This window comes from Hemicordylus capensis, chromosome 13 (assembly GCF_027244095.1).
Source record: "Hemicordylus capensis ecotype Gifberg chromosome 13, rHemCap1.1.pri, whole genome shotgun sequence".
In the NCBI taxonomy this organism is placed as follows: domain Eukaryota; kingdom Metazoa; phylum Chordata; class Lepidosauria; order Squamata; family Cordylidae; genus Hemicordylus; species Hemicordylus capensis.
Genome location: NC_069669.1, coordinates 22,482,204 through 22,583,221, shown reverse-complemented (window position 1 = coordinate 22,583,221; position 101,018 = coordinate 22,482,204). Strand labels below are relative to the sequence as shown.

The 101,018-nt window shown below is 49.1% G+C and overlaps 4 protein-coding genes and 1 non-coding gene across 10 annotated transcripts; 3 read left to right on the top strand and 2 right to left on the bottom strand.

Moving 5' to 3' along the window:
- Positions 1-1,393: 1,393 nt before the first annotated feature.
- On the bottom strand, positions 1,394-14,425 carry THUMPD1 (THUMP domain containing 1). Its single transcript, XM_053276396.1, has 4 exons — positions 13,991-14,425; positions 11,670-11,850; positions 10,566-10,814; positions 1,394-3,297 (listed from the first exon to the last, which is right to left on the bottom strand). Exons 1-4 carry the CDS (start codon positions 14,204-14,206, stop codon positions 2,996-2,998), a joined length of 948 nt encoding a protein of 315 aa, XP_053132371.1. The 5' UTR covers positions 14,207-14,425; the 3' UTR covers positions 1,394-2,995.
- On the top strand, positions 14,339-54,238 carry LOC128336537 (acyl-coenzyme A synthetase ACSM3, mitochondrial-like). Of its 4 annotated transcripts, none has more exons than XM_053276381.1 (18): positions 14,339-16,969; positions 18,085-18,551; positions 20,771-21,013; positions 24,186-24,363; positions 32,576-32,846; positions 33,626-33,836; positions 35,164-35,371; positions 36,956-37,099; positions 38,815-38,971; positions 40,608-40,687; positions 41,461-41,584; positions 42,363-42,476; positions 43,640-43,741; positions 44,642-44,769; positions 44,864-44,963; positions 45,826-45,893; positions 49,898-50,031; positions 53,135-53,254. In XM_053276381.1, the coding sequence occupies exons 4-18, from the start codon at positions 24,260-24,262 to the stop codon at positions 53,179-53,181; spliced, it is 1,992 nt and encodes a 663-aa protein (XP_053132356.1). In that variant the 5' UTR covers positions 14,339-16,969; positions 18,085-18,551; positions 20,771-21,013; positions 24,186-24,259; the 3' UTR covers positions 53,182-53,254. The 4 variants fall into 4 exon arrangements, with proteins under 4 accessions (XP_053132356.1, XP_053132358.1, XP_053132357.1 ...); XM_053276383.1 differs by having other exon boundaries at positions 14,341-16,969; positions 45,774-45,893; positions 53,135-53,341; XM_053276382.1 differs by lacking the exon at positions 53,135-53,254 and adding an exon at positions 54,102-54,238 and having other exon boundaries at positions 14,343-16,969; positions 45,774-45,893.
- On the bottom strand, positions 51,718-58,172 carry ERI2 (ERI1 exoribonuclease family member 2). Its single transcript, XM_053276380.1, has 5 exons — positions 57,540-58,172; positions 56,487-56,557; positions 56,317-56,400; positions 55,129-55,256; positions 51,718-54,657 (listed from the first exon to the last, which is right to left on the bottom strand). Exons 1-5 carry the CDS (start codon positions 57,560-57,562, stop codon positions 52,939-52,941), a joined length of 2,025 nt encoding a protein of 674 aa, XP_053132355.1. The 5' UTR covers positions 57,563-58,172; the 3' UTR covers positions 51,718-52,938.
- Positions 57,737-97,475, top strand: REXO5 (RNA exonuclease 5). 3 transcript variants are annotated; one of them, XM_053276378.1, is made up of 20 exons: positions 57,737-57,902; positions 59,241-59,405; positions 61,189-61,310; positions 63,599-63,725; positions 73,948-74,035; positions 77,220-77,327; positions 78,118-78,206; positions 79,157-79,276; positions 82,680-82,814; positions 83,162-83,256; positions 84,322-84,424; positions 86,800-86,900; positions 88,595-88,703; positions 89,148-89,258; positions 89,368-89,505; positions 90,851-90,943; positions 91,642-91,861; positions 92,929-93,137; positions 94,090-94,199; positions 97,264-97,475. In XM_053276378.1, the coding sequence occupies exons 2-20, from the start codon at positions 59,268-59,270 to the stop codon at positions 97,334-97,336; spliced, it is 2,289 nt and encodes a 762-aa protein (XP_053132353.1). In that variant the 5' UTR covers positions 57,737-57,902; positions 59,241-59,267; the 3' UTR covers positions 97,337-97,475. The 3 variants fall into 3 exon arrangements, with proteins under 3 accessions (XP_053132353.1, XP_053132354.1, XP_053132351.1); XM_053276379.1 differs by lacking the exon at positions 57,737-57,902 and adding an exon at positions 57,999-58,218; XM_053276376.1 differs by lacking the exon at positions 57,737-57,902 and adding an exon at positions 58,288-58,520.
- Positions 60,403-60,471, top strand: TRNAA-GGC (transfer RNA alanine (anticodon GGC)). The gene has a single exon. It is a non-coding gene; the product is annotated as a tRNA-Ala (tRNA).
- Positions 97,476-101,018: the final 3,543 nt, after the last annotated feature.

Here is a 101,018-nt window from a genome sequence, read left to right as displayed (position 1 = left end):
CGGGCTGCTGCTTGACCGCGGCGGGCTCCGCCTCCCTCCCGCAGCTGCTGAAGCGCCTCGCGAGGACAACGACGCCTGGAGGAGCCACAGCAGCAGCTGCCACCGGCCGCCCCGGCACGCCTCTCCGCGGTGGGAGGAGGCAGCAGGAGCAGGAGCGGGCTGGTGCTGTAGCTGCAGCGCCCGGCGCCCCCTCAGCCGGGAGGTTCTGCTGCTCCTGCTTGGGGGGCTTCAAGCAAGCATATGAGAATGGATTCGTGGTTTGTTGTTGAAAATCTCATATGCTACCAGAGAATCTACACTCAGAACACCTCAGAAACAACAGAACCCAGCACCCCATGGGTCAGCAACCCATGGCGGTGGTTGGCACCCTATGTGCACTACAACACCACTCACTCCCAGCTACCCCAGTGCCCCCCCAGGTGGAGTTATGGGTCTGCTGAAACCTCCATTATTCCCTATGGGGGAAAACCTTAAAGATGCGTAAACTCCAACAATTCCTAAGAAATCAGCCCTTTGCCCTATTCCTTTGGAATCTGGGTTGTGGCAGGCACCCCTTGGGGCAACCCAACCCACTGTTTTGCCCCCCAGATCCCCTTTCTGCCTCAACTTCCTCCCCAGGGGCTCTAGGGGAGGGATTATCTACTCTGGTCCTCCAGAGGTTATTGGACTACAACTCCCATCTTCCCCAGCCTGGCTGTGAATGATGGGAGTCATAGTCCAGCAACATCTGGAGATCCAGGGTTGAAAGCCCCTGCTCTGGAAATTGCACCTCTGAGCAGGGCATGGGACCCCCTCGCCTGTAATGACCATGCATATAAACGCATACTCGTGATCACTCAACACAGAGACGCTACAATAATCATCCCTCCTCTTGTATCTCTGCATGAGTCTCTGTTCTAGTAGCGATGCCTCTTTCCAATCAGGAGGCACGTATGCCCAGAACAGTGTCTCACAAAGAAGCACTGGGAGTGTGTTTCTTCTTCTCTGGCAGGCTAATCCTCACATGGCAAAATATCCACAGGGTGGAAGAGTGCACGTGAAGCCTGCTTAGGATGGAGCCAAAAAAGCCTGCCTCAGCTTTCAGCAGTTTAGGAAACACTCATCTCCCTGTTAGCCCACACCTTCTGCTCTGAGACCATCCAAGGGGTCCCACTGGCTTAATTAATTGCTTCCTCCTTAACTGCTAAGTCCTGTGAGTGTCCAGAACAAGTTGGTGGCAGTCCAACCAGGACACGTCCAGTCACAACAGATTGGTTTCAGTCCAATCACTACAGGTTGGTAGTGGTCCAACTGGACACCTCCGCAGGAAGCAGCTATTTGGAGATTAGAAGAGCACAGAGGCGAAAACCCTTTTGGTGTGTAACACATCATAAGTTTCCTTTGTACAAGAAAAAGCCGTCATTGAAGTTTATTGTTTTGTTTAAGTTACAATTGAAAACCTTCAAACAAACTCTAGTCAGAGAGAAAATTCACTGAGAAACCTCTCTTTCAAACAAAGTAAACCAGTGTAATTAAAAAAATACAATTTTTTTTTGGTAAAACATCTTTTTGGAATTTCCACGCTAGAAGAACCCTTTTCTGAGAAGGAACTCAAAATGAAAGCTGAATGCAAGCAACTAGTTTTTTAAAAACAAACAAAAAGCAATCACCACCTGTGAGACTAAGACCAAACATTAAGACTCTGCCCTACCCCCCAAATCCCATACAAAGAGGAATGGTTTTGGGAAAACAATCCCTCAGAAATAGCAGCCAGACTAGTTCTCCGGTGCTTCTTTTAGACAAAACTTTGTACCAGGCTGCTTGCTCTCTGGGCTACAAGGAGCACTGCAGGGAGGTGCGATGAAGCTCCCCCAGCTTCACAGAGTTAGAAAACAGGCTGTGCTGGGGAAAGGAGCACTTTTGTGTTAAGCAATGGGGGGCGGGAGAGTAGCTTTCCTCAAATATACATAACTCTGCCCTGTTTATATTATACCATTGTTTTTACAGATTCTGGCTGAATCTCTGGATCCACAGCTTAGAAATCTGAAGGCTGGATCAGTAACTATGCTGGTGCACAAAGCTTGCTGAAACTTATAAGACCTGCACGGACTCATCAGCTCAAGGATGGATGCCTCAGATGTCCAAAACTGTATAATGTCTAGCATCTATGACAAGTGGGATAAACTGCTGCCAACCAGGAGAGTAGAAACCGAGAGAGATGCATAGCTGTTTACAGCAAAGTAGCTTTGCAATACCCACCCCAACAGCAAACAGGAAAGGGAGTATTTAAATACAAATTAATACTTATACAAGGAGTGCAGTCGAGTGAAGGTTAGCTGTAAGTCTCACTGAAATCAATACAGCTGGAGCCTGGACTGTCCATTCCAGCTTTGTTCTTCATGGAACTCAAGAGAGACTAACTTTTGATGGATTGCACCCTGGGTTTGCAGGCTCTCCCCTCCCCTCATAGGCTCCTATGCTCTCCAGCACCAGAATTGGAAACCCAGCTCAAACCATGGTTTCTGATTCTGACTTGGGGGCCAACTATAGCTCAGGAGTCCTCAAGTGTGGGTGCCCAATTGGGCTCCCAGAACCTCCAGCCAAAGGCCCATGCAGTTGGGGGCAACATCTGGAAATCCCTGACAGAGAACATTGGCTCCCAGATGCTGCTGACTACAGTCCCCATCGCCCCCAACCAGAATGGCCCATGGCTGGGGGTGATGGCAGTTGAGGCCCAACAGCAGCATCTGGGGCCCAGGTTTGAGAACTACTGCTACAGCTGGTTCAAGTCAGATGAAATCCCCAACTAGAATTACGATGAACCAGGCACTAACAGGAGCGCAGGTGTGCCAGAGACGACCCTGCCAACACCACCATGGTTGGCTGCAATACCTGAACAGGGCTGTAGCGTTCAAAGGGAAACCCATTTTTAAACAATCCAAACCCTTCATTCATTCAACATCCCGCATTCATTAAGTCATCCCTCAGGTTTCCTCCCCCAGTTCCATTAACAGCCTCAGTTCTTATGATTGTCCGTGGCCGTGGCCTCCGCCTTCTCTTCACACTCCTCTTTGACCTCCGTCTTCGCCTTGGCCGATTTTGCTTCATCCACGTTCCCCTCTGGCGACACATTCGAAGCCTCTTGTGGCTCCTCCCCTTTGCCACTCTTCACCACCTCCTGGAGGTTATATTTTCTGAACAGAACGTAGTCCTTCACTACACTCAAGCAACAGATGTTCTTTATGATCTCCACCACAATGGTGAACTCTGGGTTACTCAAATCCACTTTGTTCTCTGGATTGAGATGGCCAACGACTCCTGCCAGGCAAAGAAGAAAGGGAAGCCAGGAAAGGTAAGCTGGGAAACACCATTGCTGACACCACAGATACAGCCGAGTGGCTTAGCAAGCAAACTGTGATGTCATCTGCAATGCATGGAGCAGAACTATATGTAAAGTAGCTTCAAACACAGTGAATCACGAGTGGCCGTTAAGAGGGGGTCAGTTGGGATTTAGTAGTGGAATTTGGGGTCTGATGAGAAGTAGCCTTAAAAAGGGAGATGCAGTAAGACTCAAAGTCTACAATAAAGACTGGGAGTAGAACAGTAACACAACTAAGTAATTCACACAACCAAAAACTATGTTCTACCCAGATTTGGGAGCTGTGTGTGCTCTCAATTTTCAGTTGTGTGGAAGCAAGGTAGGAGGAAATACTGGGTAGCTCTTCCTCCTACGAAGCTTGCTTCCACACAACCAAAAATTGAGAGCACACACAGCTCCCAAACCCGGGTGGGACACAGTTTTTGATTATGTGAATGACTTCAAAGACTGGGTGAGAAACAGTCTCTAATAAGGTATATAATAAGGCAACTGGGTAAAACACACAGTTCTAAGAAGGAACTGGGTTTCAGTTTTAAGAACTAAGTGTAAAGAAACCAAGCTCTGTGTAAAGCAAACACATCAACATTGTGACTAAGCAAGACAACAGCCCTACTTGAGGGTACACAAATCTCAGAAACCATCTTTAATCAATTTTATTCTTGTTTTGTTTGAAACACCTCTGACTGAATGATTCTTGAGAGCAACCTGCAAGGTCATGTTACCAGGATTTGAAACCTTAGGCATTGCAGAGGCTTCATGACAAACCTATGGTGGCAGGGGAGATATTGGTGGAGTGAACAAGCCTAAGGAACCTTAAAGATGAAAACCATCTGGGAATATCAGAATCAGACCCAAATGCCACCTCATTTCAGCTATAAAACTGGCATGGTGGCCTTCGGCAGGACATCAGCCTTCGGCTTCAGCGACCTGCCCACGTGGTGGTGAGAAGATCAGCCTACTCTTTAGGGTAAGAGGATGAAGCACATCACTGTAAGGGCCAGGGATGGCCCAGTACACGCCATTCAGTAATTGAGATTATAATGTTTAGAAGTCTTAAATAGGGTTTAATCCTATTGAAAACTTTAAATAGGGATAAAGTCTTTAATAGAGTTTCATCTTTTCAATACGGATGAAAATCTAGAGCGGAAATTAATCTGGAAATGCAGTGCTCAGGGACTCTGTCAACATGAATTTGAAATTTAAGCTATTGATGCAGTTCCATTAAGTGTCTTTGTTTGTTCATTTATTTAAGTTGTGAAAGCAGATTTGGCAAGCTGATATTCAGAGATGTGGGTTTTCTGGAAATTTTTGAATTGGAATAATCTTTCTATGCAAATTGTTGCCTCATTTACATACAATCTGCAATAATCCCCACCCCACCCCAAAAATTACTGTACAGATTTTCCTGGTGCCCTAAATAGATTGTGATCTGCTTTGGTGTTTTATTTGACCTCTTTACGCCATTTAAAAAACCACCCCTGCCACATTCTTTTCCCTCAGAGGAGGGTTGTATCCGCAACGATGGGTTGTCTCGACCTCCTGCTCCAAGACAGGGCCAATCAAGAGCTTCGGCTCATCTCAGGAGGGCGGGGCAATCCCCTGGAACCCCAGTTCTTCGCCCTGTCTCGCTCCAGAAGGGCTGTTTTTAATCTTGCTCCTCGACTAGTTCAATATTTCAACCTTTGTCTACCCCTGTCTTTCTCCTTCGGCACTAGAGAGGTGTAGCAGGGTGTGAGTAAAAAGAAGAAGAAGAAGAAGAAGAAGAAGAAGAAGAGAGAGAAGAAAAGGATTTAGTCCATTAATGCTGCTCCCAGACGGCCGTATAATGGCAGCGGAGGCTCAGCGTGGCGAGAGAGAGGCGTCTCCCTCTCTCTCTCAGAGGACTCGGTGGCACACTCGGTGTGCCAGGCCCAGTGGGTCGCGGCCTCTGCTCCCGCACCCACTTCGAGGGCCCGCAAAGCCGCCAAAGCCGCTCTGAAGGCCAGGAAACGGCCGAAGCAGATAGCCGCTCTCCGATCGGCAGCCGGGTCGGCTACACCCCATAGCTCCGCCCTCGGAGAGCTCCTCCAGGATGGTGGGGGTGAGGCTGCCACTAACACCGATCCTCCAGTGTTGCAGCGGGAGTCGGTGGAGACAGGGAATTTGGCTTCGGGGGGCCTGATGGGCGCGCGGGATCCTCATTCGGTCCCTCCCGCCAAGCGCCTGTGCTCCATGGCAGCGGCTGCCGTTTCTCCTTCAGGGGCGGGTGAAGTTGAGGACGATGATATTCCTCCAAAGTTTGCTGCTCTACTTCGGCGTGTAGTGGTGGAGGAGTTTCAAAAGCTCCCCTGGCCGCCTGTGCCCGTTCTGCTCGCTGTCCTGCCGCTTCCCGCGCTTTCCCAGGCGCCCGCCATTTTGGGAGAGCTGTCTAGCGCGCACCGCGCTGCTCCTCAGCCCGCTCCCACTGGCAGGCTTCCCGCCTTGCCTTCTGGTTCCCCGGGGACTTTGTTGGTGACCGGGGGGACCCCGTGGAGAGTTCCCGGCTCCCTTGGAAGCCTCTGACTCAGACCGGGAGCTCTCGGGGGATGGGGAGGAACCTGTCTCGCTCAACAGGCTAACTATCGCCTGTTTCCCCAAGCAGACTTTCCTGTCCTCCTGCACAAGGTCAGGAAGACGTTAAGGTTGGAGGGGGGGTCCCAACCCGTGCCCAGTGGCACTGAGGGGGATCCCGCGGTCCTCCCCCCTTTACACTCTCAAGAGGTGGCCGTTCCATGTCCCCAATTGTTTCTGGACATTTTTCAGAGTGAATGGGACAAGCCTACTGAGGGCAAAGGTCCCTCCCCTGCAGTAAGGCGTATGTATAGCTCCAGCACTGTGCTTATGGATAAACTGAAGGTGCCTCTCGTTGATGCTGAGGTGGCCACCCTTGTCACGGGGGCGGTGCTTCCGAAGGAGGGGGAGGATGCCTTGAAGAACATGGAGGACAAGTAGTGTGATGCTGCCCTCCGCAGGTCGCACGAGGCAACAGCACTTTCTCTCAGGGCTTCTAATGCCACTTCCGTCTTTGCCAGGGCTGCAGTCCTCTGGGTTAGAGACCTCACTCCCCTGGTTCCCCCGGAGCTAACCTCTCTCCAGCAGGGCCTCAATAAACTGGGCAAAGCGGTCCAGTTCATGGCGGACTCTTCTCTCGATGCCATCCAGTTGTCTGCCAGGGCCCTGGCATCTGATGTCATGGTCAGGCGCCACTTGTGGTTGAAAAATTGGAAGGTTGACCACAAGTCTTGGTCCAACCTCGCTAACTCAGCGTTCAAAGGGGGCAAACTATTCAGTGAAGTGCTGGAACCTATATTGGTTCAGACAAAGGATAATAAGAAGGCAATCCCATCAGCCGCGTCAACTCAGTGCCAGGAGAGACGGTCGTTTGCTTCGTCTTCAGCGGGCTTTAAGGGATATAGGTCTTCCTTTCGTTTCTGCCAGAAAAGGCCTGACAGGTCGAACTGGTCCAAGAATCAGCCCTCCTTCTGGGTCAGCTCCTTTCGGAAAAACCAACCAGCCCGCCAAGTCCAACTTCAGGCACAATCAGGCCCAATGACGGGTCCCAAGCCCCACTCCTACAGGGCCGGGCTCAGACTTGCACCGACTTGGATTCTTCAGACGGTCGCGTCCGGGTATTCCCTGGAGTTCGCAGTGCAACCCCCAGACCGTTTTCTGCCAACCCCAAAGTCCTGCAGGGAGTCCAAACACCGCTTGATGTTGGAGGCCATTCATCACCTCCTTTCCATTCAGGCTATCGAGCCTGTTCCTCTGGAGGAACAGGGGCAGGGGGTTTACTCCATCCTGTACCTAGTTCCCAAAAAGAATCGGGAGTGGAGGGCTATCCTAGACCTCAAGTTTGTAAACAGGTATCTCCGGAGGAGGAGGTTCCGGATGGAAACCCTTCGGACTATCTTGATGGTTCTCCAACAAGGGGACTTCCTGGCGTCGGTGGATTTGAAGGAGGCCTATCTCCACGTGCCCATCAACCGGCAGGACCGACATTTCCTACGGTTTGCCTACAGGTCCCTGCGCTTTCAATACAGGGTGCTTCCTGTATTGAATTTATCGTGAACGTTCCCAAGAGTGGATAACGGATTTATCGTTCCCAAGAGTGCTCTCATCCCATGGACCGAGATTTTACATCTCGGTGCGGTGATCAACACGGTGCAGGGGACAGTGAGCTTGTCCCAGGAGCGCAGAGAATCCCTGGTAGCCTGCTGCTGGGCCCTGATCTCCCGCCCCAGGTCCGATGTCCTGTCCCTGTCTCAACTGCAGGGTCGGATGGTGTCCACCCTCGGAATAGTCCCCTGGGGTCGTTTTCATTCCCGCCCGCTCCAATGGTTCCTCTCCAAGTATCAGGACCAGGTGATGAGCAGGTCCAGGGAGCGAGTCAAGCTGCCGCCCCGAGTGGTGAGGTCCCTGCACTGGTGGGTGTCACCCGCCACGATGCAAGGGACTCGGTTCCTCCCAGTGGATCGGATCCAAGTCACCACAGATGCCAGCCAGCTGGGCTGAGGAGGTCACTGCCTTCGTCTGGTGGCTCAGGGTCACTGGACAGAAACCGAACAGACCAATTCCATCAATTGGTTGGAGCTGAGAGCCATTCGGTTGTCCCTGCTGGAGTTTCTGCCGGTGATCCAGGGGTGTCACGTCCTCGTGCGCACAGACAACGCCACCGCCAAGGCCCACGTCAATCGGCAGGGGGAGTCAAGGTCCCAAGCCCTGATGGCCGAGACCACTCTTCTACTGGATTGGGCGGAACAACATCTTCTGTCTTTAGAGGCCGACCATGTCAGCGGGGTGCTAAACACCGTCGCGGACTGCCTAAGTCGGTCACAGATAGACCAGGCGGAGTGGTCTCTGGACCCTCAAGCCTTCCATCAGATTGTTCTAAGGTTCAGGCGGCCGGTCCTGGATCTTTTTGCGACCCCAGAAAATGCCAAGTTAGGTTGGTTTCTATCCAGGTATCACTCCCCCGGGGCGGTGGGAGTGGATGCCCTCTCGTTTTCGTGGCCCCCAGGCCTGCTATACGCCTTCCCTCCATTCTCCATTATTCCGCAGACCATCTGTCGCCTCTGCCTGTTGAGGGCAGAGATCATTTTGGTGGCCCCACACTGGCCCCGCAGGCCATGGTTTTCGGACCTGGTGGAGCTGTCGAGCCAGCCGCCACTTCCACTGGGGTCTTGCAGTCACCTTCTGCCACAGGGGCCGATATTCCATCCGGATCCAGAGGCTCAATCTCTTCGCCTGGAGATTGAGCGGGGTTCCTTAGCATCTTGTGGCTACCCTAGTTCTGTCCAGGACACAATTTTGGCTTCCCGACGGCCTTCTACGGTCAGGGTTTATCAGTCTACCTGGAAGTCCTTTGTGTCCTGGTGCAGCTCTAAAGCGGTGGAACCGCTCTCCGCGTCCGTGGCTCACGTGTTGGGGTTCCTCCAGGACAGCCTAGATAAAGGGCTCCGACCCAATACCCCGCGAAGGCAGGTTTTCGCGATCTCTTCTGTCTTACAATGGTCAGGGTCTCCTGTGTCCCAACACCCGCATGTTCAGAGATTCCTCAAGGGGGCATCTGTACTCAGGCCTCCTACCGTACACAGATTCCCTACTTGGGATCTTAATTTAGTTTTTCGGGCTCTCACCAAACCTCCTTTTGAGCCCTTGAGGTCCGTACCTTTACGTTTGCTTTCATTTAAAGTATTATTTTTGGTGGCCATCACTTCTGCAAGACGGGTTTCAGATATGTGCGCCCTGTCTGTGCGGAAGGAATTATGTTTGGTTTACCCGGACTATGTCTTGCTACGCACTGACCCTACCTTTCTGCCCAAGGTTAACTCTCTTTTCCATAGGGCCCAGGAAATAATGTTACCTTCCTTTTGTCCCAGTCCTTCATGTCCTAAGGAAAGGGAATGGCACACCTTGGATATGCGCAGGGCGGTAAAGATTTACCTAAAGCGTTCCAAAGCTTATAGGGTCTTAGGGTCTCTATTTGTTTCCTTTCGGGACTGCTCTTTGGGGAAGAAGGTTTCGACATCTACCCTCTCTTGTTGGATCTGCCAATGCATCCGAATCGCCTACGCAGCCTCTAAGTCCCCGGCGCCTGAGGAGATTACAGCCCACTCGACTAGGAGTGCGGCTTCCTCTGCTGCTCTTGTCACCCTTGGTGGATATCTGCCGAGCTGCCACGTGGTCCTTGCTCTCCACCTTTGTGAGACATTATAAAATCCATGATTGGACTTCGGCAGACGCTTCCTTTGGTCGGAGGGTTCTGCAGCAGGTGGTTTCTGCCTGAGGCCGGACTTCACGGCTCCCTCCCTGTGGGTCATAACGGCTCCGATAGGTCCCATCGTTGCGGATACAACCCTCCTCTGAGGGAAAATGAATCGTTGGCACTTACCTGAAAGGTCTTTTTCCTCAGAGGTATGGGTTGTATCCGCCCCACCCGCTTGTTTGTCCGGCTCTTAATTTCTTCTGTCCTGCACCCCTCTGTCTCCTATATTCATGTGGGGTGGTTTCCCTCCGGTGGGGGGGGGGATTTTTTGTTCTCAGAGAGAAGAGCGGTCTTAGCTAGTCTGTATCCTTACTGGGACTGTTGTTTGTGCCGAGTTTCTCTGTTGGTTATGGCGCACTTGTTCTTTGCTTGCCTGTTTTCTGGTTCCATTTTCTTAGTCCTTTGGAGAATGTATTGCTGAGCTGGCTACGAACTGGGGTTCCAGGGGATTGCCCCGCCCTCCTGAGATGAGCCGAAGCTCTTGGTTGGCCCTGTCTTGGAGCAGGAGGTTGAGACAACCCATTGTTGCGGATACAACCCATACCTCTGAGGAAAATGACCTTTCAGGTAAGTGCCAACGATTCAATTTCCCCTCACTGTATCTCTAAATGTTCTCGGGTCACCAACTAGACATTTCAGAAATGGAAAATTGTCCACAGAAAAATAAAGTAGAGGGAAAATTTCCATTTGAGAACTCTCCCCGCCGCCCACCCTCCGCAGGAAGTGTTCTACCCCACATTTGTCAGTATTTAACATTATTGCTGTGAAAGTTGTCAGTCAAGTTTATTATTTTAGTTTCATAAGTATCCCTCACAGTCAGTTTCCAAAAGCTTCAAGCCTAAAACAGCTTCAAGCATTTAAGTTCTGAATCAGTCACAAGTTTCATTTCGCCTCCAACCACATTGCAAGGAATAAAGCACTTACCTGCCAGTTCTTTGATGACTTCTTCCCTACTTAGGTGGCTGTTATTGCGAGCCTTGTAAACAATCTGGAAAGTGCTCTTGAGAGGGCTTTTGAACCACGGCTCAAAGAAGGTCTCTGAATACCGTTTCATGTCCTCCAGGAAGGCTTTGCAGGTCCCCGAAACAGGCAACATACGGAGAATGACTCTGGTTTTCTTCTTTTTAGTAGCATGCATGTCCTTCAGGATATGGTGCACCAGCTTCTCAGGTTCTGCAAGAGAGCAGGAGATATTTGTTATAGAAACCTACAGCCAGTTTCTGGTTCTTACAAGTAGTTTGGACTTCACACAGATTAATAACACATCCTCAGCAGACTATTCCAAGTCCTACTCCAAAAACATATTTTTCAAAAAAGCTGACCAGAGCGTGCCCCCCCCCCACTCCGCCCATAGAATGGCATCTTTCAATTTTGCTTCTATGAGGTCAGTGCTAAAGATCCTAAGTTAACTTGAATTTTGATCAATTTTAAACCTAGCATAAAACAATTACAATACAATGAGGGGAGCAAAATATAATGAGGAAGGCTAGAAAAAAAGTTGTTAGAAATATGATGCCGCTACACAGAAATTTTAAATCTCTTTCCAATTATGGAAGCAAACGAGGAGAGCTGGTTTTGTGGTACTGAGCATAAGAATTGTCCCCTCGGGTCTGCCCTGGCTTACATTTGGAAGGGTAACTATATCTGAGTACTCTCTGCTGTAAGATATACCCCTTAGGGGACGGGGCTGCAGCTTAGTGATAGAGCATCTGCTTTCATGAGGAAGATCCCAGGTTCACTGCCTGACATCTCCAGGTAGAGTTGAGAGTCCTGCCTGAAACCTTGGAGAAGCTGCTACCAGTCAGTGTAGATAATAAGCAAAAGGTACCAATGGTCTGACTTGGCATAAGCATAAGGCAGCTTCCTATGTTCCTAATAAGGAACAGAGTCCAATACGCTCGACATATTTCATTTCCTTGGCTGCCATGCTGCCTGCAAACTTGTGCACAAACTATTTTACAACTGCAGCTGAGAGAAGTCTGTGACTCATAGCATATGCTCTTCACCATTATGCTACTACATACCCACCTACACCCAGTGTCCTAATGAAAACCACATTGTTGGCGCCACTGTCCACTGACTGGAACCGCCGCAGCTTCTGCTCTGTCGAAGCGCGAATCTGATCAACTTCTTTTTTCAATGCAGCTTCAGCATCATCTTCCTCTTCCTCCTCGTTTCCTGAAGTTCTGCCCTCCTCTGGGTCTGTGAACTGTTCACACGCGCACAGTGTTAGGCAAGTCAACTTGATGAAAGTCTCTTTATAGCTAACATTAGGCTGCATGAGCTTGGTAGGCCTCTCATGTTTACTACAGAAACATCACACACCGATCCAAAACCAGAAACAATTTAACTTAGGTGCAGAACTTGTTGCAAGGCAGTATAACACCTTATGGCTTTTTGGAGGACAAATAAATTGCTACTGGAGCACATCCTTGCTACCTGGATCCCTGCTAACTGAGCAAAGAGATGGAAATGTGCACGGAACCAGTTCAGATGCCCTTTATGGTCCTCCGAACCAGTTCAAAAGTCTGGCGGTTCGAAGGTTGGGGCGGGGGGGATAACTAAGGACAGGGAGGCTACTCTTACACACACACCGCACCCTGTTTCCCCTGTCGGCACTGTCATTAAAATCGGGCCCACGTGCTGGCATCATACCTCCTTGCCGCCCTGGTATGTCACGGACCAGAAGTGGCCGCTGTGCGTGCACATGTTGCTTGTACGTTGCAACGTGCACATGAGCAGACAACACTTCTGGTCCACGACATACCTGGGCAGCAAAGCAACTGCCACCCCACGGGACCAATTTTAATGACAGCACTGGCGGGGGAAATGTGGCAGGGTGGGGGGGAAGAGCACTCTCCTCAGTCCTTAAAGTTATCCCCCCGCTTGAACTGGCAGTCACCAGTTCCGTGCACATCCCTACAAAGAGACACCTGTTAAAGTGGTGACTCATGTTTAGCAGAGAGAGGGGGTCCCTGTCTATCTTTATTTCAACTTATTTATTTATTTAAAATATTTCTATGCCGCCCAAAACTTGTGTCTCTGGGAGGCTTACAATTAAAAACATTTAAAACATTTCATGATTAACTTCAAACATTATTTGTTTTATTGTAAAATGACCATATATGGTGAATTTGAATCACAGTGAATTAGAATCTGAGAAAGATCTGCTTTTCTTGGGCATGATGTTTTGGAATTATTAATCCGATTATTGAGTGTTTAAAAATCTGTCGAGAACAACAGTTAAAATGAGATTTATTCCTGCTATCCCCTCTGCCAATTATTTAAATGTGTCACCGGGCATATTCCAGTGTAAAGGTGGTGGATTTGGTTAATTTAAGAGGCATGAGTGTTCATGCAAAATTTGCTGTCTGGAGGTAATCGGGAAGTATATTTAGAATTTCCTCAAAAAACTACCAAAAAATATTTAAATTTTAACTGTGCATATTCTGCTTTAAAAAGTAGTACATTAAACTAATTTAAGTGGCAGAATTGTTCATCCAAAATGTGGTATCTGTAGGACACTGGGAAGTTTAAATAATTTTTTAAAAAACTATTAAAAAAATCACACACACTCCCCATATATTCTGGTGTAAAAAGTAGTCCAATATATCCATGAGGATCAAAGGTATGGTATGAATAACATAAAATATTTAATTTGATATATGCACACAATCAATGGGATATAAATCTGATCCGTACTAATACTATATATCCAAGAGGATCAAATATATTAAATATATATTTATGTTATTCATATCATACCTTTGATCCTCTTGGATATATACGGTAGCATTAGGATCAGGTTTAGATCCCTTTGGTTGTAGAAAGTAGCACATCCAGCTAATATCAGTGCCAGGATTGTGTATGCAAAATCTGGGAGGGGCAGGTTATCGAGATGTGCTGCACTTACTTGAATCCAAAACTTGAATCCCCCCCCCCCCAGTTTCCCGATATTAGAGTGAGGAGATGGTCTTAAATTCAGAGAAGCCCTGCTCCTTTTGAGTAAATTGGAGTATAAGCTGTATTGAACCTCTGTTTTTAAGGGGGTCGTCTTCTATTCGGGTAAATATGGGTATGGCTTTATTTTGCACAAACAAAACAAATGATTCAGAATCCATAACAGAATTGTAGTAGTAGTAGCAGAAAGCAGGGGAAAGATGCAAATGAAGGGCAAAAATGGGGGGCACCGAGGGGTTGCGGCTGGGGGGCTGCTTGAAGCCCACCACCACCGGCTCTCCCAGTGACGTGGATGGGGCTCGTTCCTGGGTCCGCTTAGCCACATCACCAGGACTGGAGCCGTGGGGGGGGGGGAGACCCGGCGCTGCCCGCCCGCCCGCCCGCCTCACCTGCTCCGGCCCGTAGAGCTGCTCGCCGTACTCGCCCAGCAGGCTGTAGGCTTCGGCCACGCACTTGCGCTCGTTCATGTTGCAGGTGATGAGGATGCCGCACATGCCGGGCTCCAGCTGCCGCGAGGCGCCCGGCCGGGCCCGCTTGGCCGCCTGCAGGTACTGCGGCTTGGAGCGCCGCTTGCGGGAGGTGGCCCCGCCCTCCACCGCGGCCATTGGAGCCAGACTCCCGGGACCGGGGCCGCGCCGCGACGAGAGAGAGAGAGAGAGACACACACACACACACACACGGGGACGACGGGGAGGCGCCTACGTCACTCGGCGACCCTCGATGACGGCATCCTGCCGCGCCGGGGGAAAGGAACGACACAGAGAGGGCAGGCATGCGCAGGGGTGCCAACCTGCCGCCCAAGCCCCGCGGGGGGTGGGGATTCAGGCGGGCTCTCCGCGCTCCTCCCCCCACTCCCCCCGCGCGCCCCGGGGAGCCGAGTCCACCTCCCTGATTGGCTGGCGGGGCGCCAGGAGGCGGCATCCTGACCTGAATTGGCGGGCTGCTTAAGCGCCTCGCGAGTGGCGGCGACGCCTGCAGGAGCCGCAGCCCCAGCGCGCCCCATGGGGGGAGGCAGCCGAGGAGGGGGCTGGCGCCGTAGCTGCAGCGCCCGGCGCCCCCCCAGCCAGGGCTCCGGAGAGGTCCTGGTGGTGGTGGAGGGAGAGGAATGGGGGGGGGGGCTTCAAGCAAGCCCCACATTGCCACTACTTCGCTAATGAAGAGCCTCCGAGGAGAAGCCCGCCCGAAGACGGAGGCAGTCGCTTTCCTTCCAGTTCCACCCCGCCCAGAAATTCTAGTCTGAGGAAAGGAGGGCTCCATGCCCAGCAGCGGGCGGCTTCCCCCTCAGAATTACAAGAAGAATAGTTCATAAATCATAACTGCTGCATAACCCCAAGCTTTCTTCTAGTCCTCTGAGGGAAGAAGGGTTCTAGGCCCAGCCTTGGCTTCTTTACCTCACCCACCAAAGTTCCCTGAGGAGAGGCAGCTGTCTCCAAGACAGGGCTCCATGCCCAGCCGTGGCTTTCACCTCACCAAAAGGATGATGCTGATAATAATAATAAGTCTCTGTTACCTCAGGAAAAGGAGGAAACCCCTTCAGCCATGCTACTCAGCCAGGATGTGGCCTTTTAAAAGAATACCTTGTGAGAGAATGGTGGGAATATGGTCTTCAAGACCCCTGCCAAAAACCAGTTTCTGAGGGGAAAGGAAGTTTCTGAGTAGGGAGTTCATCTCTCTGCTTGGCTTCATCTTGTGCAAAGAATATCTAAGGGGAAAGGAGGTTTCTGAGTGGGGAGTTCACCTCTGCTTGGGCTTCCTTCATCTTGCCAAAGGAACTCCAACAAACCCCTTCGGAGGATGCTGCAGCTGTGCTGACGTGAACAAATTTCATTTGTAGCATTTGTCTGCCGCGGGCAACACGCCACAGATTCTCCCCGACCTCAGAACACTGGGGCGCCACAGTCTTCTGCATCACGGTGAAAACCTGTCCACTCTTAGAGCGTTCTTGCTCTGTGCATACAAATGCTGGAACTATGGACGGCGTAGGGCAGGACTTCTGAGTGCAACGGCACAGGGGCTGTAGCAGGAAATTCCCTGAGGCCAGGGGCTGCTGTGCAACTACAGACTGGCCCTTTTAGTCTGAGAAAACTGGGTGCGACTTGAGGCTGTCCAAAGAAACCAGAGGCTCCTTTATTCTCCCAACAGTAGTGTAAGGCAGCATAATTCCTAAGCTGAGCAGCTGGCTTGAATGGAACACCCTCCCTGCACATGAGAAGCTTCAGGCTTCCAGATACTCGCAACACCTTGCTGAGGCAGCATCACCTCTAATCTGTGGAACATGCTCCATGCATGTGGGAAGCTTCAGGCTTCTTTATTCTCCCAACAGGCAGCATAATTCCTAAGCTGAGCGGCTGGCTTGAATGGAACACCCTCCCTGTGCATGAGAAGCTTCAGGCGTCCAGATACTCACAACACCTTGCTGAGGCAGCATCACCTCTAATTTCCTGGCAGGCTTGTGTGGAACACGCTCCATGCATGTGAGAAGCTTCAGGCTTCTTTATTCTCCCAACAGTAGTGTAAGGCAGCATAATTCCTAAGCTGAGCAGCTGGCTTGAATGGAACACCCTCCCTGCGCATGAGAAGCTTCAGGCTTCCAGATACTCGCAACACCTTGCTGAGGCAGCATCACCTCTAATCTGTGGAACACCCTCCCTGCACATGAGAAGCTTCAGGCTTCCAGATACTCGCAACACCTTGCTGAGGCAGCATCACCTCTAATCTGTGGAACATGCTCCATGCATGTGGGAAGCTTCAGGCTTCTTTATTCTCCCAACAGGCAGCATAATTCCTAAGCTGAGCGGCTGGCTTGAATGGAACACCCTCCCTGCACATGAGAAGCTTCAGGCTTCTAGATACCCGCAACACCTTTCTGAGGCAGCATAATCTCTAGTTTTCTGGCAGGCTTGTACAGAACATGCTTCATGCGTGTGGGAAGCTTCAGGCTTCTTTATTCTTTCAACAGAAGAAAGAGTTCTCTTTATATTCTCTCAAGTTTGTTTTCGTGGGTTATCTCTTATATTTGTGAACCGCCTAGAGCTATCTGGATGCGGTGGTATAGAAACTTAATGAAAGAATGAATAAATAAAAGCTGTGGGAGGCAGCATAAGCTCTAAGATGGTGGCTGGCTTGCATGCAGGTTAGAAGCACCACGCTTCTTCATAATTCTGCCCCCTTTACCGGGAAGCATACTCTCCAATTTAGTGGCTGCCTTTAATTGAACATGCTTTATGCGTGTTCTATTTTATTCCCTCAACATTGCTTCGAGGAAAATTTAGCAAGAAGAAACAGAGTGGCCCCATGTGTCCCAATGAATTTGGTACCTGAGTGCTGCTTTTGGGCCATTTTCTTCTTCCAAGAGGCCTGCCTGGCAGGTAAGGCACAGAGACTGGACCAACAAAAAGAAATCTCTTGGGTATAGGAGACAATCGACTTGTGAGGGGCAGGGGGATCCCTAGCTGTATCACTGCATTTTATGATGAGCTTTTTCAATGAGCTTTTTCAAGAGTATTCCCAAAAAGTTGATTCAATATTTAGGAGATACTGAAAGTTACAAGATTATTGAAACTCAAATAACTGAAAAGTATGTAGGCAAAATCCTCATGTTATAAGATAAGAATGTGATATTGACCTCATTTTCCAAACAATTCCTTTTCCAAGAGATTTCAACAAACAACGAAAGGAGGAAACGACATACAAGCCAAGAAGAAATTTAAGGGTGCCAACCACAGACATGCCAAGCCAAACCAAACCAGGGGCTGTGGAGAAGCTTCAGGCTTCTTTATTGTACCCCAAAGAAGAAGAAGAATAGTTCCCTGGGCAGCTCACAACACAACATTACAATACATGAAATAAAAACACATCAGACATGACAAATGAAACAGCTGTGGCAGGCAGCATCACCTCTAAGATGGTGACTGCCTTTAATAAAATGCATGTTACAAGCTACAGGTGGATTTGGCAAGAAGAAACAGAATTTGCACACATTTCACTACGCCCTCCATGAGACCACGACACAGAAACACACGGCAAGCCAAACCAAAAACCAAAGTAGGGGCTGGAAGCATAAGGCTTCTTATCCCAGAACTCTTATATGTTATCATTAGGCCAACTTTACATATTATAAGATAAACATTTATATTTTATTATAAACATTATAAGATAAACATGTTATAAGATAAACACCTGCTAACTTGGCAAAGAGGCACCTTTTAACCTGGTGATTCTTTTTACTTAGCAGGGGGAGAGTAACTGGCCCCATCCACCACAAGCACAGTACCTCCAGTGACTGTTGCTGGTGTCTTTCTTGTGTTTCTTTTTAGATTGTGAGCCCTTTGGGGACAGGGATCTTATGTATTTATTATTTTTCTGTGTAAATTGCCCTGAGCCATTTTTGGAAGGGTGGTATAGAAATCAAAATAATAATAATAATAATAAACGTGATATTGCCAACTCTTTAAAATAAATGACCTAGCTTCTTTTCCGACAGAATTCACAAAAGGAGGCAACAACACACAAGGAAGTAAGAAAAGAGTATCAAGGAAGAACTAAAAGAGGATCCAGCCACACACAAATCAAGAAGGAATTAAAAGAGCCAATGACAAGGCACAAGAAAGCCAAATCAAGGGCTATGTACCTCACCGCCCAGAATGCTCTGTCAATCCAGGGGCCATCAGTAGGAATCTTTGTCTTCTTTGTTTTCCCAACAGCTGTGGAAGGCAGCATGATCTCGAATTCTGTGGCTGGCTGGAATGGAACACGCTTCAGGCATGTTAGAAGCTTTAGGCTTCTTCATTCTCCCAACAGCCTTGTCACGCTGGACTGCCTTGAACAGGACAGCAACCCTTTGTGGCATATTAGACCAGAAGAAACAGAGTTGGTGCCAATTTGCAATGGCCTCCATGCTGGAGTGGCGATTTTGGAACGTTTTCTCCTCCCAAGAGGCCTGTGTGGGAGGTAAGGGTTAAAGACCAGGACTGGACCAAGGTGAAGGGATCCTGCCCCCCACTCTCATCCAAATAGAACCCTTAGGGTGGTGTAAGATAATTGTTTAACAGGACTTGTCTTGTTTAACAGGAACAAGACTCATATATACATACATACTGTCTTTGGGCCTTAGGCCAACCCTCCCCATCTGCTTTCCTGGCTAGTTTTCTCTTCCTGTCCAAGACCACATGGCAGGAAAGACTGGGGTGAGGAAAGCAGTCAGGAGCAGTTCAGATTGTTTGTATCCTGCCTATTAAAGAGCCTTAAGGACGCCTCTCTTCAGACTCGCTTCTAATGATATCTTGTTTTGATTAGATTTAATCTGGTTTAAATGTTTCTTGATTTTAATTGTTGTGTTCTGCATTATTTATTTTAATGTAAACTAGCCTGAGCCATTGAGTGAATGAATGAAATAGTAAATATTCAACAAAATGCTATTCATGGCTGTTTGCCCGCTCTTAAATGAAAAAACAACAACCCCCTACTAAATGCAAAGCAACAACAAAACCCACTATTAAATGCAAGCCCCCCACACTACTAAATGCAGAGGCGTATCTACGGAAAATAGCGCCTAGGGCAAACATTGAAATTGTGCCCCCTGTCCAAGCATCTGACACCCATCTTTCAGATAACTTTACCATAATATCAGCTGAAAAATACAAGTCAGGCTCGTTAATCTTTTAATCTTTCAAAAACTATTTTAGCAGTGGACTTAGACCAAAAAATGCTGGAAAACTACAAATTTCAGTATGCTGGGGCTCATGAAATACCCAAATACTATGTGGAGGTGTACTTGGAAAACTAAACAGAAGTGCCTGTCTAATTCTCTACTATGTATTGTAGCATCACCATTACATAAGTTTTAAAAATCAATGGAGAATTTGACTTTTCCCAGATACTCTGTAAATAATTAAAGGACATGCAGAGTAAACTGTGTCACTGCTTGAAATATATTCTAGTCTTTCAGAAAGACAGTTAAAATGAGAGAAAGAGAACAAGAAACCCCCAGTGGGCCTTAATATTAAGGATTTCACACTGATTCAAAGACAAACTCACCATTAATAGCCATATTAGCAAGACATCACATTTAACTCACTTATCACAAGAAGCAAAGTAAGAGCAAATGAATACAATCCTAGCTCATAAGCATCAGCTCAGTATTCACAAGCCCTGATTCTCTGTACATAGTGCCAATCTGAATATGTGTACAGTGACTTATATTATATATTATTATTTTTTAACCTGTAGCCCCTTCGGGGGGCTTCCTAAAGGCTGGGTTGTTGTTTTTTGCAAACTTTCCTCCTCCCCCCACTGGCCTCTAGGGCCTCGCAGGGACCATTTGAGCATGTGCAGTGGCCATTTTAAAAAAATCTTTTTTAAAAAAATGGCCACTGAAAACAAAATGGCCACTGCGCATGCTCAAATGGCCTCTGCAAGGCCTGGCAAGACCTAGGGCCTCACAGAGGCCATTTGAGCATGCACGGCCGTTTTTGGCAGCCATTTTTTAAAAAAAGATTAATTTTACAAAATGGCGCCCCCCTTCAAGTGGTGCCTGCCCTACCCCTAGATACACCCCTGACTAAATGCAACAAAACCCCAAACCCACTACTAAATGGAAAAGAGAAAAAAACCACCACTAAATGCACACACCCCACTAATAAATGCAAAAATCCATCCCCTACTAAATGCAATAAAACAGAACGGAAGGTAAAATAGACAAGAAAAATTTGGAGGGGAAACCATCTTCAGTCAGAGTTGGCAAGGCAACCCGACAGCCCTGGCTCTTTCAAGAGTTCCCCCACAGTTCTCAAAGATGCGATTTCTAATCTAGTGCAGCTGGTTAAAAGCACAGGAATGTCCAGTTTCTAATCTGGTCTGTCTAGTTAAGCTTTGCCTTTCTCTAATTTCCCTTTCTACTAACCACTGTTGGCTGGCTGGCTGCTATGCTCACAGCTAACTTGTTTATTCGGGACCAAGAATGCCCTGGCTGAGAGATACTGTGTTCCCTGGATAAAGGTTGGACTGGAAGCCAAGTAAAACAGTCCCAAGTATATGACTCTGCCCAGATTCAGAGGATAAAGTACAAAAGAGGAGAGCCAGACTTTTTCAAAAGTTTCCTCTCCTGCAAGATTTGTTCCAAGTCAGCATACGTTAGAGGGGATTGTCTCTGCTTTCTCTTTCTTGCACAGGCAGCATCTGAATGCGGGGAGGAGGAGGAGGAGGAGGAAGGCCACCCCAAAGGCCTGAGAACACGTGAAGCCAGTGTAGTCCCAGCACCTTACCTGGGTGGGACTTGGCCTGGATTGCAAACGTACCACTGCATAGCTTGCATTCCTCTGGAACAGCCCAAGGAGGACTGTGAGGAAGACACATTCTCCATCTGCATCGCCCCGGAGTTCTGCAGAGCTTCAAGGAATCTGGCAGCTGTTCATGTGAGTCCTTGTTTGCTTGAGTCTGCTTTTGTCTGCTTCCTTCCTTCATGCTTCCTTCCTTCACGGTGTGGGGTGGTTTTCTCAGGGCTCCAAATGGGAACAAAGCACGTGTTCAGATATTCCAGATGAGGGCACCACTGATAATTCAGAATCAAGTGTGAGCACTGGAGATGTGGGTTTAATGGGGGGGAACTCCATGCAAATTTCCCCTCATTTGCATACAATTTGCCTTGCTTGTTTTCCCTCCAAAAATATACTATACAAATTTTCCTGATGCCTTAAATAGATTTATTTTATTTATTTGCACCCCTCTCTTCCTCCAAGGAGTCTAGAGCAGTGTAAATGGTTGTTTTTCCTCGCAATAATTCTGTGATGTGGATTAGGTTAAGAGAGAAGTGACTGGCCCAGAGTCACCCAGTGAGTTCCATGTCCCTGAATTTGGATTTCCCCAGGAGTGTTCTTTCTAACAGGGATCCCCAGATGTTGTTGACTACAACTCCCAGAATCCCAGCCAAAGGCTACTGCAGCTGGGGATGCTGGGAGTTGTAGTCAGCAACATCTGGGGATCCCTGTTAGAGGGAACAGTGCACCCCAGTCCTGTTCCAGTACTCTAACCACTAGCTCAAGTGCACAGGAAGAAGCTGCCTCCTGAGCCAGACCCTTGCTCCGTCTAACTCAGTACTATCTACTCTGACTGGCAGTGGTCCTCCAGGATTTCAGGCAGGGGTTTTCCTCAGCCCTATCTAGAGATGCTGCTGCCAGGGATTGAAACCAGGACCTTCTGCACGGAAGGTAGATGCTCTACCACTGAGCTGCAGCCCTATCCCTAGTTGCTCCAGTAGCAATCTAACAAGTAGATCCACTGATGGGGAGGGTTGCTTGACACTCAGGAGTGTTGTACACAGCAGTGGTCTATCAGGTTGCCAGCTCTGTCTAAAACTATTCCTGGAAGTCCCCCCCCTCAAAATATCCCCCCCCCGATATTTTTCGCATGATATCCAATCCCCAGGTCTGCTTTCAGTCATCACCTGGATGGAGGTGGGTGCTGATTCCTAGAGACTCCAAGCCAGTCATTCCTAGAGACTCCAAGCCAGGGGCTGGCAGCCCTAACTGCGGCCCACAGTTTTAAACAAATATTTCTGAACCAAGCACAGTCCCTGATTAAAAGGTCTTGGAGCCCTCTGTGAGACGCAGTGTCCCTTGCCCTGCGTAGCCTCAGCACATCTGATGTGGTTTTGCACTGTTATTTAGACAACAGCCCAGTGGACTTTGGCTGGATTTTTTATAAGTGACTGTTTAGAGCTTTCACCGGACATTTCTGTGCCTAGGGTGGGATTAAAGAAAAGAAAAGAAAAAACAAATCCAAGCACTCCTATTTGTTTAATTACTTAAGAGATTTACTGCCCTGCCTTTCACTAACACTGCTACTACAGATATTTCTATATCTCTTTCCAACAAGTTCTCAAAATGGTTTACCCAAAGTAAATAAAGTAGCTTTGCTCCCTGTCCCCAAAGGGCGCACAGTCTAAAAAGAGACATAAGACAGACACCAACAGCAGCCCCTGGAGGGATGCTGTGCTGGGGCTGGAGAGGGCGAAATATGAAAGACTCGCCCCCTTAAATGGTGCCCCTTTGCTCAGTAAGTAATGTTCAAAGGCCTCACAAGGCTGCTTCCAAAGTGGAAATACCACAATACAAATGCAACTGGAAAAGTACTTTCATGGTAATATGATAAAAATAAAACAGCAATACAAACTTAACATGATCAAAGAGAAGCAGGACTTATCTTAAGCACTTGCAAATAAAGTAAATCCTTCTGAACCACAATACAACCAGGACTTGTGTGTAGCACAGGTTTGCACAACCTTCTCCCTTCCTGGTGTGCTGGGGGTCTCTTTCCCCTGATTATTTATGCGGGGCCGTTCATCTGATCTACTCTTCTACATGCAACCCAAATACTAGTAGAAATATTGCCCAAGGTGACCCTAAACTCCGATGCTTCTGTGATTCTAATAACCTGCCTGCATCTGAAGTGGTACAGTCCAGACACAAGCGTATCCCCTCATCAAATACTGGGTTCCAAGATGATGGTTTATCCTGAGATGAAACAAAATTATTTAGGTATCAAGAAGTTCATTGATGCCGACTTTTGGCCCAAACACTGAGGCTTTTTGGGTTTTTTTCCCACCCCGCCAGTAAACAATCTTGATTATGAGTCCACGATCCATAACTTGTATTTCTGCAATTATCTCTCCAAGACAAAATTGATGAATCAAATCTTTTCCAGCTGGAGGTGGTCAGTCAATAATTTGAATTTGAGGGATCAGAGCAAGCTGATGTCAAAGACTCACAGCTTTGTCAAGGACATGGTTGACAGAGTTTAGAGCTACCTGATTTTTATTCCAGGAAGCTTCGTTTGTAAAAACTAGCTTTAAATCCTGATTACTGTCTTCCGACTGTGGTAACATAGAATGATAATTTGTACTAGTTCATGGCAGCAACCTATTAGTTTGATTAAATTTCTTCCCCTTTAATCTGCTAAGAGTCGACACCCACCTGACAGCACTTCATCAATCAATCAGTGGTTACTGGGCACATTGGCAAAATCTGAATTTGCACTATGCAATTGATTGATTGATTAAGTGCCATCATGTCGATGTTGACTCTTAGTGACCACATAGATAGATTCTCTGAAGGATGTTCTGTCTTCCACTTGGCCTTGAAGGTCTCTTCAGTGGTGCATTCATTACTGTTGTAATCGAGTCCATCCACCTTGCTGCTGGTTGTCCTCTTCTTCTCTTTCCTTCACCTTTTCCCAGCATTATGGACTTCTCAAGGGAGCTGGGTCTTTGCATCATGTGTCACAGGTATGATAGTTTGAGCCTGGTCATTTGTGCCTCGAGTGAAAATTCTGGGTTGATTTGTTCTAGAACCCATTTGTTTGTTTTCCTGGCTGTCCATGGTCTCCTCAAAAGTCTTCTCTAGCACCAAAGTTCAAAAATATCAATACTCTTTCTATCTTGCTTCCTCAAAGTCCAGCTTTCGCATCCATAGAGTGTCATGGGAAAAACCATTGTCTGAACGATAATCTGCAATTATCTCTCTTCAATTATTGATAATTAGCTCTGTTCCTCCAAAAATGATACACACACCCTCTCTCTCTTTTCAGCAGAACCAGAAAAAGGAAGGGTGTGGCTGTCGTCACAGACAGCTGCAATACATCTGATAGGCCTTCTTTAACTCTGCATGTTTTCTGCTTTGTTTGGAGCAAAACCATATCTCACAGCAGCACGGGACCTCACCAGGCTGCAGCTCCTGAATAACATCTCAGAAACTCAAGTGACAGTGAGGTAAGAAATAATGTTAGATGTCTGTTTGCTCTTCATTTCTTTCACGGGGGTGGCCATTTTCTGTGGCTGAGTTCTGAATTTTCAGAGCCCCAAAGTAAAATGGAGATAGAGAAGAGGTCCATTCATACGTTACGTTCAGCACTCGGGCAATGGGGGTACAGTGTACATGTTGGAAGTTGAAGGACTTTGCACTGTCTCTTTGTCTCAGACAGTGGAGGACAGACTAGTAAGTCAGAGGGCTAGAGGGTCAAGACATTGGTCACCCCTTCTCCACTGCTCTATCCCTTTGATATGTAGATTGCTAATCTCAGGGACTAACTTCCTTCTCAGTTCCTGATGCCAGGGACATCTCTGGGTTATCCTTTCCCACCAGCTCCAAGCAGGACAGATACTGTGAAAAAACAAACAGAAAGTGCCCGCCCACTTGGGGCTGCAGAGGATAACCCCGCCCCAGTTCTTTCTGTCCTCGCTTCAGCTCCAGCAGCAGATTTTCTTCTCTCCTGGTCTTTCTCGAATTTGACTCTCTCTTTTGCCTCTTAACTGTACTTTTCTGTCAGCTTTTTCCTTCTTTACCTTGTTGTGTGTGTTCCCTAACAAAAAAAATAAAAAACAAAATTGTTAGTCTTCTCCTTACCTCTCCTCCCCCCTTCCCCCTCCTTCAGCTCCTCATTTCATGGGCAGCCCTATTAGGGCAAGAATCGTCTTGGTGCCCAGAGGCTGCAATCAGGACCGTTTTGGTCCGGGGCTTTCCAGGGCTTTTCACGCCCCAGCTCCGACGCGACCGAGCTTGCCGCTCTGCTCTCCGGAACCGGGGCATTCCTGCAGGCGGGAGATCTCTACACTCCCCAGCTGCACAGCATCAAACGCAAGGTCAGAGGAGCGAGGGGAAGACATCGGGCAGTTAAAGAAGCTCCGTTTGCTTAGTTTAGCTGCGGCGACGGTGACGGCTGCCTTGGAGCCGCCCGCACCGGTCGCTCCCGGGTACGCGGCGTGTCTCCTGCCTTCGGGCCGCGAGACACGTGCTTCAGCGGCCCGGAGGGCAGCGGAGGGTGCCATCGCCATATCGAGTCCTCGTGGCCCCTCGGAAGTCTTATTGACACAGCAAGCTCGCCTCAGTAAGAGTGGGAAGGAGGATAAAATGGCGACGGAACTCGAAAAGGCGCGAAAGCAGCCGGCGGCCATTTTGAAGTCATCGCAGCAGGCCCCTCCGAAGCCTTCCCTGCAGCAACAAGAGCAGGTTGAGGTACCAGGCGAATCGGTAGGGGGCGGGGGAGATGTGGGCCCCAGCCATGGCGTTACTATCTCTATTCCCAAAGCGGTACCCCCAGAATGGCAAGCCTGGTTCAAGAATGCGATTGTGGACACCATTTATCAAATAAGGCCACCCCGTAAGGCGGGAAAGTCTAAGAAACGGAGGAAGCGGGACCCCTCCCCCTCGGAGTCAGACTCCTCCAGCGAATGCTCCCCCTCTCCCCCCAGGAAGGCCAAAAAGAAGATTAAGCACCTTAATCCTAAAAAACCTGTGGATAAGGGCAGTGATGCACACTCCTCTGAGTTGTCAGACCAGGGATCAGGGGTCCCTAACCCACGAAATCCCAGGCCTATTAGAACCCCTATCAGTAACGAGCCTAAGAGCCCGCTCCCTGTGGGGGAGGACGCTGACCCCACAGAACCTATGCCCCAGGACCCCATGGATCTTGATAGAGAGGAGGCAGAGTGGTCAGGGGGAGACGATAACGACGCATCTGCAGTGTCTCAAAGGCTCTTCGTGGCTGATGATTTTAATCCACTGATGAATAAGATTTTAAAGACTATTGGCCTTCAGCAGTCGAATAATCAAGAACCATCTAATGAAAAGGGTGATTGGGTGTTCCCCAGGGCCACCCCTAAAGAAATTTTATTGCCATTTCCCTCTCTTTTCACAGATGTAGTCAAACAAGAATGGAAGTTACCTGCAGCCAACAGAAAACCTTTAGCTATCTCTAACCGCTTTTATGCTTTCCAGGCTGAGGTGACTGAATTGCTCAAGACTCCTACAACGGATGCCCCGATAGTTCAGCTGGTGTCAAACTCCTTGGTCCCTAGGGATGGAGAAGTCACACTCAAAGACCCAGCAGATAAAAAAGCTGAATCAGCATTTAAAAGAGCTCATGAAAACTCAATGCACGCTACAAGGGCGGCGGCTGCAGCATCCATGGCAGCTAGGGCCTCCCTACTGTGGATTGATGGCCTTTTAAACGATCCACCTGCTGACAACATCAGATTTAGACAGCAGCTCGTTAAAATTCAGAAGGCACAAGCCTTTATGGCGGATGGCACTCTAGATTCTGTAAGATACTCGGCTAGAGTAGCTGCAGCCTCAGTTCTCGGCAGGCGCCATCTTTGGCTAAAAAATTGGGCAGTGGATAATACTTCAAGATCCAACCTGACCGCTGTGCCCTATGATGCCACTAAGTTGTTTGGGGAGGAGGCCCTCAAGGATATTTTAGTTGAGTCAGTGGACAAGCGCAGAACGATGCCCACAACAACTAGGAAGGCGGAACGCCAACCTTTTAAAAAGAATTACCAACAGTTTCAGAATTTTCAGCCCTTTTGGCCCTCCCGGCCTTTTAGAGGCCGGTTCAGGGATTTCAGACAGCAGAGGGGAACATGGGGTTGTCAGCGATTCCCTTACAGGGGTGCGGGCGGCTATAGACAACAGGGCTCGCAGCCTAAACAAAAACCGCAACAATGACTGCAAAGTCATCAGGTTGGGGGGTCGCCTGTCAGAATTCTCCCACGCTTGGGAGTCTTCAGTCAACGACTCCTGGGTCCTGTCAGTGATCCAGCAGGGCTACAAGATAGAATTAAACACCCCTCCTCCCCCCAGGTTCATTCCAACACCTCGATCTCGCTGCACCCTCAAACACGCAGACATGATGCTCGCCATCAAGCATCTTCTGGAAATTGCTGCAATAGAACCCGTCCCATCCTGTCGGGGGGGGGCGTTTATTCTATCTTATTTACCATCCCAAAGAAGGACGGAACAAAAAGAGCAGTCCTGGATCTCAAATTTCTCAACAAGTTCGTCAAAAAATACCACTTCAGGATGGAAACTCTCAGATCAATAGCGGAAACTCTGTTGCACATGGACTTTTTGGCTTCCATCGATCTGAAAGAGGCGTATCTACATGTGCCCATTCACAACGACAGCAGACACCTCCTGCGCTTCAAATACGCCGGCAAGCATTTCCAGTACACAGCCTTACCGTTTGGCCTATCAGCAGCCCCCAGAATCTTTACAAAGGTTCTGGCACCCTTGGTCGCCCTCCTGCGCGTGAGGGGTATCAGACTGTTTGCGTATTTGGACGATCTGCTCCTGAAAGCCCCCACCCTCCAGGAGGCTCAGCGGGACTTACAGGTCACCCTCGGGGAATTGGAGACTCACGGATTCCTCATCAACTACCACAAAAGCAACCTGGAGCCGACACACCACCTGCAACATCTCGGGGTGGTGATGAACACAGAAGAGGATCGCCTGTACCTACCTTGGGACTGCTTCGAAATCATCACAAAGGAGGTCAAGTCGGCACTGATGTCATCAAAAAGTCGACTGATGTCCCTCTCCAGGCTATTGGGTCTCATGGTTGCGACCTTGGACGTCGTCCCATGGGCGAGACTCCATCTTCGACCCCTGCAATGGTTCCTCCTACCTCACCAGCACTCCATCGCAAAGAAGAAGCTCCTGTACCTGCAGATACCGAAGCAAGTTTGCCAGGCTCTAAGGTGGTGGTTGAGCCCGCTCAACTTGTTTGCAGGAAGAGAATTCCTCGATCCACCAAGAGTCTTGGTTATGACGGATGCCAGCGACCGGGGATGGGGAGCTCATTGTCTTCATCTTTTGGCCCAGGGTCGCTGGGATCCCGCGGAAAAGGCACACAGTATCAATTGGAGAGAACTGAGAGCCATCCGGTTAGCACTCGCCGCTTTCCAGGCGACAATTCGGGATCGCCACGTCCTAGTGAAAACGGACAACACGACAGCGAAGGCACACGTCATTCGTCAGGGGGGCACTCGATCCCACTCCCTTCACCTGGAGGCAATGCTACTATTACACTGGGCGGAGGCCAATGTGCGTTCTCTAATAGCCCATCACCTCAAAGGGGAGCTAAACACAAAGGCAGATTGGCTAAGCAGGGAGGACATTCATCCCGGGGAATGGAGTCTTCACCCAGAGGTCTTCCACCTGCTAACCCTCCGCATGGGCGTTCCCTGCATGGACTTGTTTGCGTCCCCGATAAACTCCAAAGTGCACCAGTTCATGTCCAGGTTCCCCTCTCAGGGAGCGGCATCAGTGGACGCCCTTGCCAGCCCGTGGCCCGAGGGACTGCTGTTTGCATACCCCCCGACTCCGCTACTGACCAGGGTCCTCAGGAGGATTCGCCTCTTGAGGGCCCGAGTCATATTAATCGCCCCCTTCTGGCCCAGAAGGCCATGGTCCCCGGAACTCGTTCTCATGGCAGAGGAGGAACCATGGCAGCTACCTGTCAGAGAAGACCTGCTTTCCCAAGGACCGGTTTACCATCCCGACCCGGCGTGGTTAAGGCTGACCGCCTGGAAACTGAACGGAACTTGTTGAAGGAGTTCGGATACTCCACGGCGGTCACGAACACAATCCTGGCATCCAGGAGGCCTTCCACGAATCGGATATACCAGACAACCTGGCGGGCATTCCTCAAATGGTCTTCTCTACACTCCATCCCTCGAGGGTCGGCTTCCATCAAACACATCCTACAATTCCTTCAAGATGGGTTAGACAAGGGCCTCAAGCCCAACACTCTAAAACGCCAGGCTGCGTCATTGCTGGGCCTGATCTCAGGCAGACCCCAAGAGTATCTGTCCTAGTACCCACACTTGCAACGTTTCCTGAGAGGAGCTACCCTCCTATCTCCCCCAGTAATACACAGGTTCCCATCATGGGACCTCCATCTGGTCCTCTCCGCATTACAGCATCCTCCGTTTGAACCGATATCATCCATTCCACTAGAAACACTGTCGAAGAAATTGGCCTTTCTGGTGGCTATTACGTCAGCACGCCGTGTGTCGGAATTGAGGTCTCTTTCGGTCGATAGAGCATTCTGTGTATTCCAAAAGGAGGCGGTACGGCTCATCCCTGATCCTTTCGTGCGCACGAAGGTGCCGTCCACTTTTCACCAATCTCAGGACGTTTTTCTGCCTTCCTTCTGCCCTCATCCGACGCATGCACGTGAAAAGCTCTGGCACAAGCTGGATGTGCGTAGATGCTTAAAAGCCTACATTAGGCGCACAGCTTCCTTACGCAACACCAACACCATGTTCGTGGAAGTTCGAACAAAGGGAAAGGGGTCCGCCGTTTCCGCAAAAACCATCGCTCGCTGGATTAAGGACTGTATAGTACTGGCTTATCAGTCTATGCACAAGGACCCGCCTCCCGGAATCACGGCACATTCCACTAGATCGGCAGCGGCCTTCTCAGCGCACGCACCGGTTCAGGATATATGCAGAGCGGCAACATGGTCTACGCCCTCAACCTTCACAAAACACTATAAAATTGAGACGCACGCCACTGTCCAGGCGGCCGTCGGCAGGAGAATCTTTCAGCAGGTCCTTCCACGGGACTAGGCAGAAGCGGTTGCCCTCCCTGTTGAACAAGCTGGGGTATATCCCCAGAGATGTCCCTGGCATCAGGAACTGAGAACGGAGCATTGGTGTTCACTTACTGTGAAGGCTCCTTCTGGTTCTTGATGCCAGGGACATCTCGACCCACCCAGTGGTACGCTCTGCCTGGTCCCGTCGGATGGTAGGTTTGTCCCTATCTCTTAGACAGGAAAAACACGTGTCTCTCCTTACTAAACGGTACCTGTCTGTTACAGTTCTATTTGATGTCTTTGGTCTTAACAGGTTACATGTTCAGTTTATGTGTTGCTAATACCTCGCTCGAACAGAGAACTGGGGCGGGGTTATCCTCTGCAGCCCCAAGTGGGCGGGCACTTTCTGTTTGTTTTTTCACAGTATCTGTCCTGCTTGGAGCTGGTGGGAAAGGATAACCCAGAGATGTCCCTGGCATCAAGAACCAGAAGGAGCCTTCACGGTAAGTGAACACCAATGCTCCGTTCTCTCTTTCTCTCTTCCCAAACTGCCCTTCTACCCTGCAACATGGCAAGCCTTTCTCCCTGCACCATATGTGCAGAGAAGATGCAGAATCCATCTGCATCCAGCTGGATAGATAGATTAGAGATTCTAACTCCTCACTTTCCTATCTAGAATGGAGTTCCTTAATTTTATATTGATTATTAATTTTATATTGATTTGAAACTATGAATTGGCTCCAAGTTACTTTACTCTCAGCATACACGCATGCCTAACTAAACTACCGCTGTGTTGTGCCTCTGTGCACTCTGCTATAATGAGAAAGGGATTCTCTCACCACAGAGAATTTCCAACAGTACACAGGTACAGATCTGCACGCAGGTACAGCCGTTCACATTATGCTGAACACATAATGTACAGAAGTACACTTCCTATCTGTACCATGCATGTGAAGGGGCTGTAGCCAGGTTCATTTTTAAAATGTGAAACCCCCCCACCCCCCGCCTATTAAGATCATCAGGAGAGGTCTGGTTACAGCTACCACTGGCTTGTTTGGTGGCTGCTCGGGACTGGGCCTTCTCTGTGGCTGTCCCAGGAGGCTCTGGAAGGTACTCCCTGTCAAAATCAGATCTTCTCCATCTCTGGCTGTTTTTAAAAGACCCTTTCTCAGGGTTTTCATTAATTTTAATTGGTTTTTTATCATAATTGTTTTACCTTTTTAAAATATTTGTTGTATTTTAACTTATGTACACTCCCTAGGGAAGCACATGTCAGCCAGCTTAGAAATATAAATAAATAAAAGGAACACAAGTCGAGTCATTCACACAAGCATAGGGCTGTGCAGACTGAATCAGACTAAGATGAGCCCTAGAACTGCCTTCCGTGGGAGTCTCTGGTGAGGTGGCTACTTCTGTGGCTCTCTCCAAGGGTGGTTCTTGTGTCTGGTGCTCTTCATCCTCCCTGCCGTCAACCCCCCTGGGGTAGCTGGGGGTACAGATCCTAGGCTATGATATATTCCCACCCACTAGGCCTCCACTGGTGGTAGAATGTGGAACAGAGCTTCCACTGAGGATCTGCATGGATGGGATAATGTGAGAAGGGATGGCCCTTGGAGTGCCCTGGTCCCAATCCACAGGAAGGCTTATCGACTCAAACTGTTAGCTGTAAAGACTAGAAGTGTGTAGAGCTGGTTTTTGTTTTTTTTTTAAATGCTGAAATCCTCAGCATGTGGAAGAAGCCGACAGAGACGTGGGTTTTCAAATGATTTGGAATTTGGAAAATTTCCAGAATATTTTCCCACAAGAATTTCCCCCTCATAAAATCTGCATTGTGTTTTCCTCAAAAAAACACCGTACTGTTCACGTTTTCCTAAGCGCTTTCCAGACTAGACCCTACAACAGGGTCAAGATGTATCTCGGAAGTGTGCTTCCACACTTTCTGTGTCATGACACCGCAGTCCCTTTGCGGACAGCAGGGTGCCGTTCAGATTTCCAATGCCTTGTTTCAAATTTAATTGCTGCAATAGAGAGCAAGGACGTCGCATATCCGGCATGAAAAAGTTGTTGTTTTTTCAGGTTATTAGTTTCCGCGAGACGGTTCCCCCTGCTGTTTACGTTTCAAATGCGACTTGCCCGAACAGAGGCATTTTGCTGCTGATGAGCAGCTAGTCTGGAAAGCGCCCTGATGCTCTAAGTGGATTGTGATCTGATGTGGGATGTTGTTTGACCTATTTATTCCGTAAAACACTCCCACCATCTTAATTTCCCTTCACTGTATCTCCAAAGTTTTTCAAGTAGCCAAGCAGAAATTTTAGAAGTGGAAAATTTCCTCCAGAGAATTAAAGTATGGGGAATTTTTCTAGAAAGAATTCCCTTTGTGGAAAATTTTATGTGAAAAAATCTCCACCCCACACCTCTAGAAGCCAATGGCTAGGGCAAGGCATGAGCCAAGGTGCTGGGAGAGAGGCAACAGCAGCCAGGGAGATGGCGTGTGGTGTCTGCTGCCCTTCCAGACCCGCCACCCGAGGCAACAGCCTCACCTCACCTCATGGAAGAGCCCATGGCTTCTTTGCTAATCCTGTGCCTGTTTCCCGTATGCATTTCAGACCAGCGGCTTGTGAACAATGTACTGAAGATAAGGACCTGTGGAAGGCCCCCGCAATGGCTCGTCTTGGCGTGTTACGGAAGGCCTGTCCCCTCCGGTCTCTGTGGACCCTCAGCCTCGCTCCTGCCAGACCCTTCAGCACGTGTCACCTGGCAGCAGCAGCTCAGAATTTTTCTGATTATAAGTCCATACGAGAACAGTATAAGCCGGAAGTGCCAGAGTACTTCAACTTTGCAAAAGACGTGGTGGACATGTGGGCCAAGGCAGAGAAGGTATATCATCGCTGTCCCTTTTTTATGCTTGAGCTCAGCTCTTCCTAAAAGTTGCCCATGGGCATTGTTGTGGTGGGTGATGGATGCTCCCATTTCACAGGGCCAGTTCAATGTACTGCAACTCCATCTCCGACACATTCCCTGGCAGCATCTCCAGGAGGCTTTACACACGGGGCTTCTACCCCGAATCTCCTTCTGGAGAGTGTGTGTGTATTTACGCACCAGCCAAACCTACCCTGAAGTCCCTTCAAGATCCTTAGACCCACTCCACACACACAAATCGGGCTTTGTCTTGCAAATTCTAGCTTATCTAAATGTATTTCCGGGTTTTTAAAATGCTAGTTTTAAAGGACTTTTTCTGAAAATGCGGAGCAAATAGGAAGAGGCGCTGACACAGAATCATTAGCATGATAAGAAGGATACTCTCTTTACAAATGCAGATGTAGCTCTTTAGTAATCTCTCTCCTCCCACCCCACATTGGCTAGAAGGAGAACAGGGAGGCATGCCATGTCAACTTGCATCAAAAGCAAACCCAAGAGCAGAGGGGAGGGGCTGCTTCCCTCAATGCTGCGAGTGGCTTCGCTCAATATTTACCCCACAGCATGAAGCCAGGTGTGGATAACTCCCAGGTAGTGCTGGGAGAGATTCCTGCCTGAAACCTTGGAGAGCTGCTGCCAGTCAATGTAGACAATACTGATCTAGATGGACCAAGGGTCTGACTCCGTATACAGCAGCTTCCTATGTTCCTGTGTTCATGAGTGTTCTGTTGCTCCATCAGGAAGGGAGACGGCCTGCAAACCCAGCTCTGTGGTGGGTCGGTGACCAAGCCGATGAAGTGAAATGGAGCTTTGAGGAGCTGGCACGTGAGTCCAAGAAAGCCGCTGTTGTGCTTTCTGAACAATGTGGCTTGCAGCAGGGCGATCGTGTTATAGTGATCCTCTCGCGGATTCCAGAATGGTGGCTCTTGAACGTGGCTTGTATACGAACAGGTTGGCATTCACAACATTTGGCAACCCAAATGTCAGCTGGGCATTTTTCACACTGGGCTTTTAGCTCACATCTCTTCTGGAATGGAGGGGGTGCGTTCACATATCTACCACATTTACCCTGAAGTCCCTGGGAGCTATCGGGGAGCACTTCACACACCATTCGGGTTTTTCATTGTGTGTTCGAGTGCAACCCGTTTCATGTCCCGGGTAAAAAAATCCACTTTTTGTGTAGGTTTGGGGGGGCAACTTCGAACTTGCAGTAAAGCCTTGCTGTCTGAAAACTCTCCTGCCGTGGGGGGCAGAATGAGGGAGATGGGTCCAGCTAAACATTTATTCGATGTCTTTTGTCTCGGCTCTGCACATTCAGCTTCTATTTGGAACCGGAAGAACTAGTTGCACCGGAGCAACCAGTCTGGAAAGTTATTCCTCTGACCAGCAAGGCGTGAAGGCGGCTCCACTGTATGCCCGTCGCCCACCCTGTCTCTGTGCAGGTTTATGTGGAATACCCACACTTCAGTGCTGCCCTTTCTGGCCATTTCTATATATGGGGAAATAAATCTTTCTATTTATGGGGACATGTGTCGAAGGTTTGGGGTTTGTCCCAAACCAAATGTCCCATATTTGGAGACTTGGTGTGGGTGGGGGCAGTATCATTTTCAGCTCCTTGTGTGCAGATAATTGTACCGGTGTTATTGCCAGAAGCGGAAACCTGTTGGAGGTCCAATGTAATAAATAAATCCAAATCCACCCCCCGCTCCCCAGGGATTTCAGTACTGGATCAGAATGCTCAGGAATAGTCATCCTCACCCTCTTGCACCAGACAGACACCACCGCTCAGTGGAAGCGCACCTGCTGTGCATGCAGAAAGCCCCAGATCTGATTCCTGGCATCTCTGGGTACAGCTGGGAAAGAGCCCTGCCTGAAGCCCTGGAGAGCTGCAGCCAGCCAGTGTCGGCCAGAACTGCACAGCTTTGGCCCTCCTGCTGCTGTTGGACTACAACTCCAACCATCCCCACCACAGTGGCCAGTAGTCAGGGGTGATGGGAGTTGTAGTCGAAGAACAGCTGGAGAGCCAAAGTTGTGCAGCCCTGGTGTAGACACTCCTGAGGGAGATGGATCGAGGGTCTGACTCCGTAGAAGGCAGCTTCCTATGTCCCAGGGGCAGTGCGACCCTGCTTGGTTTCCTTTGGAAGACAGAGCACGGGAGACTCAGCAATATTTGCAGACACGCCTGCTGCAAGGCAGATGCCCCCAAACCTTTCCATCAATCTGAAATGAGAAGCATGCCACATGGCTACTAATCCTCTGAATTCCATCCCTTCATTAGGAACGGTCCTCATTCCCGGGACCACACAGCTGACAGCAAAAGACATCCTCCACAGAGTGCAGACATCAAGGGCCAAATGTATCATTACTGACCAGGTTTTGGCCCCAGCTGTAGATACAATCGCTTCAAAATGCCAGTCTTTGGAATCCAAATTACTTGTGTCGAAAGAGGACAAGGAAGGCTGGGTAAACTTCAGCAGCTTGTTGAAGTAAGTACTGGCTTGTCTCTGGGATAGCTGAGGAGTTGTTCTCAGGAGTTGGCATCGCACAGAGGACAGAGGTGTGGGGTGGAAATTTCCCCATTTCTAAAATTTCATTGGCGGACATCTAGATTAGCATTGCACAAGTGCAGCAGTACGAGTTCCAGACTACCGCTGTGCTTGAGTAGAGAAAGGGGCAGTTTTCACCAGTCTTCCCTCCAAAGTCAACCATGTGTCACCAGAATATATCCTTGAGAGTCACACAACCCTCAGTGATGTGTTTTGGCGACACATAAATTGAGGGGGAAGGGAAAATTGACAAAAGTTGGCCCTTCTCCTACTCAAGTGACATCGCAGTGGTAGCCTAGAGCTCTCACTGCTGCGCATGCACAAGGCTCTTCTGGATGTCCAGCCTTGTTTCATAAAATTCATTAGTAACAATGAATGGCTGCCAATGCAATATTAGGCAAGTTTCCAAGTTGTAATTTAATGTTTTTCCGGTGATTATCTCAAGGACAAAGGTTCTCAAACGTGGGTCCCCAGACGTTGCTAACTACAATTCCCATCATCCTCAGCCAGAATGGGGTTGATTCTGGCTGGAAATTATGGTGGTTGTCCCCTGCCCTAGGAAATGTACGAGAGTATACATATGTTCTACCAATTTGGGTATTCCAATTTAAAAAGTTATTTTAATTTAAAGCTTTGGATGTGTTTCAGTATAACAATTAAAGCACATGAACTGCCTTTATTGATACCCCCACTCCGTAAAATATTTCGGTCCAACTACTTGGCTACTTGAAAAACTCTTTAGCTGCACAGTAGGAATTAAGATAGTGGAGGTGTTTTGCTTGGCTTTTAAACTGTATAATTAGGGTTAAATAACATGCCAGATCAGATCTCAATCTATTCAGGACATCAGGGCGCTTTCCAGACTAGACCCTGCATCTCGGAAGTGTGCTTCCACACTTCCTGCGTCGTGACACCGCAGTCCCTACGCGAACAGCAGAGTGACATTCACATTGCCAATGCCTTGTTGCGAATTTAATCGCTACGATTTTTAGAGCAAGGACGCTGCATATCCCGTGTGAAAAAGTTGCTGGTTTTTTCAGGTTGCTACCGTAGTTGCAGCAAGACGACTCCCCCTGCTGTTTACAGCCCGAATGCGACTTGGGTTAACCAAGAGTTTGATGAAGGCAATCCTGGCAACTGCAGCATTAGTCCCATGGCCAGAATATTTGTGACGAGGGGACATGATGGGGTGGGGAATTGTCCCAGAACAACTAGAGCATGAATGCAGATCTCTTAATATGTCTACGTTATTCTGATTGTGTTTCTTCCGAGTGAGCAGTTGAGTAGAATATGGTCTGGACCAGGCGTGACCAACCTGAGCTCTCCAGATATTGTTGGACTACAATTCCCATCATCCCTAGCCACAGTGGCCAGTAGTCAGGGATGGTGGGAATTGTGATCCAGCATCTGCAGGAGGGTTGTGCAGCCTGGGTCTCAGGAAGACCTTGTGCTTGTGAGGGGAGTCTTGATCTTGAGGCCCAAGGTTGTCTTCCCTTTCATCCCGAGTCTTTGCCTGTCTTTCAGCTTGGCTCATGCGGATCACAGCTGTGTGGCCACCAGGAGCCACGATCCAATGTCTGTCTATTTCACCAGTGGAACTACAGGTGCTCCAAAAATGACTGAGCATTCCCATTGCAGCCATGGAATCGGACTGGGCATCAACGGAAGGTGCAGAAGGGTCTTTCCTTCCTTTCTGTTAGGGAGTGATCGGCAGCCAGTTCAATCCGAGCAGTCGAGGGCGATCCCAGGAGTCTTTGTGCCCTGGCTTGGTGCAAGACTCCTCAACAGCAGCATCCCTATAGACCAGGGCCGCTGCACACCTTCAGCCCTCCAGCTGTTGTGGGACTACAACTCCCATCATCCCTGACTGTTGGCCACTGAGGCTAGGGATGGTGGGAGCTGGAGGGCTGAAGTTGTGTGGATGTGCTAGAGCAGGGGTGTGGGCAAACTCAGCTCTCCAGGTATTGGGGGACTACAACTCCCATCATCCCCTGCCACAGTGGAGGGAGGAGAGCTGGTCTTGTGGGAGCCAGCAAGACTTGTCCCCTTAGCTAAGCAGAGTCTGGTTGCATTTGAATGAGAGACCACATGTGAGCACTGGAAGATCTTCCCCTCAGGGGATGGGGCCGCTCTGGGAAGAGCATCTAGGTTCCAAGTTCCCTCCCTGGCAGCATCTCCAAGAATGGGCTGAGAGAGACTCCTGCCTGCAGCCTTGAAGAAGCCACTGCCAGTCTGTGAAGACAAGACTGAGTTAGATGGACCAAGGGTCTGACTCAGTATAGGTCCCACAGTGGCCAATAGTGAGGGATGATGATGCAAGTTGTCGTTCAGCAACAGCTGGAGGGCTGAGTTGGCCCACCCCTGTCTCGAAGCTCGCTGAATCCTTAGAGCAGGGCTGGTGGCTCTGACCAACCCCAAGTGCCGCTCTCCAGCCAAGGTACTCTGCACAACCCCTGTGCCACCATGGGAAGGTGAGTGTTCCCATGGTGCAGTGCTGAGCTGTGCCCAGTGCAGGTGGGGCTCCTTACAGCCCTCTGGAGCCCCAGCGCCATCTTGGAGGGGAGGTGTGCACAGAGCGCTGGCCGGGACTGTAGTCCTTCCCAGGGCTTTACCCACGATGGGCTGCGCTTGGCAGCACTCTCTGCATGCCTTCCTAGATGTTGCTGCTGGGGTCCGACCGGGCTCTGCTTCCCTTCATGGAGCCCCTGCGGTGCTGGGCAAAGCACTGTTACCCTTGCCAACTGAGCTGAGCAAAGAGACACCTCTCAAGCGGGGGCTCGCTGGTATTTAGCAGGGGGAGTGGAGAGGACCTGTCCCAGCAGAGCTTCCTTCCCGGTGGCCCTTGCTGGTATCTTCCTCATGCTTAATTTGGGGGTAGGAAACTGTCCCCCGCCCCACCCCGTGCCCATTTATTTTTCTTAGGGAAGAAGAAAAGCAATATATAAATATGCTGAAAAGCAATATATAAATAGGCATAGCTTGCAGCCACTACAGTATGTACACTAACAATGTCATCCCCTGCGTCCAAGTAAGTGCTTATAAGTCTGGAATGTCAAGCTGAGACTCACAGTATTTTCCGTAACAGGAGTGCCCTGATGTTGTTGACTACAACTCCCATCATCCCAACCAAAGGCCATTGTGGCTGGGATGATGGGAGTTGTAGTCAACCATATCTGGGAATCCCTGTTATGGGGAGCATGGGCTCACCAATCTATTGAGACCAAAACTGTATTTGTTGCCCATGTTCTAATTACAGCGTCCAAAGCAGTCTGGTCACGCTCACAATATTCTGCCGCTCTTATTGCAGTCTGGAGTCTCTTATCTCCCTGTATGGCAGCAGTTGATTTCCTTTGCAAACGTGATGTGTGTGTTCTGCTTATTAGGTATTGGCTTGATTTGACCCCCTCGGATGTAATTTGGAACACTTCAGACACAGGCTGGGCGAAATCGGCGTGGAGTAGCGTATTTGCCCCATGGATCCAGGGGGCGTGTGTGTTTGTGCATGAGCTGCCACGCTTTGAGGCCACACCTGTCCTGGAAGTAAGTGACCCCCAATGTCCGTATTTACCCAAGAAGGTGCTTAGAATAACACAAGATCCGTTGGTTTGGATGTCATGACCCATCTTGACTTGTGTTTAACGGCAGTCGGGAGCAGAATTCTTCCGAGGCTTGTGCAGGCAAGGGAGTTGGGGGGGGGCATTTCTGATGTTCAGGGATGTCGCACTGAACCGAGATTTAACTGTGGTTCTATGTGGCAGCTAAACTGGCCTGAGGCCTGTCGTTTCTTCTAATGGCAAACAGTCCTCCAGGATGGAAAAGTCTAACAAAGCAACCAGAAACGTGTGTGGAGGCCAATTTCTTGTTGGAGTTTGTTTAGCCAAGCGCCAGGAGGAAGCTGCCCACTCCAGTTACGAAGTAGTGCAGAGCTTTGTTGTTGCAGCTGTTTAAGAACACGCCTGGAGATTGGACTGCAGTCTGAACAAAGTAAGGTTTATTAGTTAAGTACATTTGAGATAGGAAAGGCCTGTCCTAACTATGAGCTTCAGATAATGAATAGGTAGGTGGGGAGAGAGAGAGATGCTCCCATCTGCTCTCCACGAGGAAAGGAAGGAGGACTGACTCACTACAGGAAATACCGGAGGAGTCAAAGCAGGGGTCATAGAATAGAGGCAAAGCAGGGACAGGTAAGGAGACCCTCACCTCTGCTCCCAATGATGCCCCTAGTGGTGATTAGGATCGTTGGTGCAAAAGGTCGATGCACTGGAACTCCATCTCCAACATTTCCTCCTGTGGAAACTCTGCTGCAGTAAATGTGTCCCTCTGTAAGGTGCCCCAGAACTCTGTTGCCTTTCCCTGCCACAAGTTAAGGCAGGGCTATACCACCACAGAGATGCCCCTTGGGCGAGATCTGGGCATCAGCCCGGGTGTGGGCAACCTTTGGCCCTCTAGCTGCCTTGAGCTGCAGCTCCCGTCTTCCCAAGTGCAAATGATTTTGGCCGGGGACGAGGGGAGTTGCCGTCCAGCCGCAACTGGAGGGCCAGAGGTTGCCCAGCCCAGGCTTCAGGCCCAGCTCTCCCCCGCATGGCATCCTCGTACCACTTTCCGGCCCGGGAAGAAGGGCTGCTGCACGCCCACCAGGAGCCTTCCACATCCTAGTCCGGAAGGCTCCTTGCACAGTGGAGCAGGCACAAAGGAGGAGCCCTTTCTGTGCCTCTCCTCCCACTCCAGAAAACCTTTCCACCTGCACAAATCTCTTCCTGGGGGTCCCACAGCCTGGTTCAAGGACTTGGAGGGGGTACGCATCACCCTCAGTGGCTGCTTTATCTCATCCTGGGATCCGGGGATTCTTCCTGCTGGAATGTGGGGCTTCTTTTCCTCTAACTTCTTTTGTTTTCCTTGCTTGTGCCTCTTAAGGGCCTTCTTCCCCAGCCCTGTTTACACCATTTGTTAAGGTTAATCTTAGAGGTGATCTTAGGAGAGGCTGAGGCTTTTAGGTGGTGTAAGTAAAGTTGTGGAATTCCTGAACGAATTCCACAAGAGAAGAGCGTGGCCTGATCCGTGGGTGGGGTGGGGGGTGCGTGCTGCTCTCCCATCTTGTGAATTGTAGAGTCTGCAGATCTAAGCCTGGTTGAGTCAGGTTTTGTTTTCATAAATCCTCTCTTTTCTAATCATCTAGACTTTGTCCAGGTTTCCCATAACAACTTTCTGTTCTGCTCCAACTGCTTATCGGATGCTTATCCATCAGGATTTCACCAGGTGAGAAGCACTTACTATTTGCCATTTGACTGTTCTTCAACAGTCCTGGCCTTGCTTCATACTGAGGCAGTCTGTGATGATGGCTGATATCAAAGGTTGGATCTTACCAAACAGAGAGCCACTCATTGGTGGCCTTCCATTACCGGACAAGCAAAACACCATCTTTTCACAGCTGTTTAGACTTCTGGAGCTGAGAGGGCAGGACACGCCAGTTAGGAACATAGGAAGCTGCCTTCTGCTGAGTCAGACCCTTTGTCTATCCAGCTCAGTATTGTTTACTCAGACTGGCAGCAGCTCCTTCAAGGTTGCAGGCAGGAGTCTTTCTCAATCCTGTCTTGGAGATGCTGCTGGGGAGGGAACTTGGAGCCTTCTGCAAGCAATCATGCAGCTGCCCTTCCCAGAGTGGCCCCATATCTAACAATGCTCACGTGTCTCCCGGCCAAATGCAGACCAGGGTGGACCCTGCTTAGCAAACCGGACAATTCATGCTTGCTACCACAAGACCAGATCTCCTCCCAGTTGTGGGAGGGAGATGGAAATTACGGTGACTTAGGCCTGGTTCTCATATGCCCAGGACAGCAGTCAAGAGCAGAATGAGGACGCAAAATGGCCTAGCTTCCGGTTCCACAAACGCTTTCCAGAAAATCCAAAATCTGGAATGTGGGGGTCCAGAAAACTGAGGTTTCCTGTAGTTTTTAAAAACCTGGTTGTTAACTCTTTACAAATAAACAACTCTGCCTTTTCTTCCCTCCCGTCTCCTTCTTTGTCTAAAGTTATACATTCTGCAGTCTGAAGCACTGTGTGACTGCAGGGGAACCCATGAACCCGGAAGTGATAGAGCAATGGAAAACCAAAACAGGGCTGGATATCTACGAAGGCTACGGGCAGACCGAAACGGTAGGCTGAGCACTTTTGGCGGTGGAGGAAGAGGCTGTTCTCTTTGTGCTATGGGGCTGCAAGGGATGAAATGGCTGCAATTGGTTTTCATAGGCCTGGGTGCTTTCCATACTAGCTGCTCATTAGCAGCAAAATACCTCCGTTCAGGCAAGTTGGAAACGTAAACAGCAGGGGGAGCCGTCTCGCAGCAACTAACAATCCAAAGAACAGCAACTTCTTCACACCAGATATACAACATCCTTGCTCTAAATCACAGCGATTAAATTAGCAACAAGGCATTGGAAATGTGAACGGCGCCCTGCTGTCCCTTTAGGGACTGCTGCACAGGAAGTGTGGGAGCACGCTCCCGAGATACGTCCTGACCCCATTGTAGGGTCTAGTCTGGAAAGCGCCCTGGTGGTGGTTCTCACAACCGAAAGGTGGGTGAGAGGAGCATCCAGGCAGGCTTCAAGCCTCCTGTGTCGGCAAAATTCAAGATAGGAGGAAGGAGAAGTGCTTGCATGCTAGCTGTGATCACGCGAATGGGACGGAACGTGCTTTTCCTCCACCTTGGGACAGCGCTGGGTACACAGTGTGGGCTGACCACCCCCGTCCTACCTAAGTCACAGCTAGCGGATGACCCCTCCCCGCTCTCCCTGCCTTGATGTTTGCCAACACATGGCCGGTTCTCAGGAATGCACAGGGGGCTTGGAGCCTGACTTGGGGTGCTCCCTCCTCCTACCAGCCCATTCACAACAAATGCCACCCCACCCCTTCTCTTTCCAATTTTATTCTTCAGCTGCTCTTTCCTTCCCCTTCCTCTTTGGAGCAGGTGCTGGTTTGTGGGACTTTCAAGGGGATGAAGATTAAGCCAGGATCAATGGGGAAGCCTTCTCCAGCCTATGACACTCAGGTACCGTGTACCTGCCAGCCCATAAGAGTCATTTAAGCCATTGGTCTTTCTAGTAGGAGAGGATCCTGAAGCAGGGTGCACCTGTGTGACATCAACATCCTTGTTATCTTCTTGTGATTTTTGTTTTTAAGTCTTTTGGGGGAAGACGGGGAAATCGTGGGCTGGGGAGATGGACAGAAAGAGAGCTCAGAAGTAGAGAAGGTGGGGAGCAGGGAGGAAAGAGCAGGAAAGGGGCGGGTTCCGATGTCGCGGTGGCACTTGAGGTTCATGCAAGCGGCTGCAGCCCGGGAACCCTCTCTCTCCATCCTCGCACGGGCTTCTGTTTCCTGTCCAGGTTCTGGTACGCTGAGATTGGTTGTGATGTTTGAACCCACCAGCCTGTCAGGGGACCTGCTGGCCTCTGTAACTGAGATCAGAAGTGAGTTACAGGTTCCCTGTCAGGTTCTCTGCCAGGAGTAGGGCAGGGTGTGCCGAGACTGGTGGACTTTGACATCACGACCAGTCTCGGCATTTCAGAACCTGGACAGGAAAGAGATGCTCACACAGGGATGTGCAGAGGAGTGTGCTAACCTCAGGTGCCTCTGTTGCATGTGAACCTCTCCAAAGTGTAGATAGGAGCTAATGTTGTGCCGTCGAGTTGGTGTCAACTCCAGGCGCCCACAGAGCCATGTGGTTGACTTGGGTAGAATACAGGAGGGATTAACCATTGAGATGATGCCTTTCAGCATCTTCCTATATCGCTGCTGCCCGATACAATGGGATCTAGAGGTGGCTCCTTTTCTAAGAAAGGCATATAGAAGCCTATATTCCTGCTTCTCTATACTGGGAATCCTGTTTATCCTCCAGTATGGAACCTACTGCCCCATTCTATAGAGGCAGCCTGCAGAAGGCCTCTGTGCACATCACAGCATGAATATCTGGATCAAGTCAATTGGCTAAATTCGATGGAGCACATAAAAAAGATAGAATGCCCAAATGGGTGGAATAAACAGCAATAGCAGATTATTTCATTTCTGCTCTGGAAAGCATCCAGAGAGCCCCTCACCAAAATGCCTAGTACAGCTTCCTAAGACAATTCAGTAGCCCACCCCCCCATCTAATTTTGTAATTCAGGATTTTTTAAAAAAATTCTATTTGATACACAGTTTTGCGTTTGCTTTTAGATAATAGATGAGGACGCCAATATCTTGCCTCCCGGGAAAGAAGGAGATATTGCTATCCGAGTAAAACCTACACGGCCATTCTGTCTTTTCACTCAATACACGGTAAGACGCACCATGGAATTTCAATGGCGCATCCAAAATAACAAATGAAACAGAAGCAGTTAGGTTTTTTAACCAACTGTAAGCGGATTTGCCTTTCAAAACATGGGGGCTATTTTAGTTACGTCTTAATGTTCCAGCTTCAACACAAGTTCACGAAAAATAAGATTATGTGGCAGCCTTTTACCACTGTTGCGCAATGTGACATGATAAAGCAGCTCAGAGTCTCCATGGCCAGTTAAGCTGGAGAGACACGAAACCTCTTACGATTCTCAGTCCTGAGGCAGCTGCGCTGGTTGGTACCATGGGGCGGGGGGCAGGGGGATGAATGTTCATTGTGATTTCAACAAGGTCTGCACCGCTAGAGATGGAAAGGTGGTGAGAGCATTGCAAGAATTTCAGCTGCCAGTGTGCTCTTGTGCCTTAATTGTCCTGACCATTGGACCTGCAGTGGCCAAATGTGCAATGGTATTTCAAAAGTGTTAAAAAAAAAAACCACCCCAAAAGAACTCTAAGATTGTATCGGTGTGCAAAAATGACTGCAATTTTATAATTTTTATTTGGGGGTAGGGACAAAGGAAGGGGCGAGGAAAGAGGGCATAGACCTTGTCCAAAACAACCATGAGCATTTGTCCGTTCAGATGCTACTGGCCACCCCAGCTGGCTCCAGGACCACTGGGAACTGCTGGGTGGTGGGTTTGTATGATGTGCCCCCGGGAGTGTGCACTCTCTAGGACCCAGAGGTTCCCAGGAGCCAGACCTCCTAGTGTCGCCCTGTGAATGACTTGGCAAAGGTTGCTGCCAAATGAGAACAGATTGATTGCTGCATAAAAGACCTACCCAGTTGCACTTGCAAATCCTGGCACCCATGACCCGTGAATGCACTCTCTATATACTTGTTAGGGTGACCCAGAGAAAACAGCTTCAACCTTGCGTGGCAGTTTCTATCTCACTGGGGACAGAGGGATCAAGGATGAAGATGGCTACTTCTGGTTTGTAGGAAGAGGCGATGATGTCATCAATTCCGCCGGGTAATGTCATTCATGTTTATGGCCACTACATTATACTCCTAAAAGGCTTTTCAGCCAACAAGATAACTCAGAGCCTTTCCTTTGTTTCAAACAGGTACCGCATTGGGCCCTTTGAAGTGGAAAGTGCATTGATAGAACATCCCGCCGTAGTCGAATCGGCTGTTGTCAGCAGCCCCGATCCCCTCCGAGGCGAGGTAGAGTAGACAAATATATTACGGAACTGCATGTGTTTAAACAAGGGACCTGCAACCAGAGAGTTGGCTAGATGTTTTGAATGTCTGAAAAATTAGCCACCCTTTGCTATCCAGAGCTCTTCGGGCCGGTTCTCATGACCAGGATGATGTGAGTTGAAGTGGGGATCTGGGATCCCCAAGTCACCCACGCGTGCTCCCTTAGCACATGTCGTGAGAACCTAGAGCTTGATCAGGAATGATTCACTTGACCTGCAGTCCGCTTAACCTCAGCCAGCGATCGTCTGGGCGGTTTCCACCAGGTTAAACTGCTTCCTGCCAGCCTGCCGCTATTTCCAGCCACGAGCCCACAACAGTGGCCCATAACCAGCATGGTGTAGTGGTTAGAGTGCTGGACTAGGACCGGGGAGACCCGAGTTCAAGTCCCCATTCAGCCATGAGACCTGCTGGGTGACTCTGGGCCAGTCACTTCTCTCTCAGCCTAACCTACTTCACAGGGTTGTTGTGAAAGAGAAACTCAAGTATGTAGTACTCCACTCTGGGCTCCTTGGTGGAAGAGCGGGATATAAATGTAATAATAATAATAATGAGAGCAGCCACCATGCTCGTGCCCTGGAGCACCTTGGGACGCGGGAGTGGGGGCAGTCCTCCCATTCCCAGCTCCTGTGGTTGCCACACCACTGCTCGTGTGGGCACACAGCACGGAGGAGGGAAGTTGTGTGAAAGACCTCATCGTGTGCTATAATATATCTAGTATGCTTTTCCTGTAAGACACTGAGCTGCAATAAGACATGAAAAAATATTATTTTTAAGGTTGTGAAAGCCTTTGTCGTTTTGGCATCTGATTATGTTTCCCATGACCCAGAAGCACTGGTTGAGGAGCTCCAGGACCATGTCAAGAAGGTCACTGCCCCCTACAAGTATCCGAGAAAGGTAAGTCAGAAGCCGAGCCTTGCTGGATAGGCTTATCTCCTCCAGCATCATGTTCCGCATAGTGGCCCAGCAGTTGCCTCTGGGAAGCTCAAAACCAGGGACTTTTGCACACAGCAGGCTTTACTACAAGTTTACGGGGTGGCTTTACTACAAACTCGAAGTTGTCCCCAAAAAATCACCGCAAATAATAGGGTTTTTTAAAACCCTGGATAGAAATTGGGCTACTATACTCTAATGCGCAGTGAAAAACCTGAATTGTGTATGAACTGCTCCCCAATAACTCGCAGGGACATTTGGGTAAATCTGGCTGATCTGTGAATGCACCCCCTCCATTCTGGAGGGGATGCGAGTTAATGGGCTTCAAAAGCCCTGGAGATTACTCAAGAGCTACCTCTGCATTTCTGAATGCTGAAGGTAGCTCTTGACCTACGACCTCCATGCCGGACTGTTCAAATGCCAATTCCTTCATTACTGGCTTCGTCCAAACATTCGTCTCCCGTCAAGTAGCCCGCCAATCTTTGGTGCCGCCTCCTGGCACCCCGCCAGCCAATCAGAGGAGTGGGCTCGGCTGCCAGGGGCGCGCGGGGGGAGGAGCGTGGAGAGCCCGGCCAGAATCCACCCGTGCGGGGGGCTTGGGTGGCTTGGCACCCCTGCGCATGCCCAGTGGCCCGCCCTGAACCCCAACCCCCCCTGCCTCCGGCAGAGCCGAGCCCGGGAGGAAGGCAGCAAGGCGTGGGCGGCGGGCGCCTGCCGAGTGGGAGGGAGAGCGTGTGGTTTTTTTGTTTTATTCATTTGGTGCCGCCTTTCCTGCTGCCCCGCCGTGCTTTCCTTTCACTCTGTGCTCGCTCCCGTTCTTGCCTGGCACCCTCTGTCTGCCCCCATCCCGGGAGGCCGGTGGGGCCGGTTGCAGCAGCCCCCGCCCAGGGTGCTGCCGCCCTTGACAGAGAAATGTCTCCCCCGGTAGACGGGATCGTCCTGGCTGGTGGCTGGCAAGGAGGAGGAGGAGGAGGGAGGTCTCTCGCGGGCGGGCCATCAGCCCTTGTCCGCTGGAAATCATGTCGCCAGGAGGCGGCGGGTGTCTCGAGGGGAGGCTCCTCCAGCCACCTTCCCGTCATCAGCCTCCTTGGAGGGCAAGGAGGCGAGTCCTCCTGCCCGGTCCAGCACCCCACTCGCTTCCCACAAAGCCCAGCCAGATGCCCCAACAACAGGAAGCCCCCAGGAAGGGCATGAAGAAGCAGGCAAGGGCCTTTCCCTGCTGCTGCCCCCCAGGAAGTGGCACCCCCCACACAGATGGCGCAGCTGCTGCCCCTTCGCCAGGCCAGGCGGGGCGGGAGATTTCTCCAGAGCTGCCCCCTCTGCTGCCGCCCTTATTCTCAAGAGAGCAGCAGCAGCATCCCTCTGACCAGGGCGGCTCGTGAGGCTGCGCCAGCAGTGTCTCTCCCTGTTTGCTCCGGCAGCAATTTCAGAAAACGTCGCTGAAAACCAGCATTTTAGAAACCCGGAAAGACCTCGAGATGAACTAGAATTCGCCAGGCAAAGCCCGACTGGTGTGTGTGTATGTGGCCTGAGTCCAAGGGTCTTGAAGGGGCTTCGGGCTGCTTTTGGCTGGTGTGTGTGAACGCACACACTCTCTCCCGGAGGAGGTCCGGGGTAGACGCCCCCGTGTGTAAAGCCTCCTGGAGATGAAGGCAGGCCCCCTCTCCTGCTGTTGCTCCCCTGCAGCTGCTCTTCAGAGGCATCTTTCCTCTGAGCCGTCCAGACTTGTAGCTAGTGATAGACCTGCCCTCCATGAGGGCTGCTCGATGCCAGGGCTGCACAACTTCAGGCCTCCTGCAGATGTTGGCCTACAACTCCCATAATTGTAATCCACTCTGAGACCTTTGGGTATAGGGTGGGCTAGAAATGCTAATTAACTAACTAACTAACTAATTAATTAATTAATCCTGGCTATTGGCCACTGTGCCTGGGGATTATGGGAGTTGTAGTACTAAAACAGCTGGGAGGAGGCAAAGTTGAGCAGGCCTGGTTTAAGCCCTTTTTAAAGCCATCCAGACTGGTGACCATCTCCACATCCTGTGTCGGAGAATTCCCACATCAATAGATTAGTGATGCAGCATGTGACAAAAATGCTCCTTTTTGTTGGTCCTAAATTTTCTGGCAATCATTTTCATGGGATGACCCCTGGTTCTGAGGTTGTGTGGGAGGGAAAAGAACTTTTCTCTCAGTCGGCTTTTTTTTAAACTTGAAGGCCCCAAATTCTGTAGCCTTACTTCTTAAGGAAAGTGCTCAAAACCCCTGATCATCTTGGTTGCCCTCTTCTGCACCTTTTCTGGTTCTATAATATCCTTTTGAGATATGGTGACCAGAACTGTACACAGGATTCTACATGTGGCTGCATCATAGATGTCTATAAGGGCCTTATAATATTATCAGGGTTATTTTTCAGTCCTCTTGCTAATGATCTCCTAGCATGAAATTTTCCTCTTTCACAACTGCTGTGCTGAGCAATGGTCCCTCTAATTGTTTTCATCTCTGTGCAGAATGAGTTTTGTTCTGGGCGGCAGTATCAAGGAACTGTGTGTTCACACATGCATTCAGAGTGGGGCCTTCCTAAATCAACCTGAGCGGGATCTAAAATTAACTGAGCGGACATCAGAAAACTTGTGAGCACGCGCACACCTTAGAGGGAACAGGGGTGCTGAGTAGATGTTTTCAACGAGTTGCCCACCATGGTCACAATATTCCTCTTCTAGTCAGTCACCAACAGCTTAGACCCCATTAGTGTATGGATGTGAGTTTGCCCCAAAGTGCATCATCTTAAACTTACACTGAACTGCCCATTCACCCAGTTTGGAGAGATCCTTGTGGGCTTTCTCAGGGTATGTGTGCCAGCTGGAGTGGGCGGTACTGTCTGGGGAACAAATGCTCATTATGATTTTTGACAAGGTCTACACCCTAGAAATGGAAAAGAAGTGATAGCACTGCAAGGCTTTCCACTTTCAATGCTTTGCCATGCTTCTTCTGTCCTGACCATTGGCCCTGCCGTGGCCAAATTGACAATGGTCTTCTCAAAATGTTAAAAACACAAAATGTACTATAACATTTTATTAGTGTTGTCAGCAGTGTTCCCCTGACAGGGATTCCCAGGTGTCGTTGACTAAGCAAAGTTGTGCCTTCGAGTCGGTGTCGACTCCTGGTGACCACAGAGCCCTGTGGTTGTCTTTGGTAGAATACAAGAGGGGTTGACCATTGCCTTCTCCCACGCAGTATGAGATGATGCCTTTCAGCCTCTTCCTATATCACTGCTGCCCAATATGGTGTTTCCCATAGTCTGGGGAACATACCAGTGGTGATTCGAACCAGCAGCCTCTTACTCTCTAGGCAAGTTACTTCTTCACTGTGCCATTAGGTGGCTTGTTGTTGACTACAACTCCCAGAATCCCCAAGCAAAAGCCATTGCAGCTGGGGGATTCTGGGAGTCGTAGTCATCAACATCAGGGAATCCCTGTTAGAGGGAACACTGGTTGTCAGAGGAACAGAAATGACAATTGGCAGGAATGTCCTCCAAAGATTATTCCATGGCAAGAAGGCAGCCATTTGTTCTATGAGCATTTGTCCCCCGAGAGGGTAATGGCCCAAATGGGCAGGCCAGGCTTGTGGACAATCACACTTGGTTTTGGATGTATCTGTAAGCCATTTATTATTACTATCCTACAACCCCTTTTTCATAGCAGTTCCCTGCCCAATCCCATTAAAATAAAACAACATGCTGTGAACATTAGGCTTAAAAAAAAAAAAAAAGATTCAGATATCAAAAGTTTCAAGAAAATGTTTTCAGCAGCTTAAGCTCTCACACTCTTTTTGGTCGGTTGCTTTGATTTTTTTCCCCTTCCTGGACCATTGGGTTGATTTTTTGCATCCATTAACTCAAAAGTATTGTTTTTTTAAAAAAATTTCTTCCTCCTGTTTTTTCTCTCACTGTAATTTGTGTTCCTGCCCAACAGGTGGAGTTTGTGCCCCATTTACCAAAGACCGTCAGTGGGAAAATCCGACGCAATGAATTGCGCAAGAAGGAATGGGAGGAAGCTTAAAACGATCTGCCGGTTTACTTCCAAGGAGCTTGCTTTAAGAACAGCAGGTTTGTATTGCTTCCTTGTGTTGTGCCGTCTTCTTGAGCTGGCATCTGTGCTTGCAGCCCGACACTGCACAGCTCACACACCATCCACTCCCTCCAAGGGAGCTGGAAATAATCAAGCATTGCAGGGTTCATAGTTCTTTCGTGAGTGCCAGGGTGGCGGAACATTTCAACCACTTCAGATGAAGGCCTAAAGATGTATTGCCAGGCTAATGTTGAGCTGCAAACAGAAAAAGAACGTTGTGTATCCTGGAGAAAGCGCCAAGCGGATTGGCTTCCAGAGCTCCCCAGTTAACAGTGCCATGAATCTGCTACGAACTACAGGATAAGAGAACAAACAGGATATGCAACCTAGCACCTGCCTACCCTGTGTGGGGATGGGGCTGTAGCTCCGGGGCAGAGCATCTGCTTGGCTGCATGCAGAAGGTCCCAGGCTCCGTCCCTGGCAGCATCTCCAGGTAGGACTGGGAGGCCTCTTGCCTGAAACCTTGGAGAAGCTGCCACCAGTCAGGGTAGCCAAAACTAAGCAAAATGGGTCCATGGTGCAACTTAGTAGATGGCAGCTTTTAATATCAAACCATCGCTCAGTGGTAGGTAGGGCTGTGCCCAAACCCTGGGGTGAGCACCGTTTGGGAGTGGGGAGCAAGAGCTTTAAGGAAGAGGAGAGCAGGTCCTTGCCTGCTTTCCGCCACCCCATGCAGCTTCCTGCTGTGGTGTTGAATATTCCTGATAGTTACTGGGAGTAAGTCTCTTTGGCTACCTGAGCCATGCTCCACCATCAAATGAAATCTAGCTGCAGCCCTGTTTTGACAAAAAAACCCAACCTCTTTTTAATATCTCCAGGGTGCCCAGATGTTGACTGGGAAAAGCTGAAGCTAGTATACTGGTAGAGGACAACCACCAAGACTTTGCCTAACCACAGGCTGGACCAAATGACTAATGCCAAAGCCACAGAAACACGAGGGGGAGCTTTTCATGACCTGGTACTCAGCCCAAGTGAAACTCTCTTAAATCCTCTTGACCCAGTGGGAGAACTTAGTACATGCTTAAAGCTGCCACTAAGGCCAACAGGAACTGAAAGTGCTAAATGGTGGCTGAATCATGCCCTTAATATTCAATTTCTGGAACAAGTCGGTTGGAGGCTTGCATCTATGGCCCTGTTATCTGGGCCAAGAGGCACCTTTCAAATGGCAATTCTCTTGATGTTTAGCAGCAGGAGAGCAACTGGCCCTCTCCAGCCCCAGCACAGCATCCCTCCGGTGGCTGTTGCTGGTGTCTTTGTGTTTTCTTTCTGAGCCCTTTTGAGACAGGGAACCATCTTCATCTCTGTAAACTATTTCAATAACCTTTTTTGGTTGAAAAGTGGTATATAGGTAGTAGCAGTATGCTTACTGTATCTCTCCTCACCCAGCTGTACTTCTAGAGTTATAGTTACAACAGTTCAGTTGAACCTCTTGAAGCCAGCATGGTGAAGTGGTTAGAGTGCTGGACTAGGACTGGGGAGACCTGAGTTCAAATCCCCTTTCAGCCATGATACTTCCTGGGTGACTCTGGGCCAGTCACTTCTCTCTCAGCCTAACCTACTTCACAGGGTTGTTGTGAGGAGAAACCTAAGTATGTAGTACACCACTCTGGGCTCCTTGGAGGAAGAGCGGGATATAAAATGTAAAAATAACAGTTGAACACAGCTGCCTTTCAGCCTTTATTAATATTGTTGTTAATAACAATTGCATTGCTAGTGAAAAAGACAAAACAGTCATTTTTATTTAATTCATGAGACTTAATTTATGCAGATTGTTCAATTATTCACTATGAAGTCTCTGCCTAAAACACTTCATTTAGGAGACCACACCACTCCCTTAGTTATTCATCAGACACTAAATGCATGACCAACATGGCATTCCATAACCTCAGCCACTGTTTCCAAGTCAGACTGATGCCACCTTTCTGGTGCCTTTTAGGAGAAGGCCCATTAACTTCTGCTTCTATGCAAATTCAAAGGCAATGGCTGTTTTTTTTCAGATGTTTGCCACGTTTCTTACATCTGTTGAAGAACTCTTGGAAGTTCCCTTTTTAGGGCATGTCTATACTAAGCATTTAAACCAGTTTCAAACTAGTTTAATTGTCATGGCTCCCAACCAAAGCAACTGGGGAGTGCAATTTCTCTCTCAGAAAAGATTTAAAATTGTCAACTCTCTTAGAAAACAAAAATCCCCAAAATTCTTGGGGCCAAGCCTTGACAGTTAAAGAGTTTTCAAACCAGTTTAAGTTTACAGTTTAAGTCTTTAGTCTAGATGTGCCCTTAGTTAGAGGGCAGTTTACAAATAGGTTGGTGTAATCTCCAAGTGACAACCTCAGCTGCTCTGTTGATGAACACAAACAAACAAGTCAATGGGAATAGGATATTCCATCTGTGGAAAAGTGGGCAGTTTGACTCTGGAGTTTTACTGAAAATGTTGGCTGCTATAATTTAAATTTTAAAAGTGTCATGCTTTTAAATTCATTTTTAAGGAATCAAGATTTTAGAAGTTAACACCATGATAGCTTATACATGATTTCTTAAAACAGCACAAGGTCAGGAGGATTCATACTACTGATTTTTACAAGGTGGCTGCATGTATTAGCAGTTCTCCAGTGGTATCAACATAGTGTGTACCGGCATAAAAAAGGATCAAACATGTATTTAAAAAGAACCACACAAACATATGAGACATTATTCAGATTAGCTTAGAGAGCATAGAAAGTCAAACCCTTTCAGGGCATAGAAGGGTAATTATTCTCTTCAGCCACTTTCTGTTAGGAGCGCCATACAATCTGTTTGCTTCCAGCTCTGCAGGGTCCTCCTATGCTGCAGAAACAAAGTTTAATGATGTCGTAACTCGCAACATGATGAGCAGTCAGGAGGATGTGCTAGCTCCGCATAGAAGGCCGGAGAGCCAACGGCTTCCTTTGAAAAGGTCCAGATGGACCGAGACTTGTGCCGGGAGGGGCTGGCCATACAGCACTCGGGGCAGGAGGCAGAGGGACTTTCTCCTTCAGAAGCGAAGACTCCCACTTGAAATAACCACAGCCCCTTCTGTTCCCTTCTTGCTTTTTAACTGAACAGCTGTAGAATGCTTTGCCGTGATTTGGGCCTCCGTTGGAAACATTTAGCCTTCTGGTTCTTCGACCACACTTGCACAGAGGAGGGGTCACTTTTCGCATTTCTGTAGATTGTTTTAAGTTGACAGAACGGTTTAAGATGCCAGCAGGTATACAGTATGAATCTGAACTTCTGAAAAGTAGCGGGTTGAGAGGCACAACTTTATCATTGTATATTAAGAAGGGTGGCTTTTTCCCAGGCGGAAGAGATTTGGGACTGGAAGGCTTCCTCTTAGGAGCTTGAGACAAAGTTGTGGAATTCTTTCCATTTAACACTTCAGTGAAAGACACATTTTTCTTTGCAGTGGGAAGCTTAAACACAGGAATACTTGTAAATGTACTTGGGGTTATCACTTTGTTAGTAGTACTAGTAGTATTGGGGGTTTTGTACAAAGCAGACTTGGAGAGGTTCATGTTCAGAGGCTTTCTCCCAACATTTTCAGATCCAAACTCCATCCCATTAGATTCTTTCATATCCTCACTCTCTCCAAAGGTCAATGAACCTTTGTGATTTGGGTCATCCTTAGACTGCAGAAATCCTGAACTTTGATCATCTTGCGATTCTGGTATTAATGCTACGTCCTCCCAGTCAGTCAGCATTGATAAACAATCAGAAGAGGTGCTTATATCTGTCTCAGAAATAGTGGTGGAAGGAAGAGTCGTAGAGACCAGAACCAGTCCGTTGTTAAGCACAGGGGAATTAGAACTCAGAGATCCGTGGCTTAGTCCATTCCAGAGGCCCAAAGAGGTACAACCGGAAGGCCGAGGATAGCCAAGAGGGGCACGGAGGCATCCGGTGGGTGGGGTCAAGCAGCTTTCGACTCTGCCAGACCCATCAGCCTTTTTAGGGTTTCTTGATGCAACATGAGTATTTCCATGCAAATGCACAGATGTTAACTTCTGTTTTTTTCCACTGTCATTTTTAATCCCAGGGGCAGCCTCACCATGCTTGGCGTCCTCCAGATGTGATGTTTTTGCCCTATCATTGCTTCCTAATGGGCTGCCATCAGAAGGCTTCATACTCAAAAACCTGGCAACAGAATTCCATGCCGGAAGTGCCTTATCCAAAGATTTTGTAATCTTCATCAGACACCCATCACAGATCATCCTCCAGGCAAGACGAGCAGTATTCCGAGAATCATCTAGCCCAGAATGCTCCCGTCCTGCAAATACGATCCCCAAGTCTTGCAAAGCACCATTTAACCCTTTTGGCTTTCGAGAGTAAAAGAGCTTGTAAGTTGCCCTGAGATCAATCCAGGAGTTTAAAATGTCTGGTTTCCGCAGCTGTTTCCTTTTACATTCATACTGCAGACAAACCCCCAGGTCCCAGTCTGACCATGTCACAAAAGCACATAGTCTTCCTTCAGAGGCAGCGCAGCTGGAGTGAGCTGAACTGCAAACAATGTTCTTCTCCTTTTGTAGTCTTTGAATCCATTTAGAAAACTGAGATAGGCATATATGCAGAGGGACTCCTTCGTCAACTTGATGCTGAATGAAAGAGAAACAAGGTACTTTTAAATACTGATGTGAGAATTCAGAGGCTCGTTTTACATCTTGTTTAGCTTTTGTTTTATTGCAGTTTTAATAAAATGCACTACTAGATTTAGTAACAAATGTTGATGTAAATAATAGGAGAGCTGGTCTTGTGGTAGCAGGCATGAACTGCTCCCTTTGCTAAGCAGGGTCTACCCTGGTTTGCATTTGGATTGGAGACTACATATGTGAGCATTGTAAGATATACCCCTCAGGAGATAGGGTCTGACTCAGTCTAAGGCTGCTTCCTATGTTCCTAATTTTGACTTACATGTGGCCATTTCTCAGGAGTGCACATGAAGCTTGAAAACTGCCTGGATGCCTCTCCTAACCTGATTTTGGTCAAGAGAAGCAGCCCCATGTCTTTGAAGATTCAAAGTCAGTCCTTGTACACAAATTGTTTAACACAAAACATGAAAACGGTACCTGTTTTATGCCAGTTAGCTGGGTGCAGAATTCAGAGAGTACTGGATGCTCCTGAGGCTGGACATACACATGGAATTCAGATTCAGTCTCTCCGTTTGAGGTGTTTAGCAGAACTGCTGGAAATTCAACTACAAAGAAGGCTGAACGTTAAGCTAGGGTTTCTTTTAAAAGTTCTGCCATTGTAAACCTTAAGCCTTCTATATCAATATTTTACAATATTTGAAACATTTCAATCACATTTCTAATCCCTGCGTTTAGTGGAAATATAAACCTCAACTAAACATTTCAATAACTTTTTAATGCGTCCTACAGAAAGAACCAACTAATGCATGGCCTTCATTTCCTGCTTGTGGGCTTCCCAGTGACATTGAGTTGGCTGCTGTGGGAAACAAGATACTGGACTAGATAGGCTTTGGCCTGATTTGGAAGATCTTTTCTTATGTTCTCATTAGGAGCATATGCAAGAAGGGGCAGAGTATGGCCCATTAACAATGGAGGGTGTAAAGCTCCCTGTATTGGTCTGATTGCAGGGGTTCCTCCCTTCTAAGGGCCGTCTTCAGGCTCTGTTGAGAGACTGGATGATCATGGCTTGCTTGTTTTGAAGCCACCCCCTCAGATTCCATTCCCCTCTGCTTTGGTGAGTGTATGAGGCCCCAGGATGAGAAATTACTAGTATGCTGGAAACATCTATTATTTCAACTAGTCCATGTGCAAAGTGGGACTTGACAAATCCCAGGTGCCAGGGAGCCATGGAACCTAGAAATTCAATGGTAGTGCCTAGACCAGGGGGGGGGGACATTGGCCCTCCTGCAGATGTTGGCCTACTATTCCCATAATCCCTAGCTATTGGCCTCTGTGGCTGGGGATTATGGGAGCTGTAGTCCAAAAACAGCTGGAGGGCCAAGGTTCCCCATCCCTGGCCTAGACTAAGATATTTAGAGGCAGAGTTATTTAATAAAATCTTCCTTTGTCCCAGGGAGCCCGGTTCCTGATCTAAATGCATTACTTGCAAAGAGGATAAGGAGAAAGCCCATTTATCTTTCTCCCTCTCCAGAATGTCCATCACCAAGTCTGGCAATTTTGTTGAGTGTCCATTGTTTGGATCCTAAAACTCTGAGCTGACTCTTCGATTCAAAGAAGAATAGTCAAGGCCTGGTGTAAAGGACAGAAACTCAAGTTCCCACTTACTGATTTCTTGACTATAATGTTTTCTGCCATCATTCCAACATGTAGACTCAAAGTCAATAATGATTAAGTAATCAAACAGCTGCCCTGAAACACAAAAGGAACTGGGTTATGCCTTTATTGACAACTGCAAGATGGTAATGTTTGTCTTGTGAAATAGACAGAATACTCACTCAGTTTGGGTCTACTATGACTTTGGCCACTAAGTGATGTTTTGGAACTCCTTCGGATAATGCCAAGCTGCCTATAACACACACACACAGAGTAAATTTGTATCTCACCATTTAATTGCTTTTCAAAGCGTTATTGCAAACTGAAGTGACCCTGAAAACATGTACCTGTGTACATCTGCATAATGGTACAACAATGTCTGAATAGAGCTATCATCTCTCTTTATTGGATTAGGACCAGGCCGGGGGAAGAGCCAGGTTCATATCCCTGCTCACTGGGAGATCTTGGGCTGATCTCTTCTTGCCTAACCATAAGATTGTTGTGAAGACTGGATGGGGATGGGAGAAAGAGAAGAAGCCACCCTGAGCACCTTGGACGAAGGGTGGAAAGTTAATAATATTTAAAAAAAAAAAATACCTGTAGAGGGAAGGAAAGAGGCTTTTGCCATTATGTTCAGCAACATGTTTTTTCTGTCCTCTTCCACTTATTTGCATATATTTGATGCTTAACATCCAGTCATTTATTTGCATGTCCACTTCTTGCTTAATATAGGTGGGTATGTATTTATGCATAATAACACCCCGCCCAACATTTCACCTCCAAAATGGGGACATACTCGAGAAGTGTGGCCACTGGCCAAGCAACCTGGGAGGTGTAGTGCAGAATTCTGACTGCAAACAGGCCACAAATGGAGAGTCGCAAAGTACCTGCAGAGAGCAGATCCTTCCAGGTGCCATAACTGCATAATGCACATGCATGCCCTCCAACCCTTGATAGACAAAAGAGGGGCTGGCTGAGCAAAGAGGCACCTTCCAAAGCGGTGATTTGCTTTAGGTTTAGCAGGTGGGGTGGTGGGGGAAGCAAGCGGCCCTGGTCAGCCCCAGCACAGCACCTGATGGGAGTTGTAGTCCAACAGTTGCAGGAAAGCTGCAGTTGTGAGCCCTGCTATAGAATAGCCAGCCGATCTGTACTTGCATGCCTATTCATTGCTTAGCACCCACGCATCTGCTAGCCATTCTCCCTTGTAGGCATCTCCTACTTCTGGTAGGCCTTACCTGGCCAGCCGCTTCGTCGCCATGGCTACGGCCAGGTGCAGCAGCAGCGGCGCCTAGCGTTCTCGTCCCGCCCACCGAGGGAGCCCACTTCCTCCTTTCCGGTTTTTCTTCCTGGTGCCTTTTTGAAAGAGCCCGCCGCGCGCTGTGGCCCCGCCCTCTATCGATGCCATCGGCAGATCGGCTGCCGGGGTCTGCTTTTGCTTCCGGAAGTCTCCTTCCCGGTGTCCCTACTGGAGCTCTTCGCCCTGGCCCCGCTCTCGGAGCGCGAGGCCCAGGCCGAATGAGCAGAGCGCCGAAGCGGGCTTCTCCCCGATCATGGAGGAACCTCTCTTTCCCTGCTAAGGAAGCCGGCGGCGCTGCAAGGTGAAGTTTTTCTCTTTGGAAACGGAGTTTCCTCCTTTGCGTGGCTTTTCTCCATTTGTTGGGTTTGTCTGTACATCTCCTTTCAAGTCAAGGCTTCTCAAGGCGGCTTCCAACTTGCTGTTGAAGCAAGAGCCACCAGCATGGACACCCACCCTCGTGGCTGCCGTGCAGAGCAGAAGGGTGCAGGGGGAAAGGCAGCCTAGAAGCTTAATATAGACTAATACAACTCAGCAGACAGCACGCGAGAATGCTTAATCCTGTGACTTGAACGCTGTTGCTGCTTATATTGCATTACAGAGCGACTTGGGTTAGCCAGGTGAGAGGGAGCCTAGACTAAACTGCAGGCAGCTGCAAGTAATATAATATAATAAACAATCATTAATAGGGAGAGGTTTGTAGCAAGCGGCTGCTGCTGCTGCGTTGGGCTACTAGTCTACTGCGTTAGGCTTCCTTCTCGCAGGAGCTCCCAGAGGGGGATTCCCCCATGTTGGACTGGGACTCTCCTGTCGCCAGCCAGCCGCAGTCCGTTGGGGAAGGAGCCCTGCATGGATTTCGGAGCCTTTCCTCTGCCATGTGTTTCTGTGGGGAAACTTCCATTTTGAAAAATACGGATTGATGGTATGAAACAATGAGATATAATGAAGGGATACAAATCCAACACGGAGCAAACTTGGGCCGCTTCAGATCTGTGGTTAACCTTCCCCCCCCCAGGAGACTTATCCCTAAGAAACGAGAGGGAGGGAGAGGTTGCATATGCATGGCCATGCCGCTCACATGCACAGTCCTATTGACTTGTAAAATCCCCATTCAGCCATGAAACTAGCTGGGTGACTCTGGGCCAGGCACTTCTCTCTCAGCCTAACCTAGGTGTTGTGAAAGAGAACCCTAACAACAACCCTAACACAGGGTTGTTGTGAAAGAGAAACTCAAGTATGTAGTACACCACTCTGGGCTCCCTGGAGGAAGAGCGGGGTATAAATGTAATCATCATCATCATCATCCTGGCAGCGGGGAATAAAGCCAAAATACACAAAATAACTCAAACCAACTACTGAATTAACCCAATTGGTTTTCCAAGTCTGATGCTTGTATGCTTATGCATAAAGTCTTGTGCAGGTTTACTTGGGAGTAAGCTCCATGATGGAACACAGTAGCACTTTAGAGCAAATGTGTATAAAATAGCTACAGAACTTATTAATACCAATGGAATAAGTTAGTCATGACTAAAGTTAAAGTCCCATTGCTTTCAAGGAGGCCATGCCAATCTGTTTAAAGTGAGGCACAGTATTTTGTTTACCTTGGATTTTTAACAACTACTCTTTTTTTTGGTCGGGGCAGGGGTTACGAACACAATTTACAAACCAGATGGCTGCAGGAATCCAAGGAATTAAAAAGAAAAGAAGCCGCAAAGATGAAGAGGAGCCCCAGAAGGTTAAAAAGAAAAGGAAGGTGGCTGCAGGTGTTGTCTCCCAAAACCAGCATCAAGTTAAAATACAAAGAAAAGTAAGACAGCTGTTGTGTTTATGTGCAGTTTATTGTGAGTGACCCAATAGGCATTCTGTGGTCCTTTTTTGTGATCTTGGAGTCCTGGACTTCTTTTCAAAGCAGAATTCTTGCTAAAAGGTCCTGTGACAATACAAATAATCACTACATTGTACCCACACTTTTTTAAACATAAGAATAGGATCTCTCAGCAGCCCTTGGCAAATTTTCTTTGGTTCTAGGAACCAACCCCAAACTCAAGCAGCCAGACAATGGGCACTTGACAGAATTACCAGACTGAGTGATAGACACTGTGGGGAGGAAGGTAAACGCACTTCTCTTTATCCCCCTTTACACATCACATACTCAGAACAGAAACAGGGCTGCCGGGGACAAATAAAGATTGTATTAAATAACTCCCCCTCTGAATTTCCCAGTCCAGGTGTCAGGGTTAAACTTCTAGGCGCCATGGTTTCCTGGCACTTGGGATTTGTCAAGCCCTGACTTGCAGCAGCATGGCATCGCTTTGTGTCGCCTCTGGTTTAGTCTAAGGGCCAAACTAGGTATTGGGCAGTATACCCAGATTTGAGATCCTGGGTTGTCGCCAAAGAGTTGACAAGTGGGGGGAACACATGATTAAGAGGAGAGAAGCAGTGAGGGATGCAACGCCTGGCCCTTCCCCACCTGACACTTCTTCCCGGCACCCCCTCCTCTAGCTGCTTTTGCCCCAGCTCTAATAAATGCATGTCTGGGCTGGTCTTGTGGTGCAGAGCACAAATGGTCCTTTTTGCTCAGCAGGGTTGGCCTTGGTTTCCATTTGGATGAGTGACTACATGTTAACATTGTTTGCTGTGAGATGTTTCCCTTAGGGCAGGGCTGCACAACTTTGGCCCTCCAGCTGTTTTTTGACTACAGCTCCCATCTTCCCCAGTCACCATGCCAGAGATTATGTGAATTGTAGTCCCAACATCTGCAGGAGGGCCAGAGTTGTTCGGCCCTGCCTGGGGGGCGGGGCGGTGTCGTAGCTCAGTGGCAGAGCATCTGCTTGGCATGCAGAAGGTCCCAGGTTCAGTCCCTGGCAGCAGCATCTCTAGGTAGGGCTGGGAAAGAAGACTCCTGCCTGAACCCTTGGAGAGCTGCTGCCAGTCAGTGTAGACAGTGCTGAGCTACATGGACTAATGGTCTGACTCAGTATAAGGCAGCATATTTTCAGATAGTGAGCCCTTTTGAGACAGGGAGCCATCTTTATTTATTTTTTATGTCAATCACTTTGGAAACTTCTGCTGGAAAAGTGGCATACAAATATTTGTGGCAGTGTTAGTACATTAGAACATAACAACAACCCTGCTGGATCAGGCCCAAGGCCCCTCTAGTCCAGCATCCTGTTTCGCACAGTGGCCCACCAGATGCCGCTTGTTTGTAGTCGATTGTTTTTAAAATGCTCAGAAACCAGAAGGCAGGTCGAAAGAGAGCCAGTTTTCATGATGTGTTTCCAATATTCCTAATTCCATATCCTGATTTCAAAGACTGACCCTGTGTTTTCACATTTTCGATTGTGTTAGTTCCATATTCTGGCTCTCGCAAGTGACTCATCCAACTGCAGTCTCTTGGCCTGTGCTGTGTTTATGCCGGTAACTTCCAAGCTGTCTTACTTATGCAGAGCTCAGATTTTGCACATTAGCGTTTCCTGCTCCTGATGTATTTTGTACCAAACAAGTTGTTCGCTTCTGGATTTCATTACTGTAGGCTCAGCTCCTCAGACTGTCTGAGTAAACAATTCTCAGCCTGTTTTCTTGTTCCTCAGGAGAAGAAACCCCATTTGTCTGCTGAAGTGTTTGGGGAAGACTGTGAAATTGGCTATGACCAACTGTTTGAATTCCTAAAATACGCTGCTTTAGGAAAGCGCCAGAATGCAGCTCAGCCCAGGTAGGGTCCTGATTTACATTCCACAAAGTGGCTCACTGTACTTAGTCTACCAGACTGAGGAGGAGAGCTAGTGTTGCAGTGGCAAACATGAATTCTCCTTTTTTCTAGGCAGGTTTGCCTTTGAATGGGTGACTACCTGCACACGTCCTCTGCTGTAAGATACAGGTGAAACTCGGAAAATTAGAATATCGTGAAAAAGTCCATTAATTTCAGTAATGCAAATTAAAAGGTGAAACTGATATATGAGACAGACGCATTACATGCAAAGCGAGATAAGGCAAGCCTTAATTTGTTATAATTGTGATGATCATGGCGTACAGCTCATGAAAACCCCAAATCCACAATCTCAGAAAATTAGAATATTACATGGAACCAAGAAGACAAGGATTGAAGAATAGAACAATATCGGACCTCTGAAAAGTATAAGCATGCATATGTATTCAGTACTTGGTTTGGGCCCCTTTTGCAGCAATTACTGCCTCAATGCGGCGTGGCATGGATGCTATCAGCCTGTGGCACTGATGAGGTATTATGGAAGACCAGGATGCTTCATTAGCGGCCTTCAGCTCTTCTGCATTGTTTGGTCTCATGTCTCTCATCCTTCTCTTGGCAATGCCCCATAGATTCTCTATGGGGTCAGGTCAGGCGAGTTTGCTGGCCAATCAAGCACAGTACACTGTATACTTTTCAGAGGTCCGATATTGTTCTATTCTTCAATCCTTGTCTTCTTGGTTCCATGTAATATTCTAATTTTCTGAGATTGTGGATCTGGGGTTTTCATGAGCTGTACGCCATGATCATCACCATTATAACAAATTAAGGCTTGACTTATCTCGCTTTGCATGTAATGCGTCTGTCTCATATATCAGTTTCACCTTTTAATTTGCATTACTGAAATTAATGGACTTTTGCACGATATTCTAATTTTCCGAGTTTCACCTGTATACCCTCAGGGGATGGATATCAATGGTAGAGCATCTGGTTGACAAAGTGGACTTCAAAAAAGCTTTTGACAAAGTTCCACATCAAAGCTTCTTGAGTAAACTTAGTCATGAGATAAGGGGCCAGAGTCAACTGTGGATTGGAAACTGGCTGTAGGAGAGGAAACATAGAATTGGAATAAATGGACAGTTTTCACAATGGAAGGAAGTTGGAAGTGGGGTCCCCCAGGGATTGGTACTGGGACCAGTGCTCTTTATTTTGTTCATAAATGATCTAGAAGTTGGGATAAGCAGAGAAGCGGCCAATTCTGAGGATGACCCCAAGCTCTTTAGGGTAGTGAAATCCAAAACAGATTGTGAGAAGCTTCAAAAAGATCTCTCCAAACTGGCTGAGTGGGTGACAAAATTTCAGATGTGGTTCAGTGTAAGCAAGTGTGCATATTGAGACAACCCCCCCCCAACTTAACATATACACGGGTGGATCTGAGTTGTCAGTGACTGACCAGGTGAAGATCTTGGGGTTGTGCTGGACAGCTCGTTGAAAGTGTCGACTCAGTGCCCAAGAGTTGTGAAAAAGGCCAATTCCATGCTTGGGATCATTAGGAAGGGGATTGAAAATAAAAATGCTAATATTATAATGCCCTTATACAAATATATGGTGTGGCCACTTTTGGAGTACTGCATACAGTTCTGGCACCATACCTAAAGAAAGACATTATCTAACTGGAAAAGGTGGAAAGAAGAGGGCAACCAAGATGATCAGGGGCCTGGAGCACCTTCCTTAATGAGGCAAGGGTACAGCATCTGGGGCTTTTTAGATTGGAGAAAAAGATTACTAAGGGGAGACTTGATTGAGGTGTATAAAATTATGCATGAAGTGGAGAGGGTGGACAGAGAAATTTTTATCCCTCTCTCACAACACTAGAACCAGAGGTCACCCCATGAAAGTGGTCGGGGGAAATCTAGGACCGAGAAGAGAAAGTAATTTTTGACCCAGCACATAAACTGGAAAAGGTGCAGAAGAGGGCAACCAAGATGATCAGGGGCCTGCAGCACCTTCCTCAGGGGGCAAGGCTACAGCATCTGGGGCTCTTTAGTTTGGAAGAGAGGTGACTTAACAGCCTCCTCTCACCTTAGCCCCAGTTAGGTTGCATCACCAACAGCATTAACCAAGTTAAGCATAACCGTAGTTGCCGCACCACCAGAACTGGAAGCCAGCTTTGTGCCTTTGAGATGCCAGGCTGCTCACCAGGGGCTGAATTAGTTGTCCACTTCCGTAAGAGCAGAACTGACTCTGAATCACATTTCGTGGAACGCTGATGTCTTCCATTCTTGCCTCTGGTGCAGCTGGTGCCGCCTCCATCACCAAAGACGTGTGGCTGGCGTGGTGGTGGTGGTCCTCCGGGAAGTGAGTCGGCTGCATTACTACTGGTTCTACATGCAGTTCAAGCACCTCCGAAAGACATTCAGACATGTAAGTCCTGAGCCGTTTTTCCAAGCAGATGGAAACAGGGTTTGGGGTTTGTGTTGATTTTTGCCCCCAGCCAAGAGCACATGAGCCCACTGAGGTGGTCGGTACCGTCTTGTGGGGATGGATTTTTGACGACGTCTACACCCCTAAAGACAGAAAAGAGGTGATAACATTGCAAGATTTTCAGAGTGTTATTGTGCCTTTATTGTCCTGAATATCAAGTCTGCAGTGGCCAGATTTGCAATGGTGCTTTAAAAGGTTTTTAAAGTTTTAAAAACACAAAATCGGCTATAAAAGAATACTGATATTGTTGGAGAAATGGAAATGAAAACTGGCAGGAATGTCCTCCAGAGATTACTCCATGGAGAGGGTACAACAATGTGTTCACTGTTACCCCTAACAGTGTTCCCTCTGAGGGGTGCGCACGCTCACAAGTTTTTTTTTATGTCCGCTCAGTTAATCTTAGATCCCTCTCAGGCTGGATTAGGAAGGCCTCACTCTGAATGCACGTGCGCACGCACTGCCTTGATTCTGCTGCCCAGAATAAAACTCATTCTGCACACGGATGAAAAAAATTAGAGAGAACACTGACCCCTAACCCTTTCCTCTGCGCAAAAATGCCTGCAGTCTTACCATAATCGTTTGGGGGCAGAGATAAAGAAGGAGTGATAAGACAGAGAAAGCTATAAGAGCAACAAGGTTGTCACCTTCTTTCCCTCTCTAGGAAGGTAGATGTTGCCAAAAATCACTCGAGGGTTTGTCCTCCTGAGATGGTGCCAATGGCCATAGTTTGTGAGCCAGGCTCATGGACTATATGCCCACTTTCCACTCTACACAGAAGGATTCTTCCTACTTGAAGGTGTTGGAAGGGGCAGGAAGTTTGGTCCAGGAAACAGGGATGGAGGGATGGGAATCAGCCAAGGAGGCACCTACTTCCCAACCTGGCCCCTAAAAGCTCCTCTGGGTCAGATCCTTTCTGGGTTGAATTTTTTTTTTTTTTTGGCAGTATAAATGTGTTTCTGTTACTAAGATATTGCGGATGTTCCAGATATCAGTGGCTGCTAGTTTTGATGGCTACACCTACCTTGAGGAGGAGAGCTGGTCTTGCGGTAGCAAGCATGAATGGTCCCCTTTGCTAAGCAGGGTCCACCCAGGTTTGCATTTGGTTGGAGGACTACAAGTGAGCTTAGTGGGAGAGCATCTACTTTGCACGCAGAAGGTCTCAGGTTCACTCCCTGGCAACAGCACCTCCAGGTCGGGCTGGGAGAAATCCTGCTTGCAACCATGGAGAGCTGCTGCCAGTCAGTGTAGACAGCACTGACCCAGATGGACTACGGGTCTGACTTGGCATAAAGCCTCTCCCTGTGTTCCTATGCATTTGGAGGTGGGGTCATAGTTCATTGGTAGAGCATCTGCATGCTTCCAGGTCCCAGCTTCATTCCCTGGCATTCATCTCCCGCCTTGAAACTTGGAGAGCTGCTGCCAGTCAGTGCAGACCAGACTGAGCGAGATGGGCCAGTAGTCTTAACTCGGTATAAGGCAGCTCCCCATGTGCCTATGCGCCCCCCCCCCCGGCTCCAAGGCAGGATGCCTCCCTCCAGATCCCAGTGGCAGGGGAGGGGGCCGGCATTTGCAAAGGGTGTCTGTTGTGGAGAAGTGGAGCGATTGCTCACCCAACACACCCCTTGATATCTGGAGTGTTGTGTGGACTGTGGCTCACTAGAGAGGGGCACAGCTCAGGGGCAGACTGCATGTTTTGAGTGCACAAGGTTCGGTTCCTGGCATCTAACAGTCGCAAGGCAGGGAAAGACTCCTGTCTGACGGCTGGAGCATAGGAAGCTGCTTTCTAACGAGTCAGACTCTTGGTCCATCTAGCTCAGTTCACGGACTGGCAGCGGCTTCTCCCAGGTTGCAGGCAGGAGTCTCTCCCAGCCCTATCTTGGAGATGCTGCTGCCAGGGAGGGAACCTTCTGCATGCAGGTGCTCTTCCCAGAGCAGCCCCACCCCCATATATCTTACAGTGTTCACAGTTGTAGTCTCCCATCCAAATGCAAACCAGGGAGGACCCTGCTTAGCAAAGGGGACAAGTCATGTTTGCTACCACAAGACCTGGAGAACTGCTGCTGCCAGTCAGAGCAGGCAGTACTTGGCTAGATGGACCAGTGCTCTGATGCAGCAGAAGGCTACCACCTTCCTATGCTCAGCATCTGGCTCGGGTCAAGCGCCGTGCCAAACCACCCTCTGAGTCAACAAACCATGATTTGTGGTTCGCTGGCAAACCAGAATCGGAAACCATGGCCTGAAGTGGGTTTGCCGACCGTGAAATGTGTTGCCTTTGGTTTGGCATGACGTCTGCCCCTCCGCAGGGCTGCTGCTGCTCCACTTACAAAGCCGAGAGGAGGGGAAGCAAGACTGGAGAAGCAGGTCAGGATCACGAGGCGCCTGTCGTGCATTCGGAAGCAGAGGAAGCGGCCTCATGGAACACAGGAAGCCGCCATATACCGAGTCAGACCCTTGGTCCGTCCAGTTCAGTATTGTCTGCACAGGCTGGCAGCGGCTCCTCCGAGTCGGCCCATTGGCCCGTATGCAGCTCAGGTGATGCCTGCTAGGGATGTGCACGGAATACCCTGGCGACATCCCGGGGGGCAGGGAGGGGTGCCTTTGAAAGGAGGCAGGCAGCTCTCCCCCGCCCCTCCCTCCAGCCTCCGCCGCCCCATCGCGGCGCTCTCCTGAGCAAAGCGGCAGCCCATGCCGATGGTGCCTTGGAAGTGCCGGGCCGACGGGATGCTGGGAGAAGCATCCCGGCAGTGCTTCAGAGGAGCCCACGGCACGGGCTGCCGCTCTCACGGAGCAGCTTTGCTTAGAGGAGCGCTGCAGCGGAGGCTGCAGGGAGGGGCGGGTGAGACCTGCCTGCTTCCTCTTAAAGGCGCCCTGCGCCGAAACGTTTCCGCTGCAGGGAGCCGAATGGCTTCGGTGCCTCTTCATAGATTCGGGCTCATCCAGAAAGCAGGGGCTCTAGGGAATGTACTAAAATGAGTGACAGGGAATGCCCACGGAAAAGCCCTGGATCCTGCCAAATGACCATGGAGTGCATTGAATTTCCAAAGATCCATTCAGAAATTCCAGGCATTCCTATGCACTTTGGAAGGAAGCTGCTATATAATGAGTCAGACCCTTGGTTCATCTAACTCAGTGTTGTCTACACAGACTGGCAGCAGCTTCTCCAAGGCTGCAGGCAGGAGCCTCTCCCAGGCCTATCTGGAGATGCTGCCAGGGAGGGAACTTGGGATCTTCTGCATGTAAAGCAGAATGCTCTAATCGTAATACTGAGTCTTATTTATTGTTTTAAGTTCTGTAAACCCCTCCTGTATCCGACAGAAGGAAAACCACATGGCTCTGTGGTCGCCGGGAGTCGACACCGACTCGACGGCACAACTTCACTTTACCATACACCACCTTGAGATTTAGGTGTTTGGCAGTTCATAATAAATGTAATAAATTCCCCTCTCCCTAGGCCAGCGGCTTTTCTGTTTTCTGTGTATGTGTTGAAAGTTGACGGACTTTCTTTGGATCTGGGAGCCAGCCCAAAAATTTAGGAGCCAGACAATGAAGATTTGGCAAAATTACCAGACTTCGTATGGACCCTGTGCAAGCGGAGGGTAAATAAACATCCCTCCATCCCTTTTCTGCAGCTCATAAGCTTAGAACAGAAGCAGGGCTGCCTGGAGCAAAGGAAGCTTTTATTCCATAACTCAGGCTCTGACTCCCCGGGTCTCGGTGCCAGGGTTAGATTTCTCGGCACCAGGGCTCCCTGGTGTTTGGGATTTGTCACACCCTGGTTTGTGCTGTGAGGCTGGGGTTCTCCAGATTGGGTCCCCAGATGTTGGTAGACTTCAACTCCTATTCTCCCCAGCCCCAGTGATTTGCTTTGTGAAGTCTGGCTTATCTGCTCTTCCCAGGTTGTGGCACAGAACTTGTGTCCTGATCTGGTTCTACGTTGGCTGCATGGCCTTTCACAAAAAAACCAGGACATTTTGTGTTCTGAAAGCCCTGTTTCTCATGCAGAATAAAGGTTCTCTTTAATTTTCCCCAGGACTGTTTTTGACGTCTTTACTGAACAGGATGCCTTGAATCAATAGGCCAAACAAACAAAAAACTCATTTTCCAGGGGCAGTGGAACACATGTCTTTAATTTAAAGCAATTTCAGGGCTTTCCAGGAACAAGTAGCAGCCAGTTCTGCATCTGCCAGCAAGACACAAGCCGTTTTCCTGGCTCCTGCCTGGAAGTCAAGGTCATTAATGCAAGGATGGGGTAGAGACAGAAGAGATTGTTTTACTCGCTCCCATCTCCCTGAAATGTGCTCTTTCCCCTCCACTGAGCCCTTTAAAAAGCAGGCAGAGGAATAAGCAGCTATGGAGATGCCAACCTGCTTTTCCTGCTGGCTGAAACCAGTGAGAGCAACAGGCATGCGTGCCTTTCTGGGTGGGCTGATTTAAATCCAGGCGGTGTGGTGTCTCTCATGTTTCCCACTGACGTGTCTTCACATATTGGTTAATATGCTCTGATCACTAGAACATGTTCCTTATTTCTTTATTATTTCTTTATTTCATTTCTTTTATTTCTTTACATTACATTTCTAGACCACCCCATCCAAAGGCTCTGGGCGGTACACAAGAAGTTTTAAAAAACATAAACACAAGCTCCATATAAAACACACTGCTTAAAACAATATAAAGACAATTCAGACCCATTTAAAACCAATTAAAATACTTAAAAACAATTTAAAAACCTTAGAAGGCCAGGCCAAATAAGTAAGTTTTTAGGGCTCCCTTAAAGTCCAACAGCGCACCTAAACTGCGGATATCTGCCGGGAGGGCATTCCAGAGGCCAGGAGCAGCCACAGAAAAGGCCCGGCTCTGAGTCGCCACCAGACATACCGGTGGTAACTGGAGACGGACCTCCCCAGATGACCTCAACGTGCGATGGGGATCATATAGAAGAAGGCGCTCTGTAAGGTAGCCCAGACCTAAGCCGTTCTGGGCTTTAAAGGTAATAACCAGCACTTTGCATTTTGCCCAGAAACATATTGGCAGCCAGTGCAACTGTTTTAAAACAGGTATAACATGGCCTCTCCTGGTCACCCCAGAGACCAGTCTGGCTAACTAACTGAAGTTTCCGAACTACATACAAAAGCAGCCCCACGTAGAGCGCATTGCAATAGTCAAGCCTGGAGGTTACCAGTAGGGGTGTGCACGGAACTGCACAGCTGCGGTCCGGCACTGTGGAGGGGGTTCCTTTAAGGGCAGGGAGGGTTTCCTTACCCCTCCCACCGCTTTGCCCCCTCCAGCTCTCGTAATTACTGTAGAAATTGGGGCGGCAGGATACTTCCCTGCCGCCCCTTCTTGCTGCTCAATGTAAAAGGCTCCGACAAGCCTTCTGCGCACGTCGCGCGCAAGCTTCACGTCTCCCGGAGGCCCGGTCTACCCGGCTTCGTCCCAGCGGGTAGACCGGTCGTCCGGCTGCCGGAGGCCCGGTCTACCCGCAGGCAGGGGCCGAGTCCGGGTAGACCGGGCCTCCGGGAGACGTGAAGCTCGTGCGCGACGTGTGCAGAAGGCTTGTCGGAGCCTTTTACATTGAGCAGCAAGAAGGGGCGGCAGGGAGGTATCCTGCCGCCCCAATTTCTACAGTAATTACAAGAGCTGGAGGGGGCAAAGTGGCAGGAGGGGTAAGTAAACCCTCCCCGCCCTTAAAGGAACCCCCTCCACCCGGACTGGACCGGCCAGGATGGTCCGGAGGCCTTTACAATGGCCTCCGGACCGGTCCGGACCCATCCCTAGTTACCAGCTGTTGCACCACTGTTTTGAGGTCATCCTCTTCAAGGAGTGGGCACAGCTGTCGAATCAGCCAAAGTTGATGGAAAGCGCTCCTGGCCATAGCCTCCACCTGAGAAACCAGGGTGAGGCCTGGATCCAAGAGCACTCCCAAGCTGCGTACCTGTTCCTTCCAGGGGAGTGTAACCCCATCCCGCTCAGGAAGGTCTAACTCATCCCTCACATTCTGATCCCCCACAATGAGCACCTCCGTCTTGCTTGGATTCAGCTTCAATTTGTTATCCCTCATCTAGCCCATTACTGCCTGTAGGCAGGCATTTAGGGAATGAATGCCATTTCCTGATGATGATAAGGAGAAATAGATCTGGGTGTCATCAGCATACTGTTAACACCCTGCACCAAATCTCCTGATAACATCACCCAACGGATTCATGTAAATAATAAAAAGCATTGGTGACAGAATGGAGCCCTGAGGGGCTCTATATAATAGTACCCTTTTCGAAGGGCAACTGTCACCAAGCTCCACCATCTGGAATCTACCCAAGAGATAGGAGTGGAACCACTGCAAAGCCGTGCCTCCTATCCCCAATTCCCCCAGGCAATCCAGAAGGATACCATGGTCGATGGTATCGAACTGCTGCCAAGAGATCCAAAAGAACCAACAGAGTTACACTCCCTCTGTCGATTCCCCAGTAAAGGTCATCCACCAGGCTGACCAAGGCAGACTCAGCCCCATAACCCGCTCTAAAGCCAGTGTGAAATGGGTCTTTATAATCGGTTTCCTCCAAAACCGCCTGGAGCTGGTTAGCCACCACCCTCTCAATCACCTTGCCTAACCATGGGAGATTGGAGACCGGCCTATAACTTTCTGTCACTGAGGGATCTGGGGAAGGCTTCTTAAGAGGTGGTCTAATCATGGCCTCTTTCAAACAAGGAGGCATCCTACCCTCCCTCAGTGATGAGTTAGTGATATTAACTATAGGCCAATTAATATGAATATTAATACTCAGTAGAGCATTTTCAAGATCCAGGAGGGTATACTTGATACAATTTTTAAGATAACTTGGCTTTTTCGAATTTAGGTAATAGTATATGGCGCAGTGGGAAATGACTTGACTAGCAAGCCAGAGGTTGCCGGTTCAAATCCCTATTGGGCAGCAGCGATCTAGGAAGGTGCTGAAAGGCATCATCTCATTCTGCGTGGGAGGAGGCAATGGTCAACCCCTCCTGTATTCTACCAAAGACAACCTCAGGGCTCTGTGGGCACCAGGAGTCAACACCGACTCAACAGCACACTTTACCTTTACATAGTTTTTTTGGTGGGTTCTTTTTAATGTAATGGATACCTTTACTTGTTACCTGTGCCAAGCTGTCTTGTATCTCCTTATTGTACTACTTGCACTTGACACATTTGTTCTTTTTCACCCAGGGAAAGCATTTCTTCAAAATATTCTATTTTATGTATGTATGTATTCAATTTTTATACCACTTTTCATAAAGCATCCCGAGGTGGTTTACAACAGTTAAAATATGATAAAATTCAGTAAAAATATTTTTATATAATATAAATAAATATAATTAAAATATTAAAATATCCTGTGTTCCCAGATAGGGTGTCTTGCACACCCAAATTATGGTTGTTTCTCTCTGGGAACATGTGGGGCAATATAGGAAGCTTTGTACTGAGTAATGGCTTTCCTTTTCCTCTCTGCTGTTTTTCCACTCCACCTCCTTTCCTGCATCGTGTGTCTGTCTGAACTCCTCTGCCTTGGCCCAGCCCCACCAAAACCACCCACTCTACTATCCAGGCGGCGTATTCACCCATATGACTTTAGTCTGGCTAGAAACAGAAACTGAAAGCCCAGGATTCTTCAAAAGCAAGAGCTGATCGTTGCTGGGCAGATTAGAGCCATTTTCATGAGAAGAAACACATGAATGCCTGTGTGTGTCTGATTGATTGACAGGTGATTGAGTCTGTGCAAGAAAGCCCTTAATTTATAGGAGACTGTAAATGTCAGTGAAGTATGTTTGTGACGAGATTTGATTTTAACCATATTATTTGTTACATGAGAATTTGGAATTTAGTGTGTTTGCCATTTTTTTAAAAAATCCTATTTTAAGATCAGATTAAAAAAAACCCCAAACATTGATTTTTATTTACCCTGATATACTTAAGTTGCTGCCTATTAATAAGAGGCCCATTTGCCCAGAGAGCTGCTAGCCCGGGCTAGTTTACTGCACCTTGTTGGGTGTGGGCTGCCTTTGAAAAGCATCTGGAAACTCCAGCTGGTGCAGAACAACAACAAATATTTATATACCGCTTTTCAACAAACGTTTCCAAAGCAGTTTACATAGAGAAACAACAAATAAAGAAGAAGGCTCCCCATCCCCAAAGGGCTCACAATCTAAAAAGAAACATAAGAGAGACACCAGCCACAGTCACTGGAGGGATGCTGTGCTGGGGCTGGAGAGGGCCAGTTGCTCACCCCCTGCTCAATGCAGGAGAATCACCACGTTAAAAAGGTGCCTCTTTGCCCAGTGAGCAGGAGTTAGAACATGGCAGCCGAATGGCTCACTAGTCCTGCCCACCATGAGCACGTTACTCTAGCGTTAAAAGATACTCTCTTGTTCCCAGTTTGTTTCTGGGCTCGGTTCAAAGTGCTGGCTTTGACCTCCCCCAGAGCCCTAAGTGGCTTGGGGCCAGGGTCTCGGAAGGGCAGCAACCCAGTTATGCAGCTCTCCTCCTAGATATCTAGGCTGGCGCCATCACGATCATCCTCCAAGCAGCAGGCAACATCCATCCCGTTCTCTTATGCTTTTAATAGCACAAATATGGACCCACCCTGGTGTTCAGGTGTTACCTGAGCCTGGTGAAAGTTAAGGCAGCCTTCCCTCTTGGAGGCAGAAGGGGTGTGACTGTCTTGAGGGGCCATTCTTCAATCTGAACAATGCCCCACTCTTTTTAATCAAGCCCTCCTCTCTGCCGTCCCTGCTCACCACTGAGTTCTATTAGCTCCGCCCACCTGGCTGGCTGTTAACTACCCTCTCAATCAGCAAACATCCCGCTCCATTAAATTATATTGGGGCAGTTTGAGAGAGTGGGTTTTCTGAAAAATTGTTTCCCATTCAGATTTTTGTGAAACTGGCATCTCTCCAAGTTACCCAGAGTTAGCCGGTCCCTCCCTTTCTCCCCACAGGTGCTGCAGTTATGCATCTTTAAGTACCATAACACTGCCAGCTCTTTGGGAAATAGATATAAGATTTGAAGTATTTTTATTTGTTGTTTAACCCATCTTGTTTTACCCCCGGCTTTGCTGTTCGTATGTTTGCAGCCTGGTTGCTGCCGTTTGCTCTTTATTGCTTTTATTGATTGCCGTGAGCTGCCTGGAGGCCTCCTGTACTGAAAGGCCGGGTGTGAGCCCTGTAAATAAAATAAAAGGAGAGGCCGTCAGCAGTGTAGCCAGAGAGCACCTCTTGTTTCTCAGCTAGATTTCCGTTAGGATTTTGATGTAGATTGTGCTTTCATGTCATGTCAGGCAAGAACAAAAGTATTAAGGAACTCGGAATGGTTTGAATAAAATAATGTCTGAACTTTGGGAAGAGTCTGCAGATTGGTGGCTGAACACATGCCTTCCTTGTGTGGGGGAAGGTTCAGCCCTGGGATACAGCGTTCTCTCTAAATTTTTTCTTCTGTGTGTGGAACGAGTTTTGTTCTGGGCGGGAGCATCAAGGCACTGTGTGTGCACACATGCATTCAGAATGGGGCCCTCCTGATTCTACCTGAGTGGGATCTAAAATGAACTGAGCGGACGTCAAAAGACTTGTGAGCTCAGGCTTGTGCAAATGCCTTGGAGGGAACACTGCTGGGATAGCCCCATAGCTCAGGGGCAGAGCCTCTGCTTGGCTTGCAGAAGGTCCCCGGTTCACTCCCTGGCAGCATCTCCAGGTAGGGCTGCGAGAGACCCCTGTCCGAAACCTTGGAGAGCTGCTGGCAGTCCGTGCAGACAATACTGAGCTAGATGGACCAGTGGTCTGACTCCGTAGACAGCAACTTCCTATATGCCTATGTGAGCTTTGTCTCCCAAGTTTGGGGATGGGATCATAGCTCAGTTGAGGAGCATCTGCATGTTTGCATGCAGGAAGTCCCAGGGTTGTCAGCCGAGCATGCCCGCTGGTGTGTTAAGTTGACATGGAAATGAGTGGGAGATGCTGCTGGTTCCAGGAGCTCACGTTGGCTGCATAGCCACAGTTCCCACCAGTTTATTTTCTGGCAGCCATGTGGAGCCGCCCATAGTAAGGGCACAAGACACGCCCTCGGCGTCATACCCTTTTCTTCCAATACGTGTGTTTTTAACACCTTTTGATTTACGGCGTGTTTTCTGTATTGTAACAGCGGTTCTCTTTATCGCCTGTTTCGGATGGTTTTATGGAAGAACATTATGGAGCAGGAAGTAACGGCAATCAGCAGATCAGCAAGCCAGGTATCTATTAGCTTTCCTTGGTGAATTTCCAAATATCGTTGCTGCATACCTGAAACTTGGTTACTTGAAATTCTTAGTTATCCTACACTGATGGGCATCCCCCGTATGAGCATACACCAAGGTTTACCAAAGACGAGGCAGAGGTCTGCCCAAATTGTTACTGCTGTTTACATAAGAACAGCCCTGCTGCTGGATCAGGCCCAAGAATGCCCATCCAGTCCGGCATCCTGTTCCACACAGGGGCCCACCAGATACCTCTGGGGCGGCCACAAGAAAGAAGTGAGGGCATGCCCTCTCTCCTGATGTTGCTCCCCTGCAACTGGTGTTGAGAGGCATCGTGCCTTTGAGGCTGGAGGTAGCTCGTAGCCACCAGACTAGTAGCCACCAGACTAGTCCTCCATGAATTTGTCTAAGCCCCTTTTAAAGCCATCCAAGCTGCTGGCCAGCACACCACATCCCATGGCAAAGAATTCCATAGATTAATTATGCGCTGTGTGAAAAGGTACTTCCTCTTGTCAGTCCTAAATTTCCCAACTGTCACATTCATGGGATGACCTCTGGTTCTATTGTTGTGAGAGAGGGAGAAAAATTTCTTTCTGTCCACTCTCTCCATTCCATGCATGAGTTTATAGGGTTGTAGTGGGGAACAGACCCCCCCTCAAAAAATATTGAGGTCCTGTATTTCTTGAGCACCTCCAGAAACTAGTTGTGCATAAAATAAAATATCTGTATTAACTCCTCTATCAAGGAATGCCTGCCATGAAATCCAGCATACAACTCAGGATTCAGAGCATATATCTGAGCCCTGGTTCCCAGCCAGAGACACACAATTCTGTGGTGGTACTTCTAAGGCTTGTAAGAGGTACTCGGAGCCTCCTTACCTCACTGGTTAGGGATGAGGACACAGCTCTGTTGCCTCCTGGCTTGGCTGTTAAATTCACTTGCTTACATCCAGATTAAGTTACTGGATGTAACTTCAGTAGCATGAGTGTTGCTAGTTAAATTGTTGGGAAAAGTTTGCTTGTCCTGTTATTTTTATTGGAAGAACTCATGAGTAACTTAACCTGGAAGTAAAACTATAATAGTCTGTCTTGTTTATAACTGCAGTATTTAATAGTGTATGTATGTACGCACACTAAAAATCTGTGAGGGCTACCTGAGCAGAGGGTTTCGGACAGAAGGAGGTTGAAACCCCCGTATTAGAGCCACGGGAATCATGGGTCCCACGAAGGGCAGAGGTGGACAAATCCCTGCACAGAAAACAGCCTTGTCCACCTCAGCTGGCAGAAGTCCTTGGCAGAGTGATCAGCCACAAGCGAAAGGCATGTTTAAAGGGCTCACGTACAGTCTGGCATTCATGATTTCCAAGGGAGTTCCCCCCTTCCAGTTCTCTTGAGTAGTTAACATCTGCATAGCAGGTAAAGTGTCCCATCACCTTATGCTGGGGAGGCAATGTTCTCCTACTGAATCTAGTCAGGGGCCTGGAGCACCTTCCTGATGAGCCTGGGCTACAGCATCTGGGGCTCTTCACCTTGGAAAAGAGGCGACTAAGGGGAGACATGATTGAGGTGTATAAAATTATGCATGGGGTGGACAGGGTGGGCAGAGAGAAATTCTTCTCTCTCACACACAACACTAGAACCAGGAGTCACCCCGTGAAAGTGAAGGTTGGGAAATTTAGGTCCAACAAGAGAAAGTCCTTTTTCACACAGCGCATCATTAATCAATGGAATTCTCTGCCATGGGATGTGCTGATGGCCACCAGCTTGGATGGCTTTAAAAGGGGCTTAGACAGTTCTGTCAATGGCTACTAGTCTGGTGGCTGTGGGCCATCTCCAGCCTCAGAGGCGTGATGCCTCTCAATCCCAGTTGCAGGGGAGCAACAGCAGCAGCAGAGAGGGCGTGCCCTCACTTCTTGCCCGTGGGCTTCTCAGAGGCATCTGGTGGGCCACTGTATGAAGGAGGATGCTGGACTAAATGGGCCTCCTTGGGCCTGATCCAGCAGGGCTGTTCTTAGGCAACAGTTTAAGGGCAAACCTTCCAGCGGCATAAGGCCGCTTCTTACAAGGCAGATCAAAGGCTTCCCATCCTTGGTTCAGAAAAAGGCTTGCATTTTTAGCAGCACCTTAGAGGCTGCAGTTAAATTAAGAAATAAATTCAGTCTTAAATTAGAATTGTAATTAAGGTGACTGTAGTCCTAAACAGTCTCACTTGGGCGGAAATCTGATCGAAACCAGTGTTGGTTACTTCTGAATCATCCTTCCAATGCTGAGAGTTGCTCAGGATGTTAATGTGAAATATAGGAATGTTCCCGTTTTGATAAGGTTGGATACATGAGATAATTTAACCCTTAGGGCAGAACTTTATGTGCCTAGGTGGATCGCAGGCCTGGCATTTCCCTTAACCTAACGCAGCCATGACACAGCTTCATCTGAACTGGGATTGCGAGGGATTAACACTCCTCTCACTGCTTTCTTGCTGAAAATGCCCTCCTCAGCTGTGGGAGGTGATTTTCAACAGGAGCATGGAGTGGAAGGAAGGAGTTAACCCCCCTCCCTTTCGCCACACCATGTTTTCAGTTCAGGCTGTGTGCTTACACACATCTGCTTTTGGTTTTGACATGGGAAATTCCAAGCACAGGATTTCACATTTGCATATAAAGTCATGCCTGGTTTGAACCCTGGGATCTGTTTCTGTTGGCCATCACGCAGTGGCAGAGCATCTGCTTTGCATGCAGAAGGGCGCAGGTTCCATCCCTGGCAGCAGCATCTCCAGGTAGGGCTGGGGAGGAAGACTCTTGCCTGCAGCCTTGGAGAGCCGTTGCCAGTCAGAGTAGACAGTCCTGAGCTAGATGGAACACGGGTCTGACTCAGTATAAGGCTCCTGTTGGAGGTGGCACTGGGCAGTTCTCTCTTGGGAGAAGGCCGGATTGGTCTTCCCTGTGACAGAGATTCCCAGATGTTGTTGACTACAACTCCCATCATCCCCAGCCAAAGGCCGTTGGAGGTGGAGATGATGGGAGTTGTAGTCAACAACTCCTGTGTATCCCTGGTTCAGGATACCACCATAAAACCCCTTTTTCTGGTAGCTATTTTCTCTTAAGCCACTTCAAATATCACTTTACCAGTATAGATTTTTTAAAAAATGGAAAATTAATAACAAATGAATACGCTGGGGATTTCAGAGATTCTGAACGATCCCATCATCCAGAAATATGGAGAAGGCCGGCGTGGGCTCTCCAGTTACATCCTCACACCAGAGGAGATGTGTCTCAATGAATACCCTCTAGAAGGTAAGCTGCTGTTGCATGCCTAGGGGTGTTTTACTAGGTTCTCCCTCACGGATTCCAGTTAATTTACAGATCCTGATGTTCTGAAAGCGGGCAAAACTGTGGCTCAGTAGCAGGGGATAGGCGCGGGGCTCTGTTCTGTCCTCCGATTCTGTGTCATATGCAGGACAAGATGAGGCAGGATATTTATTGATTAGATAGTCAAAAACCCTGCTGGTTTGAGGCTCTCACATTTCGGCTCCAGCCAAACCCAAGGATATTGGAACCTCAGGCTGAGGCCTGAACAGGCTTGCCATGTGATCCATGCACGCTTCCGACCGGTACTTGTGTCTTTGCAAAGATCAAGGCAGGAGGAGGGGAGGGTGGTTTTGTGGGAGCCGGGAAGGGGGCAGGACAGGCAGGGCCAACACACATTCTCTCCCGAGCAGTTTACTGAGGGTAGGTGGAAAGCCGCCCTACCCACCTCCTGCCTCTTGCTTTGATCTTTGAATCCACTTGGCTGCTGATCAAGAACATGCCCAGCTCTCCAGCTCTGCCCGGGGTTGTGAAGACAGCCCTCTGGTTTCTGATCCCGGTGTTCTGAATGATTGCACATGCCATAGTTCCTCTCATGCCAGGCTCTCACTCCAGGCCACCACGATGCTTCCTTTCGCCTTGGGCAGCGTGCTGTTTTAATGGCGCCACCAGCAAATAACAGATTTGAGCCTGGGCTTCCCAGATCAGCTAGGAACTCTGCTAGACGGGCTCTTGCAATCTGCTTGGATTCTTAAACTCTCTTTGCTTCTTTCTCCAGGTTCCAGTGACTGCAGCCATTTTACCTCCACCCGACACAAAGGCCCAGTGACGGACTGCAGCCCTCTCTTTGGGCTGGACTGTGAAATGGTATGTTGGGCTCCCTTCCTCAGGAAGGGCTGGTTACTCTTTCCACAGCATGATAAGGCAGCTCACACGATCAATAGGCTGCTTCTCCAACCCATTTTAATGGTGTGATCAGCCCTACTCTGTTGAAATGCAAACAAAAGAAAACAAAACCCTCTTTGGATTCAGAGCATCAAAAAAAGAATCTGAATATTTTAATATTAAAATATTCATATATAATATTTGGATTCTTTTTTCTTTTTTTCTTTTGATACTCGGCCCTAATCTGTACCTGTAAGACAGGCCTGCTCAACTTTGGCCCTCCCGCAGATGTTGGCCTTCAACTCCCATAATCCCTGGCTATTGGCTACTGTGGCTGGGAATTATGGGAGTTGTAGTCCAAAAGCAGCTGAGGGAGCCCTAAGTTGAGCAGGCTTGCTGTAGGATGATTTTCAGTATGAGGCGTCCTAAAGACTGAAGGATTTTTGAAAAAGTCCTCTAGACCGAGCCTTCTGTATCAGTTAAGGCAAAACAATTAGGGAATTCTATTTATGTTTACATTTATATCCCACTCTACCTCCAAGAAGCCCAGAGCAGTGTATGTGGTTATGTTTCTCTTCACAACAACCCTGTGAGGTAGGTTGGGCTGAGGGACTAGCCCAGAGACACCCAGTGAGCTTCATGGCTGAGTGGGGACTTGAACCCGGGTCTCCCGTGTCCCAGTCCACTGGTCACTCCTAGTCCAGCACGCTGGCTCTGCCTTCCCTTGGAATGCGTAATGATGCCACTGGGAGAGAAAAGGGGTGGAGCTCATAGCCAACTATGGCGATTGATGGAAATGGTGGCAGGTTGCTTGTCTCGCTCTCTGTCTGTAAAGGTGTGTTGTGGGAGAGACGGGGCGAAAAACTGTCAGCCCAGATGGAGAAAGGGCATTATTCTCACTGTTCTCTCTTCTAATTTTGACTTCTGCCCAGTGCCTCACTGAGAGGGGATCCGAACTCACGCGAGTCTCGTTGGTGGATGCCTCTGGCCAGTGCCTGATGGATGAGCTTGTCAAACCCGACTTGCCAATAAAGAATTACCTCACCAGGTACCTTGTTGAAACATTTATGCCTGAAAGCCGCGGTGCGATGGAGGGTGTCGAAGGGTGTGGCCGCCTGTGCCAAAGAGCCAACCTGCCTCCGACTGTCTGACTCATGGTGTCCATACACTGGGCCAGCTTTAGAGCTCAGCCAGCCCTGAAGATGGCTGTCCAGCCTCTGTTTGAAAACATGGCACAGTCCCTGCAGGTCTCCATCACACTTGCATTGCTGTCCATCTTGCACAGCGCGCCTGAGCACATGGCCTTCCTCCCCACACATGCTTCCCACAAACTCCCTTTTCCCTCTTGGCAGTTCTGGTTGCCAACTCCCTGGTCCTCTGGGTGTGTCTACGCAGAGCCCCACCTGGCTTGGGAATGTGGTCCAGCCCCTTAGCAGCTGACTCCAGGCACACAGACACACACACACACAGCCCCTGCCTTCTCCACCCACACTCACTGGACCAATGAGATTCTCCATTTGTTTATTTTTTTTATTTGTTTGTTCATTCATTCATTCATTCATTCATTCATTTAACCTGTTTTTATACCGCCCAAAACGTATGTCTCTGGGCAGTTTACAACAAAAAATGACAACAGAAAAGTTGAAAAAAATAGTTAAAACAAATAAACAACAATTTATTTTAACATTGGTTAAAATAAATGGCAGCAAAAAGTTAAAATATTACAACAATTTAAATGTTTCAAAACGATGTTAAAACGTTAAAAACAGTATTTAATTAAAGCCTGGGTGAACAGATGTCTTTAAATATTTTTTAAAAAATTGTCAGAGCTGGGGAGGCTCTTATTTCAGCAGAGAGCGCATTCTAAAGCTTCGGGGCAGCAGCAGAGCAGGCCCGTCCCCGAGTAGCCACCAGACAAACCACTTGTTAGGTGGGGGCCACTTTGGCAAGGAAGCCTCCCATGGACCGTACTGTGCTTTCCTCAGTGCTGGGAGGGCCCTTTAAGGAGACGGAGGAGCCCTCTCAAGAGCTCCAGGAGGAAAACCTGGGAAGGGCTACAATTCCCAGCACTCTGTGCATGCTTTCCAGTATGGTTTAGGGGCTCAAAGGGATTCCGTCCTGGGCCACTTGGGGCCAAGTGCTGGGCCAAGTGCAGCTATGACACTGCACTAGGCAGTACTCAGACAGCCAGAAACCTTTTGTGGGACAGCATTAGTTCTAAACAGAGCCTGCTTTTTGCATTTTTATAACATGGTGATGCTAACCTAGGACCTCCTTCCTGTAAACTTGGTTTGTATCCGACTGTCAGCACATGAACTACAAGGGATGTTGTCCATAATTTGGCTGCCATCTTGAAGCAACATGGCGGACCAGCAGAAACAAAAGCCCTTTGTTGGGGTTCCCTCGAACTCCCTCCCGTGTGCTGTGAGTTTGGCTAGTGTCTGCAAAGGCAAACGTGATTAGAGGGAGACACAGACAGACACATGTCGATCTCATAAGCTTTTTGCCTTTCCGAAAGTAGCTATAAATGTGATTCCTCCCCATCTCTGCAGTCTGAAGTGTTGCAGTCAGGGAACGACCCCCTCATTCTCCTACCTGGGTAGAGCAGGCCTGGACTGTTGCCCAGGAACCTGGAGCTTTGGTGAGAAGGAAAGGAAGCTGGTGGCATATCAAAGCAGGGGAGAGAAAGGAGCCCAGGCCAGAGGCTGTTACAGAGATTCATATCATATCATTGTCTGAGCATGAAAATCTAATTATAGCTATTTCCAAAAGTGCTGGAAATGTTACTATCCTTATGGATGCATAACCAGAGCATCTGCAGGCAAAAGGCAGACCTGAAATAATCCGCAGTTTCACAAAAATCTGCAGGGGGGGAAACCTAAGGAAGCTTAAGGGGGGAAATCCAAACTGGCCCAATGTAATTCCACTGTCCGTGGACTAGGAGGGTCCTCGGAGGTGCTCTTACTTCTGGGCCAATGTCCAGGGCTTCCAACTCCTCCTGGGAGGCCCCCAAATCCTCTTCAGTCTGTCCCGGGTGGTGTGGCCGCCGTGCTGCTCTGCCAGGCGTGACTCTAACCTGCGGCAGGTGGCCGAGCATGGCCTCTGCTTTAGAGGCAGAGCGGGGAGCGGGGAAAGGGAAATGTGGGGTGGGAATATGTTAAGTTGCGTGTTGAGATGTTTCTGCCCATGCATATCTGCATCAGTATACCTATTTTATATTCTTACATCCCTGTGAGTACAGTTGCTGTTTGTGCCCTCAAGAACCCACGTGTTAAAAGTACTGCATGTGTCGTGGTGTGTGTGTGTGTGTGTGTGTGTGTGTGTGTGTGTGTGTGTGTGTGTGTGTGTAGGGGGTGATGCTCAATTTGTAGCGTGGTTTGTGGGGGGGCCTCCAAAGACCATTAGGTCCAGGCTTCAGAGTTACCTAGGGGCACCTTTGAGGGCCCTTAACAGACAAATGGGTGGGCGGAGCCAATGATGAACTCCATGATGAGGAGTTGGGGGGGCGGGGGGGGGGACTGGGAGAAAAAGAGCGGGAAATTTCTCAGCTTGAAATGGACTCCCACACGGCAGTCACAACCCCTTCTGCCTCTGAGGAGAAAAGATGCCTAAAACTCTTTAATGTTCTTACCGTTCATTCCACAGCTGAGGGGGAAGGGGATTGACACATTTAAGCTCTTGGTGTGGTGGGTTGAGTAAAGTAAAGTGTGCCATCAAGTCAATTTCAACTCATGGCGCCCACAGAGCCCTGTGGTTTTCTTTGGTAGAATACAGGAGGGGTTGGCCATTGCCTCCTTCCGCACAGTGCGAGATGATGCCTTTCAGCATCTTCCTGTATCACTGCTGCCCGATATAAGTGCTTCCCATAGTCTGGGAGACATACCAGCGGGGATTCAAACCGGCAGCCTTCTGCTTGCTAGTCAAGCATTTCCCCGCTGCGCCACTTAAGGTGGTTAGCTCCCCCTCAAATAACATTTTTCAAAGTATGTCTCTGAATTCTCCTGAGGAATGAATAGCAATAGGAATAGCACTTACATTTATATACCGCTCTATAGCCGGAGCTCTCTAAGCGGTTTACAATGATTTAGCATATTGCCCCCAACATTCTGGGTACTCATTTTACCGACCTCGGAAGGATGGAAGGCTGAGTCAGCCTTGAGCCCCTGGTCAGGATCGAACTTGTAACCTTCTGGTTACAGGGCGGCAGTTTTATCACTGTGCCACCAGGGGCTCATCAATGAAGGGGGCAGTTGTGCACCTCTTCTGCTTCTGAGGGGGAAGGTGCCAGCAATGTTCAGTGTATCAGGCTTGGGGATACATGGCAATATTTTGTGGCGGCTCCATACTGGTTAATTATAGGTTCCTTTGTTAGCTGGTCAATGACCGAATAAACTTATCTATCTTATAGGTTCCTTCGTGTCACTGAATATCCTCTCGATTGTGTTTTGAAGGTACTCCGGCATCACAAAAAAGCTCCTTCGTCCAGTCACCACAAAGCTTGCTGACGTCCAGCGCAAGTTAAGGAAGCTGCTTCCCTCAGATGCAGTCTTAGTGGGTCACTCTCTCAATGCAGACCTCCAAGCGTTACAAGTAAGCATCCCCTTCTCCTCCTCAGTGGGCAGTCATTGCCTCTGTCTTATGGGTTTTTTACCTAAAGGATGAGGCAAACAAATTCGTGGAGGTCTCTCTTTCCATTTCTATTTTCTAGCAGTTGTGGCCGCCATTTTGGAATCTCAGATTTCCCACTCATTAGCCCTTAACTACTACTACTTCTGAGAAGGCTCTCTCCTTGGTAGCCACATATCCCTCCATTGTGGCCAGCAGCACCCAGAGGAGAGCCTCCAAAATGATCCTAAAAAAACAGATAGGAGCATCTTGGAGAAGGCATTCCTTCATCTTTTGAGTCCAGCTTCTAATACCTTCCCATCTCTTTTCAGATGGTACATCCAAGCGTTATAGACACTTCACTCCTTTTTACTCGGAAAGGCAACAAAAGGTTCAAGCTAAAGTTCTTGGCAGAAGCTGTTTTAGGGTAAGCTTTTCTCACTGACAATCTATTCGCTAAGTAAAATTTTGGAATTGCTGCACAATGAGAGGAAAATGTCAGGTGATGGAGTAATTAAGCCTGCAATACTAACACACTTACTGGGACTTAAGACCTGTTGAGTAAGCCAATGGGAATTACTGAGTAAATTTGCATCAGATTGTGCTGTGTGTCCAATTGCTGTAAGCCCCTAGTCCCTAAGGCCAAGGGTTTGCCTTTTGTGCTTAGGATTCATTGTGAAGCTCTTGTTCTTAGAATAGTTGTTATTGTTTGTATAGTAATGTAAGTATCTTACTGGATCAGGCAAAATCTGATGGTGATGTTGGCGAAAGCCAGGAGGACTGAACCCCGTGCCCAGCAAGACAGCATGGCAAATAATGGGAGATATCAAGTGCCAATCTTTTGCTATCAGTTTGAGAGGAGGAAGGGGCAAGATATTCAAGGAATGAGGGGAGGAGAGAACGGGGTGAATTCTAGGTGAGAACCAGACTGAGCAGTAACAGCAAGGAGACAATCTTCTCTCTCTCCTCCTTGCTGGCCGCCTTTCCCTGCTCCCCATCCTGCATCCCTTGGGACTACACGAATATTGAGAAACTATCCTCTTGATGACTGGCAGCGGCTTTCCAGGCTGGCAGACGCCAGGAATTGAACCTGGGCCTTTCTGCATGCAGCATATGTGCTCAAACACTGAGCCACAGCCAGACTCATAACTAGAGTGGGCGGGGGGCAGGGGAGAGGCTAGGGCAGGCCTGCCCCCACCCCACCCCACCCCATATCTTTTCTCTGCCTCCAAAATTTTTCACACATCTGCATAAGGCTCCCTGTTGCAAACTATCTTCTTTTTTGTGCCCCCACCCCCCTTGAACTTATAGACTGGTTACGATTCTTCCCAGGTTGACCGACTTGACTTTAGGCATGGATCATTCCGGGCCGGGGCAGAATTTTGTAGGACAGAAGCCTCCTACGAAAGAGAGTGCTCTCTTATCGGGTGTCATGTGGCTAATAGACGCTGTTGTGCTGTATCTTTGTGCCTCTTGCTTTCCTGCCTCATAGGAAAGAAATTCAGCGCGAAGACCAAAAGGGTCACCACCCAACTGAAGATGCCAGATGTGCCCTTGAACTGGCCCAGTATTTCATTAACCAGGGACCCAGAAAGGTGTGTGGCGTTGCATCTGTGTGTGTTTCCATTTAAAATCCAAATATGAAAACTCAGCCTGTAACCTCCTTACAGTCCAAATGGGGGAAATAAAAGGTGATGGCTGGTTGCTGTTATCAACATTGTGATGGATTTAGGGTTTAGTTTGGGGAAATGGCGAGCCTCCCTCGGTGCCCTTATTGAGTGTTTTGATCTTGGTGCCTTATTGAGAAGTCTTGTCTGTCTGAACACCTCAGATCATTGAAACGGGTTGTTTAAGGCATCCTGGAAATGGACTCTCCTTCTTGATCGAGCTGCCTGTATGTTTGAGGCAATTAGAAAGTTCTGTCCAAAGCGTTTGATCTATACGAGGGCATTTGTCCATCATAGACTGACAGACCCACGCAAGAATCAGCCCCAGGGGAATCTGCACAGAGGTTTTTAATAGTGCCATCACAGTCCACGGCAGTCTACTGAGTTGCAATGAGGACCCTTCCCCCAAAGGGCGCACAGTCCAGAGGGCAGTTCCCAGAGCTGGGCGGCACCCCCAGCTTCCGTGTCGGGGTGGCTGTGCCGACCGTGAGTGCGTCGACGTCCGATCCTGCCTGTGTTGGATCGTGTTGGATTCTGCCTTGCTTGCAACCAACTTCAGATCAATCAGTCTTTCTTTATTACAGTCCAAGACCAGCATAAGATAGTCATGTTACTTTAAAACTACTACTTGAATATTATGAAGAATACTGTAAAACTACTACCCCTTAAAACAGATAAAAGAAAGAAGGTGAAACTGTAAAATCACTAAGATTATATTCATAATTGTAAGCATCTATGTTTAAAAGGATAAGAACATAAAATATGTATAAAGTGAAGTGGCTAAAATAAGATATGTAAAGTAGGTTAGCTAACTGGGAGAACTGAGTGGGCAAGTAAAACAGTCCGTAGTTAAAAGCAATACAGGGCTGATACGTGGCTATGGACTGGCCCAGCATGCAGAGCCTGGCAGAGTTGTACGTGAAGGCAGCCTGGTCTTCTCCCGATAGCCACATCCAGGCTTGGCTTGGGCGGCCAGGGTCCAGCTTCAGATCTTGGTTACATACCCAGTGCCAGCTTAGCTTCCCTGACACCGGAAGTTGGGCTTGCCACTGGGCTCTAGAAGCCAGCAGTTCGCTGTTTCCTGTCTAAACTCACCCAAGGTTTGTTGTAAGGGAGGAGACGAAGATCAAGGGTCGTCATCAGCAAGGGTCAGTTCCGTCCCCTGTGTTGGGCTTGGTTTCTTTGAGCAGGGTGCAACCACCTTTCAGAAGTGGTGGGCCGAGTCCTGGTTTTTCCACTCTAACTTAAGGTTTTGCATGCCAGTTCTACATTATAACATAGAAGGTCTCTCTCTGTAAATATAATGAAACTATAGTTGTGTTCTATGCAAAGTTAATAATGCTTCTCAAATGCCTGAAGAAAAGTGTGCTGTTGAGTGGGTGTCGACTCCTGGCGCCCACAGAAAAGCCCTGTGGTTGCCTTTGGTAGAATGCAGGAGGGGTTGACCATGGCCTCCTTCCAAGCAGTATGAGATGATGCCTCTCAGCATCTCCCTGTATCGCTGCCCCCCCATATAGTTGTTTCCCATAGTCTGGGGAACAGACCAGACAGATTTGAACCAGCAACCTCTGGCTTGCTAGTCAAGTCATTTCCCTGCTGTGCCATTAGGTGGCTTCAGTTTCAAATGCTTAATAAGCCCCAATTTAAAATAGTTCTCACCAGTTTCATGCAATCCAGTGTAATTCACTGATACATTTCTGTTGTGTCTGTATCTTGTGCCTGGTGGTAATTTGTAGTTTAAAAATAAAATCAAACTAGTGTAGAGTCTACGCTTTGTTCCTGGAGAAGCAGAATTTCTGAGAAACCCCCACTTCTGATGTCCATCCCTGGATATAGATGTGGAGAAATTCCAGTATCCCTTTCTGGACATGGGAGGGGGAATAATCTAGCACACAAGGATTGGCTCCTGCTAAATTCTGACTCTGGGGAGTCGTTGTGTCACTCCAAAGCATTTTGCGTGCTGCTTGTGGCACCTGACCCAGTGGTTGCCTACCTCTGGACGAGGGAGGGATCTGTTTTGCCAGAAGGTTCGCTCTCTGCTGCTCAGCACGCTGGGTCCAGTTGTCTAGATGTGGTATCTTTGGCTCTGAGGCAGGGAGAGATCCAGTCTGTCCTCCGTGCTTGGGTGCCCATATTGCATATATCCCCATCGCAGGCTGAATCACAACTTAAGCCCCGCGTTCCCAAGGGAAGGCTCTGGGCAGTTCCAGACCTTGCCAATAAAATGCCAAGAGTGGAGATCTGAATGCGAGCTGTGGAGGGGAGTGTCTTGTGTTGTAAAATGTGTTAATTCTGCGCACAAGGTAGCAGAGCTGAACTTGGAAGCCAGATGGCTGGAGCAAAGGAAGGAAGGAAACTCGCTGAAGAATGGGATCCGGAGGCAGGTGAAAGAGCCCATCCAGTGGTAAGCAGTTGGGTTCCTTCCCTTCTCCTCCTGGGGAAACCGCAGCTTACTGGAACAATGTGCCTACCAAAGTTTCTCTCAGCTGCCTGACGTCGCTGTGTCAGTCCTATTAGCGAACTGGCAGAGTCTCTGGAAAGAACATTGTGCAAATACACACTTGCTGCTCTCAGACTGCAGGATGCGCTGCCCACATGAACAGTTTGCTTTTTGCTTTCGCTTAATGATCTCCGTTCTTAAGCGTGGCCTCCAGTGGGTTTGGCAAAGAGCAACCAGACTCTCGGGGGCCCTTTTCTAAGTCGCTAGATGGATCTCACACGCTGGCTGCTTCCCCGCTTAGCCCATGTGCCAGCTGGGGCGGTCAGTACCCTCTGGGGGACCAAATGCTCATGGTGGATGATGACACCCCTAGAGACGGAGAAGAGGCGATGATGGCATTGCACGACTTTTCAGTTTCCAGGGTGTGCTCCTGCTTTCATTGTCCGGACCTCCGGGCTCTGCAGCGACTACACCGGCAATGGTCTTTTCAAAGCTTATACAAGTTTTAAAAACACAAACGCTACTGTAAAATGTGTTCAGAGGCATGGAAATGAACATGGGCAGGAATGTCCTCTAAAAATTACTCCATGGAGAGAGGACGACAGTTTCTTCCTTGTTGCTCTGACCCTAATCCTGGCCCTTTCCTCTGTGCAGAAATGACTGCAGTTTTACCCAGATCGTTTAAGGGCAGCGATAAAGAAGGGGTGGGCACACACAGAGCAAGCAGTAAAGGCAACAATACTATCTCCCATTTCCCATCTCTAGGGTGTAGACGGTGCCAAAAATCATTCTGAGTGTTCATCCCCTGAAATGGTACCGGTGGTCAATTCTGAGATCCATCTAGTACAGGGCTGCTCAACTTCGGCCCTCCTGCAGATGTTGGCTTACAACTCCCACAATCCCTGGCTACTGGCTGCTGTGGCTGGGGATTATGGGAGCTGTAGTCCAAAAACAGCTGGGGGGGGCGGCTGCGTTGAGCAGGCCTGATATAGCAAGTCTGTAGTGGAGAGCTGGTCTTGTGGTAGCAAGCATGACTTGTCCCCTTAGCTAAGCAGGATCTGCCCTGGTTGCATATGAATGGGAGACTAGAAGTGTGAGCACTGCAAGAGTTTTCCCTCAGGGGATGGAGCCGCTCTGGGAAGAGCAAAAAGGTTCCAAGTCACCTCCCTGGCAGCATCTCCAAGAGAGGGCTGAGAGAGACTCCTGCCTGCAACCTTGGAGAAGCCGCTGCCAGTCTGTGCAGGCAATACTGAGCTAGATAGACCAATGGCCTGACTCAGTATATGGCTGCTTCCTATGTTCCTATGGCTCATGGACTGTTGGTTGTAACCTCCCAACGATGGCTCTCACACATGAACTGGGAAGTCTCTGGTTTGAATCTTGCCTCTGCTATTAATTCACTAGGTGTTCTTAAGAAACTCTCTCTCTATCTCTATCAACTCTCTATCTATCTATCATCTCTCTATCAGGAGAGATTATTATTACCAGCCTACCTTGGAAGGATGTTGTTTTAATGATTTTCTTATGTGAAGTGCTTTGAAAGTGTTAAGGGTGAGAAATAAATGAAGTATTAATGTAACGTAGGCAAATCATCGGTTTTAAACATAGCATTAAGCTTTGTTGTTTAGGTTAGCTTTGCTTTCCTTTTTCTCCCTCAGCTGTCTAGACATCCTGCACTCTGTCGGTATAAAAACTCTGCTTCTGGGAGGGGAGAACAGTGTTTCTTCCGACAACTGTGCAAACAATGGGGGCGTTCCAAACAAGCACGTGAGTTGTTGTAAATATCTTTTATTTTGTTTAGCATATTTGTATACCGCCAAATACCTCAGCCTCATGGCGGTTTACACAAAAGTTAGAACAATAACATTGCATTAAAACCACAAAACAAAGCAGTTAAGCAATTAAAAATTCAGTGGTGCAGACTTCTCTCAGGAATCCGTGTGAGTGCCACCCTTTGGGCTTGCAGGCCACACCTTGCTGACCCCTGCACCAGAGTGCCCCATTGGCCCCACAACCTGGAAACACTTCTGGGTCCGGCTGGGCTTTTGCCTTGGAGACCCCGGCTCTGCTCGGGTCCCTTGCTCTCCTGCTGCTGCCTCCAGCCCACTGCAGATGCTGGTCTGCTCCTGGTTCTCCCGGTCGCCCCGTTTCCCCTTTCGGAGCACTGCTGCCTGCCACCCGCCTCTCATTCAGTTCTGTTCCCTTGTGCAGGTTCTTCAGAGAGCCCTGGAAGAGATCCCGAGGTCCTCCTTCAGCGTAATTCAGTTTACGTTGGATTCAAAATACGCTGTCTCTGACCGTGTGGCGGAAATTGATGGAAAGGTAGCAATGCTCTATTTCCCCAGTATTCTACCACCTTGGGGAGTGCTGGAACTGGCTTTCCATTTTGCGTGTCCCTGTGAAATCTCAGCACTCGCCTTTCTTCCTGTAGCTGAGGACCAAGATGGCCACTCTGTCCACCCTGTACGCCGGCCCATTTGGCAAAGGCTGCTGCCTGAAGGCTCTGAAGAAAGTCTTCAAGAAGTACGGCCATATTCAGTCGATAAGAGTCATCACAGAAACATTCCAGGTAAAGAGCAGCACAGTTGCTGTTGTGTGCATGGATAAGCAGTGCAGAGCCCAGCCCCTGGATCTGGCCTGTTATGCACCACTTAGCGCCTGACCCCCAAGCCGGATGTTTTGAAAGGAGAGGGAAATCTCCAGCCTGCTAGAGAACTGCCACAAGCCTTCCGTTGCCCATCGCTTCTGTTGCAGATATTCCCAATGATATTTGAACTTCGCTCAGAGCTACCGTATAAGATGCTTGCTTGTTCTAGACAGGTTTCAATTAAGGGTTCTTCTCCTGCTTCTTTAGCTGCACAATGCTATTCTTTTCTGGGCATACAAGAAGCAGCGTAGCGTGTACCATCGGAGCTGCAAACACATCAGGGACTAAAGGACGGGTACCTTAAGTGGCGCGGCGGGGAAATGCTTGACTAACAAGCAGAAGGTTGCTGGTTCGAATCCCCACTGCTACTATTTCGGGCAGCAGCGAGACAGGAAGATGCTGAAAAGCCTCATCTCGTACTGCGCGGGAGGAGGCCATGGTCAGCCCCTCCTGTATCCTACCCAAGACAACCACAGGGCTCTGTGGGCGCCAGCAGTCGAAGTAGACTTGATGGCACACTTGACCTCACCTCAGTGGAAGAGCATCTGCTTGGTGTGCAGAAGGTCCCAGAGTCAATCCCTGGCAGCATCTCTAAGAAGGGCTGCGAAAGACTCCTGCTTGGAACCTGGGAGAGCCACTTCCCTTCTGTGCAGACAATACTGAGTCTGACTCAGTCTAAGGCAGTTCCCTGTGTTAAGGCGGTTGGAGAGAGCCCGTAAACTGGGCTCATCAGTTGGTGAAGGACCATCGCTCACTGGAAGAGCGCCTGCTTTGCATAGTTGAAGGTCTCCGATTCAAGCTCTCTGGACAGGGCTGGGTCAGGCTCCTGCCTGAAACCCTGGCAAGCCACTTCCCTTCAGGGTAGACCGTGCTGAGCGAGAGAGACCAGTGGTCTGACTCACTATCAGGCAGCTTCCTGTGTCCCCTTTTCACTCATAGGGAAAGTAGTTGTGTGCAAACCAGGCCTGAGAGTTCTAGAGCCCTCCCTGGAAACAGGAGGAGACAGTGGACCCCTTTCTGCCGCTGAGATAAACAGCATGTTTCTCTCTCTTGTGTTTTGGTCTGGGAATTTCATGCCAGTCTTGCCAAAGCCTCATTCAATTTCTATGATACTGTGTATATTTATAGATATAATAAATATGTGTGTATATTATCTGTTTGTGCAGATAAATGGTTTGCTTGCAAGAAGAGCATTGAAAATGCAGTGGAAGGAAACGGTCCTTCTGTCTGGTGATCTGTTTAGTAATCTACGCTTCCTTTTTCACAGCCCCATCTCTGCATCCAGTATGAAGTCCTGGAGGCTGCCCAGCTTGCTATGGAAAGTCTGGATGGAACGGAAGTGGCCGGATCCCTGATTAAGGTGGGCTTGTGTGCCTGGCCCTGGCTGCCATGGGCTGCTTCACACAGCCGCTTGCATCTAGGCTTAATGTGGGTTAGCAACACTAGCATGATGGTGTGAGCCCACACCAAGGTGGTTTATGGCCCGAGATGACGAATCTGAGATTCCTGCTTTGGCATAGGTTCACACAATCACTCTAGGGTTGGTAATCCACATTAAACCTAGACCTGAATTTCCATATTTACCTGAATCCAAGATTAGACTTTTTCCAAGTTGTTTGATGTTAGAAATCAGGGGGTCACCTTAAATTCAGGGTTCTCTTCTGATTCCACTTAGTGCGGGAGAGGGGGAGAGCTGCTCTTGTGGTAGCGCGTGTGAATTGTCCTCTTTGCTAAGCAGGGTCTGACTTGGTTTGCCTTTGAATGGGTGACTACATGTGAGCATTGTAAGCTGTTCTCCTTAGTGGGTGGGGCCATAACTTGGCGGAAGAGCACCTCCTCTGCGTGCACCCTAGATTCAATCCCTGGCAGCATCTCCAGGTAGTGATGGGAGAGATGCCTGCCTGAAACCTTGGGACAACAGCTGCTGGTCAGTGTGCATTCAGAGCTAGATGAACCAGTGGCCTCACACAGTGTGAGGCAGCCTTCTGTTTCCCTGGGTTCAAGTTTGCTTTGTGGGATGATGTTGAGATGTCCTCTGCTTCTGTTTGGTGCCTCCAGGTTCAGAGACCCATCACCGAGGCAGTGCTCGACTGCGAGGCCCTCGTGAAAAGGCTGGAGATGGACGCAGACAACAAAGGTGTCATTTACGTGGCAGGACTGGGGAAGATCCAGAGCGAGACAGATTTGCAAAAGAAACTGGGGGATCTGAAAGATCTGAAGTCTCTTTTCCTGCCGCGGGACCCTATAAGTGGGAGATGGAGAAATTATGGCTTTCTGAGTAAGTAGAGTATACTTAGCACTCCCAGGACTGCTTCTAGAAGCATATTCTGTATTGGCAGCTTCTTTGCGGGTGGGGAAGATGATGATAAGGAAAGGTTTGATCAGCGTATTTGTGGTTATTTGTGGGTGGAGCAAAAAAGCTGTAAATAGCTCATGGGGTATCTCATCCAAAGCAAACTGCTAGAATTCACTTTTCATGAGAATTTTCTGAAATTTAGATTGGGCATGTGGATTGGACAAATTGTCTTATAATGCTGAGGATTTATAAAGATATAATATCACTGTATTGTGTTAATCGGGGCTGTAGCTTAGTGTCAGAGTGTCTGCTTTGCATGCAGAAGGTCCCAGGTTCACTCCCTGGCAGCATCTCGGAGTAGTCCCATTGGAATTGAAAGGTGCCTAAATTGTTCTTTTAATTCCTATAGTCCCATGAGCCAGACCCACAAATATTGGCTATCGGGACCATCTCAAGGGATGAATACTCAATAGTGATTTTTTCCTGTGCATTCCCACCCCTTCTTTGTCCGCTCGCCCGCCCACCAACAATTAGGGCAAAACTGCAACCATTTTTTTTACACAGAGGAAGGGGTCAGGGTAGCAATGGACCAATTTGTTGTGGCATAGTCTCTGGAGGGCATTCCTGCCCATTATCATTTCCATTCCACTGACAACATTGATGACGTTTTATAGTCATCTTCATGTGTGTACAACTTTTCAAAGCTTTTAAAACGCCATTGCAAATTTGGCTGCTGCCGGCTCCCTGGTCAGGACCATAAAGGCAGGAGAGCACACGGAAAGCTTCACGCCTTGCAAATGCCATCATTGCCTCTTTTCCATCTCTAGGGGCACAGAGTGTGTTGAAAACCACCTTGAGCGCCCGTCCCCCCCAGATGTCCCCAGCCACCCCAGCAGGCGCGTGGGCTGCCGTGGCACTACTTTGTCAGACACGAGGGGGGCAGTTTGCTCAACAACGTTCGTCATTCCGTCCAGGCTGAAGAGAGGGCCTGAGCGTATATCCCTGTGAAGCGTCGCTGACCTCTGCTGTTCTTGTGTTTCTGTTTCTAGAATTCCGAACGGCGGAAAGTGCATCCAGTGCCCTGAAAGCCATCACAGAGCAGTGCGCCGGAGGCCACAGCCTGCCCTGCCGGAGAGCTCTCACACCTGCACATCTCCACCGCTGGGTCTGTCCAGTGACTCCGAATGGCAGAGAGTCCGCAGTCCCACGGCTGGAACAAGAGGCTCTTCTCCAGAAGAAGGAGCCGTCGTCCGCTTGGGTGAGTTCATTGCCTTCCTTTCCTTGACTTTTCAGCGGTGATTGGTCAAATCAGGCCCCGGGTTGAACACAGAATTTGGAACAGGGGAGTAGCATCTCTGGTGCTTTCCTCCGCTTATGGGTACAGGGCATGGGGCTGTCCTTGGAGACTTGTGGGAAGAGCCATCGCTTCAGGAGAGCACCCAAGAGGGCAGTGCAATATACAAATACGACAGATATTTATATACCGCTTTTCAACAAAATGTTCCCAAAGCAGTTTGCATAGATAGGAGCATCAAGTGGGTAGGAGGCAAGTCCTATCCTTTTTCTGAAACTGGGAGCACTCCTGTTTTGCTGTTGTGTGTTAGATTAGAACAGGGCAGCTTGATAGTCTGTCTTTTAGACTGGGAGCCTTTTTGCAACAGGGAACCCTTTTATTTATTACGTCAACTGCATCGAGCACTTTTGTTGAAAAGCGGCATATAAATATTTGTTGTAATTCTGGAAACCAGGTTTTAAGTCAGTAGAGGGATTTTAGCATCTCTCATTTCTTGAGGAGCGGAGCCAGTCTTGCAATAGTGAGCATGTATCGTCCCCTTTTCTAAGCAGGGTTTGCCCTGATTTACATTTGGATGTGTGTCCACATGTGAGCACTGCGAGAGATTCCCCTGAGGGGGGTGATGAGGCCATAGCTCAGTGGCAGAGCATCTGCTTTGCATGCATCCCTCCAGGATTTCAGCCGGTCAGTGTAGACAGTACTAAGCTAGATGGACCAATGGCCTGACTCAGTAGAAGGCAGCTTCCTAGGTTCCTATTTCTTAGCTGAGCTGTTTTTCGTGGACATCTTGACTGGCGAGTGTGTGTGCATTGTGTTGCATTGCACTGGAAGCCTGCCACGCCTTTTCTTTCCTCCAGTGTGAAATAACTGTTTGTGTGAGTGTGCATGCGCCAACCATCATGTTGTCCTTACACAGGAGCAAGACTTAAAGAAAGCAATGAAGACCTTCGACTGCAGACTGAAAAAGCTCTACAACTGTTTGCCAAATCGGACCCTGTGCATTGTTCTCTTCCCAGGAACAAACAGGTTAAAAAAAGCCTGTTTTGTTTTTTGTGTGTGTGTTTTTCTTCCTTGTTGAATCTGTATGTTATTTACTTACAATATTCTGTGCTGCCTTTCAGCCTTCAATGCCCAATGTGCGTTACAGGGTCATATAAAAATAATAGAGTGTATGTTGATAATAGAATAATGACAAATACAAAAAGCAGCCGAGAGCAGTAGGAAGAGTTGCGTAAGAGGCAGGTTTTGCCCTACCAAAGAGCCGTCCAGTGTGATGCCAGATGAAGGGCAGTGGTGGGGAGTTCCACAGATGAAGCACTACCGCTGAGACAACCCTATCCCTAGTAAGCCATCCATTTCACATCCAAAGGTGCAGGCACCCAGAGCTGGGCCTCTGCACACTTCTCCACAAGGGCATTAGCAACTAGGCAGTCATCCAAAGAAATCCCTGAAGCGGGGAGCTGGTGACGGGGGAAGAGGACAGCCACAGAAGCCTCCTGACCCCACCCCCACCCTGCCTGCTCGTAGGCATGAGAGAGCAGCCCAAGGAAGCGGAGAGGAGCAAGAGGGCAGCTGCCAGCCCCTTCAGTCTCTGGACTGTCTGGGAGAGGATTTGGGTGTCTGCCCCACCGAATGCACAGAGCCCTCTTTCTGGCGGGTTTGTTTGCAGGAGTGGAGCCGTAATTGGGCGGCGGGTGGGGGATCTCCCTGGCAGAGCCTCTGCAACTTGCAGGCAGGAGGGCCCCGGTTCAGTCCCTGGCAGCAGCCTCTGCAGGTAGGGCCGAGGACCGAGACTCCTGCCTGAAGCCTGGGAGAGCTGGTCTGGTGGTCGCAGGCATGACTTGTCCCCTTAAGCTAAGCAGGATCCACCCTGGTTGCATACGAAAGGGAGACTAGAAGTGTGAGCAGCACTGGAAGATCTTCCCCTCAGGGGATGGAGCCGCTCTGGGAAGGGCATCAGTGGTTCCAAGTTCCTTCCCTGGCAGCATCTCCAAGACAGGACTGAGAGAGACTCCTGCCTGCAGCCTTGAAGACGCCACTGCCAGTCTGTGTAGACGATACTGAGCTAGATAGACCAGTGGTCTGACTTGGTATATGGCAGCTTCCTATGAGAGCTGCTGCCCGTCAGGGCAGATGCTGGGCTAGATGGACCAAGGGTAGAAGGCCGCTTCCTGTGTTCCCTGGAGAGGAGAGCTGGTTTTGTGGTAGCAAGCAGGAATTGTCCCCTTGGCTAAGCAGGGTCTGCCCTGCTTTGCATTTGGTGAGCTGACCACCTCCAAGGGCTGTCTTGCTGTCAGATATTCCTCTTAGAGGATGGGGCCGCAGCTCAGTGGCAGAGCACTTGCCTGGCTTGCAGAAGGGCCCCAAGTCCCCTCCCTGGCAGCAGCATCTCCAAGAAAGGGCTGGGCGGGAGAGACTCCTGCCTGCCACCTTGGAGAAGCCGCTGCCAGTCTGGGTAGACAATCCCGAGCCGGATAGACCAAGAGTCCGACTCCATAGAAGGCAATTCCTACGTTCTCTCCTATGGCCGCACACTGCCAGTCAGTGTAGGCAGTCCTGAGCTAGGTGGCGCTGGGGTCTGACTCGGTAGAAGGCGGCTTCTCTCCCTCTGCACCCTGGTCTGGGGCTAAATGCCGTCTCCTACTGATGGCTGCCGAGCAGCACAGCAGACGGATGAGTGGGCACCTCTTAGCCTTCCCTGCCCTCATCTCTGTGTGGCTGGACACGGCCAGGAGGCAGGAAGGGGGACCGAGAGCCCCCTGGCAGAAGCCGGAGCCCCAGCATGGACGGAGCAGATGGGGGAGGGAGGAAGAGGGGAGGGGGCACATGCCCAAAGCCTCCTAGGCCCCCCCCTCCCAAACGGCTGTGCATGCGGACACAGCATTGGTGGTGGTGGTTGTGGTGGTGGGAGATCCTGGCAAGCTTTCGAGCAGTTAACCAGAAGACAGGCGTGAATCAAATCCTGTCTCCAGCCTCCTGCTTATCTGTAGCAAGACGATTCCTTGAAAGCAACTCCCCACCCCACATCAAGGGCTTAGGATCAGAGGACACCTTCAGGAAGCCCGTCCTGCACTCAGGCCCCACTTGTGGGTGAGGAAGCCGGTGGGGAGGGAGGGAGGGAGGGAGGCTGCTGCAAGCTGCTTAGAAAACCTACCCAGCGTGAAGGGAGATGTGGCAGGAGACCCCTTGCTGGGCCAAAGAACAGCCAGCGGGTTGAGGCGCCGGGGGGGGGGCCCAAGGCAAGACCCTGGGAATAATAGGCGTCTAAAGCCAGGCAGCGCTTGCGGGCTGAAGAGACAGAGAAGCCATCCAGGAGCAAAGGATGGTGATGTGGCAGGGATGGCCTGCTTCTGGGAGCCTGCGTCAAGGGCCGCTGGGGTGGGTTGCCGGAGATCCTGCATGCACATTTAGCACGCGTTTCTCCCGCCCCGCCCTCCGGCAAAGAAAAGGGAAAACTGAGGCATTGAGAAAGGCAGAGATTTTCAGAAGACTTGTGAATTAGACCCCATGCTTCCATCCCGGACAGGTTTTCTTTAGAACTTAGCATAATCCTTCCACCCCCCCCCCATGCCATCGGACCGTCTCCGAGGCCTACCCTGACTGGGGAAGGGATCTCAAAAGGTGGCCTCCTTGTGTTTGTCCCCTTTGACTCATTTGGCTGTCCAGGTTAACTGCAGTGCTTTGACCAGGATTGTCGTGGAATTCTGAGCTCTCACAATCAGCTCTGTGAAGCTCACTAACCCTGGTTCATTTTTTTAACCAGGATCTTTGTGATTGTGTGAACCCAGTCACTGTATTTCTCCCAACTTCTTTTGCTCCTTCCTCCTGTTTCCTCAGCCCTGGACAAATTAATCCCAAACTCATCTTGGTTTTGGAACCAGAATAAATCAGACTAAGTAATTATGCTGGTTTATAGAACTGATTTGGGTTGTGGAAGTTGGGATGCTTTGTGTTGGGCTCACAGACTGTGATAGCGCAGAGGGGAAGAGGCTCTCTCTGCAGCCCAGTCAGCATGTTACCGGGAGGTGTTAGCCTTGCTGCAGATTTCTTAATTGTCTCCTGATGCTCAATGCCTATGCCTCTCTTGCAGAGTTTCTGAACCTCTCCCTGGATTTGGCCTGCTGGGAATAAAAGAAGAAAGCCCAGCTCCCAGCTCTTCTTAGTATGCACGGTTTGAGCGTCCCGGTTTTGGCTGGAACAGAAACCTCAGCAACTTTCGTTTGATTCTGCACCTGACTACAAGTAGGCTTCCCCCTGAACGTTTTTAATATTGTCACATAAATATCTGAATCATGTTGTTAATCCTGTTGTTTGTGGAGGGAAGCTGTTCTTTGGGGAGGAGAGCTGGCCTTGCGGTAGCGAGTGTGAATTGTCCCCTTTGCTAAGCAGGGTCTGCCTTGGTTTGCATTTGGATGGATGGCTACATGTGGAGGAGAGCTGGTCTGGTGGTAGCAAGCCTGACTTGTCCCCTTAGCTAAGCAGGGTCTGCCCTGGTTGCATCTGAATGGGAGACTTGGAAGTGTGAGCACTGCAAGAGATTCCCCTTAAGGGATGGAGCCACTCTGGGAAGAGCATCTTGGTTCCTGGTTCCCTCCCTGGCAGCATCTCCAAGAGAGGGCTGAGAGAGATTCCTGCCTGCAACCTTGCAGAAGCCGCTGCCAGTCTGTGAAGACAACACTGAGCTTGATAGACCAATGGTCTGACTCAGTATAGGGCAGCTTCCTATGTGAGCGCTCTTAAGATCTTCCCCTTAGGGGATGGGGCCGTAGCTCAGTGGAAGAGCATCTGTATGCTTGCAATGCAGAAAGTCCCCGGTTCAGTCCCTGGCAGCATCTCCAGGTAGGGCTGGGAAGGAATCCTGATAGCAACCTTGGAGAGCTGCTGCCAGTCAGTGTAGAGAATTCTGAGCTAGATGGACTAGTGGTCTGACTCAGTACTGGGCAGCTTCCTATGTTCCCAATACAACCCGCTCTTCCTTCCTCTCACTCTCTCTGTTGGCTGCCAGCCAGACTCTGTGGAGGGAAAGATGCTGGATGGGGTGGAAAATGGGGTGAGGTGAGCGGGGTTGGGATCCTGTTCCTGTTAGAAGCAGCTCACAAGGCCCTGGCTTGGTAGTCGCCAGTCTTAAGCCCTGGCGGGCATTGTGGGTAGCAAGGTCAACCCCCCCAACCCCCCCCCCGCTCTCTCACAATTAACTTTTCATCAATGTTTGTAGACACACACACACACACACACACACACACACACACACACACACACACACACAGAGCGCCTGCTGTTTGGCCTGAAGGAAGTAGCCCACTTCAGAGAAAAACACTTCGCTTTGCCCTGGGGGAAATGGAATCTGTGATTCACACATCTTGGTCTTTTTCCATCATCTTCATAAAAGGAGAGGTTTTAGCTGGAGCACAGCGGGGGAGAAGGTCAAGGCAGGAATGTGTGAGGGCTGGGAGTCACAGCCAGGCTTGCTGCCATCACGGGCTCCTAGAAATCTCTGCTTTATCCCTGAGCATGTGTAGAGTGCCCTCCCAGTGAAAACAAAGCTTTGTGGCTGGGGGGTGGGGGGAAATAGCCCCGTTCTAGCACCTCTGAGCAGCCCTCTGAGACCCCCATTGTGACTGCGGGTGATGGGAGTTGTAGCCCAACGACTCTGGGGGAACCAGTGAGAGAGCCCCTGGCGGATCCTGTGGGCCTGCCCCTTTTCCTTCTCGCTGCCCTCCGCCTCTTTCACACTTGCCAGCATGGTGCTGGGAAGGTGAGGACGTGTCGTGTCGTGACCCGCAGCAGGCCAGAAGGCCAGCGTGGGACCGGTGTGTGGGCGCCACAGCTGGCAACTGCTAGCTCAAAGGAGAGCTTGGAGCAGCCACTACAGGGAGTGCTGCGAGAAATGCAGCATCCATCGCGGCATTGGAAGCCGCCTCCTCCTGAGTCAGACCCTGGGTCTGTCTAGCTCAGGATTGTCCACTCTGACTGGCAGCAGCTCTCCAAGGGTTCGGGCAGGAGTCTTCCTCCCCAGCCCTACCTGGAGATGCCGCCAGGGAGTGAACCGGGGGCCTTCTGCCTGCCAAGCAGATGTCCTCCCACGGAGCAACAGCCCCACCCCATAAGGGAACCTCTATCAGCATGTACAGGTCTGCCAAGCCAAGGCAGACCCTGCTTAGCAAAGGGGACACGTCCTGCTCACTGCCACAAGACCAGTTCTCCCCCAAGCCATGGCAGGCACCTAGCTGAGTCACCAGCCATTTAACTGGGTTCTCACCAGAAGTGGGGTTTTTTTTGGGGGGGGGGGCGTGCAGCAGGCAACTTCACCCTGGGGCAGGTGAGGGCTCCTCTCACCTCTGCCCAGCGGCATCACAGACGTTGCCTGCAGAGGTGCCCTTGTTTGCATGGCCCTGGCAGGCACGGACAGTCCTGCTTCCCTTTGCATCTGACCCCCTCAAGTGGAATCTCTCTCTGTGAGCAGTTCTCTGGGGGGATCAGGAAGCCAGCGCCCTGTTTCCCATGGCTGTTGCTGCTGGAGAAGACCACCGGCTCTCGAAAGCAAGAACTCCACAGGAGGCCAGCTCTAAAGCGCAAACCGATCAATTCAGGCAATATGCTAAAAAGGAAAACCCCAACCTCTGCAAATGCCGAAGGCCTTGCTGTAAGAAGGCAGAAGGCATACAGAGCTGAGGGCTTGCTCCGAGGTGTACACAGTTCGCCAGGGAATGGGGTGGGGGACAGATGTTCCTGGGCTGCGGCTGCTGCTGCTGCTGTTCGGGTCTTCCTCAGGCACCCAACTGGCAATAGAGGCACATAGGAAGCTGCCATATACTGAGTCAGACCTTTGGTCTACCTTGCTCAGTATTGTCTACACAGACTGGCAGTGGCTTCTGCAAGGTTGCAGGCAGGCGTCTCTCTCAGCCCTACCTTGGAGATGCTGCCAGGGAGGGGACTTGGAACCTGCAGGTGCTCTTCCCAGAGTGGCCCCATCCCCTAAGGGGAAGATCTTAGTGTAGTCTCCCATTCAAATGCAAACCAGGGTGGACCCTGCTTAGCAAATGAGATGAGTCATGCTTGCTACCGCAAAACCAGCACTCCTCCATCTTAAAGGAACCACTCCCCAGCTGGGAGGGGGCAACAGGAGTCCGAGGCCGGCCATGCTTGTCTCCATAGCACATCGGCACAGGGGCGTGCATGACCGGACTGCCCTTCACCACCCCTCCCTCAGCCTGGCAAGCAGTTCCTTTGCTGGTGAGCTGCATCCTTTCTTTCACTTCGTGCGAGGGTGAGAAAAGCAGCACCCTGCTTGTGAAGGAGAGGGTGATGGACGGCACAGCCACGGTCCAGTGCCAGCTGTGCCCCGTGTCAATGGGCTTCTGATGCCGTTGAAAGGGCCGTGGCCAGCATCAGACGCACCACCCAGCAGTTTCTGCCCAAGGTGGGCCGCATGGGAGGGGTGCCGTCCTGCGCCCCTGCTCTTCGCTAGAGGTTTTGCACAAGGCAGAATGGCTGTTAGAAGTGCTGGGCTAGCATATCTCCAGCATGCTTCTCTAGGGATGCTGCAGAAGAGCGGTGCCCTGTACAGGATGCAGGTCTCTTCTGACACCTCTGTGAATGTGATGCAACTTCGTGTAACTCACATCTGGTTCTGCCCTAAAAGATGAGAGAAATCTCAGAAGGCGGCCATCTTCCAGGCCTTCCATACCCCCCAATTCATGCTGAAGGGGTTGCGTGACTGATGAATGCCCCCTCTGCAGATATTTTTCATGTTGTAGTCTTTAAATATCAAGCCTTCTAAATGCAAGCCCTGGGTTGTCTAAACAACTCTCAGCTGAACCCAGAATTCTTTCCTGCAAAACCATC

Excerpts from the sequence above, each read along its gene's own strand:
- REXO5 (XM_053276376.1), top strand. Across the intron at positions 74,036-77,219 it reads TCAGCAGATCAGCAAGCCAG|AGATTCTGAACGATCCCATC; the intron begins GTATCTATTAGC and ends TGGGGATTTCAG. Across the intron at positions 94,200-97,263 it reads CTCTTCCCAGGAACAAACAG|AGTTTCTGAACCTCTCCCTG; the intron begins GTTAAAAAAAGC and ends CCTCTCTTGCAG.
- LOC128336537 (XM_053276381.1), top strand. The coding sequence starts at position 24,260 with ATGTTTTCTGCTTTGTTTGGAGCAAAACCATATCTCACAGCAGCACGG. Across the intron at positions 41,585-42,362 it reads GCTACGGGCAGACCGAAACG|CTGCTCTTTCCTTCCCCTTC; the intron begins GTAGGCTGAGCA and ends TTTATTCTTCAG. Across the intron at positions 44,964-45,825 it reads CCGATCCCCTCCGAGGCGAG|AAGCACTGGTTGAGGAGCTC; the intron begins GTAGAGTAGACA and ends CCCATGACCCAG.
- THUMPD1 (XM_053276396.1), bottom strand. The coding sequence starts at position 14,206 with ATGGCCGCGGTGGAGGGCGGGGCCACCTCCCGCAAGCGGCGCTCCAAG. Across the intron at positions 11,851-13,990 it reads AGCTCTACGGGCCGGAGCAG|TTCACAGACCCAGAGGAGGG; the intron begins GTGAGGCGGGCG and ends GCGTGTGAACAG. Across the intron at positions 3,298-10,565 it reads AGTCATCAAAGAACTGGCAG|GAGTCGTTGGCCATCTCAAT; the intron begins GTAAGTGCTTTA and ends TTTGCCTGGCAG.
- ERI2 (XM_053276380.1), bottom strand. The coding sequence starts at position 57,562 with ATGGCGACGAAGCGGCTGGCCAG. Across the intron at positions 56,401-56,486 it reads TCATAGTAGACCCAAACTGA|GGCAGCTGTTTGATTACTTA; the intron begins GTGAGTATTCTG and ends TTTGTGTTTCAG. Across the intron at positions 55,257-56,316 it reads ACATTATAGTCAAGAAATCA|TTGAATTTCCAGCAGTTCTG; the intron begins GTAAGTGGGAAC and ends CCTTCTTTGTAG.